Here is a 144,179-nt window from a genome sequence, read left to right on the forward strand (position 1 = left end):
CAGCTAATGGTATGCAAGAGGTTGATGTGAGTTCAGACTTTAAGTCTTTGACTTCTGTTCAGAGGATGAAGTACCCGCTTCCAGCTGGAATGTCCATGAAAGTCTTTGCCATGATCCTGGTCCAAGACTCTTTTTGTCACCAATGAACTCCATAAAAAGGCACCAAACCCCTCACAGAGTTTATGAGGTTGGATGAAACGAAAATTTGCAACTCCCATGCCCGCGGACATAAACCATATTCAAACAGCATGAGAGTGCTGCACCTATTAATTCATAAGCATTACTATACATGTAATAATTAAAAGCAAGGAATTCCACTGGAAACAGAACTGATGAATTTTTTTTTTTCCCCTACACGTCTGCCCCAAGGGTGAATTCTTACGTGCATTCTTGGTATCTAGCAAAGGCAGTCAAGCTGCAGTCTTTCCCTTACAAGGGGAAATCAGTAGGGTCTCTATCCTTCCTGGTTGCCTGTTGAAATTTGTAGGAGCTCTGTACCTTTGAGCCTCATTTGGCTCTGTCATATTTGATTGAAATTGGCCATTGGATTCAGAAGTCACTGAGGGAATGGACAGGGAGACAGATGTGTATGTTCACACAAACGTCCACACAAAGAAACGATCATGCATTTCCTTGCACTACTCATCTGAGAAAATCCTTCTCTGATGGACACTTTTCATTAGTGTCATCAAATTTCTGTCACCTTTCTCTGAGGATGGAAGAATTGCTAACTTGGGAGAGTAAAAAATGAGCCGCTTAAGTTACCTGGCATGGCGAACTGAGCACTCCAGCAGTTCATCATCTAAGTTGCCAAGTGCTCTTGTTGAAATACCTAGTAAAGGGAGTGACGTATTAAAATTTGCAGTCATTTTGAATAGATTTAGAGTAAATGTCTGCAGCTTGGCTAGACGTTTAAGTAACTGTACAGCTGTGCGGGAACAATTTTGTTCCAATTGTCAATCCCAAGCAGAAAATTCAGAAACAGATCTAATTACCATATAGTACAGCAAATGTTAAAGCTCTTTCAAACTGTGGACACAGAAATGAAAATGATCTGATGGATGTGACCAAAGAAGTCACCACGCAGCAGCTGAAGCCACCACCACCTCGGTGCGTGCTCTTAACCTGCCCCAACTGAGGAGGAACAACAGCAGGGAACACACTGGCACCTGGAGCCGGAGAAAACTCAGTTCAAACACGTAATGCTACGGTGCCTCAAGTCTTAAGCTGCTGCAGCTGAATCCTTCCTGTCCCGTGCTCATAACTCATGCTAACTCTGTGGAGTTTAGAGTACTTAGAAATGTCAGCTTTTGAGCGGAAAAATGTTTTCAATCTTTGTATCACAAGTGGCATTTAGTATTTTCTATGCTCAGGACAGTGTATCATTGATCAGGTGTATTATTGGTCATGACCCTATGCCTTGCATCACATATGTAAAAATTGCAGCTTTAGAACAGAAAAGGAAATTATAAACGTGTTCAAATATATTCTGGAGGCTACTGGTTTTGTAGCAGCTCTCCTGCCAAAAGCCTCATACAGGTTTCTGCCTCAGCACCAATAAGCACAGGCTCTGTCTTGATAGAACCACTCTTTTTCAGCTATTTTTGTTTCAGGGTATGTGTGTGTTGGCCATAGTGCGTGTAAGCGAAGTATTAATTCCTGGTATGTAGTAAGGGGTTATGTGACCAGGCAGCCTCTCCAGGCTCTAAGGCAGCACGGGGCCATTCAGAATGCAGTCCCCAGCGGGTTTGGCTCTGTAAGTTATCCAAAGGAGCGCGCTGTGACAGGGTTTAAGTCCTTCAGCGCAGCACGTCCCTGCCGGGAGGGCCGGGGCGGCGGGGAAGGCCCGGCCAGGCCAGGCCGGGCAGGGCGGCACCGTGCCCGGCAGCTGCTCTCCCGGCGGGGCGGCGGCGCAGGGCCCCGGGCGCGGCTCCCGGTCCCCGTGAGGCAGCGCCCCACCGCCCGTGCTCTCCCTCCGTCTCTCCCCCTCTCCGCCCGTCCCCGAGGCGGGCTGGGCCGTGCCCTGCCCGGCGCGGCGCGGTCCCGCCCCGGCGGCTGCTCCGCCTCCCGGGCCGCGGCGGCTGTCACGGGGCTCGGGGCCGCGCCGGGCTCCTGCGGGGCGGGGGCGGCGCTGCGCGGGGCCCCGCGGCTTCCCCTCGGCGTGGCCGCCACCGCGACCGCCCGGCGGCACCCGGGCCCCGCCACCATGTTCAGGCGGATCCTGCAGCGGGTAAGGCGCCCGGCGGGGAGAGGCGGGGAGAGGCTCGGCTCGGCTCGGCTCGGCTTCTGCGCTTCCTGCTGCCGGCCGGGCTCGGGGTGGGGGACACCGGCCCGGCCTGCTTGGCCGCCGCCGCTCCCTCTCCTGCCGGCCTGGCGGCGCCGCGGGGGCGGCCCCGTGCCGAGCCGTGCCGGGTCGGGGCCTGCCCGCCAGGCGGGGGCTGCGGGTTCCCCTCCCGGCCCTGGGCAGAGGCCGCGGCTCCGCCGGAGGCTCCCGAGCCGCCCGCGTCCATCTTGCAGCTGCCTGTCCGCCCTCCGCGATCCTCGGAGCCGGCTTCTCCCGGGGAGCCCGGCTGGCCGCACGGCGTGCCCCTGAGCCGAAAGGCTCCTCGGGCGTCTGCTGGGGAAGGCTGGCGTGCTTTCCTCGCCTGCTGCAAGGATGAGAGGGTGCTGCTTTGTTGCGGAGGGGAGGAAAGTGCATCGCTGCGCGCACCGCTGACTCCTGGCGTGAAGCACGTGTCCCAAGTTGTCTGCTCTGTTCTGCCTCAGTGGGTGAAGGTTGCCCTTGGTGTGTTGGGAGCGTAGCGTTTACAAGGAGGAACTTCTTGAAATCTGGTGGAAAGACGTACCAGCGAGCAGGGAAACCTCAGTATCAATCTAATTAAATACCGTTGGCGTTTAACCAGGTGTTTGTTGGTTCTGAGACATAACGGGCCTTTGAGGAAAGCTTATGTGATGTACAAGGGAAATTTGCCTCTAAGTGTAAGTTTAGCTAAAAACCTAAAGTCGGTATAAAAGTTTTCAGGTATTAGGAACAGCCGTTTTCACTGAAAATTTTAAACAAATAACCGTTCCCTAGTGGTTCCCAAAATTACAGGATTATAGTAGAGCCAATTGCTAATAAAGGTGAAACAAAGATGTCCCAAAATAAATAGGGAAATGGCAAAATTTGTAAAGGTGTTTTGATTGGTGCAAATAACTATGCTTTTAAAAAATCCCTCTTTCATAAAACGCCTAATACCCTTTCAGTAGAAGTAGTGATTGTACACATAACCTCATATGTACCTTTTTGACCCACAGTCTGCAGTTGGCAAAGTGGGAAAATAACTTCTAATGTGCTTTGGTGCTAAAAGTGAGCCTTTGGTTGCTGTCAAATTTGCGCACAGAGAAAATAAGTATTAAAATCTTTCCCATCTCAGAGGCAGTGATTTGAAAGCCAGAGGATCCTCCTCTTGGTCCTCACTTGTGTGTCATTAATGTAACTGGCTGAAAGAGAAAAAACAAATCCTTGAAAAACCAATCCTTGCAGTCACTGAAACATAGTTTCTTATATAAGTCTTTGGTTTATTATTTGCTTGTAGGCAACAGGTAAACTTCTCCCTTAAGTTTCTCTTTTTGTAGTTCAGAGATTGGCATCAAGCTGGAAAGGAGGAAGACAAAAACTAAAAAGATGCTGTTTGTAGTTTCAGTCACTTACTTGACATTCTGGTTCCTGATGTTTTGAAACGTCAGATACTTCTTTTTACACTCTTCCTGTTGCCTGATGACCTTTTTATTTCCTCCACAGTTGTAATTTTTGTTTTTAGAAGAATACCCTCAGTAACTTGGGCATATTTCTAAAACAGAAAGTATTACGTACTTGTTACTACTGAACATCACTCAGTTTCTTTTTGAAGTTAGTACCTCAGTGCTGTCTTGAACCAGGGCCTCCTTTTAGGTCCTTTCCCTGCAGGCTCTTCCTACATTTTATGCGTTTTCAATGTAATATCTCAAAGATCCATCTGTTCTGTGTGTTTGCACTGTAAAAAAAAGTCTAGGAAAAAGGTAGTCTTTCCTGAAAGAGATCTGTGTGGAATGACTGACAGACAACTTTCCTGTCCAGATATTTTGATTTTTATCAGACCTACTTACACGTATTCCGTGGAGAGCTGTCTGATTATGTTCAGCTCCAAAGGCCCTGCGTGGCCAGTGCTTCCCCTCCCAGTTGTTCATTTACTGGTGGAGCTGGTGACTGCTGCCTCTGGACTGCTGAAGCAGAGAGCAGAGCCCACTTCTTAAATTCACCAGATACCAAAACTTGGATGGGGGCGAGCATTTCTATAGGGAGGGTGCATTTATTTTCAGTTGGTGGAAAACTAATTACTTTGGCCTTCTTCTCAGCTGTCCTCCCAGCTCTCATTTTGTGGTGAAGTATGCCTCTGTTGGGCCAGCGTGACTACTGTTTATGTTAGTGTTTGCCTTAATTCTTTGTGTTTAGCAGGCTATCTGTACCTGTTAGCCACTGTGCTGTGTTTGGGTGGTAAGATGCTTTTGTTCTGTTTGTAACACCGCTTGGTACGCTTAGGTTCTAGGCGGGTTTTGCAGGCATTTCTGTATCTCAAGTAGCACGGTTGCCTTTTCTCTTGCTCCATCCTCGGGACTGGAGATACTGACGTGTCCGGGGTGCATTGAATCTCAAACAGTGCCTATAATTCTCTTTGTTACGTTTATAATTACAGGGCTGGCGTGTTTCCTTGGGTAGGCGCTGAGCCGTGGCTGTGCCGGTGCCCTCGCACAGGGTGGTGGGGAGGCCTGTGCCTCCCCTGGGCGTGAGGCCTGCTCCGTGGGACGGGTCAGGCGGCGTGGCGAGGGGAAGGCTTCGTGCCCCCCGAGCATGGGAGGCCTTGCCTTTAACGCAGCCGAAAAACAGCTGTCACGCTTCCGAAGAAGTAAACACTACTACTGTTCTGTACCACAGTGTACTCTGACTCTGGCATGCGTGCTAATTACTTTTAAGTGACGGTGTTATCAGGTGTGCTTAATTAGATTTACAGTGTTTCCAGAGCTGAAAATCTCCTAGGGAGGCCTTGAAAAGATGCTGACTGCAGAACATTATTTTGAAGTGTGAAGTAGAATCTATCCAAATAAAAAAAATCTTATTGGGAAGCTTCTGCAGAGAAAAAAATATTTTGAGTTTGTTTGGGCTATAATGTCTTTAAGGACAGACAAGAGCAAAACAGAGGGATGAAAAATGCACTGAAAGTTGTTTAATACCAAAGGCTTTGTCTGTCTTATCTTTTTGTTCTTGCATCTTGCTAGTTGCTTCAAGACCTTAATAAGTTTGGGCAGCAATACCCCTATGTAGTATTTAAACCTGTGTTGGAAAAACTGTATAAATCTATATTTGTTAAGGCATTCTTGAGGCTTAACGTATTTTTCAAAGGTTTAATTTATTCTGAATTTAAAACTGCTGAAAGAGCTTCACAAGTGAATGGAGCGTCGCTATAGACAGATAAATGACTGTGCAAAAATGAGATGGTAGAGATCCATATTTATACTCTGTCATTTTAATGTGTTAACTCAACTCATTCATTATATAATTTTCTATTCCTTTACAGAAAACAAGCTGCACTCGTCTTGCTTTCTGTTGTTAATGATGTTTCTTTATATTAGCTTGCAGTTTGGAGAAAACAGAGAACAACATTATGAAGTTTAGCATGTCATTTCCACAGCTATAGCGCTACCAGTAGAAATGCATGCTTCTCAGCAAAATAAACAAATAGAACTTGGACAACTAGGAAAGAAATGTGTTGGGTTAGAGACTAATTTTGCGTCAGTCTTTCAACTCCATGTGTGGCTTTAGGGATCAAATGTTAGTTATGTTAAAATACATATACAGAAGCCTGTGTAATTCATAACTCATTTTTCTGCTCCCCTATATAGCCCAGAGTTTTATTAAGTAAAGAATAAGAAAGGTAACTGAAAACAGAGAGCATCATCCTGGGTGTTTCCCTAGTTCACAAAGTCTGCGCCCCATTTGGTATGTTGTTCAATGTGTTATTTATTTTTTTAATGGAACGTGGTATGGCAGTGGTGTGGGAGCCAAGCTTAAACATGTTTCTGAACGTATTTAGTCATGGGGTGCTCAACAGAAGGAAGAACAGTCCCGATGTTTCAATCCTCCCATTCTTTATTTGTCTGTTGAAGGATGTTTAAATTATAGTACAGCTTTAAAGGATAAGTTAGTTGCATTTATGGTCTTGGTCTCCATAACATCCTTCCAAATTTGTATTAAATTTTTCTTGACAGTTTGTATTACTTATCAGATGGATGCTGTGGTGCCTTTCTCCTGATGTGGAAAGGTACTTAATGACCTTTTTCCTTCCCACCCTTCTTCCTTGTGCATGCCACTCAAGAGAAGTGTACTAACCTTTCTAAATCTGGCTTTGAATCATGCTTTCTGTTTTAAAATGAGCATGTTGTGTTTTTTTTAAAGCGTTAAAAGGATTTTACTAGGTACTGTTTAGTAATTTCTGTCTCTCATATTACATCTAATGAGACAAACCATGCAGCGCCTTTTAGTGTGATTATAGCATGTCTGAGGTGTTTCATAAAGCAAGTATTTTAATCAACCTTATAGTAATAATACTGTAATATAACATCTTTCATCCTGAAGGTTGTAATAATCTCCAATTTGTAGTGCTAAAACTAGCAGAACTTAATATGCAAATCTCATTGTGAAACGCAGTTCTGTCACGCGATAGCTGATGAACTATGTGCTATAGTGTTGTATAAGAAGTTACAATATAAAGTGAAGAAAATGTTCTTCTGTCTTAGTTGTCACAGAAGGTTCTTGGTTTTGGGAAGAAATGATTCATTCACTATACTGAAACCGTGCTGTCAGGTATTGCAAAAGCAGAGATATATTCTGTCTGCCTCAATAGACGGTCAGACCATCTGTTACTCTCATTGTCCAGGGAAACTTTTATTCAGTTTCCCTCTTCTGCTGTCCGAGGCTAGGTATGTAAAGGTATATTCTTCAGTTTTTGGAACTGAAGAGAGGAGCTAAAGGCTTCCATTTGTTGTAAAGGATTATTGCAGAAGTGCATAGCTGTTAATGCTGACGCGTTCTCATCCCATTTCTACGTGTGGATGTAGATATTGGGACAGATAGGGGTTCAATTTCTCAGCTTTCTGGGGGACAGAGGATCCTTTGTAGCTAATTGCCATACAAAATCCTTCTTATCATGCTCAGATTTTTAAAGCCTTTTGAAAAATTCTTATCAATAAGAAACTGCTTCTAAGGTCTTGAAATTTCAGCTCCTTTATGGGAGAAAGCTGTGGCACTTGACTTAGTCATGTTCCTTTATGTAGACGTGTATATACATCCTCTTTGGATTTGTTGTCCTCGCACAACATGGGTTCACAAATGCGGTCCAACCTTCTGCTGTGGGCAGGCTTGGCTGCGAGGTCAGAGCGGGCCGCTAAGGCCTGTCCTCTCTGTGAAGAAACTTTTTCTTATCTTGAGTGGGAACCTCCCATTTCAGTGATGACCCCAGGAAAGACCAGAATGAGGAGAGATGTTCTCATCATTACTGTCACTAGCTCCCGATAGCTTGCTTTTGTCACCCCTGCTCACTTCCCTTTAGTCAGTCTATGGAGCCGTTCTAAAATTTAACGGTATCTCACTGGGTATGAAGTCCTTAATCAGCAAACTTGACCTTTTTGTTATGTTTGTTTGATTACAAGGCTGTAGTCTTTATAAGAGTTGAAAAATAGAACCTTCTTTACAAAGCACAGCAGGAAAATGTATCTCAGTTTCCAAGTACAGAACAGCTTTCATGTTGTAGGTATGTCGTAAATCAGACTGATTTGTCTGAAAAGAAGGGATATATTCAAGAGAGAAAATCCTAAAACAAAATTTTGGAGACACCAAGATTTAGAAACTAAAACTATTTATCAAATTCTGTTCCTCTGTCTGTGGATTTCAATCTCAATATTTAAAATTCTATGTCTTTAATCCCCCTACATTAAATTAGAAGTTCCTTTATAACATTACATGTATTTCCAGATAGGCTGGAAATGCTGAAGTGGCATTACTTCATCCCATTTTCAGTTGTCATCATGGAATTAGATAATGAACTTTTGTTCTTTGTAGAAACTAGGATTGAGTATCAGTATTAAGATAATTTATTTACCAATGTTTGCTTTACGAATGCTAAATCTTCTGTCATTGGTCAAACGGTGGAGTTGTGGAGTTGAGTAAGAGAAGTTAAACTTAATTTAAAACAAAGTTAGATTTAAATAAGGTTTATAAGCAGTGATCCATCCATCCAATTTTTGAGTCAAGTAGTATTTCAAATTTATCTGGAATTTATTTTCTCTAAGTCTATGGTTTCAATCAGTAATGTTTTAATTTCCAGCATATTCACGGGAATTTATTTTTGTAGGTTGTCTTACTGATGACATGGTTTAACTTAACCATAAGCTTGACGCTTGATTTTTTTTTTTTTGCTTCAAATTACAGCACTAGTGTACCTTCATGTCTGCTTATCGTACCAGCAGGGTCCTTGCTCTTTAATTTTCTTTAATTTTTTGTCTTTGAGGTTGTAGATAAGTTGTCAAGAAGGCAGTATGGTGTTGCCGGTTCTGAAAATGTTTAGTTTGTAATTTCTGGTGTTCTGTTTGATAGAGAGACCTAATTCAACATCAGAATGAGTGATGTAAGGGCAGACTTTAGCTTAATTCTTTGTTTTGTGTTGAGCGTTCATAAGAGGAAGTGAGTTAAAATCCTGGCCTTTGCATTTGGTGTCTTCTTGTTGTATGATATATTGAGAGTCTTGGATAAAAGCTTTGTTGAAGTGTTGCACTGAAAATTAGCTAATTGGTTTGTCAGCTTGTTCATTTCATTACTTTTGTGGAGGGAAAATACTTCTCTGTTTTAGTAAATAGAAGAGAGGCTTTTCCACAAGTTGCATACCATGCTTTGTTAAATGCAGTCGGCAGACATTTATCTTCCCCTCCCCTTTCTCTTCCAGACTCCAGGCAGAGTTGGGTCTCAGAGCTCTGATTCTGATTCATCTGCCGCACCAGGAAATGCTGTGGATGTGAACAATGAAGGCTCCTCCGAGGTACTGTGCGCTGACGTGGAATTGGAGTTGTAAACCTTGTTTCTCGGGTCCACGAAGTTGCTGGGCATTCCTTTTGATGCCATACCTCATACATACGTACAGCTGTACGAAGTAAATACTAGCACGTGTCATTGCCTAAGAATAGGTCCTTATTTAAATAAAAAGTGCGGATAGATGACATAAATGTGTGACTTTTGATTAAATTTATCTAAATGGTCACAAGCAATCTTTCCTGTAATCATAGAGATGAATTATTAAAATTAAAAGCATGGAGACATCAGCTTAACACTCCTAATTTATAAATGTTTTATGAGCTTGGAAAAACAAGGCTCAACATTTTTACACACTTATAATTCCTTTTCACCTTGCTTGTGCTAGCTGTAATGTATATTGGAAATTTCCTTCTCCATGTGAAATATCAAATGTGTTGATTTTTGTCTGGTTTTCATTTCAAAAAGCTACCAGTTACAAGTCCAGTCTATTTTTTTAATGTGTTGTATGCCACGCTTAGCCAGCAGAATAACTTGTTATTCTTGCTTCAATCCAATATTACGATGTCTTTAGATTTACAGTGTTGTCAAATATTAACTTTTAAAAATGCAAGCTGACTTCACTGGCTGTTGAAGCTATTTTGTGCTAACACAGCTTGATTACCTGGCTTGCAAATGTGTATCAAGTTTGGCATACAAATGCAGTGCAAGGTTAATTACTCCTATTACAGCATTAAAGGGAGCAAAGTGCTCTTTCTTACACCGAATGAAGTGTGTGATGATTCAAATACTCCTATGTCTGTTACGATAAGTGATAAGAGAACTTTTCTCTGTACTGTTTAAAATCCTAATTGCCTTCCATCTGTGCATCTGCTTATTTCTTAGCTCTCAAAGCCATATTACAGTCAGTATAATCAGACGTTCATTAATTTCTTGCTGCATGTTATACATGTAATGCATTTGTGAGTTCAATTCTAGTTTGTATGCGTATTTACACTGTCCCTGAAGCAAGTAAATATTCTTAATTTACAGACTAAAATCTCATTACTTTCATAGTTAACTATGGCATAAAAATATGCAATGAGATGACTGTTTCTTTCCAAAGTTTGACTAAAATTGCACAGTTCTGTTAACATGAGTGTAATATCACTGGCTGTACAGCTGGTGGGTGTCACAAGGTACCTCAGTACTAATGTGGGGTTATCTTCTTGATGTAGGACGTGCTTTAAAAGTGTTGTTGTGCCTGCACTACTACACCATTAGTTTTTCGTGCTACTGAGTTGAAACTCAAGTCAGGCCAAAGGCTGCCGTGTCACTTTTGGTTGATACTACATAACATATTAAAAAGTATTTTTTAGTTGTCAATACTTCCACCATCTGCTGCATTAGTTACAAGTAGGGTGTTCTCTTTAGCACACAATTTCAAAATCTGTTTGAAACTGAATTCTGAAGCTGGTGATGGTTTCTTATTCTCCTGAGATTCATGCATTTTGGCATGCAACTTGAGCCTTTCTCTTGGCCTTCCTTTTCCTGTGCAGCTGGCCTAAGATGTTGTCTTTCAGAGAACTTTCTCTCCAAAAGCACCTTAGCCAGGCTTTGCAGAATGTTTTCTGTCCTTCATATAGTTACAATCCCACCTGGTTCTCCAGTATTGCATAAAACCAGAAATCTAGTTGACTTGTTTTCATTCCAATTTCTTAACTAGATTTTCCGATTTGTATTTCTGTAAGATTCAAAGGGAGAATAATTATTAAATCTGGGTAGATTCTCAGGCTTCCTATTCCCTTCAAACCTGGTTGAAATCAGTTCTGACTTTTGAGAGTTGTAGTACAAAACAAAAGGAATGAGGAAGGTTGGTTAAATTCAAACCGTTTATTGCTCAACAAGAGAGGAAAGCTCATTTTAGTCCCTTCTGGGGCTGTTATGTCACACCTGGACCTGTAATTAGCTCTGGATATGTATTTTATTCACTCTGCAGTCTAAGAAGGAAAAGTTAGAGCCTCTTCTTTCTTTGTACCTTAGGTCCCAGTGCAACTCCATCTGCAGTGAAGGGTTGCTAAATATTGCATGTTTGCAGTCCACCTGTGGTGTACGCTTATGTTAGTATATACCATGGCTGCATTGGTTAGACAGATCTGTCACAGACCTCCTTTGTGGACGTTCACCTCTGCAGGGGCCGTGTTCAGGCCATTCTGTCTGCCCCTGCAGTGGTCTGCCAAGGAGGTGCAGGCATCCTGCAGCCAGCAGCGTGGACAGAGACCCAGAGCACGTTATGCTACACCCAGCTTTTTCCAGGTGGTTAAGGATGTTTCTTGAGGATCTAAAGCTGCTGTTCTTCAGAATCTCATTTAACTTCTGGCTTTGGTGAATCCCTGGTTGAGTATGCTTAATCTCCACCCCCCTCCTTTTTTTTTTTTTTTTTTTAATTCTACCAAGAAAGAGGCTTCTTTTTCCCTAAGTGGGAATGCCAGTTGGGCACGCGGTTGCACTAGCACCTATGCCTCTCATTCTGCTGTAAATTTGCTTATTAATTTACAGAGATATTTCTGCAGTCTTGATGGACCATCCTGGTCTCTTTCTGTCACGCATCTGAAAATGCCTGTGGGAAACTGCATGATGGATCTGATCTGATGCCTTTAATGGTCCATTCATGATTTGTTACACTGCATGTTCCTCTGCCACATGAAGGGGGTCCCAAGGGTGTCTGGAAAACACTTAATAATATGCAGCATGGTACTAGCTTTTAAAGTCTGTTCTAGATTTATTTTCATGTTCTTAATAACTGCTCTTTCTTGTTTTTTTTTTCCATGGTATTGATATGCAGTTTGCAAAAATTAACCTTCCAACAGGAAGTAGCTGCAGACTTTGCTTTTAGTGATTGTAAGAACTTTCAGCATAAGAATTTGAACATTATTTGATTCCGATCTTTTTGTGTCTTTATTAGTTTCTTAAAGACCAATATACGTTTCACAGGGCTTCATCTGTCCACTCTGTATGAAAGTGTGTGTAACTCCTACTGATCTGTGTGAACATTACCAGAATGAACACACTGGGACAGAAGGAAGACAGGAGCTTCGTGACCTTCCAGCTGTTACTGTGGGTCTTGTTTATTTTGTTTCACTAGCTTTGGTAATGGACTGTTTTAAATGAACATACATCTTTTCTCATGGCTTGGATGTCAGCTTTTTTTTTAAGTGTGTTTCGTTTGATTCTTCACAGAAAAATAGTTGATCTCTTTGCAGGATTCAAAAGTATACATTCAGCAGAAGAATTCATTTATGTTTAGCTCTCTGGTTTACAGTTTTGTCTCACATGAAACATTTGCAGTATTGGGAGACTCACATTCACTAATGTGTTCCTTTCAAACAGCTTTTACTTGTCTTTCTTGTAAATAAGGCTTGCATTATTTGATATACTTCATTTGATATACTAGAGTCAGTTTCATGATAAATACAGTATTAGATCTTGTAAATCCTTTGTGAAAATACATGTTTAAAGCTTTTATTAGCTAACATTTTAAAGCAGATTTCTAGAGGGACACAGATACGTTGCATACAGGATGGAACTGAAGATAGGAATTTCAAAAATAGTTTAGAAGCTTCTCTTCTTGAACATTTTTAGATCCTTATAGGTACAACAACAACAACAAAACACCCACATCATACTGGAATTGTTTTATATCTCCAACAAAATGCAAAGGCTGTTTCTGTTAATAGACTGTAAGTAGTAGTGTGTTTCTAAATTCTTCTGGTTGTAGGTCGTAGAATGTAAAATAACAGCCTAAAGCCTTCAGCTATCTGATCTCCCCCCCTTGGGAACCTTCAGAGAGTAGATTTGACTTCTAAGGGCAGGCAACTTTCCATGCACCAAATGAGCCTGAAAGAACATAAAAATTGTTTTGCATTCCTTCTGATGATCTTACTTCTGAGTTTTGGAGTCAGTGTTTACTCTTAGTTGTATAAGCTAGGTGATTTTATTCTGTTTGTTGCTATATGCATATGCTAAGTAGTGCTTTTTTTGCCAACCTAGAACCTAATGCGTATTTCTGCTTTATTTTTAAAGGGAAGACTTAAAAGTGTGGGACTTTATTCCCAAAGATGCTGAACACCCTCATTACAGAGATTATCTCAAAGTCACCTGAGATCCCTTTTAAAGGACGAACTGACACCTGTTACAGTGAGCAAGAGCTGTGGTAAAACTGGCAGCTGCTGCTCTCCAGGTGCACAGAGGGACTTCCTCATAGCCAGTAGGACTGGGAACTGGCTTCTGATTAACTCATCACCGCCACCTGTTGAAGCAAAGACCCTCTGTAGTGCTGTGTTTGCGGTCACATTGCTTTTATTTTGTCAATTTTCTGGTCACTATGCTAGTGCCTTAGTTGATTAAGCTGTCACTTACAGTGGCAGACTGTGGCGTTCCTGATGCAATGGTATCGATAGATAATGGGATGTGAGCCATTAGAGATGTCTTGGTTACCTGAAGAAATCATTCTTTCATTTAATCTGGGCTGTGTTTAAGATAGTTTTGGGAGTTGACTGTGGGTTCTTGCCCAGTAAGAGTTTTTGTTTTGCCACCATCAGTTACTTGTCACAACTTTTTAACCTGATAACATTTGTGTGTTAAGTGTAGCATGCGAAAGGCAAATTCAGTTGTTGCTAACTTTTGCTGTTTGCTAAAGCTGTATTAGTTCAGTGATTTGATAAATATCTGGGAGAGGTGAGAAACAAAGAATGCTAATATATAGGGAGTTATTTATCAGTTTCACCTTTATTATATCAGTGTTCATAGAAACATTGAAAAATTGGGGCATTTGTTAATCATTATCAGTGCTAGAATGTAAAATTTTAAATACTTGACTACTGAGAAGCTGGTGGTTTGTCTTTGCTGATAGAAAATGATAGCTTGTATTTGCAACAAGCACATTCTGATCCCAAAACAGGAACACAACCAAGCTGTCACCCTTCATTGCATCTTTGCCATTCCTGAGGCAGCATTATAAGAAGAGTATAATCTGCTGTCAGAGTCATCTTTTGTATCAGACATATGAAACATTGCTGACTTTGGCATACTCAGACTGATGTATGGCTTTGTGTGGCTTGTTGATACTCCTATGAGAAGCTCAGGTACATTTTGCTGGAAACAGTGCTGAAGAAGCTCCTGATTTATTATTATTATTATTTATTATTATTTTTTTTGCCAGTGCATTGTCCTCGAATATGGAGACAGGAAGCATCAGAATGCCAGTGTTTAGTCTCACGTTGTGTGACCTGAAAAATGGCTAGTTGGTTGACAAAAGCATTAATTAGTACCTTACTTTTAAGTTTGCCTATTGCTTTCTTCGCTAACCTGTCTTCTGCTGATTCAGCGTCCCTGCTGATCAAAATTTTAGTAAGTCAGGCCGCTTGCCACTCTGTTCTCCTTGCCCTTCCCTCCCCTCCATCCTCCGTGGAAGGAGAGTTGGTGCCATTCTTCAGGCAGAGGTGTCCTCCCCTGGACCTTCTGAATGTGTCTGATGGCCTGCTGCAGGAAAGGATCCTCACTGCTCACCTGCAGCATGATTTATGGTCTTTCCCTTAAATAGCTCTCTGTGCAGCCTTCATTTTTCAAACTAGGGATTGCTCCATGTGATAACTGGTGAAAATAGCAGTGAAATACTTTTCCCCACTCCTCAAGCCCTGATGAAGCCTTACCCTAAAAGGTAAGGCCTACGCAGCTGCAGGAACAGGCACCATAACGTTGGCAAGTGTATTTGTCCATATATAGTCAGCTTGGCCAAACAAATTCCTTACGGAAGTGAAACACATCGCCACGTTCCCAAACAGGGACATTGTTCCCCAACTTTTATATATACACTGGAGCCACTAACAAAAGCCGTGTGGTTCGCTCTGTTTTGTTTTCTTTTTCCTAAAGGAATGATACATTTCTAAACTGTTTCCACCATTTCCTGACTGTCTATGTTGGATGTTCAAGATGTTTAAACAGTAAACCAGTGAAGCTTAATTTCAGACTTCCCGGTTTCTCCAGGGGCATCCAGAAAACCACTGTGTGGCACTTTTGCAGTGTTTAGGATATGCTGGCTGTTAATGTCTATTGTCTCAGCTACAATGCAGCTAAATCTAAGTCAGTTTTTAACTGATCTTGGGTTGTTTTCATGACTTTCCAGATGCTTAGTAAATAACGCATTTCTTGGCTAATACAAGCAAAATATGACGCTGTTTTCAGAAAAGGCTTTTTATAGCTCATTTGCCTAGAGTGTAAATTGGAAAACTGTGCAAGAATTATGTTTTCTGTCTTTGAAAATACCTCATTCTTCTTGGTGTTTTTTTCTGCTTGTCTCTTATCTCAGTTGATTACATATTCTTTTTTTATGGATGTCCTTGGAATGTTGCAGACTGCTTTTTTTTCCTTTTCCTTTTTTTTTTTTTTTTTTCCACAGAGCATTGTATCAGTGCTTTCATGCTGATGTTATATTTTATCCTCTTTGGCTGCTCTTTCAGCTGCTTCTCCAATTAGGTTGCAGTTTTCACCTTGTTGGTACTTGTCTGCTTCGCACAGGAACAAAAATAATTGGCTGAGCTGCGTTACTACATTAATTTGCTGCAACGTCTGAAGAATACTAAGAGAATGAAGAATCAGAGATACTGATTTGATTTGGCTTGGCCATTTCATATGACTTTATTTTAAGTAATAGATAATCCACTGAATTTGAATTTCTAATTTATGACAAAATTGTAGTTTTGTATGTTGTGACAGAACTGTAATCCTACTCATCAATAGTAATAAAAACAGAAGCGAACAGAACTAGAGATTGTTTCTTTTCATGTCAAGAAGAATACAGATTCTTTTCTGGAAAGACATTGAGTCTGCAGTATGTTATAAAATGAACTGTAGCAAGGCACCCTTTTTCGATCAGAAAGTTAGATACCTGCTTATAAAATTGAAATGGATGGATCTTAATTTTATGGAATGTGACCTTTTAACCCACTTTTCTAATGATTAGATGTCATCTCAGGAAGGTGCAGTCATCTTAGTGTGCATGTAAACACAGGGGAAAGAGCTTTTTTTGGTAGAAGACGGGGGGAAAAATCTGTCAATAGTATTCTCCTTTTAAGAATATATAAAATGAATGACCTGATTTATTTATTCTTTAACTTCAGATATCTTGTAATTTTATTTTTATTTTTTTGTCCGTATGTCAGACTTCTGAAATAAATTACAGGTGTGGTCTTGCCCTTACTCTCTAGGCAGGCAGTTTAAATTACCTCTGAGAACTTCCTGAGGATTCAGTTAATTGCTTCAATGTGTATTCAGGAAACAAAACCTAGAAACTACATGATACAGCTTTCAGCTCTGAAGCATTTTTGTCCTCTGGCCCTAAGCGTACACAGTTCCTAACCTTCTGTCCTGTAAAATGTTTCAGCCTTTAAATCACTGTGTAACTGGAGAATATCTGAATTTTAGTTGAGAGTTACGTGTTTTCACTTAGCATTTAAGTAGTATCAGGGAAGGTTGTGGAGGTTCAGCTTCAGTGGAAGAACATGAATAGTGAATTTGGAATCTTTCCAAATAATTGGCACACTTAAAACTAAAATCGCCTCCAGAAAGGTGTTTATGCCTCTGAGTACATGAACAGGTTCTTGAATGTGCTGAAAAAGTTTTTAAACCTGCATAACATTATTCACAGCATCAGCTTGTCATACCAATGCAGTTCTGAAGGTTTTTAATGTAAGTCTGAGTTCTGAGACATTGGCAAACATAGATCATGACTGGGAGGTATTACAACTTTGGACTTGAATCACAGCTATCACTTTTTGTTCATGTGGCTCACTGTAAATAGGCTGTAGGCTTGAGTGCTGGCCCAGTATTTCTGGAAGGTCAAAGATGAAGCCCAGAAAGCTCAAATTTATGTAAACCAGAACCTGGTCATGTAAACGCCAAACATGCTAAAATATGTACTGGACTGGACTGGACTGAGCTGTTCCATAGTGCGTATGTGGTGGACTATCCACTCACCTTTTCCAAATTGGTAAAAGTAGCAATTATACTGCAATTCTGTGGTGGTTTTTTTTTTTTGGTTGTTATTGCTTATTTTTTGTTCACCACAGTACTTAAATATTTTCCAAGAAGAGTGTTTATGGAACAAAATCAACTTCTCAGTGGAAAATAGCAAAGTTCCTTGGTTCTTTAAGCTTGACTCATGATGTAATTGCTGGGATAAAAATGCAAGATGTTGCAGAAGTTGTGTTTACATTAACAAATAGAGCTCCACATGCACAATTCCTGTTATATGTCTCTCTACCACAGACAGCTGTAGATCAGCAGTAATTACAGCAGCCATTTGTTTAGTTCTTTGCAGTATTAAAATGTGTTGGAGAACAGAAAGTTACCCCAATTTTAAGGAAAATGCTAAGGAAGCAGGGTAGCTATGTCTGTGACTTCCAAACTTACCTAGAGGGCCTTCTTTCTTGTACTCCAACTCTTTAAGCAAATCTGAATTCCATTCTGTAAAAGCTGTTTTTGCCCGTGGGACTGTCCATTAAGAAGAGGTGGCTTCTTTTTGCCAGATAGCTCCAATTTTAGTTTGTGAAAAAGGAGCCTAGAGTCAAGTTTGCTGTGTTTTCACTCATTAATTACAGATTTCATACTAGCTTTACACAGACTTCTTCAGTAAAACTCTGGGAGAAAAGAGCAGTTGGTAGAAATTTAGATTTAGATTTAAGGCATATATATGTAGTTGTTTCAAGCTCCAGTTATCAGTGAGGGAGCCTGGGGAGCTGTTATGCTGACCCTACTTACAATGTACGCATTTGTTAGGTCAGCTGATGAGTTTCTTGATCCATTAACTGTGTTGAATAGCTCTCTGTTGACGGTGATCGGAGAGTTGGACACCTCTGTGTAGATGTGTTGCTTTTTTTTTAAATTGCACGCTGAAACCTTCAGTTTGTTGAAAAATATTTTTGCATATCTTCAGTTTTCTTTCCTCCTGAGTAGGGAAAATATTGCTTATCTAAATGTGTTGTCACAGAACATAACTTCATGTTTAGATCAGGTTTGTGCAGAATGGTGAGGAAAAACATTTACAAGGTCATATTCTGAAAAGGTTGAAATTTTCAATTATATACTTTCACTTCCCTCTCTACTCAGTCCTACAGAGTGATACAAGAAGCCAGAGAAGCAGAATCCCGTCAGTCCTATGCATGCTGTTTTCTGTTATGTAAACTACTTCTGAATCAGTTCTAACAAGGCTGAGGGTTAGGACTCCATGGCTGTCTGGAGTCACTCTGGCCATGTTCAGTGTGCCTACGAGTCTGTGCCCCAGCTCTTGCAGGGGAGTGTTCCTGTGTGGGAGGCCAAAGTTCTTCGAACAGCTAATTGCCCTGTAAGTTATATTGGTACAATAAAAATAAATACAGTAGCTCTTGTTGCAAGAGTTCCCTTCTAGTGTCACTTTGAGCATTCTGGCTTAGTTCCCCAAAAGAGCTCTATTAATGATTTGTAAAAATATTAATGTTACCTGCAAGAAATTTTTTGCCTCGTATGTCTTCTAGGAGAGAGAAGCTTAACTTTATCAGGTCTGAAAGTAAATCTTAACTATTAGAAGATGTTTGTAGCTATTTTTCCCCTCTACAGGCTTGGCTATTAGTCTTTCTTGACAAAGGCAAATAAATGAGCATCTGGCACTTCCATGGATTTCAAGATCACTGGTGAAATTTGGCATTATAACCCAAGCTGAGACAAGACACCTTCCTATGCAATTTCTACGTTGCTATGCATTTCTACTGTTCCGCTCTGAATGAGCTTGTCTGTTTTGAAGTCCGCGCTAAGGAAGACCTGTCCTGCAGAGAACAGAGTGATGCTGTGGAGGTGCTTGGTGCTATGCATGGCTCAGAAGCATCTGCCTGGAAGAGAAGCTTTTCCCTCTGAATCAGAAAATTGGAATTTGAAATTCAGTGCCTGTCGCATTCTCATTGTAGTGCCTTGACCACTAGGTCAGACGCTACTTTGAGCTCTAAGTTGTGTGCTGATTCTTAGTGGGCTGTTCATGCATGTATACGGTGTTTTGGTTTGGACTTCTTCTCTTTTCAATATTCTTGCTCTATCTTGCTTCAGAAGGTCTGCGGTGATCCTGAGAACTCTGTCCTGATGAAAGCTTGTGAATGTGGTGGTTTTGGTTTTATTTTTTCTTCTTCCTTAACCGACAGGTATCTGCAAAACGTATTGGATTCAAAAAATTGTCATTTAGATTTATATTTTATCTATTTATAAAAACAAAAAGCAACTAATCATCCTTTAACTTCTTTCGGGCTCTTTTCTCCCTACATAAAGCAAAAGGTAAAGCCCAATTAGAAACATCAGTTAGGGATTTAAAACTTACGGTGCAGCACTGCAGGGGTTATAAGTGATATCTTTACTTTTACTAAATGAGGAATATTAAACTCCTTCCACTTCTCTGTGACTGTGCCTTATGCAAAGTAACTCGTAAATGCGTTTTTAAATGAAATCTACCAAATACCTGTTGGCAAATACAACCTTCTGAAAACTGTAATTGTGCATGTTATGTGTGGCAGCTATCTTCTTCAAACTGAAAAAGAGTGCTCTGGTACTTGCTCGTTCCGCAAAGGAGCCTGTTAGTTAAGGAAGCCAAGTGTAGACTTACTGAAATGGAGACCTCCCTGCCCTCCCCTCCCCAGCTGTGGTGACCAGGGTACACCTCATGGTTGTAACTGTGCAATCTGCTCTTTATCCAAGACAAGACCTCACAACTTGATATAAATCCCTGGAAACTAACAAAAATGCTTACAAGATTTAAGCATCTCAGACCATCAGTTTTTCTTCCCTTCCTCTTCCTTCTCACTCATTCATCTTTAATTTAGTGTAGCATACTTTTGCGCGTTTTCAAGATACATCTCAAGACAATGCTGAGAAAGAGCTTTTTTATGGTTGCACTGAAAAAAAAAGAAAAAGAGAGACCCACCACCCCAGACAAGATGCTCACCTGGGGCTAACGGTTGCAGGCCCAGGAAAGCTGTATGCTGCTGCCTGTTATTGGCGGGTGCCCAGGCAGGTCCTCATGATTCTGGCTTTCTTACTGTAAAGAGAGCTGAATTAACATTCAGATGTCAGCTCTGGCTTCAGCAGCAGTACCAGCCTGCAAGAAGCAATCCAGGCCCGAGTATGTAGGCGTAAGGCTTTTCTGTGGGAGCTGGGGCGCACGCAGCGGTAGGAGCTGGTGGTCTTTCCCACCCCAGCACTGGAAGCAGGGGGAAGGTTGATGTCTTCCATCCTTCCCCAAGGCTGCCCTTTTGCAGAAGGGTAACATCTTTCTCAGAGCTTGTGATTCACACCTTTAGGAAATGCTGTGTTCGCGTAAGGGCGTGTATGCGAGCCGTAGCCGGCGCCGACCCCAGCAGTGCCAGGCCCCTCAAAAGCGAGGCCAACCCCGGGTTTGGCAGTGCCGGTGGAGAGGCCGGGGCGGGTGGGTGACGCGCTCTGCCCATGGAAGGGGAAGGTGGCTCCTGGTATTAGAAGATTCTGTTATTATCTGGTGCCGGCAAGCCTGGCTCTACAGAGCAGGAGCTCCCGTCCACCCCGGGGGCTCTCACTCGCAGCCCGGTCCCTGGACAGCAGCAGCTTTCCTCTGCCTTTGGCCCCTCGGCCCTGCAGTGGCTGCAGTCACTTCTGCTTGCCTTTCTGGAAAATCTGGGGCTGGCTTTGCTTAATAACCAGACAAATGATCGATTGCTGTTCCCTTGGGCTAATTGCGAACATAACCTATTCTTTGCTCTTCTCCAGGGCCCCTCTTTCCACAGAATAAAACCCGACCACACACCAAAAAAAAACACCACACCATCCACCCCAAAGCCAAACAAAGAAATGAACTTTCTGTTTAAGTGGAAAGAAATAAAGGGCAAAATGAAGGAGAGGACAGAGCAGTTTTCTACTCTCGTTCTTTCCAGATGCTCTTAATTGTGCAACAAGGAGTCTGCTTTTCTCTGAGAACTGCAGGCATTCCTCTCACTGGGAGACTAAACTGAATGCTGAAAATCTCTCGGTAGCCTTTCATCCAGAAGGATTCTGTTGCAGTGTCGCTGTATGAGACTGTCTACTTTCACCTGCTAGTTAAAATACATTCCTTGCTCTTTTGGACCGCTCCTATGGTTCACTGCCACTGCTATTTGCTAGGAATTTCCTAGAATTTCCCTGTGGTACTTTCACTGCCATCAGATAAATGTTATTGGGAACTTAGTACTTTAACCATCTTTCTGTACCCGTGTTGGTATGTATGCCTATATGTAAGTTACTTGTTTTAATCCGGAGTGAAACAGTGTGGATCAGTTCTGGAAATAAGAAAATGTTTGTTCAAGGTAAATGCTTGTTGTCTGCTGATGGAGTATACTGTTCTCTTTAACAGAGTTGCGCTAAAATTAGTCTTTAAAATAATATGTGCTGGATTTGACAAGCAGCTATATTTAATTATTAATTTCTGAAGCAGTAAATAAATAATAGCAGTTGTGAAGTCCCTGCTCAATGCTCTGGAGCTTCAGCCACGTTTGAGTTCCTGAACTTGGCAGTTCTCTTGCAATAAATCCATGCCAATGTTTGGTTATTTAAGACTTAGCAACCAGGGGACCTTAGTTTCACTTGCATGAAGTTCTCTTTACACAGTTTGGAATCATAAGGAGCCTTTAACGGGAGATTAAATTATTTGCTTGCACTCTGAAATTTCTTTGTTTTGTCACCATGGTGTATATTGGCTATGGTATAAATGAGAATTAGTCTTGGAGTGGGCATGATAACCAAATGAGTGAAGAACCAAAACAAAATCCAGCCCTTAAAAGCAGGTGTAGGAGGTTGCTAGATAAAATGAGATGGATGAGACTTATGGTAAGTGTCAGTCTGGACACTCTACAAATATTTAGGGGTGCATAATAATAACTGTTTTCACTTGGCTGTCATTTAATGGGTGGAATGACGGTATTACTCTGATAAGTTTTTGCCTTGGTCAGCTTGTAGTAGGTATTTTGGAATGAAAGTGGATGACTTCAGCTTCTTTAGGCTGTTGAGGTGTGATTTCCTTGAGATAGTATTTTTCTGAATTGCACTTACTAATTAATTATATGTGATGTAAAAAGTGGTTCTTAATCTCCTGGTCTTTACTGAAATCAGTAGCCTAAATATGGTGGAAGTTGCAGTGCAGTCCTTCTAACTCCTTATTTTTCTAAATAAAGGCCTCATTACTAGTATGTAATGCTACTGGAAAAGAAAGCACTGAATAATGAAACATGAATTATTTAGGCATTTTCTAAATTTTTAATTGCCAAAGCTGCTATCAGAGCAGGAAAGAAATAGTATGAATCTTTTTAAAATAACAATTGTATCTGCTACCTTTTAGATGCATAAAAAGCACTTAAATTTGGGCAGGTGATGAAAAAAAATATTACTTCTCATCTCCTTTTTTTTCCTTTTCCCCCCTTTTTATAATAGGGCTTTATCTGTCCTCTCTGTATGAAGTCTCATGGATCAGCTGAGGAGCTGTTCAAGCACTATGAAGCGGTTCATAATTCTGGCATTGATTCAACTCATGGAGGAGAAGGTCATCTGTCACCGGAAAGGTGGAACACTACTCATTTGTGCATGTGCTTTTGTGTCAGTGTTGAGCCGCTTCTAATTACACTGAAGGCAGTATTAATTTGAACACTTAATTACGTACTGAAGTATTTAAATGTTCGTGTCCTATTTCCAGCTATAATTAAAAAGCAGCTTGAAACTTCCATTGGTTGATATTAATCTGACAATAAATGAAAACCAGTTGTTTAGGTTTAAATTGTTAATTCAGTCATCTGTTTTTCATGCATCTGAGAATGTAGTGTAACAAACTGGAATGATTTTTAGGAGTGTGGCAGAAAAATACTGGCTTATCCTTATTTGCATCATAGAGCTGAAATTTCGTCTTTTGAGCTTGGGGGGAGGACAACCCTGACTATACAGGAGAAACCTGATTTTGTCCCCTAGTGGTTAGAGTACTTACTGGGTAAAAATAACATCAGTTTTTGCCTGAATAGCTTCCCATATTACCTAGCTACCTGCAAATCTGAGAAGTCTCTGTGTCACTCAGTCCCCTTCCACGTTCCAGAAACTCCATCCTCATTTGCAGAAATTTTCTCTAATTTATTTTGTTTAACTCTTTGGTCAAAAGCAAGCTGTTGAATATATTCCTAGGAAAGATATCAGACTGTTTTATTTCTGAGACTAGCAGACACTGATGAGATGAAATTTACTCTTAGTAGAACAGGTGTTTGAGTAATCCCTCATGTTGGTATGGAGAACTTTTTCTTATGGGTAAAGTTTACACATGGTTCATTTTGCTTCCTGCTGGTTCTTTTTCTATTTGAGGTTTATCGTGGATGGTTGTAAATGACAGCCCACGTTGCTGTTTGGTCCCCCCTTCTCCCCTGGCCAAACTCTCTCTTTTGGTCTGTATGCAACAGTGTCACAGTGAGCAGCTGACTGGCCTCATTCAGCAAACCCGGGTACCCACTTTAAAACCCTGCAAGGTATCCCCTACTAATGGAGCTGGCTTCTGCTGCTGCTGGGAAGTAAACCGTTCAAGTGTTTGTGACTAGTAGAAACGTGACCCAAAATGATAAATGATCACACTGAAAAATACATGCATTTATGTAACTCGTGGAAGGTTGATACTTTGGTGAGAAAAGTGTGTGGAAGGCAATGTATTTCAGTTACTACCCAAGTGAAGATCCTTGCCTCCCCAGTGTTGTGCAGACCAAGCCAGCTAGACCCAATGCTATCAGAGAGGTCTTGTCTTCATGCACGGATGGGCCCTTCCTCACGAGCTCTTGTTTTTTTCCAGCTGCTGTAGGTTTCTGGCTGTACTCCCTGAAAAAGTAAATTGCTATGCTTTTTAAAGTGAGCATGCTGCAACCTAACTGTTCGAGGGGAGTAGAATTTTCTTATTTTTTTATTTTTTTGCAGTGGTGCTATTTTTATGATCGCTTTTATCCACTGTATTCTCCAAATGTATGAAAAGCCAACAAGAAGTTATAAGATGTGGAGGATAGTTTGAAATAAAAGGAATTGTATAGCTTGGGGAGAACAAAAGAAATCGAAATTCAGGCTTTATATATGAGGAAATGGTATGGTACTAGCAGAGCTATTTTGGGTTTCCTATGTGCACATTTACTCAAGAATGAGTATTTCTTCTTTGATTTAAATCTTTTCAAAGTGATATAACTTGGACCCAAAATAATACTTGTAGTAGAATAATAGCATTCACATGGGGGAATTATTGGTCATAACTATATTGTTTATATAGTTTATGAAAGATTTATTTTTATGCCTGCAAGTTTCCAATGTCAACCAGATGTTGGCTGGCGAAATACAATATTTTTTTTCTGACTCTTGACAGTTTAAGAACAAGTGGTTTTGTTTTCTCTCATGTAATTGAAAAAGTGGACAAGGTCAGGGAGCTTGGATGGAATGAAGGGAGTCTGAGAGCTGTTGTGTAACACGAGCTATTTCTTCCTGTTAGTGGCATTTTTTAATGTTTCTCAGTTGCATGCCTGCTTGAGAAAACTCTCATTCAACATAAACATGTTTTTTCAATACTCAGAATACTGCATTAAAAAAGTATTCCAACCTGCAGCAGGGGGCCACGCTGCTAGTGGTCTAGCAGCAAAGTCTGCACATGGTTCATAAGCTAAGTTTGGTCCATGAAGTTCCTTATTTAGTCAAGAGAGAGAGACAGGTATGATGAATTACACTGTGTCCTCCCGCCCCACCTTCAGTCAAGTACTGTAACTAGGGCCAAGAATAAATCATGTAACTCCCCAGAGCAGCTGAGCTAGGCCACTGGATGGAGGCACCAGCGTTGCCATTTGGGAACAGAACAGCATAAGGAAAAGGCAACAGGGGTTTGCTGGATGGTGAGGCACAGATGTGCTGAGAAGAAGACAGAACTAACAGCACTACTGGAAAGGGAGATTTGGTGAGGATTTGGATGGCAGTAAGAAAAACAAAGTTACAGTTCTAGAGTGATCCGTTACAATTTTCTTCTTCTTTCCTGTTCATTTTCTGCTGGGCAGTTAAACCAAATTTAGGTTTCGTCTTATAAATGTCAAGCAAGACAGCGTTGGTAATATTGAGGCAACTATGGTAGAAGGGTGTTTCCTGTTTTTCCCCTTTCCTCCCCTTCTTCTTCCCATATATTATAAGCTATTTTTTGTACAGTTCAAAACTTACAAAGAACAGAGCATATTAAATGGTTTAGTATTGCAGGTCTGGTATGTGTTCAGGCCAGGCTTTAACATAGTTAACTGTTTCACCTGCCTGAGATTTCATTTCTAATCTGCTGTGTGAATATTAACTGATTTACTTAATACTGGTGAGAAAGCTGCTCCTGCTTCTCCACCCCCAAGCAATGTATAGGTTTTGAGTTGCAGTTATACCTGTCTCATTAAAATTACATTTATGAACCTCCAATTTATGTTGTGCAGGCCAAATAATGTATAAATAGCAGAAAATCTTCTGAAAAAAAACAACCCTCCCAATATCACGTCTTCATTTCACCATTAAAATTGGTCATTCTTGAAGTTTCTTTTTTGTTCATTCAAGTGAACGTATTTTGCTTGCTTCTTGGTGACCCTGACCTGTTGCTAACGTGAACTGTAGGTTGAGTCTATTCCTTCACAGTTTAGCTAAGAAATAGCTTACTTTGTTTTGTTTTTCTCCAAAGTATGAGACAATTTAAAAGAATGCCTGTGGAGGAGGGGATAATGCAGCACATGAACAATAAAACTGTATAGTGTGAAACAGAATATGTTGGTATTGACACCCACACATACATATTCTGTGTGCCCCTCAGTGATGCCACTGCACAAGCAATAGGAAAGGATATGTTTGCATGATTTTAATGACCTGTATATCTACATTTGAAGTGGCTATATCTCAGTGATGCAACATTATTACTGTATGTGTAGCTATCTCCTTCTGTAAGGAGACCTGAGATTTATAAGGGTGCTGTCTAAGCTAATTAGTAACAATTTAGCCTTGCATCTTGTGTTCGTGCATGGCTGGAGGCTTGAACATTAAATTTGAGAATTTTAAATCCCATCGCTTTAGGCATTCAAACTATTAAGTGAGTGTATCTGAATTGTTGTGTGAATGAAAAATTATGTAACTACATATTTCAAAAGGAGTAAAATAGCATGCTGTCTCTTAGCATTGTTCCTTATGATATGGGAAGTGAAGGAGAATAGACCTGTCCTTTTCGCGACATGGCATGTAAAACAGTTAAACGTCCCAGTGCACAGCTTTGCAGTTCTGAACTCGTGGTCAACCTGATGCACTGAATTAGATTTGCGTTTTGTTTTTGTTTTCATGAGATTTTTTGCAAATCTATTCCTTTGCTTATCCAATGAATGTTTCAGCGTTTTTTGGGTGATGTGCAAAATGAACTAATAAGTATCTGTTATCCACTTTGTTCCAAATTTCAAAAAATATATTTATGTAAGTTATATTTATGTAGTGTATGTCTATAACTGTCTTGCAGTTATTTAATATACATTATAACCTGTACATAATTGACAAAAATATAATGGCTGCATATTAATTTTCTCCACTCCATGGATATATTTATTCAGAGATGAAGTATCACTGCTCCGACAAGAAGTACAAGACTTGCAAGCTTCACTGAAGGTTGGAAAGATATTTTACTTGCATGTGTTTCTCTGTTTCAAATTACAAATTAAGATGTTCCAGTATCTTAATTAACCAAATTTACAGTTCTCTTTCTCCCATCTCTTTTTTTTTTTTTTCTTTCTAGGAGGAGAGGTGGTATTCAGAAGAGTTGAAGAAAGAACTAGAAAAATTGCAGGGGCAGCGGCAGCAAGTAATTGCTTTAAAATACTTGAAGCAGGTTTATCATCAGCATTGACATTGAAGATTAATACCTTTTTTGTAAGGCACGTGGCCTGATTTAGTTAGTTCCATAACTTGAATATTGACATGTTCTTGGAAATAAAGCTAGTTATCTCTCCACAGTGTTAATTATATATAAATATGAAGAAAAAAGCTAAGAGTAGGTAATGATTCTTCCATACTGCTTCCAACAAGTTCAGTTCAGACTTTTCTTTCTGTTGGGCTTCTTCAGAACTCAGTTTATTAAAGACAATACATTGAATGTAGTGTTTCACCTGTAACGAGAAAAGTCAATGGGGTCTTTCTTGTAAAAACAAAAAACGTGGGGAAGAATAGTAGTGTGATTTCACAGAAGTCTGTATGAACTGAACAAACAATTGAAAAAAAATTTGTGTTGTGCCCTAAGGAAACTCACTTAGGTACTATAAGCTACTTAGATAACTATAAGCTACTTAGATAATGGATAGTTATAAACCTCAGAAATTATATTCTGACAGAATGCCGTCTCAGATGTATTTAATAGTGTCTGTAACCTGTGTTTTAGGTCAGATTTCAATATTAAGGAAAGGAAAGGGGGGGGGGGTTGTGAGTCTTGCAAGTCTGGAAGTTTGATAGCAATACAAGAAATAGAAGATCTTGTCCTTTTCCAGTCTTTCAGATATAAAAATACCTGATTTCAAACAATTATACTGCAGTATATGAGCATAGAAATCTTAATTTTTGTCTTTTCCAAAAGTGGGATGAACTTTTGAAGTAGTAGTTTTTATTCCTTCTGTCTAATGAAGCATTTATCCTTCTGTTTTCTTAAGGATTCTAAGTCTGATGGATTGACAACATCTACATCTACAGGTGGCTAACATTTTATTGTATTAATTTCTGAATTGTTTTGGGTTTTCTAAAGTTTTGTTCAGTGTAGCTTTTGGGTTGATGAAAAAGCAGTTTTGGTAAGCTAAAGACATAACATGATGAAATAGTTCAATTACTGAAAACAAGTAACAAACAAGTGCTTAAGACAGCTATAGAGTAGGGAAATGTTACAGAGGCTTCGGGTCTATGATTTGTAGAAGTGAGACAATTTTCCTAACTGTAAAAGCAGTTGTGTATTAATAGTTTTAAACTTATTTTAAATTGTTTCATGTATTCAAGCATTCAATTCAAGTCTTTTGCTGAGAAAAACCATGGCTGTATACATTTAAACTGTATCATTTGTCAGTGCTGGTTTATTCAGTGTTCTTCTGTACTCATTGCTAGGAAAGAGAACAGTGAATTTTGTTGTTTTAGTTGTTTTCCAGGCCAATAATTTTTGCACAATGTTTCTTTTCCTTGAGGTACTCATGGAATAAGGTTTTTCTAATGTACCCATGAGTATCCGATCATGATTAAAGAGCTTTTAATCACAGTTCAGGGCTCTGACTTCAGCACCATGTTACAGTGATCTGAAGGGCTATTTGTGACTGGTGAAAACCAATATGTACTTAATTTTGCATAGTACTCCACTAGTAACAGGTTCCACTGTCATGCTCATAGATATTTAACTTGAGTGAAGTCACTCACTTTATTAAGGTAATTGGATTAGCAAAGTGAACTTAGATTAATTTTTTATCTGCTGTGGTTTGATATTGATGTGAGTAACTGTATAACCTTGTCCTAGCAATTCTGGAAAGTAATACTGTTCTTTTTATGGAAATAGAATCATTAGAACGACAACTAGAAGAGATCCAAGTAGAAAATTTTAATATTAAGCAAATGAAAGACTTATTTGAGCAAAAAGCAGCACAACTGGCCACTGAAATTGTGGGTGAGTAATGAGGTCTGATTCTGTTCTCTTTTTATGTAGCTTGTGCAAGTGATCATTTATTCAACTTCCTTCTTAATTAGATCTTAAAGCAAAGTATGATGAAGAAATCAGCCTTCGGGAAGGTGCAGAACAGAAATTGACAAACCTAACACAAGAACTGCTGAAGGAGAGAAGTACAGTAGAAGACTTAAAGACAGAGCTGGTATTCATATCACACTATTAATGTTTTTATAACTTTCAAGTCAAGGGGGAATATACCTACCGTATAAAGACAGCTTTAAAGTAGACAAACTGTTGAAATTGCAGACATCTGATTGTGGGTTAAAAGGAAGTTCAGAACACCATTGTTTCTGCTTTTTTTCAGTGACTTAAATTTTCAACATTTTTCCGGTGTATATTAAAATTTACCATATGTTATGTTGTAGTCTGCTTGTGTGATGCTCCACATTTCAATAATTTTGCAGAGTATTACAGCTCTAGATATGTTACACAGCCCTGCACTTGGTGAATGCCATTGTTGACTTCAGGAGCTGTCTTTAGATCACACTTTTTCCATGAGGTGTTACGCTATGACTGTCGCTGGACAGCTGCATTCATAAGGAGTGTTCACAGACGTGCTCTGTGACATGGTGGCTAAAAGTCTGGCAGCTGTCATCTGTTAATGTTTTCCCTCTTGCTTTTGGCTGATGATACTGATATGCGTGTATTCCAAGATTTTGGCTCATGGTGACTTTTATAGATAGCCATGGCTTCTGGAAGTGATCTTCGTGACTCAGCAGCTGTGCTGCTTCCAAAGCAGTGGCTAAGGGACTTCATAACTTCTTGCTTGTCTTCCACTCAACCACTGCAAAGACTCTGGAGGACAGTAGGGTGGCGTTTATTACCCTTCTTCCCTGTAGTCAGCTGTCCTCAAGTGTCTACTGGTTCCTCTTGGCCATGACCAGCCACTGGACCTATCCATTCCTCTCTACCTGTTTAGTTTTATCTTCCTTTCTCCTTCTAAACTAAAAGAGGGTAAATTCAGGTCAGATATAAGGAAGAAATTCTTCACTCAGAGGGTGGTGAGGCACTGGCACAGGTTGCCCAGAGAAGCTGTGGATGCCCCATCCCTGGAGGTGTTCAAGGCCAGGCTGGATGGGGCTTTGGGCAGCCTGCTCTGGTGGCAGGTGTCCCTGCCCGTGGCAGGGGGTTGGAACTAGGGGATCCTTAAGGGTCCTTTCCAACCCAAACCATTCTATGATTGTACATTCCTACCCTTTTTCCTGTATCCATTCTTTATGAACTGCCAGCACTTTTCTCTTTCTTCAGTGCCCAGTATTGTCTTCCCTCTTCCTTCACTCCATCAGTCTTCTCTTGGAAGGACTTTATGGTGCTTTAGATGAAATTACCAGCAGATTTTACATATGGGTCTAGAGTGAAGTGTGTCTGATGGTGCCTTCAAACATCTCCTTCAGTTGCCTTTTTTTTTTGTCTGTTCTTGATGTTTTCTGAAATAGAAGTTCTTGAAGACAGAAACAATATCATTCTAGAAGTCTGGGTTGTAGTGGATTGTTATATGTCTCAGTCATGAGAGGGGCTTGTGTGTTTTACCGCAGTATAGCATATACAGTAATTTGTTCCATAGAGTAGTGGAATCAATATAACCTACTTCTCATGGAATTATGACTTCAGATAAATTTATTGCATGGATTGCTTGTCACTTCAGTGTTTTCTCCCAGTGAAGGTCTCCCTCCCGTACTTAGCCATTTACCTACTTGAAAATTATAGGAATTCAATCTTTGGGTCCTTATCCCTTTTTGTCAGATTTGGTTGATATCGGAAAACAAGTTCAAAATCTAGAAGGCAAGAACTGACAAGCAGCCATGAAATCCTGTTTCCTTTGGGAATGATACATACTTTCCTTTTTCTTTTTTAGTTCTAGCTGTAATACTGTGTATGTCACCTTGTCTATATCTTGGTTTGAAAGATTTTGAGAGATGAAATCTGATGCTGGAAGCATGTCTGCCAACATCATATTGCTCATTCCTACTTTTCTACTTTCCAGCTACAAAGGCCTGGCGTGGAAGATGTGGCTGTCCTGAAAAAGGAGCTGGTCCAAGTTCAGACGCTGATGGACAAAATGACTTTGGAGCGTGAGAGAGAATCTGAAAAGCTGAAAGATGAGTGCAAGCACTTACAGGCAGAGCAGGCGAACTCAGAGGTAATAGTCATACCAAAAGATGTGTGTGTTAACTTTGCTGTTATTTTTTCATATGAAAATGGGAAATAATTATAGTAATGAAAAATCTTCTTTCTTAATAGGATCTCTTCTAACTTATCTGAGAGACATGTTTATTCAATATTGACAGAATTATGGGATTTACTGTATTTACCCTCAAAACACCCCCATGCTTTTTGTTGCAAAACCTTTTATTGGCAGAAAAGTTATTACAAGAGCCTAATAGCAGAGCAAAAGACCTTCTGGTAGAGCTGTGTTCTTTCTACTTGGAGAGAGAAATAGAGCAGTACTTGTGTGATTCAGAGAAGTGTTTCTGATAGTGAGCTACACGTAGATAAAACAGTTACTGAAAATGATGGCTTTAGTTTAATATTAGAGTTGATGTGTTTGAAAATGGATGCTAGAGTGTTAAAATATATGAGAAGAATTATTAATACAAAGCAGATAATTTGAGGACATGTAATTATAGGACATGTAACTCTTAAGCTTACTGAAGGTTTTAAAAATCTCAATGGATATTATGTATATATATGATATATGGTTTTCATTTTTCTTTATCTACCTTTTACTATTGAATTTGGAAACCTTTCTACTGATAGTATTTATTGTAGATATATTTTGTGTGTAAGATACAAATCTCTTCCCCCTCCTTGCGAAAATCTACTACATAATAGCCTCCAAATGTTGCTTGTTAATCACTAGACGAGAAAGTGAGTGATTCCCAGGCCTAACCATGGCTTAAAGTCAAGATGGCAGTATGTCACTCATGGTCTGTTTCAGGCAACAGCACTGTAGTTTTCTTCCCTCTTTGCTGCAGTCTAAAGTAGAAAATACCTTGTTAGTTACTTTTAGTTAGTTACTTTTTTGTTAACATTTTTTTCTCCATAGTTCCTTGGGTTTAAAGCTTTTACATCCCATCTGTAAATCGGAACCTCACTGTTTATTTGAGTTGTGGAATATGCTGGTTTCTTCTCAGAATTACTTTCTGAAGGCTTGCTTCTGTTTTGGCTGAGTCAGTGGAAGAAGTCTTAAATTGCTGATGGGAGATTTGAAAGCATTTGTCCACTTCTGTTATTCATGTATATACAACTGATGAGAACTCTGTGTAGGATGCAAAACTACGTAGCTTTCCCATAGCAAATGTTTGTGTTTTTTTTTGTGTGTGTGTGTGTGTTTTTTGTTGTTGTTTGTATGCTTGTTTTTTCTTGGTTTTGGTTCCTCTGCTTTTCCAGTACTGAATGCTTCCATTTCCGTGCAGGCTAGAGTAAAAGCAATGCAAGAGCTCTGACTTGGATCTTTTAGGTGGAATCTTACTCCTCAAACTGTCCTGAGATAGAACCATCTCACATCTCTCCTAGCTAAGGCCTGCTTGATGTTGTTTACCATAAATAGTAAGGGAAATCTCTGATAGAGTTGTTGGCAAGAAATCCTGATAAAAATACACTGTCACCAAGAAGGCTTTGTCTAACATAATTTATTTATTCTGCAGAAGAATTCTCATGCTAGGTGTTGCATCTCACTAGTGGGTCGGTTGGTATAGCTTTACTAACTGTTGTTCCCCCACCACTGCAACAAGGCCAGCAAAACAATGCAGAATTATGGTCCCTGGTTAAATGGGTTCACTGCAGAATTCTGCAGCTTACATGAGGAAATGAGTAGAGTTGCTGTAGGACTTCTAGTATCCTCCATCCTGTTGAGACTTCTGAACATGAAGAATTCCTGACATCTTGTTATCCTGGGGTTTCACGTGTCCTAGATTTCAGAAATGCAATTTTGAATTTCTAGTTCTTAATTTTCACTGAAGAACTTCAGAAAAGCTCTGCCCTGTATTATTTTAAACTCCTTAGGGCTTTCCATCCTGCCTTCCGCTGAGCACTCCAACAGATATGCGGAGCTCCAGGAATTGTACAAGTGTACAGTATAGAACTAAATATGAATCTACCATTGTTTTCAAGTTAAAATTATGTGTGCCAAGAGCTTCATCATACATGAAAAAAGGAGTATCACAGTTGGAGTTATGAATATGATGTGGTTATGTGGCCTTGTAAGTTGCTGCATAATTGTAATTTGGTTTTAACTGTGAGATCCCACAACTATGCTGCAGAATTTAAATTTCTTTTCAAAATACAGTCTTTGTACTCTCTTGTGGTTTTGGATATTGTAGTTAGTTTTCATGTGAAGATAAAATGACATAGTGACATAGGCGTAATGAAAATCTATCATCTTGAAACACTCACAGCAACATGAATTGTTCCTGTTTCCTCAAATTAGGTATGTTTTTCTGACATAACTAGCCATTTTAAAATTTAGCTTTAACGTGCAGCTTTTAACGGGAAAAAAGACAAACGAAGAAGGCTTTTCAGTCCTGATGGGAGTAATGGCAAATGGAAGAGAAGGCTGCATGAGAACCGTGGCTGCTCCCAGAAGAACAGCCTAAGAAGTCTTAGATGTAATGGAAGGTTTATAAACTACAGTGCAGTAATTATAAATTGTGTACCTATGTAGTATCATCAGTATGAGTTGCTACATGAAAGAATATGGTATGCAGGGGCAGTCTGTTTCTTCTCAGAAAAGTTACTGTCTTCTCTGCTTAATTCAACATATGACAACAGTAGCCTAAGGCATAGGTAGCCAGACATATTCAAAATAAAAGCTTTTCTGTCAATGCAAAGTGTCAGTAGGTTACACTTTAAAAAAACAAAACCAAACTGAGGTCATAGTGGTGAAAACTTCTCTACTTTAAAACAAACAAACAAACAAACAAAAACACATCTTTGAAAAGTATTAGCCATAAGAAGACAAGAAGTGGAAATTCTTTGTTGGTCAGAATTAGTGCAGTTCTGTCCATAAAAGTTTGGCTGTGTTACACCTCAGCTTTGCTCTTTAAGTCAACTTCAAGGCTGAAAGAGTAAAATGGTTCTTGGGTCATCCTTGGCCATTTTGCTGGGATGACTGAGACAACGTATATTAATATTGGTTTCCAAAGTGACGCTTCTTTAAAATAAGATAGATTCATAGTCTGGGTGAAGAGAGTAACAGAGGTCTTCCTAACTCTATATTAGCATCATAAATGCTACAGGAAAGGGAGAACATGAAGAATAGCGTAGCTCTGCAGTTGTCACCTAGAAGTTTTCATTATTGTCCTTTCCTTTTGTTGGGTGTTACACCCTTATTTCAGAGTTGCACCTGAAACTCTGGTGTCTGATTATCTATCTCAGAAGAACATTCATTCTGAGGTATTCCTTCCATGTATAGATTCACTGTAGGGAATCCTGTATAATGAACACATTATGAAAACAACTGCACTGCTGTAGAGCTAAGCATTTTTATGAATCTCTGCAGATTGGGATTTGTTTCAGTATCTGATAAATGTTCCTACAGATTGTTATGTTGAATGTCTAGGTTATTAAACAGGATTAGTAGATTAAGTTATGGAAAAATTTGATAAAGCCAGGACTGTTTTTTTTTTTTTTCCTTCTTTCTTTCTTTTTTAAACTAAGCATGGGCATTAAACCCAGCAATATTTGACAACAAATTTGAGGAAGCTTATCTGCTAACAGCTTTTGTCACTGCTTATTTCCATCTTTCATCCATCCATTTTATTTTTTTTCTGCTTTCTAATGGAGACACTTAAATTTGAGGTAACTTTTTTTGAAAACTTCTTATTGTTACGTTAGTTTTCTGTCTTACCAAGATAATTTTAGGAGGTTGTTAAAGAGGTGAGTTCCTATTTGCTTATTGTTCTATTGCTTATTTGTTCATTAATCATATAGACACATCAACCAGACAGTATCTGGAATGAATACTCATCCATGATATATTCCCATTTTAAGAATGAAATATGGGACAGCTCTTTGATTTATACTTGAGAGAAATGTATCTTAATGCATATAAATTATGGTTCTAGTTTGAATGGTTGCAGTGGTAACCTTAGCAAGCTTCTGCATATTTTCTGCACCATCTTCTCTCAGTGGTGAAAACTGCTTTCTAAGAACATCCCGGAGTGTTTGTCTGCCTAAGATGTTTGTCTGAGATATTTGATATTTGAGATATATGTCTAAGATATTTGTCTGCCCAGGATACATTTTAACTAACAGCTGTTTAATGAAACAGCCTTGTAAAGCACAGGATTACAGAAACTCAGTATTAATAATGATAAGTAGCCACACAATAAATGTGTTCATATCTTCTCTTTGGTCTTCATTTTTATGTAGGAAGGTTGTGATATGTTTGTTGTCTACTACTTCTGATTTTCTACTTTAGTTCATTCTTGAATTCAGCATTTATACCTTTGTGCTTAATCTGTGGTTGTGAGAACAGTAGGAAAAAAAATGAAGGTCATTGAAATAACGTATTTAAAGTGAGTGGATTCATATAGAACATTTCATTTTCTGTATTACAAATATTCAAGGAAACTTCATTGGTGTGTTTGTCAAAAAGAAGCTGAGCGTTAACAGCAAGTACATGTCAACTGCTAGCTTCTGGTAGTGTGCTACAAATATGTTTTAATTAGGTAACTCAGTATTCATTAACCTTCTGTAAAAACAATTACCTATTCTGTCCAGCATAAGGATCAGATTTTACTTTTTAAAATTATATATGGAGAGATCCCACTTTTGAAAGAATCCTTTTTTTTTCTTTTTCTTTTACTATTTTTTACAAGTTCTCTGATATCTGCAGAAGGAATAGTCACAGGGTGACTGAAATACACGATATTATTTCCCATTAAATCGAGCACGACATGCTTTAGGGCAGCTTTTGTTACTTATCTAAAGTGCTTTTTTGTTTGTTTTCCTTACTGTATACAAATACTATGTGGTCATTGATATATTCTGTTTTGTACCAATCCTGTTTGATAGGGTAGTATTTGTTATCCCGATTATGCTGACCTGCAAGGTCGATGTATCCAAAAGTCATACACCAAGTTTGCATCAGATGCCAGACTTGAAGTTTCTAGTGCCTTTTCCAATGCTTTATCCTTATGAGGCAGACAAAGGTTTTGGTAGTATAACCCCAATGACTTGGGGGGGGGCTTCACCTCGAGCTAGAACTGTGATAATGATTAATGGATAATCTGTTGTGATTTTCAGTGCTTGTGGGCCCAACATGGTGTTTTCTATTGGGGCAAATTTTTGTCTTCTGAAATAGGATATGAATTAATCTTTACTGGGAAATTATGCTCATTGGTACTTCTGTAGCTGATGGTGCTCTGAGATGAGTTTGCAGGTGTTTTTCCCCCCCTTCCCTTTCCCTGTTTATGTGTATACAAAATGCTTTTTATTTTGCTACCAGACATATTGCTTCAGTTTGAGTTATGCACAACTTTGCTTTAAATGTGGATTTTCTATTTGTCTGTTCAGGCTACCATTAATCAGTTAAGAGCTGAACTTGCCAAAGGACCGCAGGAGGTAGCTGTGTATGTTCAGGAGCTGCAAAAACTTCAAAGTTCAGTCAAGGAGCTAGAACAGAAAAACCAGGTGAGAATACTGTTATTTCCTATGCTTGTCAGTTCACATTAAAATGGAAACATACTACACATTGCCTTGGGAAGTGTTGAAGACTGTAACAAAACACTTATTGGTGTTGCAGAAGTTGAGAATTCCTTTACCATTTTGCCTAACATATGAAGAATATTGTAATGTACAAGCAAACAATGTTTTTTTCATGATCACCAATACATTTCAACTTAGCTCCTCAGGGTTGTTGTGTTTGCAGGTTTCTAACTGCTGTAGTTTACGCAGCATTGCCATCTCACACATTAGAAGAATAAAGCTATACCCATCAAAATACTGCGATGTTTCCCTAAAAATCAAAAGTCAGAAGGCATTTTGGGATATCGTTGTTTGTCTTACACTTTCTTTGCTTTTATACCAGTGTTGTATTTTCTGACCTTTTGTTAGAGTCATGAATGGTGGAAAATTGAAATAAACTCCTGAAGCTTTTTAGCTGATAAGTACTTCTTGAGAGCTTTTATCAAAGCCCTGTGAGCTTGCTGCATTTTGTATTTGCATTAAGAAAGCATGTGTTGTTAGGTAATACATAGAGGTAAGGAAAGAAAGGAGACAAGGAGAAAGATGCATATTGGTTATTGGGTAATAAATAGAGGTAAGGAAAGAAAGGAGATGATGAGAAAGATGTATATTGGTTATTGTTGTGCGTGTATATATAACACTATATGTGTACTGTGAACGTTACATTTGTATTTAGCAGCAACATTGTCAATCTTGGGGAAAAAATGGAAAGGACAGGGACCAAGCAGTGTATACTTAAAGTAATTTAATATTTAAAAAGCATTTACAAAGATATAATAGGGTCCAATTTGGTAAATTAAACTTGCCTTTGGTAGTATGACTCTTGTTTTGGCTCATAAAATAAAGTGTAGAACTGAGATGGTGAGAATTATCATGCTGTTCTTTCCACAGACCAGCAACACTGAATAAAGCTTTTGGCAAAATTATTGCTATAAAGCACAGGGCACTTGCCTGAATGTATTGCTGTCGTATTTACAGCATGAAGTGAAACAGGTCGATGAATAAGATTACCATACTTTAAGAGAGTTTCCTCTGCCATGTCAGGTTAACTCCAAATACCACTTGAGGAACAGAAAGAGCAGAAGTGGCAGTGAGCTACTTTTCTTGTTTCAGTGACTTAAAGCAGTTTACAGCCACCTCTTTATGCAGCTTATGGTATGTTAACCAAGGAATCTTGGCCTTGGAGGAGTTGGACCTAGAGTTGGAAAAGGTAGGACTAGCTTCCCAAACAACAGAAATTGCTCCACCTTCAGTGTGTGCTCCTTGAAGAAGCTGTCAGAAAGGCAAGACATGCTATTAGTTGCATGCATACATGACATTTTGCTGTGTACATCCTGGTATAATTTCATTCTAGTGCAGGAAGATATTTCTGTGCATTGATGCAGAGTTTTCCAAGATCATGTACAACTCAAGTAAGCAAGCTGTTTCTTGTATTTCCGGGAGCTATACTGAGAAGAGCAGATGACAAGTACAGATCAGTTTTCTGAGACCAGTAGGAATTGACTTCCCTTCATTTATAAAACTCTGTAATTATGGGGCTTGGCCTGCTTTGCACTGCCAGGCAATGCTTTGGAGGCCAGTAATGGCCTGTAGCCCAGAGGAGACCTGATGTGAAAAAACAGCATCTCCCCTGAAGTATAAGACTGGCTATAATTTCCAACCCATTGCATGTGGGGTTTTTTTGTTTTCTTTCAGGAAATTTTTGATGCATTATCTACATGGAAAAATGCTTAGTTTCCAACCTTCTACTGACATAACTGTTCTGAAATTCAGCTGGTTACCACAGTGTTCATTCTTTAATGCCTAACCATTGTGACTACACAGTTTGTGTTACATTCTTTTTGCATGTTTCCATGGAGCAATATAAAAGAAGGGATCAGAGTTGTGTTTCAGCTTATATCTTGTGAGCTTCGAAGGCTCAGGGCTTTGTTGCAGGCTGGAACACACTGACAATCCCTTTTTCTTTTCTGTGGAAATGAAACCCAAGCCATGGGGAAGAGAATGTGATACATGCCTTTTTTAAAATCTGGGATGCAGCTGGGACATGCATCCAAGCAGGAAATGCTACTGAGTTCCCTGATAAAACCTGAATGATGATACATACATTGGCAGCTCTGTGGCCTCGAGTTTACTTGTGGGCTCCAGACACGAACAGAGGTAGAAGACTGTCAGACAAACACAGCTCTTCTCTTGAGAAAGCAGCAGTAACTGTTTGTGGCTTTGTCAGGCTATTTGTGACTGCAGAAGGTGTTCAGCTTTCAGGGGCAGAGGCTCTGAGTTGCAGCTTGTTGACTCAACCTTGCAGCTTTAAACATGAATATTCACTGTTGTGGTGCTCACCAGAGCAGGGAGAAGAGAAGCGCCAAATACAGGGCATCATCTTGAACCATGTGTAGCTGCTGCTCTTGGCTGTCCTTTGAATAACTTGTAATGAGGTGATGAAGAAGCTTTGCTTCTCTTTTGTTTTAAGTAAGGTCCATGAAAGCTTCCCAAAGTCTCATACTGCTTCAAGACAATGTTGGTTGTTCCTTTTTTTTTTTTTTATTTACCTCCCAACTTTACTTGAAAATTTGTGTGCTCTGCACTGACTCATGATGAAGTTGCTCACAGCAGTTCTACATTTGACATGTGGATCTAATTATGAAGTATTAGTAATACTAATATCTTTTTTCTAACTTGTCCAGTTCTGATGAAAAAGCTACTGTGGTGTGTTAGTATTTTGGGAACATGATTCAGCATAAACGTTAATGATCCTGGCTGGCCATTTCTTGTTAATGAAAAGGGAATTGCAACTTTATTTTAGATTCAGAGTGTGAAAGCAGTAGGAGCCTTGTCACTGACTTCAGGAGGGTAAAGGTGACAAATGACCTCATTATGTCCTTGAAGTTTTCTATTACTTCTTGTTTTATACATTTATATATGCCTGTACAAAAACTTCTACATACCTGTAACAGCAACAACTTGTTTTGTTTTTCAAGAAACACTTTACAATACACTACTTCAGGGATACAGCATAGTGGATAAACTTTAGTCTCAAGACAGAATTTTTGGATGAACCATATGCTTTAGAAAGTATATATTTTTAAATGGACACTTAAGGTATTAAATGTATTTATTCTCACATGGGTTGCTAGACTGCTAGAGTTGTCATTTTAAAGATTTATTGCTGTTTTCTAATGTTTCTTTTAAAAAAGATACTCCCTTTTATCACTAGTGTAAAATAAAAGTACTGATATGTGGTTTCTAATGGCTGATATAGCTGTCATTGGTTAAAATCTGTAAAGAACAGATTCAACTTATTTGGATAATGCCCTTTTTTTTTTTTGGCAAAACAGATTTCATCCCTGGATACTTTGTGGAAGTGTGCTTTTAAGATGTTCAGCATAGCCAGAATTACAGCTCTGTCTGTCTTCTCTTGGAACAGTGTTGCTCCAGAGTTGCAGAACTGTCTGAAGTTTTCATGCATAAGATTGACCTCAGTGTTGGCATTTTTTCAAGCTGACTTGTTAGAAATATTCTTTCTTTTTCTGTGCTTTAACTGAAAGGGTCACTAGAGAATGTAGTAGTCATTGAAACTGCAGGAAGAACACAAGCATTTGAAAGGTGTGCATAGTAATGCTCCTCTGAGATACTGCAGTATCTTACTAATATCTAAATGGAACTTGCTAACACATTTCAAGAAGACAGAATGAATTACCCAAGCTGGGTAGTGACCAGGGCCTCCTTGCAATTGCATTTCTGTGCTTCAGAAAATTCCAGTGGAAGATTGAAATGGTTCTCATGGCTTCTTTGTCATGCTTGGAGATCTCTGAAATTGAAGTTAATGCTTAACCTAAGCTTGGGAGAAAACATAAACTTTTTGAATTATATATTGTCCATTAAGATACTTAATTTCTATCTGAACATAGTTTTGATTAGGTCATGAAAAATTGGTTAAAAAAACAATGTAATAGCTGAAAGTTATCTATAAATATATATATATATATGTATATATATATATATTTGGCGTGTGTCAATGTGTGTTTTCTCCAAGCAAATACAGTTGTAATAGCCTGCAATTTGAATTTTCTGGGAAAGCAAATTATTTTTCAGGATACGTGAACAGAGCATGTATGGTGTTCTCAGTAAGAGGAGGTGGATTTATGTGAGAATTTGAAAACCAATACAATCAGGTGAAATTCTAGGCATTATGGGCTCCAGAATTAACTTCTGTAATATGAAATAGAGATCAGAATTTCCTTTAATGAGATTTTTGAGAGAGTTCTTTGCTGTTCTGCATCGGCACTTGAGAAGACATTTGTATAATGTATTGAACGGGTATAAGCAGAATTGCAATTGAACTGCTCTGTAACTTTGTTTGTAGAGCCTGAGCGAGAAGCTGCTGAAGAAAGAGCAGGAATACAGCCAGCTAGAAGAAAAACATGATGAGATATCTGTGAGTAAAAAGAATGTGCAGGCAAGCTTTCACCAGAAGGACCTGGACTGCCAACAGCTTCAGGCAAAGCTGTCTGCATCTGAAGCCTCGATACAGAGATTACAGACAGAGCTAGGTGAGAAGGGAGAGGCAAGCCAGAAGCTTAAAGAAGAATTGTCCGAAGTAGAGACAAAGTACCAGCATCTCAAGGCAGAATGCAAACAGCTCCAGCAGCAGAGGGAAGAAAAAGAACAGTATGGCCTGCAGCTCCAGAGCGAGCTCAGTCAGGTAAGGTCATTAAACCTCCCAGACCATCATCCTATTAGGACTGTTCCTTAAACCATACCATTGGGTTTTATTAGTTGTGCTTTTCCTTGTTGAAGGGGAGTGCACAAGTAGCTAACTGGTATTTCAATAAATCACTTCTTCTTAGAGAATTAAGTAGAAAACAGGCAAAAAGAAGAGTCTGTGATATGAGTGCTGAAAGCCTTTGCTGTTTGTATGTCATACGAATCCTTTTCATAGGCCCAAACGCTCATCAAGGGCAAATGAACACAGTTGTAGCCCCTGTGGCACAGTCAAACTCAATGAGATCTACAATTCCAACTGTGTTTCTACGTTTTTACTTCTGGGAATACTAATATAACATCTAGATATCTGTAGTATAATTCACCTTTTTCTGAAGGGGAAACTGGATTTCTGTTCTAGTTCTGTTCTAATTACCTGTCTTTACACAAATAGCTTTCAGTTTTGAAGATGTAGCTTATTTCTTGTGTTCTGAGAATTTACAAGACTCTCTTGAATATGAATAAATAAGATTTTATTTATTTAGTGAAACAGATTTCTTGTTCATTCTCCTTCTCTTATGGTGTTAAATGAACTCTTCCTTCATCCTCCATCTTTTTCCCTCTGCTTTTTTTTGTTGATGAAAAAGGCATAAAATTCCCTGAAATAAGGGGTGTATTGTCAAATGAGAATGCAGCCCAGAATATTGAGTTTCCATGGAAAATATGGTAATGGGCAACTCCTAAGAAGTCAGCAAGATTATTTATTTTGGTTCAGTAATATAGCTGAATCTCTAAGGAGTCGAGGCTATGAAAAAAAATCAGGTAGAGTATCAGAAGTAGTAAGATTACTACTTGAAGTCAAACTACTCCATAGGAAGTGTGAAAAAAGTGAAAGTCCTCTTTTTACATTAGAACTGAACAATTGCTTGATTTGTTTTAAAATTGAATAGTGAATGTAGTAGAGAATACTTAGTGTGAAGAGCAGGGATAATAAGGTCTTAATGTTGCTTCCCTTGCACCTATCCACCAACACATTCTCTTTATGTTGTCTGTGGCTATGAGAACGCCCAGAACAGTCATGCCTCCACTATCTGCATATTCTTCTGCTGTGTACGATGAGTTATGGAAGCAAGACTTTCATACAACATTGAGCATGCTGACTTTTGAGGCTGCCTTCACTCTGTTTTATCTAGTGTCTTGGGGAGTAGTACATTAGACTGAAGAAAATTTGCACATCAGGAGTCATGTTCAGTTCTAAGATAGAATTGTTTATTTTTATTTTTTTAGGATGAAGCACTTCATTTTAAACTTTTGCTATAACTTTGTTACTTTCAAGTGAGTGTTTCTTAGTTTTCAGTCGTTTGTCAAAGTTGCAAGCTCTGCATGTATAGTTTATTTTTCAAGAAAATAAACTATACAGAACTTCATTTATCTATTTATGACATCCCCAAAATGTCTTTCCTTCTCCCATCAGTCTTTTTTTGGTGGGAGAAGGGAGAGAGAGCTGTATTCTGCTTAGTCATCTGCTTAGGAATCTTCGTTGGTAAAACTGCCTCAGTCTGTCTAGGCAACACATATGCAAGCTTCAGAAGCAAATAAAAAAATTAGTGTTGAAATCTGGCTTCAGATTGTTAGGGCATTTGGAGAGGGATTTTTGAGGTGGGCAGATGAAGAAAGATTGTGAATGATGCATGGCTGAATGAATTCCTCTGAAAGGAAATGCAGGCCTCGCACGTTCTCTGGGGATACCACTGGGAAGGAAGTCAGTCTAAGAATGAAAACCCGAACAAGCTGCTGGATCTCAGGGTGTGATTTAGAACTGTGCTGTAAAAGAACAGTTGTGGAAAGAAGCCATTCACACATTCATTTTACATAGTGTAAAATCAGGATTGAAACCAAGCAAAATTTTTTTTCTCTGTCCCTCCAAACAAGTAACTACTATGATGGAGAAAATAAATTTTTCTTATTTGTTCACATATTACTTCAGTGGAATTACTTTTTACAGATGTAGTCTAATAGCTTATGTTGTCACAGTGAAATGCTTTTTATGAAGACAGAGGTATTTAGTCAAACCACGTTTTCAAAGAATCTGCTGTCTTCTCAAAAATCCATTAGATAGATGCAGGTCCTGGTACCGATGTACTTCTGCAAAGTGCTAACCTGCCTAACTGCTGTTCTAGCCAGCAGCTGGGATTCTCTAAATGTTACCAATTTTTATCCCACAGTTTTCATTGAGCAATTGTCATTGCTCACAGGCTTTCTGTCTTAAGTAATAGTAAGAAAGCTGATACATATTCAAGAAAAGCAGACTTGTATTTTGATTCTTTGAGTAACAGGAAGAGGTGAGATGCATTTTTTTTTTTGTTCTGAAGAGATGGAATAGTTTTTCAGTTTTATGTGCCCCTTTCTGAGTGCTGATTTTAGAATTTGGGTGACCTGATGGAAGTGATCTTCACAATGGAAGGAAGCTCTGATGATGGCGTTGGTTCCAGCACTGGGATGGGAAGAGGCTCGCACAGGCTTTTGCAAATTTATTTTTTTGTTAAACTAAACCAGAATATCACATAGCATAAGTATTTTGCGTAAGTGTTTCACAAAGGGGAAAAATGACAAGACTTTATGGGTTTCATAAATGACTTGCTAGACAAGTTATTAGTGGTTAATGGCTGTTATCTTTTTTTGAGGTCATAACTTGCATACATGGCCAGTAACAATTTAAAACACACAGTAGCATCTGTAACTTAACATTCATCTGTTAACTTATTGACTGATTGCAAGTTATTTCTTAGTGTACCTACAGTAAAAGTGACTTTTGTAGAATGTTGTTTGCTGATTTCCTCCTTTCCAAATATTTTCTCTCTCAGTATCAGCATAATCGTGAACTCTGTAGCCATCTCATTGCACATTTTCTTTGATAGATGTTTTTTCCTTTGCTCTTGTTCATATTTTTAGTGAGGAAGTATTGATAATTCAGCAATTCCTGCAGAAAAAGACAAATGTTCTTGATTACCGGTATGGTCTCTTTCCATGCCCTGTCCTCTCTCTTTTTCTGCCTCTCATAACTGTGCAGTCACAGTTGGGAATCAGCATCTCAGCCACATGCCAAACAGCTTTTCATTTGCAGTGTTGGTGGTTGTGGACGTATAAACAAATTTGTCTCTCTGTCTCCATCCCCTGTAACTTTTGCACTGTTTGATAACCTCAGCCAATTTTGACAGATGGTGCAAAGGTCTTCAGCATTAGGTTCTTCAGTGTTAAATCCTTGTGGAAACTAACAGCTGAGTGAAGGAGGGAGACTTATGTTCGTGTCTCACCCCCTCCATGCCTGGCGGGAGATTTAACGTTACCAAAAGCCCTGTTCCCTTTTTCTATCCCACCAGGCAGCCAGCTGGTGTGCATATACGGCCAGCCAGTCAACAAGTGGTAGCTTGCAGCGAGCAACAAGGTCGTGCTGCCTTTTGCCTAGGTATTAGTAAGAATTTGAGGTAGGCATGAAAAGGGCTTAGGAATATCAGAGGGAGGGCCTAGAGGTAAAAGGTGAATGGTACAAAGGTCTTGGACATAAATTAATAGGAAAACAAGCTTCATTAATCCTGACAGCTTGTAGAAACTTCTTGCTGTGCTGTAGGGTCTGATTCACTCCTTGTTTTTGCATTAAGTTGAAAGTTCATTTGTGTATCCATAAATTTGTTAATGTGGAAGTAGGTAGGAGATAACCCAAAGGGAGAAAAAATTGATTTTATGGAGCAAGCTTTTTATAACAGTAAATTGTATAAGGCCATTCTTGCACTTTAAAGATGGTGCAGTACTGCTTTTGGTGACCCCCAAAATTACAAGGGAGATTATTTTCAGCTGGAAGAGCACTTCCCCTTCTTACCCTCTGCTGCTAGGAAGTGCTGGAATATAAGCCACCCAAGTTACTGTGTAGCCTACAGTGAAGGTTCACGCATGTCTTCTCATCAGAGAATGAATGCCATCGATGTGCCTAACAACTCTTACTAGTCTAGCAATGCAGAACTGTGTGTTGTTGGAGCCAGTGCAGCAGGTAAAGACACAGCGTTTCTGCCACTGGATCTACATGGCTGAGATGTAAGATGAGATCGCTCTAAGCATTACTGTTTTCCTTGATAGTATTAGAAGGATTACCCTATTTGTTTTTCTGTTAAATCTCTGTAGCTCATATGGAAGGGCTTTTGTAGATAAATGAGGAATTTTCTGGGCCCCCCTTACCTACTGCTTTGAATATTTGTTTATGCTTGTGTAGTTGATGCTGTTCTATAATGTGACTTATGCTTCTGACGAATATGATATACATGCATGAATTCAGGAGTTCATGTAGTTATTTTAATCTGAGTAATGAAAATTTATTTCAAACATAGCCAACAGTCCTGTATTTTAGACTGACTTTGTGCCAAAGAATGACTGAAAAAATGGATTTTTTTTTTTGCAGTTGCACAGTAAACTTCTAGAAACTGAGCGCCAGCTAGGGGAGGCACATGGGCGGCTTAAGGAACAGAGGCAGCTCTCCAGTGAAAAGTTAATGGACAAAGAACAGCAGGTGGCTGATCTGCAATTAAAGCTTTCTCGTGCTGAAGAGCAGGTAGGACATTTTCTGCAGGCTCTGATTTATATACTGTTTCTGATAATAGCCTTTATATACTCATGTTATTTTGTTGCGGTTTATAAAATGTGTCCTTATGAGAATTTCATTCGACTAATATTGTTGAAATTTTACAGTGAAATTGTGAATATCTGCCTAAATATCGTTTGTATTACAGATTTTGTACGGCTAAATGCTCGTCTCATGCATGTATGTTCATGTTGCTTTAGAGGTGAATGAAAGGTTTTCCTTTTGCGTTTATGAGCTTTGTGTAAGGATTCTATGAAAGATGTAGGTGCACCTGAGCCCATATGAGTAATGTTTTCTGTATAGATGCTGTGGGATGAAACCCAAAACCAAATGATAACCATTGGTAGTTAATAAACTGTGTGGGGTGGATGGGTAGAACTTGCTTGTTTTATTAATTTTCATTTATTTTAACGAACGTCTTGTATATGTTGCTGATTTTCTGCTACCTCTATGGGGATTGGCCAAATATGTGAGTGGTATGTTGTCAAAGCTTTAAAGCTTTTCTGTAGCTAATTTGTAAAGCCTTGAACAGTATAAAAGTGGAAATGCTACTAAACTGAAGTTTCTACTAAAACTGCTAATAATAATAATAATGCTGTTTGTTTTATGGGTACCTATATTGTTAGTCATGTTATATCTTAACTGTTGGAAAAAAAAAAACATGCTAAATTCTCTATTTATCTTTTATATTTTTGAGAACTAAAATACATATATGTCTGATAGTGTCATAGTTCTTGCTTATGATATCGGATCTTACCTATTAATAATAAGGAATGCGTCAGTTAGGTTTTGATTCTATAACTTAGCATCACATAGTTCTGTTTTTATACCAGTTTTCAAATATTTATGTTTAGAGTAGACTCTTCTGACACCAGAGTAAACATTGAATGCTATGAAAATACTGAATGGTGCTTGATCATTCATTAGCCTCTTTTTTTCCCAGCTGAAGGAAAAAGCGGCAAATTCCACGGAATTGCAACATCAGTTAGATAAGGCAAAACAACAGCATCAGGAACACCAGACACTTCAACAAAACACAACATCAAAGCTACGAGAAGCCCAGGTAACATAGTTATATATCCTCATGTGAAAGTGTATTTCAGAATTTCATTATTTTCAATGCATTTTCTCTGTAAAAGTGGCTTGCATGACTTTATAGTAGTTTCAATAATTTAATATGTAAATTTTGAACAGAATATACAGAGGATGTTTAATAAATTTATGCAACATTTTATGCGTTTGGAATAACTTCTAAGGTTGCTATAATTAAGGAAACTACTATGTGATTTTCTAGAATGATTTGGAGCAAGTACTACGGCAAATTGGAGATAAGGACCAAAAAATTCAAAATCTTGAGGCCTTGCTTCAAAAGAGTAAGGAAAATATCTCTCTACTTGAAAAGGAAAGAGAGGACTTGTATGCAAAAATTCAGGCTGGTGAAGGAGAAACTGCAGTTCTTAACCAGCTACAAGAGAAAAATCATGCATTGCAGATACAGGTAAGAACTCAGAGACCTCTTTCTTTTTTTTCTCATTATTGCATCTTTTATTCTTTCTTTTTGTTTTCTTTTCTTTTCTTTCTGTTTCATTAAATATGGCATTGGTCTTTTCTATACATTGTTTGCTGTTTCTTTGATACTGTGAAGTTTTTACTGCTTAAATTTCATAGTATGTATGCTTTGGTGACCTCCTTGCTATCAGCAAAGAGGAAGGAATTCCTAGATGTTTCCTATGTAAACATGCTGGCAATATATGCTTAAAAAAAATGGATACATACATGTTTGTTTCTCTTATTTTAAAAATAGGTGTAATTCCTGCTTTCAACACCAAAATTCAGTCCGTTGTTTCTTCAGTGTGTTGTTTTTGTTACTGTATGGCCAAATTGACCAGTCACTTTGCTTCAGTTTTCAACTGGTACCCTATTCAAACTGATATTGCGTGCAGTATAGCTTCATTGTAATAGTTAAAGTTGGGACTTCAAAGCCATGATAAGATGCCCTAGAATTCAGCAGGTTTATGACTTTTTTGGTCATCCTGTTCCAGTCTTCCCTTCTATTTACCTCCTTTTTTCACTGCAGGTAACTCAGCTGACAGAGAAGCTGAAGAATCAATCAGAAAGTCATAAACAAGCCCAAGAAAATTTGCATGAGCAAGTGCAGGAGCAGAAAGCGCATCTAAGAGCTGCTCAAGACCGTGTGCTCTCCCTGGAAGCAAATATCACTGAGCTGAGCAGCCAGCTAAATGAAAGTAAAGAGAAAGTATCACAACTTGATGTACAGGTAATGGAACTCTGTTCTGCCTGGTGATGATAAATCCTGTCTGTGATTTCTGTATTCTCTCCAGAGAATGTACAAAGCAATTTGGGAAAAATTGCATGTTTCTACTAACAGACAAATGAAGTAGAATAAGGCAGATAAACTTGAGGATGTAAGTGGATTCAGAATAGGAATAGATGGCAAGGTTGGTGTGATTTTTTTTTTCCTTCTTTTTTGGGTGGGTGTTTTGTGGTGGTGATCGGAGGTGGTGGTCGGAGTTTATAATCAAGTTGTGCAAACTTGTCCTTGAGCATCTTTTTTGTATTCATAATTCATTTATGTATTCATATTTTTTCATAATATTCAAATATCCATAAAACTCCTTTTACCTGTTCTGGATTCTGTGCACCAGTCAGTCTAAGTCATTAAGATCTTGCTGTTGCCTAGAAATTTCCTATGCTGGTGGCTTTTATCAAAAACAAGCAAACAAAAAATTGCAGGCTGCCTTTTTGTCAATTTAATTGAACTAAACAAGGAAAATCCACAGTATAGACTCAAGGTGGACTCTCCTTCTAAGTGCTGCTTAAGCTAAAATCAGCTAATTATCAGTAACGTATCAGTACAGGCTGGGGGGCGACCTGCTGGAGAGGAGCTCTGAGGAGAAGAACCTGGGGGTCGTGGTAGACTGCAGGTTGGCCATGAGCCATCAGTGTGCCGTGGTGGCCAAGAGGGCCAATGGGATCCTGGCGTGCATTAAAAGGAGCGTGGCCAGCAGGTCAAAGGAGGTGATTCCCCCCCCACTCTACTCTGCCCTGGTCAGGCCTCACCTGGAGTACTGCGTCCAGTTCTGGGCTCCCCGGTACAAAAGACAGGGATCTCCTGGAAAGAGTCCAGCAGAGGGCCACAAAGATGATACGGGGCCTGGAGCATCTTCCCTATGGGGAAAGGCTGAGAGACCTGGGTCTGTTCAGCCTGGAGAAGAGAAGACTGAGAGGGGATCTTATCAATGTTTATAAATACCTGAGGTGTGGGAGACAGAGGGATATGGCCAACCTCTTTTCAGTGGTTTGTGGGGACAGGACAAGGGGCAATGGCCACAAGATAGAGCACAGGAAGTTCCGTGCCAACATGCGAAAGAACTTCTTCACAGTGAGGGTGACGAAGCACTGGAACAGGCTGCCCAGGGAGGTTGTGGAGTCTCCTCCTCTGGAGATATTCAAGGCCCATGTGGACGCCTACCTGGGCAGCCTGCTCTAGGGTAGCTGCTTTGGCAGGGGGGGTGGACCCGATGATCTCTCAAGGTCCCTTCCAACCCCTTCAATTCTGTGATTCTGTGAATTATGTTCAGATGTCATAAAGAATAAACAACACTTGTTCAGAAGTTTAGCAGTTATGTTCCTAGATAGATACACTTGGTGCACATAGTACTGCTGTTGTTGGATTAATACACTGGGATGTCTTTTTAATTAGTGTTACTCAGTACCTTCTTGTGATGTAGCTCTGATGTTTTTGCTGGGCTTTGCTATAATATCTGGGGTGTATATCTCAGGCTACACACCTGCCCTATAGATTTTTAGCTAGTTAGGTATTTTGGGAAGTGTAGGAAGTTGCTCCCTGACGTGCAGATAGGCACAGAGAAAAATATACGTGTGGAAGCATGTTTTACTAGTTTCTTTTTCTTTTAATGATTTTATGTGCATGTAGTGTGAGGTTACCAAAGTATGCATGAGTGTGAATGCAGTAACTCTCTCCCATTGTTCCGTGCTTGTGAATAAAAACACTTTCCTAAAGGAGAATGAGTGGGACTGTTTTGTTTTGTTTTTTTTTTTTTTAATTTGTGTTTTTATCTCAAAGAACAAACTGTGGCTTAACATCCTGATTATTTGCTAAAACTTGAAAACATTCTTTTTTAATTAGCACATGAAAAATGCTGAATTTACTAGTAAACTTAATTATGATATGAAAAAAATCAGCTACAGTAAAATAGATGTTTTAGTGAAGTATGACTTGTCTTTCAGGTAAAAGCAAAAACTGAATTGCTGCTTTCAGCAGAAGCATCAAAAGCTGCTCAAAGAGCTGACCTTCAGAATCATCTGGACACTGCCCAACATGCGTTGCAAGACAAACAACAGGTTAGGAGCAACATACAAACGTAAAGATTCTACCTTACCTAAAAATCTACTTACAAACCTAAGAATAATGTGTTTACAAACTAAACATGTGACTATGCATTTGAAAATAATCATGTAGGATATTTTAACCATGTGATAGGTATTCAGTTCTTTCTGCTGTAATCTGGACCGGATACATTTTATAGTGTAAAGAACTTAATTAAGAATCCAATCCTTGCTGTACTTTTGGCTATAGTTTGTGATCTAAATTTCCATATTGGAGTACAACTCAATTCTAATCCATATGTTATGAAAAAAAGAGTTTATAGAATGCAGTGGGTACAAGTGAAAACTCTTAACTTGTATTGCATATCCAGATAAATTCAAAATCAGATGTCTTTATTCAGAAATAATTATCTGCATGCCAACTGACACAAAAGCTAGAAGGTGCTTGTTAAAACTGCATGGTTTAGTTTACATTAATCCCAGTGAAGCATGCTACCAGGTACTGAATCAAATATTCGTATTGTTAGGATTAGTGCTGCTCCGATCTTAGTGGAAATGTCCAGCAATTCTGAAGAGCACTGGTTTTTAGGGTGGTAATTAATTTAGGTAATTAATTGCTATAAACAGAAGACCTCTTTTTGTAACTATTAATTAAATACATAATTACCTAATAATTAAACAAATCAACTTGCTTGGAGAGCAAGGAGGTTGGATGTAACTGTCATCTTAGCGGTTACTAAGTGAATGAGTTTGTTTCTGTTGCAGGAATTATGTTGTTATATGTTGAACAAAATGCTTTGTAATCATCTTTTGTATGTGAAGAGCATACTCTTCCCATGATACTGGCTTTCTTCTCCAGTGATTCCTTGATTTGAGGAAGACAGCAAAATTTTCTATAGTCTTGTAGTGTTACTTTCTAGTTATTGCTGTATTAACTTCAGGATCTTGAGCATTTATTGCATACAATTTCTCTTCTGTTTATAAGGAAAAACCACATTTCTTAAGATTTAGCTCACAGCCTATAGAGTTTGAGGGGGATATGTTTAACATAGAGAATTTGTTTCTGCTTTTCCCACTCAATTTCCTGCCTCTCAGAATAAAAAACATTATTTTCCTTTTTAATTTCAACACATTAGATCATTTAAAGCATTTATTCAGAGGACATCAGTCATTTTTGGAAGCTATTTAAAAGCTAACAAACCTCTTATTTTTATTTTACCCCAGGAGTTAAACAAGGTCAGCAGTCAGTTGGATCAAGTTACCGCTAAGCTGAATGATAAGCAGGAATACTGTGCTCAGCTGGAAGCCAATCTCAAAGAGTACAAAGAGCAATGTCTTTATTTAGAACAGAAAACCGAAGAGCTGGAGGGACAGCTTAAGGTTTGTATTGAGCACAGCGTATGAGCTTACTGCAACTGATGTTCTCCACTGCTTGGTAGTATTTCATAAAAGCTGTGCTCAAATTACAGTGAAAGGATTTTATCAATATGACTTCTGTAGGTTTTCTTTTTCACTGGTGTTTCCTGATCTGCCCTTTAATCCTATTCTCTTCTTCTGTGCTAGTATATCATACTAAGATTTAGGATGTTGCCCTTAAACTGTCACTTTCCACTATGTGTGCTTTTACCAACCTCTGTGCTACCTGGAAAGTGCTATGAGAAGGACCATGAATACTTCTTGAAATTAGAGTCTCCAAGTCTATACATTTTACAAGTGGTACCAGCAAATATGTGTTACATTGGTTAGCCCAAGTTAATACTACCTGTCTGTTTTGATTTAATTCTGAAGCCTTTCAGTAGGCCTTTCTGGGGGCTTTTTATCATGATTTTTATGTATGAGAAATATTTTTCCACAAATTTGATCATGAGTTCTGTATTCCATTTCTGGATTTGGATTTTCTCTTAAATTGCACATAATTCTGATGAGTTTGCAGAACCTTTTGTTATTTTGCTACACTAATGTTTTCCATAAAGGATGAATTACTTCATTGTTTTTAAATTTGGGCTTTACATTTTGTTCAATATTTGTTAAGCATTCTTAGTGGTCAAAATCACGGTATATAAAATCATGTAATATATAGGTCTTGGGAGCAATGCAGAATTAGTTTTGCAGTGTTGTGTATCTGTTTTGAAGGAGATCAGCCATCTAGAGTGAGTTGGGTGCTTTTTCTAGTTTATATGCTTTTCTGCCTGGTTTCATTTGTGCTTTTATTTTTCATTCTTTTACTAGTGTATCACAGGTAAGCAGTGTACTCAAATGCTTAAATGCTCAAATGCAGGAATACGCTGTTTGCTTCCACAAGATTTTATGAGGTCCGTATTAGATGAAGTGTGAAACTGAGCAGGGTTGTTGATGCTATCAACAGGAGTGCAATTCTGTGTAAAAGTCTTGGTGTCATCACCATTGTTTAGGATTATTCCAGTTGAATGCATGGTATTAAAAACGAGAGAGAGAGGAGGGGGTAAAAAAAAAAAGAAACCCTGAAACCCTCAGGAATGTTCTCTGAGAAACTTGACCATGGTGTTTTATGGCCACTGCGTGAAAGCAGAAGTGTCTATAAAACAGCCAGTGTGTTGAAGAGTCTAAGCAGTGCCCGGTTGCTGAGGACTCCTGTGTTCTTTATATTCCATGCAAATGAACAAGTATCTTCTATAAACAAAACAAAAGAAACCTTCTGCCAAACAAGCACAGGGTTTCTTTATGGCTATAGTTCATGTCTTTGTTGTTATAAAGAATGGCAGAGTTGGGGGATATGTAAATCACCAGTTATTTGAAACTGCTGAAACTACTTGTTGGTGGCTGAGAACAGGGCCCCAAAGCTGAACGCTGTGTATGTCCTTTTAAAGATTTCTGCATTTTATTTACTACTTCGCAGTAAAATGGCTGCTTGGCATTTAACTTAAAGGTGATTTCAGAATGTTTTACCAAAATGGATCACTTCTGGGGGAGCAAAAGAATTGCAGGAACTAAATAATGAAAGGCAAGTGGCCAGCTAATGAAATAGATAGTGTGTGAGAACTGTGACTGCTTTCTGCAGTAAACACTTTTTACACTAAATACTACTGGACCACTTCTGCTTTTTATTGTTTTGTTTTATTGTCTGTGTTCTGATGGCTCTAACTTTTTTGTTTTTCTGTCTCAGAAACTTGAAGCTGACATTCTTGATGCTAAAACAAGCAAAGAACAAGCTCTTCAGGAATTACAGCAGCAGCGACAGCAATCTACAGAATTAGACCTCCGAACAGCAGAACTGAGTAAACAACTTGAAGCGGAAAGAGAAGCGTATGCATACCCTGTGTTATAATACTTTTCAAAGTTAGATATAAAGCTAAATTAGAGTGGTTTGGACTACAGTTGAAATTTTGTTCTTCTCTCCTGTGATTTCTTAAAATCATAGATAAAAGTGATGTATTCCCTCTGCTATGAGAACTGAGTTATATCTCATCTATTTTCTTGCACTTTACCTGCTATGCAGTCTTCATCTGTGACATCATCTTCTGTGAATCACTGGCTGATGTGATTTAACACACTTTGGTTTATTCACTGTGCTTGTCAGCTAAATATTTAAGTAGGCTGACGCGCTAAGGTCTGTCTCTAACTATCCATAGCTCTGTAACTTTCAGAGATTAATTTGCAATTTATGCATAAGCAGCAAAGGGGTAGCTTCTGTTCACAATATTTGAGGAAGGAAAATCCATCTCAAAATAGCGTTTATAGTTGCTTATATGTCTTCACTGGAGAGACAAATGCCTGTATTCTGGAAGGAAAAGGTATTCTTTGAATTAATTCTACAGTTAATATCTTTAAGTAGAGATGTTTAATGATACAAAGAAAACTGTGAAGAAGAATTTAAAAAAAATGTTTTATTTTTCTTTATTTTGCTTTGTATTTGCAGCACGTCTAGTGCTAAATTGGATTTACAGAAGAAATCTGAGGCCCTTGAACAAGCAAAACAGCAAATTTCAAAGCAGGAAGAGGAAAATGCCAGCCTCAAACAAAACCTTGAGAAATCAAGTCAAGATACAAGTAAACAACTCAAGGAGTTAGACTGTAAAGTAAAAGTAGCAACATTGGAGTTGCAACAGGTGAAATTAGAGAAAGATGCTCTATTAAAGGACCTTACAGCTACCAAAGAGAAGCTCTCAAAAAGTTCTGAATCCTTCAAAAAAAAGAAGGAAGAATTAGAAAAAGAAATACAACAAGAAAAAGCAGCTGTAGCAGAAATGGTTAGTAGGCTTTTTTGATTAGACCTTAAGTTTGAGGTATTTACAATGTGATATTAAGATTTTATTTTTGTTCTGAAAACAGTGCACATATAAGTGTGTGAAAGTTAATTTCCTTAAGGAAAAACAAATTTTGATTTTAGCCGTTTATACATGTGTCCTAACTTGAATTTTTGTCTGGATGTTTACTGTGGTAAACATCTGTTCATATCACACAACAAGATCCAACTGGCTGTTATTTTGGGAGATGCCTAGCTTGAGGTTTTACAAGAGCACTAGAACTATTTGAGTTCTGGAGAGGTCTCTCACATGATGGTATAGTAACAAACACTTGACCAGAGCAACCTGTTATGGTAAGAAGAGTGTACTCCTGGTAGCCTTAGAATGCACCATTTTTTTCTTTCCCCTTTTGCTTTGTTGGTAACATGACTGACTACTATACGAGTATATATTTTATAAATTTTCTTATACAGGTTTACTGACAGCCTTACCCTCAGAACATGGTAGAGGTATCTTTCTCATTCCCTTCCCATCTTGCATGTCAGTATTTGAGTATTTCCCAGAACCCATGTGTAGCTGCTTTTATTCTACTCTTAAAACAAACAAAAACAACAACAAAACAATAACAACAAAAACAAAAAATCCCCTCATACTTAAAAATAACACTTTCCTACGTCACCTTCTTAAGATGAACCTTTCTGCTTGCTTTAGTTTAGTTTAGTTTTAAATATTTGTGTTTTTCCTAAAAGCTTGAAGGATTTTCTCCCCAATTTATACTCAAATATTATGTTTGCATATGAATCCTGCAAATCTATTTACTCATGAATTTTAGAACATCGAGAAATTTTGGATCCTGAGGAGAGCAATGAGCCTACTGCTTGCCATAAGAAGAGGGGCTGCCAACAGCAGCTTCAACCAAGGACACTATCCCTAATCAGAAAAACTTCTTGGCACATGGCTGCCTTGAAGTACAGGATATCAGCTGAGTTCAGCTTAGATTTATCACTGTTAACAGCTAGAGACGTTTTTAGCTGAAAATGTCTGCAACTGAGAAGAAAGGCATTTTCATTAGAAAGAAAAGCATTCTTTTTGAATGCTTTGTAGCTTCTGTGAAAATACATGTCACTTGGTCTTAGAAGCTCACAAAAATACTTGCTTGTCTTCTGTTTTTTTAGGAAAAATCTTACCAAGAAGTAAAACAACAGCTCCAAGTACAAACAGAGTCTGTAGCTAAAGAGAGGAATGAATTGAAAAACTCACTGGAAAAAAAGGAGGGGGTAAGCCATCCACATAGTTTCAAAAATCAAGAAAAGAATAATAACAAATGCTTAAAAAATTCATTTTCATTCTCATATGCTGGGATTAATGAGGGAAAAAAGAGGTTGCAGTTCTCAGACTGTAACCCATCTGGGACACTGAAATTAGGTGATACAAAATTGCCTGGTAAAAGGTAAATGCTGTATAAAATTATGGAGAAAATTATTCTGGGAGTTACTGAAAAACACCTCAAGGACAATGTGGTCGTTGGTCACAGCTAACATGGGTTCATGAGGGGAATGTCCTGCTTAACGAACTTAATTTCCACCCACCTAGTTTATGAAGGGAAGACAGTTGATGTAATCTTTTTGGATTTCAGTAAAGCTTTCAATACAGTTTCTCACAGTAACTTTCTGGACAAAATGTCCAGCATAGAGTTAGATAAATGCATAATACAATGGGTGAACAACTGGCTTGAGGGATCGGGTTCAAAGGGTTATAGCAAACAGGATTATATGAGGCTGGTGGCCAGTCACTAGTGGGGTATCCCAGGGCTCCATTTTAGGGCCAGTTCTCTTCAATATTTTCATAAATGACTTGGATGTGGGACTAGAAAATGTTTTGAGGAAATTTGCAGATGATACTAAATTGGGAGGAACAGTTGACCCTAGTAAGGGTAGAGAGGCCTTGCAGAGAGATCTTGGCAAATTAGAGAGCTGGGCAATGACCAGCTATATGAAGTTTAACAAGAGCAAGTGCTGGATTCTGCACCTGGGATAGGGCAACCCTGGCTATATGTACAGACTGAGGGATGAGAGGCTGGAGAGCAACCCCACAGAAAGGGGTCTGGGTGTTTTCTGCATAATTTTGCCAAGTTGAAAATGAGTCAACAATATGCCCTGGCAGCCAGGAGAGCCAACTGTACTCTGGGGTGCATCAAGCATAGCATTGCTAGCTTGGTCAAGGGAAGTGATCGTCCCACTCCGCTCCGCACTGCTGCGGCCTCACCTCGAGCACTGCGTGCAATTTTGGGCACCAAAGTATAAAAAAGGAAAAATCTATTAGAGAGTGTCAAAAGGAGGGCTACAAAGATGGTGCAGGGTCTAGAGGGGAAGACGTATGAGGAGCAGCTGAGGCCCCTTGGTTTGTTCAGCCCAGAGCAGAGCAGGCTGAGGGCAAGCCTTTCAGGTTACTGCAACCAGCAGACACTCCCCAACTTCTAGCAGTCCTTTGGGGGTTGGACCAGAGACCATATCTTCAGCTTTAACAGTTTTTTCGTTTGTGAACTTGTCTGTTTGCTCCTTGAGCTTTGCAATTTGTCATACACACGGTTTACATACTACAGCATGTACAAATAATGATTTAAATTAAAATTATATACAGTTATTTAATATGTTTGAATATAGATCTCTAAGCAGTTGTCGATAGAACTTGATTCAGCACGTGCACAAGTACTGGAAATTCAGGGTCTTCTGAAAGACAAAGAAAAAAGTGAGCAGCATCTTCAGGGAAAGCTGAGAGACCTAAAGGAATCTTTTGAGCAGAAGAAAAAACACAGTGAAACACTACAAGCTGAGTTAAAAACTGCCCTTTTAGAAAAGGTAAGGCTGGCCTCTCACTCCTGTAAGAAAATTAATATAAATTTCTTTGATATATGCTGTGGCTTTTATGCCTATGTTTTTGGAATAAACAGGTATTTACTGTGGTCTTGCTGGGAAGGGTAAGGTCAGGATGTGGAAACAGTCTTCAACAGGCAGTGCTGAAATATACAGATTCTCTAGGAGCTGAGTTTCAATAAAATGGTAAAAATGGCTAGATTGTATGTCTTTATTTTGACGCAGGAGTATACTGTGAAGTAAGAGCTGCTATTTTCTTGTAAAGCAGTAGACAGTTTTGTGAGAGCAGTTTAGACAATCTCTGCAGTGTTTTGGAATGTCCATGGCAGTTTTAAACTAACTCTTTTATTATAGCAAAAGAATTTATCTGAGTGACAGAATGAAACTAATAAACCATATTGGAAATAGTTCAAATGTCTTACATTCGCGAATGTTGTGTTGCTGTTAAATGTTGTACCAGCTTTGGCTGCCCTGTACAGTATGATCATACTTTTGCTTGAGCCAGTCTAGGGAAACTGTAAGTTTTTTTTTTTTTTAAAATATATATATATATAATTTAAATTTTAAATGTTTGGTCTCGCTGTGTTTAACTAAGTCTCATGATGTGAATTTAATTTTGTTGCTAAATTAGCTACAAAATATTGCTATAAAATCTGTATATGTTAGGTTACTGAATTGCTATTTCATAAGTGGAAACGAATCTAGTTTTGCAGTAAAAATATGATTTATTGAAATCATAAAGCATACTGTGTAACTTTAACTGACACTTCTTATGCCTATGTTTCAGGCAGAACTGGAGAATAAGCTGCAACAGCAGACAATTTTGTCAGCTCAGGAGCTTAAAACAGAGAAAGGAAAACTAGCAGACTTACAGAAGACCTATGAAAAATATAAGGAAAACATGGAAAAGCTGCAACTGGATCTTTACGGGAAAGAGTCTGAGCTGCTGGCGACCAGGCAAGACCTTAAGGTACTTACAGACGCTTTAATGTTATTTGTGACTTAATAGATCTGTCTGTATCCATTCTGAAGACACAGAAACAGTGCAAAAACTGTATGGGGAAAGAAAAAAAAAAAAAAGCTCTTTGCTATATATAGAATACAGTGCTGTTCAATCCCTTCCCCTGGGACAAAGGATATACTGACACTAATTGAAAGTCAAGTGTATTTGCCAGCTTACCTGAACTACCCTTCCATTTCCGCAATGGCAATCTGACCTATGGAAGCAAAGTGAAAGATGATTTATTTTCATATTCTTTTTAGAGTTATTTTTTTTTGGTGGTATATATTGTAGCTTTCAACTAATTTAAATAATGTAGCTAATTAGGGCAAAGTCACAGATGGCGTGCAAGTAACCACTGCTTTCTAGATTTAACTAGAACTGTAGTTGTCAGTCTGCTCCTATGCCCTAGCCCCTTCTGCTTCTTCCTGGCTCGTTACAGACTTTGAGAGATGTCATACTGATAGAAACAGTAGGTTTAGGGACCTGCCTGGAGTGCAGATGTCTGAATGTAATCCTCCAAGTTTTTGCTATTCCTAAGCAGAATGTACCTGATTTGGTATTCAGGTGTAATGCCTTCAGAAAGATGTTGCTGGGAATTGAGTCGATAAGAAAAGGTGTTTCTTTATCCTTTTTCCTTTTTACCCCCCTTCCCTCATGTCAGTGCTAAACAAATGCTCAAGTTTGTACCAGGACATACTGTGCTGCAGAGATGTGTGGCTTTGGCTCTTTTCACTTGCAAAGCTGGAGTGGGAGTCATCGTCTGTGTCTGACGCTGTTGTTTTAAGCTTTAGCTTTTCTGAAGTTCTTGGAGAGAAATAGGTGCTTCTGGAGAACTGGTCATCCAATCCATTTTAGCTGCTGGCTTCTGTTTGCTTCACTATATATAAAGGGAGCTTTTGGTGACTGCTTAGATTTAGTATGTCCCTTCCACTTCTCCCAGTGTAATCTTTTCAGTCCCATCCTTGAAATATTAAAGGTTTTGTGGCTATTTCAGATAGCTCCATGTGAGCTGTGGAGTCCTAGCCAAACTCAGTGTTTTGAGTTCCTTTAAGAAAAAGAAAAGTAGCTCCTTTATGTGTACATCATTGGATTCCTCTTAATCATACTCCTCCTCTGTGACATTAGATTACCTGCCACATTTTCCTGCAAGTCAGAGCAGCTTTATTTTTGGTGCTGCTTGATGGAATTGCTGTGCAAGGGTATAAAGAACTTTGGCCTGCTTAACAAGCAAAGGTGGTTTAAACATACAGTTAGTTACTATAGCTTGCTAACCTCCTTTCTGAGTTAATTTCCCAGAATGCGTTTAGATCAACACATTGGTAATTATGGTATAATTTAGATTGGTAATGCAGTGACCTGTAAAAGCATTGGATGTTCATTTAAATATTGCTTGTTGCAAAGATAGCTTTGAATAAGTATTATTAAACCAGCTTGATGACTTCTAGTTCTGACAAATATAAAATAGGACAGTAGGCTTCCCATGTGCTTTTAAACCTGAATTGGGACGGTAACAAGGGAGAGATGGAACATCAGTGCAAAAAGGTAAAATAAGGTGATAGGAACAGGTGACTAGCAACACCTGTAATATATAAATAAGGTGACTAGCAACAGGAGAATAAGATTGTTAATATGAACAGGTAACTGGATTTATTATGCAAATATCTGTGGAGCCTAGAGAACCTGTGAAAGATTGGTGTCCTCAGTACTGAGGTGATGTACCAGTTTGGAGGCTGTTTGCTTGGTTGTTTATTTATTCATAGTTATTTATGATAGTTAGGGATAGTGAGGTCTGCATGGCACCGCCTTGCTTTTTTGCTGTAAAATCCAGAGGAAAAAGGACAGGACCAATATATGTTTAATCACAAGCGTGCCGTCTCATTGCAATGTTAAACTAAAATAGTAATGATTTTCTTTGCTGCTTTCTCAGACTACTTACAAAAAGTGTCAAGGAAGACTAACGCTAGTTTGGAGAGCTGAACACAAAAGTACCACTCAAATCAGAAGAACTCTGTGGCAAAGTTTCGTAGTCAAGCAAGTTCTGTGCATTATGTTTGTCCTTAGGGGAGTTATTTAATTAAGGCAGATGATTTGAGCCAGAACTACAAATTTTGGATGGTTTGGAACCAAGGTTGGTAGGAGGGCTGGGGTCCAGAATGGTCTTGATATTATTGGTAGACAGTAGAAGTTTTTAGAACTTGTGTATAAGATAAGCTTAGGTGTCTTATTGCAGGATTTCTAGTGGAAGTTTGAAGTCCCTGCACAGCTGTGTTTAGTGAGCATAGTTTGAAGCCCAGTGAGCGGGGCTGTACGCCGAGCACCATCTGCTGGCTTCTGGCTGGAATATCACTGCCAGGCTGCCTGGCTGCTGGTCACCTCGGGCTGAGGGAACTGCGAGACTGGCGTGTGATAAAAAGTGAGTAATGCTTACATGAAGTTTTGCAGTTGGGGATGCAGCATTGCGTGAGAGCTAGCCATGCCTAGCTAGAGGCAGAGCAAGCGGGCAGCTGCCTGGCGCACCAGCAGCACAGGCTGAAAAATTGAACGCCCCCTTAACACTTCAGTTTCTGGTTCAATAACAGAAGGTCCAAGTTATGTAGTGTTAGCCAGATGCAAACTGTGAAGCTGTAAGTCTCCCAGAGCAAAAGTGAGAAGTGTTGTAGCAAATTTTAAAGTGAGAACATAGTATCCCTAAGATTCTAACTATATGCTGCACATTTAGTTTAACTTAAAAAACCTGCCTTCTGTAACAGTGAATAAACTCATGTTTTTGTCTCTGACAGAAAAAAAGAAATTGGGTAAGATTTGAGTGCTTGTAAAAGCTATATTTTTATATATATATATATATATATATATATATCATTTATATCTATAAATGGGATTCTTTTTTTTGGGGGGGAAAAGCCTATTTTTATTTACAAGACTTAATGAAAATGAAGAGCTGTTATTTCTGCCTTGATTTTGAGTTAGTGCAAACATACTTGTGCATCTTGCTCTTTTGAACTCTGCCAAATACTCTTCAGTCTTGGCATTTGTGCTTTTTGTAGTCAGTCCTGTTTTTTCCTGTGTTCTCAAAATAATGTTTCTTTGCCTCCGATATTGGCACCACTGTCTGTGCATCTTCAGTGGATGTTCTGGATGGTATTTGTGCTGCCAAACCTCAGGTCTCTAAGTTAGGAGCCTAAGTTGCCTACAGTCGGTCTAATCCTATTACTGAGGAAGTGAAGCGACATTAGGTTAGCATCTGTGAATAACTGCATGCCCCTTCTGTGAACTGGGTCGGGAGAGAGGGGCACACAGACTAACATGGCTCATTTGTGCACCTCACATAGATGGATTGAATCCAGGACCTAGCACCCGGCTAGTTCTGCTGATGGCTCCATGCGGCCTATTTGCAGTGCAACAACCCAATTGTACTGGACAGGGCTGAGATTTCCTTTTATTTGGCTAATTAGTTATGCCAGTCAACCTAACATCTGGTTTTATTTACAGTTAGTCCAGATTGACTTCTTTTGTTCTGTATGTTTTCCTTACATTTGGTTTTCTCTGTCATCCTAAAGAGTAATCTCATGACTGGGGTTATATTACCATTTTCGGAGAGTGATGTCAAAATTGAACAATAATTAAGGTGAATGGCATCAGATTTTGGAGAGATGATTTTATGTTAAAGATGTGAGCTCCTCAGGAGTCCAGAAGAATCTGTCTGAACTAGTCTTGTTGGAGACTGAGCCAGGAGCAAGGGCAATAACTGGAATGTTTTAGCCATGTGCCAGATTTCTGCTGATTTCCAAAGGGTGCTGTGAGGGACTTTTGAGGAAGGCAGAAAGAAAGGCATAGATAAATAGAAGGTGGATTTACTGCCAAAGTTATATTGAATGGTTTCCCAATTAAGGCCAGGAGCATTATTGTTAATCGCAACACAGTTAAGAGCCACTTGCTGTGCATTAGCTGTAGTAAGATAAATTGTGCTCAAAATTCAGAGTCCCTTATATTGCAAATACATTGCAGAGCAGGCTGAATACTGGCTCTTCTTTTAAGAACATCTTGCTTGTCTTAGTTTGGGCATAGGCACAATCAGATCACCTGTCCTGTATGGACATGTTGGGGGTGGTTGAGGGAAGAGTATCTGCTAGGTGAAGCTTTTTGTTGGGCTACCCACTTCATAGCCAAATTTTATCATCCTGTACTAGTAAATTGGCTACAATCATACTTCTGCAAGAAACAAATCTGAATAAAAGCCATGTCTTCAGTATGCCTCATTCTAAATTTGCAAAAACTATTGTGTTTTCCTGTGAAGGTGTTCTGTGATGATGCTACACTTCCCATCCTTTCTCAGCTGTAGGAAAATACTGTACTCCACCGCCCACGGTGAAATAGAGAGGGCTTATTTTCTTTTCTGAAGGACCCACTCTGCTACAAACTTGAAATTGCAAAAGCACCTCCTATTTTGCTTCAATTTTTTCTTGAGCTAACACCTTGTGAAGTTTTAAATAATAAACTGTTATAGATCAGATGTTTGGCCTGCAAATTAATTCGAAAAGGCAGTTTGAATTTTTTAAGAGACTGAAGCTGTAGAAAATGCTATTGAATCAGCAGTGTTCCATCAGTTGTACTTCAAACTAAATCTCATTCTACCGGTAAAACACGGTAGACTCTACAAGTAAGGGTTAGGAAACAGAAATCGGTTTGTTTTTAAATGAAGACAGGAGCGGCTTAAAACAGATGTATAATCAAGTGAAGTCAAGGTTGTTGAAGTTTAGTGATTTTTTTTTTTTTTTTTTAAGGAACAACAAGTACAAGAGGTTTAATTAGGGTTTAAGTAAGAGGAGTAACAGCTAAAAGAATGTAGTTTATTCTGAAAGAATTTAAATCCTTATTGGTGCCCTGAAGGTAATAAATTAATCGGTAATAATAAATCTCCTCACCTCACATTGTGTATCTTAGCATAAAATGTTTCCATCAAGTACCATGATTTTGGTGACTTAGAGGATGAGTTGTTTATTTTTTTTCTTTTTGGTTCTCTGTGAAATGACATGCTTCTAAATGTAGCTAGTCCATGGCTAAACCAAAGGCTTTAAAAAAATCAACACCCCGCCTTCCAGAATACTAAATTAAGAAGAGCCTCAAAGTTTGACTTTGCTGTGAGTAAATAGAATGAGTCTTGGGTGTGAGTTTGAGATTGTTACTTGGGTTTCTGTGACCTATTGTAGAGAGAGATATTTTTCTGTGGAACAAAATCATAGAAGAGCTTGTATTGGAAGGGACCTTAAAGATCACCTAGGTCCAACCCCCCTGCCATGGGCAGGGATGCCACCCACTAGATCAGGTGGGTGCCCCATCCAAGCTGGCCTTGAACACCTCCAGGGATGGGGCACAGCTTCTCTGGGCAACCTGTGCCAGTGCCTCTCCACCCTCAGAGTGAAGAATTTCTTCCTAATGTCTAATCTAAATCTATCCTCTTTTAATTTAAGACCATACCTCCTTTGTCCTATCACTATCTACCCAACTGAGTCCCTCTCCATCCTTTTTATAAGACTTCTTTAAGTATTGAAAAGCTGCAATGAGGTCACCCCAGAAATAAGTAGAGTTGGAGGCCAGTTAAATTGCAGTATGTAATAGACTTTGAATGGAAGTTTAAGATTTGATTGAAATGCTGATACACATGAGACTGTGAAACATTTTGTTCTGATTCTAGCATTTTTAGGTTGTACATTTCACTTCAGGATTTTCAAAAATTTCTTGACTGTGCTAGTGCTAGCTTCATTAAGTCATTGGAAAAAAAATAGTAATAACGAATCACTTCTGGAAACTTCACAGTGTAGCTTCACTGCTGCTTATATAACAGCTGTATAGAGTTATAAGGTAGTACATTTACCTTGAGAATAAAATCAGCTTGTGTAAGCAAATTCAAGTTAATTTTCTTTTTGTCAGACAATCACTTTTCCGTCTTTGCCCTCTGGATGTTTTCATGTTTTGTCTGTGGAAGGCTGTAGTAGGTACTGCTGCTGGAAATGTTTCTGGGGTACTTTGTTTTTGCTAGGCATAACCTCGAGACCCAGAAGTTCCTGTAATTATGCTTTGTCAACGTTTGAAGTAAAATGTTGCATGCTACGTGACAGTTTTTCTGTAGAAAATGACTAAATGATTGTCAAGTATCTGAAGCTCTTATACTGACAGATAATTTGCAGAGTTGTCTTTGTAATTAGTCCACAGAAGAAAAACTTGCTCTTGCTCAAGAAGAGGTAGTTTCCAGCAGAAATCGGATTGCTAATAATAATCAGCAGATCCAGGAACTGAAGAAAGCAAAGTCTGCGCTGGAACAGGATGCATCAAAGAAGGAGCAGCAGCTGGGTGAGAAGACCAAAATGCTACAGGATCTTCAGAATGATAGGGTAAATGTCTCTGTCTTTTGAAATCTTCCCACAGACCCACACAGCCCCTCTCACCCTCTCCCCGCCCCATTAATTCCTGGTAGATCTCTAAACAGGGGTCGTTATTGGGGCACAGCACTGTTGTAGAGCATAGCAACAGCAATTTTATTGAACCTCCTGCTCGAAGACTGTTAACAGACAGCTGAAGTGAATTTGCTTTAAAATAGACTGATAATTTGTACTAAGTGGTTAGACATGCAGGAAAACAGTATTAATTTTAAATATAAAACTGTAAACATGCTGCTAATTGTTTGCCATGCTAACTGTGGATAGAGATATAGATATATGGTGGTTGTTTTCCTACTTAGAGCTTTTGTAATTAAGGATTTGGGGTCCTAGATGTTTTTTTTGTTTTTTTTTTGTGAACTTGGAAGAAGTTACTTTTCTAGCACCTTTAAAAAAAATATATATATATATATTTCTCTTCAAGATTTTGAAAGAAAAAGACTTGGCTAATGAAAAATGTAAAACAACAGAGCTCCAGGAAATAAAGAGTAGACTTGAAAAAGAAAGTGCCAAGCTGGGTGAAGAGCTCAGAGTCTGCAAGCAAGAATATGAGAAGGTATAGTGAAACAAAGTGAATCTTCATGTGCTTGGTTATCTGATCAGAAATATGTGTTTATTCAGTAGACATTATCTGGAATGGCTTTGCAAAGGTGGTTGCTGTAAATATCAGTATTACAGATAGGGGAACCAAAGCACCGATTTCACTGAGGTTCCTGAGTAATGCTGACCTAATTAGTGATAGTCCTGGAGCTCCAGTTCCCAGTGTGCTTGGGCAGGTAGACCACATAACTTGTCTTAGTTTCAGGTTTTTTTTTCTGTTTTACTGTAGATTCACTGCATACCCTTGCTTGACAATTCTGAAGTGTAGAAAAGATGTCCCGAGGTGTCATGAATATGAAGTTTTCCAGATATTCTAGGAACATCTGGTACTTCTCAAATATGTGTCGTAGAGTTTGAAACTCCCTTGATGTGCTGTGGTTTTTAAAATGTCTTAGAAAGTCACTCTTGGGGTGGGGGGAGGGACACAACATCGGGAGCCTCATAAAAGACCGTTTTCCAAAATCATAACAATCAAATGAGATGTCTAGAGGGTAAAAATCTGTAGACTTCAATTAAATAGCTTTAAGTCTTCAGTAAAACAAGCAATTTCACACTATGAAATGTGTGCACACCAACGGTGGCTTAATATGTTCATCTTTTGATCTACATACAAGGAGTCAGACTAAAACAGAAATTGTCTCCTACAGGCCTACTCTAATTCCCATTTCCTGTCAGGAAGTGGATAGATACACTCTTATAGGACATCCCCTTGTCCTCAGGTTATATTCTCTCTCTATCTTTGGTTTAGTTTGTGTCGAAAACTTTGATTTCTGGAAAACTGGCAACCCCTGTTAGGCTGTTAGTCCCTGTATGTTTGGCTGTGTAATTTTAAGGAAAAGGATTCCTATAAATTTAACTGAGTATTCTACTTCAAGATTTTTTTCATTTTTTTATTACAGAAAAACAAACAAATGTTTAAAATCAAATGTATCATCCTGCTTGCTTAAAATTTAGTGTATATATTTATACCTCTAAGACTAAGAGAAGCCAGCTTTTTTCCATCAGTGTTTGTTTTTAACTTGGTCATTATTATGCTTTTAACCTGATTATTACAACTAAAGAACAAAGTGAAGTAAATTTTAGAACCAACTCTAGAAAATGACAATGGTCATTTATTTTCAAAGAACAGTAAAAAATAATCCAACACAGCTTCTGCTATTTTAGTAGAAAAATACAGTAAATTTAAGTTTATTTTTAAAATTGAGCATTGTTCATAAAAATTGTATAAGTTTAAAGTCTTTGATCATGAAAATCACTGATACTCTGTGCTGTAAAATCATCCTTTCTTCCAATGATAAAATGCAAAATTATTGCTGTGCTCTCCCTGGAAAGCAATTACATTAGTTTTGAATTTGTCAGCAAAACTTTCAATGTTGCCACTTTAACTTTGAGCTCTGTATCCTAACAGGAGGTAGCAAATCTCAAGGATGCAAAACAACTATTGATTCAACAGAAATTAGAGCTTCAGGGCAAAATAGATCATATGAATTCAGCTCTGGAACAGGAGAAAAAAAACCAACAAGCTGTCAAAGATCAGCTGAAAAAGAGAGAAGAAGAACTGAAGAAAGAATGTGTTGAAATTCAAGATAAACTGGTTAGTATGTTAGAGACTGTAAGACTGTTTTGTGAACGTGCCTTTGGATTCTTTCAGGAGCAGAGAGGAAGCATAGAGTTGTCTTGAGTTTTACATCATATTCATTTTTAAATGACAAGGTCGGAAATCTTTGAGACATTTAATAGCATAGGAAGTTTCAGTAGGATGACAGTCTTGTGTAGTAGGGTTCATTGGATAAAAGTAATGATTCTGGTATTGTAAAGATTCTTTGCCTCATTTAAATATACGGAATACAGAAAGAATACTTGGTTGTTTTTCACTATTTTGTGGTGTTCTTAGCACACTGAGGTAAAAGAGAAAGAAGAAGAAAACCGGAAACATGAGGAAAAGGAGGCCAAGCTCACCATGCAGGTCACAGCTCTGAATGAAAACCTGGCTACCATGAAGAAAGAGTGGCAAAGTAGTCAGAGGCGAGTGAGCGAGCTGGAGAAACAGACGGACGATTTACGTGGGGACATTGCTGTCTTGGAAGCGACAGTGCAGAATAATCAGGATGAGAGAAGAGCATTGCTGGAGAGGTAAGCAGTGGTCATGATGATGTGAAAGTGTAGTTTGGGAAATGGGTAGCCTTGCACTGAAAACCACTTCCAATTGACTCAGGATCTGCATTCATGCTGTCCTTAAATCCATGTTTGTCTGGGCTGTGGCTTCCAAACTGGAACCTTCTGTTGTCCCTGCCAAAGCACAGCGAGCGGTGTTGTGAACGAACTGTACTCTGTGGGCTTTGACAGGGTGACCATATAGTAGGAAATCAGGCAGGCTTATCAGAACCTTACTTTGTCACCAAAGCCACATATCTGTGCCTGTGCTTAAATTTATGTCCATCCCTAAGAGCCTTCTAAATCCATTGGGCGCCTCGGAATTTTAAGGTGTGTAGGTTGTGGCTTTTCATGTCATCTGTTGCGTGAACCATGCAAGGCCTGGCTCTGTTACTGAGTAAACTTATCTTCTCTGTCACTCTGACTCTCCTTGGAACTCGATTCATTTGAATGAATCAGAATAGATGCACTTGTCATCCAGAAACCTGGATCGGACTCCTTAGTGCCGCCAATAACACAGAATTTGCTTGTGGACTTCTAGGTGTGTCCACTGCTCATCGTTAGGGTATTGAACACGTAATTGGCTTAGACAGACTTTCTAAGGTTCACATGAGGCATTTTCTTCCTCCTAAAAACCTAGTATCTTCTTTTCTCCAGTTCTTTTGTTGTCTTTACAACATATTTATTAAGACTTAAGTAAGCAGAGCTGCTTTCCTTCAGGCAGCAAGAGGCACATGCAAGCCAGCAGGAGTTGCTTGAATGTAGAGATTATAAGGTTTACAACATCTGTGAGACTGGAAACTTCTTCCATCCTTATTTCCTGAGATGTTTGGTGAAGGCAGAATGGAAAACTTTATTCCATCCTGTCAAGCTTGCTGATTGGCTTTTAAGCAGTAAGCCTTGGGAAAGGATGGGATCAATTCAAATGAGATTCTTTCTCTTTGGCTATCCCTTGTCATACTATGCTGAACTCATCCAGTAACCCTTTTACAGCTTAGTAGAAAAACACCCTTCAAAATCTGTGTTTCAAGTTAACTGAATTTCAGCTGATGGGAGGTAGCCTTGCTAAAAGAAAAAGATTACTTTTCTGCTTTGTTGTTTGAAGTGATTTGCTGCAGATGCTTTGTGAGAGTGTTCTGTTGCACAGTGATGCTCATCAGGGCGTGCTGATTAATGGGCTGCATTCAGTACTGTCCCTGGTGTTGGGAGTAACTCCAGGTATTAAAAAGCCCCAGATATTTGGGAGCAATGCCAGATAATCTTAAATTGGTTGTGACAACAGAACATTTTTCCAGCCAAGACATCCAAGAACTTTTCACAGCAAGTGTATTTTCAGACGGATTTTATGAGGGTAACTCTTCTCAGTCATGACAACCTGCCCAAAGGAGGCAGAGTACATTGCCTTTGGATTGACTATTCACTATTTATCCTCAGGTGTATAAAAAGTGAGGGAGAAATTGAAAAGCTTCAAACCAAACTTGTAGAAATGAAGAAAAAGCTGGACAACACTACTGCTGCAATGCAGGAGCTAGGCCGAGAAAACCAGTCATTACAGGTATCATTTGATTTGAACCAAACCTGTTGATTCTCTCTGTGGGTCTTGTCAGAATTTCAAGTTTGCATCATATTTGTGGTGGGTTACCTTTCCACAGTGATTAAGATGTTCCTGTGGTGCACAAGGACCGTATTGCTGTCTGTAGGTTAACTCTGCTTTTAGGTTTCTCTCTGAATTATAAGCTCTCAGTATCATGGCAGAATTGGTGCTTCTATACAGCGTTGGGTAGTATATGCAATGTAATAGAGCAAATTAGTAAGAATTACATATGCTTTTTTTTTTTTTTTTTTAATTAAATAGATCAAACACACCCAAGCTCTCAACAGGAAATGGGCGGAAGACAATGAGGTACAGAATTGTATGGCCTGTGGAAAAGGCTTTTCAGTGACAGTGAGAAGGGTAGGTGTGTTTTACTGTATCTGTGGGAATTTTCTTTTTCCATTGTTTTCAAACTATTTTTCATGGGATTCAGACTTTAGAAAATGGCTTTAAAAGTGCTGTGATACTTGGGACATCTCAGAATACAAATACTGCTTACGGTGCCTTAAATACTAAAAATAAAGTCTGTGGGGCTTACTTTATTCATGCTGCTTTTGTCATTTTAATGATAGCATTTTATAAATGTTGTTAAATAGTTCAGTCCCTAAGCAAGCAAAATGGTACTGTTGTAAGGGTATTTACAGTAAACTTACTTAAAACCAGCCTGGACTGAATTTCAAAGAGAAAAAGGAAGGTAAATTTGTTGAAACCACATATATGTGAAAATATAAGACATCAACAAGATCTGGAGCTTTGTGATCGTAAATGCTAAGCAGACAAAGAACAGAAGAAACAACTGGGTATGTTTTAGGTCTGTAGTCAGACCTGCTTTGTAAAAACAGCTGTGGTCAGTTAAGATGTTAGCATCCCTTCATTGGCAGGGCCTGCCCTTCATCCAGAGATTATCCACCAAGTGACTTGGCAATGAAGTAGGTGAGGGATGTTGATGAGGTTCATTTTGCTTCCTGACTTGGTGTTAGGTGGCTCTCCCTGTCCTGCATTATTTGTTGTGATGTCCTTTGGGTAGTCTTTGAACGAAGGCTGCTGGATCTTCTGATTCAAGGGTGTACTTCCCAGTGTGAAAGCAGCTAGTTACCTATAGGAAGAACATGTTTTATGCAACCAAAATAAGTTCAAGAGGAAAAATTCAAAAGGAGAATGAATTTCAACCAGTTCAGATCTGAAACTGGTATGGTCTTCCTTCTCAGTGAAGCAGCACTTGTAAGTATTTTATTCCTATACCCTTTATAAAGGATGTACTCCTTTGCCCTTCAGTGTACATGTAAGGTGCTTTGTAACTGTTATTTTAAAAGTCTGAAACATGAGAGTGTTGACTTGACATGGTAATTATCTCCATTAGTAATCTATACCCATAAGCCTGTAATTGATGTTCACCATATATGTTTTTTTTTTTCTTTCACAGCATCACTGTAGACAGTGTGGAAATATCTTCTGTGCTGAGTGCTCAGCAAAGAATGCCTTAACTCCTTCCTCTAAGAAGCCTGTTCGGGTCTGTGATACTTGCTTTAATGACTTGCAAGGATAACTGGCTATTGTGGGAGACAAAGAAATGTTATGCTAAAATTTATAATTTCTGTTGATGCACTTCATTCTGCACTCAGACTACTATTCAGTTTGGACAATGATTGTAACACTTGGCAAAATTTAGTATATTTTAAAATGTTTATTGATACCAAGTAAAACTATTGTATTTTTTGTGAGATATGGGCTCAGATCACCCATAGCTTATTGCCATTTATCCTGAAAAGAGCTTCTATGTCTAGATTAGAAATACCCAGTTATTTGTAAATAAAGTTTAAACAGAGGAGTAACAATGTATTTTTTTATCTTTATTTTTTTTGTTCAAGAGAAAACGCGTTTATGTGATATTGCAGTGTATTCTTGTTTCCTTCAATGGAAAAGGAAGATGCAAAAATTTGTGAGGATTTTGTGTATCAAATGTTGCTGTAATAGCATAACTAATTGTTGCATTTGATTACGTATCTCATGTTCTTTATAACCCCTTTGTTTTGCTTTCTCTCTCTCTGGTTCTTGGACTTTTCTCTCTAAAATTCTAACTCCGCAGTGAGGGTAATTGGCTGGACTCAACTCTGTTTTATTTGCCCGCTTAGAACTTGTAGTATCAGCACCTGAGTTCTTTCCCAACTACCGCACTTGGATACTGGAATATCTTTACACATGCTGTATTGCATTGTGTGTGTGTGCGTGTGTCTGTGTGTCTGTACGTGTGAACTAATGATGTGACCAAGTTTAGTGGGCATTGTAGGAGTACTACACAAAGCTCTCCCATATTAATCGATTTCACTTTTACGTGTTTGATGAATGGATATTAATATTCCAGAAACCCTTTATATGCAGGTTTTAAACAGTAAACAAGGCAGATAGTAGCCTATAGCCCATCTGTCCCCCTGCCCATACTCTGGAAGCCCCAAGAAGTCCTTGTGGTTCTCAGGGATGTCCAGAAATTCCACACAAGGTATCCTACTAAGAAAAGCTCTTTTTTAGAGGGTGCAGTTTAGCTGACCTTTGCTCCTATCCCTTCCTTCAGTTTTTGGTGGAACAAGTTGAACTCCTGCTACCCCTAACAAACATCATTTTTCCATTGTTCCTTCTGTCCCCCATTGCTAGGGGTTCTTAGATGGTGTGTTAGTTCTATGATTTAGTTTGCTTAGGATGGTGATTTAACTCTCCTGGTGCTGGCTTAGTTATAAGCAAACAACTCTAAATAAACAGGCCAATATATATGATTCTAGAGCATAGAAGCACAGAATGGCTTGGGTTGAAAGGGACCTTTAAAGGTCATCCACTCCACCCCTCCTGCACAGGACCCTAGATCAGGTTGTTCAAAGTCCCATCCAGCCTAACTTTGAACACTTCAGTTGATGGGACAGCCACAACTTCTCTGGGGAACCTGCTCCAGTGTCTCATCACCTTGGATTTGTTCATATTTCCTTTTCTGTAATTGCAACAGAAGTTTCCTGCTGAGTTCGTATAGACTGCTCTTTTTGTTGTGCTTTTATTTACACCTGTTTTTTCTTGCCTGCCTGTGTCTAAATTTTCCTCCCTTTGAAAGGAGTATCTGGTATCTGGCCTCAAAACCATTAAGGTTATTTCTTCTGAGCTGGGTTTATGCCTTCCAATACTTAGGGACCCTTAGTCTTAATTATCCTAATAAATCCCCTAGAACCCAAGCCCTTTTCTGTCTTACAAAATTGTGCCAGCTGTTCAGAGAAAAGGACTATGTCGTCAATTCCTCTACTCCTTGCCTTCCAAGGTAAGGAAACAAATTCTGTTACAATGATAGATGCTTAGCCATCTTTAGGCAGGTTTATTTACTTTTATCTATTGACAGCTTTATATGTGAATGAAGAGGAGCCTCTTTTATGAAAAATGTCTAGTCCTGACTAACTCTCAAGTGAAAAGACTTTTTAATCCCTATTCCCCAGTAATGATCTATATCTTTCATATCCCATCTTAGCTTACCTGTCTAGTTCTAAATTTGCATCCTCAAGGATTCTTCCTCAAGAAGTCATCTTAAAATTTAATTCTTGTTATTCCTTATGCTTGAAATACATGCATTGTTATGTGCAACACTTACCAGTTTTTCTAGTTTGAACTTTTGAGGGTTGTTTGCTTGAAAGAAACAATTGCTGTAATGATTCCATGTGAATAGATCCTCTGGGCTTGCTGCTTGTCCTTGTCAGGGTAACTGCTTGGAATAAGAATTCTTTGAATGGAAAGTATGAACAGAATCTCTGCCTCTGGGGATTTTTTCTGTTCATTTATTTACTGAGGGAATCCAAAGAGTTTGCTTTCAAGCCTTTCTTTGTCTGATACATGGCTTCAGAAATCTGGCAAAGGTAAAGATGTCACAGTCTTGCTCCTGCCTAGGTACGCACCATCTGGTTGTGTAACACACAGAGTGTACTGCTTTCAGGTTGAAGGACAACCACGTGGAGCAGAAGGGATTTTAAGAGGGAAGAGAGAAACTTCCGACAACTTCATGAAGGACAGAACGTATGTGGTGAACGAAGATGGAAGTTTCTCAGGGGGAGCTAGGGAAATGGTTAAAAGACCCGCTTGTGTTCAGATGTTTTACTTTTGAACAGGAATGTCTGAAAGCTGAGGAGAGAGCTCTACAGCAAAGAGGAAATGGTAGAAGCTCTGCTATCGTTGTTCTTGATTTTGGGATGCTGTGCTGTAAAGACAAGCAGAGTCATCTCGCTCAGCTGGCTGCTGAAGCAGTGTGTTTGGTTGACCACCAGACAACTCAGGAGTTGGACTTGATGATCCTTATGGGTCCCTTCCAACTTGGGATATTCTATGATTCTAACTCAGAATGGAGCTCCCCAGCTTCAAGGTGAAACCGGCTCAATTTCTGAAGGCTTCTTTTTGCTGACTGATGCATGTGACTGACTTTTTGAGGGGACAGAAATGCTTTTCAAATACACATTTGAAGAAAGAGGGATTGTTAAAATCAGGAGGAGTGGTGCTGAGGTAGAAGCTTTGAGGTTTGAGTCCGAAGCAACGTTAGGAGTTCTACAGCTTTTCACTGGAATAAATTAGTGGCTTCATCGTTAAATCTTATGCTCCTACTCTTGTGTTTATGATTCCTAGTGCAGGTCTGTATTCATTGACAATTTGTTGGTATGATAGACCACATAATGCTTGCTGCCATGTTGGAAGTTGTGCTCAAGCTCAGTAAAACAACCTATGAGTATTACTATATATGTAAGGAAAACTGGAAGGTGAAAAGTGTTGTATTTATAAATGTGCTTGTAGATTCTGACTACTTTGAAGGGTATGTTGTCAGTAAGATGGTTTTTTTTTGTTGCAGTCCTTTAAAATATAAATAATAGGAAAAACCTAGTAAAAAGTCTGATAGGTTTTAGCATGCTGAGTTAAAGGACTCTGGACAAAGTAGTTAAATGCACTGATTTTTTTCAGGCTACAAACATAGAAACATAAAAAAAAAATGGCAGAAGAGACTAGAACATGGAAACAAGAAGGTGAAAATGTGTGGTGATGTGTTTTAGCACGCTTTAGCAAGAACCACATAGCTCTAATTCACTGAGGAGAGGCCATTGTAGAGTAAGATGTCAAGGGGAAGAATGGTGAAACCAATGCTTGAACCAGAAGGTATGTGGGATCCTCGAGCTGCCTTTGATTGCTAGCCGTTACTGTGGCATCAGAAATGAGACAGTGAAGTGTGGGACTCATTCCTGGAACTGTGGATAGAGCATCCTCAGAGGGACATTCAGCATCTCTGGTGAAGCAGAATCTGAAACACCAACTGCTGCGTGGGCTGAGACAATCTACCGAGTCATTTGAAGAAGCATAAAGGATGGTCTTGTTAAGGGTGGGGAGAGGTTCTTTTAACTTTTTGGAGACGCTGCATCTCTTCCCAGTCAAACAGTCACGATCCCTTGGGCTGTTGTCTCCAAAATGCTAAATCCCCACTGTTTTATTCTGGCCTCATGTCAACAATGCATACTTCATATTTTCATACTGCAGTCCCCGTGGGGGCAGAGAGCATTGCAGGGTTCAGTGGCAAGCTTTTGATCTTAGCTTGATATGCTTCACTGTTATTTCTTCTCCCCATGTATTCCTTCCCTCCAATAACCTTCCCCTTTCTGCAAAGGTTTAACAAAGATTATAAAATTGAGTCACAGTAGGAAAAATTGCTGTCTGCAGATGAAGAGGCAAAGGGAAGTTTCTGCTGCTGTTTCCAGCAGAGACAAGAGGTTTAGAGGGATCTCATTTTTCATCTGGCTTTGCTCTGGCGCAAGAGTTCAATGCTCTAGAATAGAGTGCAGTTTTTTTCCTCTGTTTTTGGAAGGTATTAAGTAACCAAGTTGTTGTGGAGTGTGGAGTGCTAGGCATGCAAGAGCAATGAATGTTTTTGTTGGTTTTGGGGCCATTAGGTTTATCTGTGAATCCTCACTAGAAAACCTTTCTTAGTGAAGCAAGAGGGTATTTGGGAGCGGAAGCATGAAGTAACCTTGCTGTTTGTATCACTTATTAGCAAGAATAATTGTTTCTAATATGCTAGATGTAAAAGAAGTGGCATTCCTAAAGAAGGGACTGGAAGAAAAAAGTATTTTTCTAGATTGTTCAATGTCAGTTAAATGGAAAGTTGCAACAAATGCTTTTTGCAAAACTTAAAAATTTATGACCAGTACTCAGTGGCAGACAGAACGCTGCTGAAGCTGAAGTTCAAACAGAGCATGAACTATGCCAGGAAGAATGATACTATGGTTTGAGTATGCTAAAACTGTTAAATCACTTCTCCAAGTACCACCCCTTCCACTCATATTCTTGTGGCACTAGGAAATAACACTGTCATTTGCACTATGCACTTTTTGCTGTCTAACTGAATATAATCTACAGGAAGCGGAATGGCACTGCTGGCATTGCGTGTGTTAGCTGTAACCAGTGGGCAGAAGGTTTATCTTCAGCTGGACTTTCACTGCATTACATTTGGCCCCTTGCTATGTAAGGAGAATTGCACTCATAATTACTTTGTACCAAAAATAAGGTCATCATCCGGGAGCACATGTAACAAGAAAATTCATGTAGTCACTCACATGTTGTCTTTGTAGAGCTTCATTTTAAGCTTATAGTGAGAATACATTAATTTTATGTATTTTCAAGGTTCTTGCCAGTTGTCTAGTCCTTCATTTTTGAAGTATTGACCTCACCATCCCTTCTAGGATAAGTTTAAAATTATTGTCCAACCACAGCCTCTCTTTGAAAACACTAAGTGGTCTACTTTTCAAAAACCAGCAATAATTGAATAGTAAAGTCCCTCCACAGAAACTCAGTTGTGTTTCTCTCTCTCTTTTTTTAAAGTGGCACTGAATAAAGAGCTTTGTATCTTTAGAGAGAACACGAGATGCCACTTAGAATCACAATAACAAAGAGAATAGGCACTGGTTAATGTAATAAACTCTGCCTTTTGTCTGCAGTGTGCCATATACTATGCACTTGCTGTGCAGCAGATACAGGAGTACCTGCTCATGTGGAGATTACTGAAGCCCTGCTAACCCCTTTAGATCAACGTTACTATGAAAGCAGAAGCCTGGTAGGCATGTTTTCCAACTCTGCCTCCCCCTGTGACCTAAACTGAAAAACAAATTCACCCCTGTTTCCTGCCTTTTTAGGGTAAAGAGGGCTGGGAACAGCGTTCGTTGTTAAATGTCGACAGGCCAGCACTGGCAGGTCCGGGCTCCTGCTGCTGGGTTTATGGCGAAGTGCTCTGCTGTATCACGCTAAGTCTTGATTCCTGGCACAGGAGGGATGTTTAGAAGAATGTCTCGCTGAGTTAGCAAACACCAGAACTTTTTATAGTAATGTGTCCAAAATGCTGCTTGTATAGGATTTGTCACTTTTGTAAGAAAAGGAAAAAAAAAATCAGAAAAAAAAAATCATGAAACCCCACCATTTGGTGCCGTTACATAAGATTTCATTTGAACTACCTCTCAGTGTGAAATTCAAACATTAGGTAAGTTTAATAGGGTTTGCTCACTGTCACGTTATGTAAAAGTTATAGTGAAAGCCAAAATTGCAAAAGTTTATCACCAAAAAAAAAAAAGTTCTTTTTTTTTTTTTTTTAATATGTTTGGAAGTATCCAGTAGTTTCAAGTTACTGTAAACTCTGTTGAATTCTTTTAACCTCTGTAGTTTCAATCTTGCAAACTCTAGCTGCTGGACAGGAAATAAATCATAACCACAACCTTTCATAATCATGGTCTGCTGGGTGAAAACAATTTTGTATACAGCTATGTCATTTGGCTATGGATAGCCTCATTCACCAAATGTACCATTAATTTAGCATTTTTTTCCTTCAATACGCAAGATGTGAGCTTGATGAATGGTTTCTGTAATGGATGTGTGCCACAAATAGCATTGTGCTGTTTGCCTCTTTTCAGCGTTTTAATGATCAGTTTATTATTGCAGATGTGAATATCACACATAGAACTTATTTTCTGTAGAATTGTATAAAATATAAATGGAAGAAGTTTTAAGTTCTTACCCAGTATTTAGAGGTAATGTATTATAATAGCCTTATGATGCAATTTTACCTACAGAGTACTGCACTTATTTTAAACTGGATCATACCATCTTGGTAGGTGTAGATAAATTTTGCATGAGTGTGTTTGGGTTTTGTTTCTTTTTCATTGGAGTTTGATTCTTAAATTCCATTTTCAGTGTTTGTGTTTACTACTTGTGATCATGTAGTTGTGCCTTACATTGTGAAAAAAATTTAGTCCAGCGTGCACTGTAATTCCTAAACTCTGCGATTTGGAAGGTGGCTGTGGATTTGGATGAGTAAATGACACCATGCATCAACCAGTTCTGTATAAACTATGATGAAATGTTATTGAAATGTAATTTTTGTTTTCTAACCTGTTACAGGAATGATGAATGACAATAAAAGAAAAAATTAGACCTTTCTAACAGATCTTTCTGTCATTCACTTCAGACAGTAAAGCTACTTTGAATTGGGGAATATATCATCGTATAAGTGAACTCTTGGGAAGTCACACATTTGGGAACAACTAAATGCTCCAGTTTCTTAGACTGGTGGGAAGCTGCAACAAAAGCTTTCACTTTCATGAGGAGGCAGTGCTAATGACTGGTTTTCACAAGTTAAATTCAGAGTGGTTTTTCCTTTCCTAATAACAGTGCAAGTCTGCTGGGTATACTGGGCTCAGTTATTCTTTCTGTCACTGACCACGTTCCTACATTGTGTTCAGTGCAGTCTAACAACTGGCATAACTGGAAGGCTCAAAATTCGTGCTTGTTTTAGTTCTTCAGATTATGGGAGGTTTCACGTATTGGATGAAAACCTCTGAAAGAGCTGAACTGCAGTGCAGAGAGAACCCAGGTGATCAATGTGTGCCCCACGATAAAGCCACTATTGAATTATGGGGGCATTTACAAAAAAAACTACATTGCAAAACCGAAGTAGATCTTCCTAGGGGCTTGGTGTAGACAGTAGAAAAGGTTTGAGAGAGGCTTTCTTTGAAAGGCGATTCAAGTTGAGAGGTTGATTTCTGCTTCGCTTGTTTTCTGGGGCATCTTCCTCTCCAGACCACAGAAGAGCCTGTTGAGTTTGTCTCCCTAAAGACAGCCTGTGTGTAAGTACTTCCTTCCCCTAGGGTGTCCCCCTTGGAAACACTGACCTCTGGGAATAATGACCTCTGGGAAATACTGAATCTCCAGGCAGGAGAGTTGCTTGGTAAACTGAGCAGACCTGTCTTAAAGGTCTTTCTGGCAAAAAAAAATATGCACAGGTGTAAAACACCCCCTTCCCCTCTGCCAGTGCACAAAGCTCAGGGCTTAATCTGACAGGTGTGACTTCTCTGGGCTTAAAAACCTTTCTTTGGTATCATCGCTGATTGCAAGATACTGTGAGATTCTGGAGAGGTGCTGGGGATGGATGGGTGCAACACAGCACACAGCTGAGCATGGCATCGGTGGAGATGGAGCACAGCTGTTGAAACCAGGCTGTGGCCAAGTGTTTGCAGATTGCGTGGCTTCTTGGAGCAGCTGTGCTGTGTCTGCTCTGTTCTGCTCTTCTGCCATACGCATTCACCCCTGGGCATGCAGCCTGGGTAGCTGTCCCTTTCTCACTAGGCTGTGACAGAAACTTGCCTATCGTGGGCATAAAAGGGAAGAGCAGAAGCATGTGCTGCAGTGGCTCTGGGAGGACGATGGACCAGGTAAGTACACACAGCCTCCAGACCAGAGTTTGTGTGTAGATGTGAACCACTCAAGTGGAGAAAACATACCATAACATCCTGATGGGTGGAGCTGGATTAGACATAACATCTGAACTCATGACTAATTTGATGCCAGAGCAGAGGCGAAAGATAGGGAAGTATGCTGACTTAACTGTGAGTAATGCAAACAACTGGAATGGCGCTCCTAAATTCTTCAGCGTAGTTTTGTCAGCATAGTCCGTGCGGTTTCTCTGTTCAGTTCACCCTGAAATCATTTCTTGTACTGAAGGAATATTCTAAAGGTTTACTTCCATGCTTAGGGAGAGACTGACTGGGCACAACAAGTGGGAGAAGTGGCAGGATCATTTAGAGTGGCTTTAGAGAAGTCTCTCTTCCTCTGGTGACTGTGCTAATCTCAGATTAGCCCAGGCTAATGAGGTGAGAGCACCTTCCCTCCTCAGGAGTAACCTGCACGAATGCTGTGTCAACCAGTTACAGACTGTTATGTGGGACTATACCAGCACCTCAAAAATAGTAATAATAACAAAAAAAATTAACAGGCACATACTTCTACTATATGGACCACAGATCTGGGATTGCAATGAAGTATTGAATGTTTTAATGTAAAAAGAAAGTTCAAGTTTCTGAAGAAAAGTTGAAAAGACAAGACATAGCAAAATTGAACTCTGAAGGCTGCACCAAGCATAAATAATGCATAATGACAGATCTGCTGATAAGAAAGCTGTGAAAGACTTTGGATAAAGAGTCCCCATTAAAAGGGGGACATGGTTGCACCTTTGTTCTTTGTTTTTATATATTCTGTAGCATCTATAATTTATCTGAATGTTAGATGTAAGGATGACCATTTTCAAATAAACAGGGCACTAAGCAACCTTTTCATTTTGAAAATTAATGGCTACTCAAAAAAATATGTTTTTACTGATCTGCCCCCACAAGCTGAGTGTGAGATGTTATAGTTCAGTAGGTAGGAAAGCAGTAAGTACAGGGAGCTATGGCTAGACAGTTCCCTACAATTTTAGTTTTTGTGAAATTTATTAATACAATTTGAATGAGCTCAGAAAAACCCCTCTAGACTTCTGGTGAATGATTTCTCCTCACCAACATAGGTGTTTTCCCTGTCCTGCTTTATAGGAAACAACAAGTTGTGTTAACGCTTCCCTGGATGGCAAGAGCCTTCCCCTAGCTGAAGCAAAGGAGCATCTAAGAATGATGGTTTGGTGCCTGGCTCGTTCTCCCCATTCTCCCCTTCCAATTTATTCCTACGTTCTGTGGTCAAAACTCATCGCTTCTGTCTAGTCAAGTCAAAAGTTTGCTAGTGTCAGAAAGTGAAGGCATGCTGAAAGAAATAACTATGTTATCACCACAATAGTCTTCCACTGGATCTGTCCATGCTGTGCTGGCATTATTAAATTTCAGAGGATTCAGCTGGGAAGCAGAAAAGAGTGCTTTTCTTGGTTTCATCTTGCTTAGTGTAATTGGAGATTGCCATTTCTATCTGTGACATCCATGTTTTCTGTAACAAGAAAAATAATCTGTAAATGCAGGCAATCTGAAAAGTTCTAGTAATTCAGACAGATGAACACCCATGAGCCTTCAGCTGTATTTGGTGTTTCTTCAGGCCCTTGCTCATAATTCCTGAAGCAAATGTGAGTTTTCCCTGAGCCTGAACACTCCCCATTGCTAAGGCCACAGCACATCACTAGAGTCTCTGTCTGGGGCCAGAGATTTCCAATGAAACTTTACTTTTTGATATGAAGATGGGACTTTAATGCTCTGTTTGCTTGAAATTTTGAAACTTGCTGCAGGCTATTTCACCCATTTTTGTGTAGCATTTATTAATTTAATGCTGTCCCTGCAGTTTTGGCTCCCTGCTACACTGATTAAGACAGCTCCAGTGCTATCAATATTGCAAGTTGTTGGCCCCTCTGAGGTCTGTCATGTGCTGCCACATGAATTTCAGTTTCCAGCACCATGCTGACAGCATTCATCTCTACATCCCCTGTCATCCAGGTACGAAGGCAGGGGGTAGTGGCTGGAGAGAGGGGTTTAAATACATAAATGTAACTTCCCTCTGTGCTAGTCCAGATGGTCTGGGTCACAGAAGCTGAGCTGTCTCTGAACTGCTGTGATGAGACATTGCAAATTGTTTGGCAGCAATACAAGCTGGAGGTCTAGCTGTGCTTCTGCCACCCCAGGGTTTTTGTTTTGCCTATTCAGTGGCTGCTCTCCCTGCTGTAAGGCACAAAGAGTCACTGGGCTTTGATGCAGGGAGTAGAAATGCATGAGAGGCAGCTCTACTTCATGCTACTTTAGGATTCATAAATTTTGTTATCGACCCATCTGATTGCTTCTTACGTGTGTTTAAACCCCAAACAAGACAAATGCATCACTTTGAAAAACAGAAAGCAGAGGAGAGAGATTGCATGCTGGCTTCAGTATGGGTGGTTCCTCCGGCCCCTCTGGAACTGCCAGCGGAGGAGGGGATGATGAGCGGTGCATGGGTAGTTGCACACGGTTGGCTGGGCAGGAATGGTCCCTTATGAGTCAGGATTTCAAATGTTTAGGTTTTTGTGGCTCAGAGAGGAGGACGGGGGACAGGGAAGAAGGGCAGGGCAGCTGCATGGATGGGCTAAGTAAGAGCAGCGTATTTCAGTTCTGTGTTTTCGTGTGTCTGAGAGGGAGGTGAGAGTGGGGACAGGTGTCCAATGCATCTCCATTATGTACATGGTGAAAACTCAGGCAGCAAAATCTGGAGCATGTGCTCCCTGTGCAGTCAATGCAGAGCTGTATTCTGGTGAGCCGGTGAACATGGGCCTTGCGAGGGAGCCCAGAGCCCAGGCAGGCCCCTCACAACACCGGGAAAACTTGGGGGTCGCCTGCAGCATAGCAGGCCTCTGCTTGGGAAGGCTCAATGGGAATATGGCACCTACGCCTTCATTCAGCTTACCATCTCCCTTGTGATTTGGCTTATCTGATTAGAGGATCTGATCAGAGCTGGCAACACTTGGATGTGCAGGGATGGGATCAGGAAAGCTAAGGCAATGACTGAACTAAACTTGGCGAGTGGTGCAAAGAATAACAAGAAGGGGTTCTACAGGTACGTTTACTCTGGTAGATAATGGTGGGACAAAGGGGGAATCGTCTTAAACTGAAAAAGGATAAATTTAGATTAGATGTTAGGAAGAAATTCTTCACTCTGAGGGTGGTGAGGCACTGGCACAGGCTGCCCAGAGAAGCTGTGGATGCCCCATCCCTGGAGGTGTTCAGGGCCAGGCTGGATGGAGCTTTGGGCAACCTGATCTGGTGAGAGGTGTCCCTGCCCATGTCAGGGGGTTGGAACTGGGTGGTCTTTAAGGTCCCTTCCAACCCAAGCCATTCTATAATTCTGTCTACCTCAAGGTCCTGGTCTGATGGTCCTCACAAATATCAGTCGTCTTAGGAAGATCATCGTCCTTTCTGTCTTGCAGATCATTATCAGCTAAAACTGTGGGACCATCTTGGCTAGCTAAGTTTGTTTTAAAAAACATGCTGACTGTGCTGGGATTGGGTTTAGGAGCTGAAATATAGTAGTTTATCCAAAACAGTGATGGATGGGGGGTCTACCTTTCCTAAGAATCAGGGAGACCTAAGTAAAAATGCTGTAATGTTACTGCATCCATGTGAAAAGAGCCTTTCAGTGCATTGATAAAATGAAGCTGGGAGACACTGAGAAGGTGATTGTGACCTGGCATGAAGACTTCAAAAGGGAATGTTAATATTTCAGTCACGGGAGATGGTAACTACTTCTTAAGTAGATACCTATTCCAAGTAGGAACCAGTGGCTTGGAAACGGAAAGAATTCACTCATTGTTTTTCCCTGAAAAAGTCTGTCTACTGTGATTTATTTTTAAGAATTAGTATTAGTGGTAGTCAGATTTTTGTGCGTTAGGTATTAGAGAATGAAATTCAACTTGCAGGAAAAAAAAATACCCAAGCTGTGAAGTGCCTAGCACACTTTCAGATGTTAAAAACAGCACTGCTGGTAGAAATGTGATATGGTGTGAAAGTGAGGGGTAAATTTATATAACAGTGGAATTAATCATACCATCTGTTCAATCTGAAACTGCAAGAGTGTGCTGCGCATAGATGAACACAATTTTCTGATCTGGATACTACAGATATGAATTGGGGGGACTGTTTTGTTTTTGACTTCTCTGGAGGGGCCGACTGTCTTCATTTCTGTTATGCAAGAAGTGTCTCTCTCTCTCTTTTTTTTTTTTTTTTTTAGCAAACAGAAATGATGTTGTTTTTCAAAAAGATATGACTTGCTATCAACCCTGATAGAAAGTTGGTACATGTTCAACAGCAAAAATTCTGTAGCAAATAAAATGTGTGAACCAGAACACTTTTTTTTTTTTTGGTATGTTTGTTTTGGTTTTGGTCAAATGTCACAACTTTAATAGATTCTTAGCACAGCATGGCCACTTTCAGGCTGAGATCCTCCTCTAGGGCAAGCGTAGCTGTGTAATTACAGAAGAAAAAAGATGTATTACTTACCTTGGCAGTGTCTGTTTGTGCTTGTAGCAAGAAGACTGCTATGCACTGCCGATACCTATTTTCATGCTGTATTAGGAAAGCATTTCTCAGGCTGAAGACTGGAAAAAATGTGAAGAAATGGTATAAATTTCCTCATGCAGCTGCCACTCCAATTTCATATCACAGTCTAGTAATGACCGAAGGCATGATATGTGTGGTCATCTTTCCTGATTCTTAATAGGGCAAGGCACCCTTTTGGGGTTAATTTTTTGTTATGTAGGAAGCTTTGTTATTTCAAAAAATTAATTCTGCTTGTACTTGTTTTATTTTTAATAGAATTTTTACTCAACCATTGTGTAGCTCAGCTGCTTTTGAGTCTTGCCGAGGATTGTTAAAAGAAGCTTCCATTCAGAGTGGACTAAAGCATAACTGAAGCTAGAGAACAGGTATCAACAACTTTTATCTGTTTTCAAACATGTCCATTTGAAGGCTTCTGTGTAGGGAAGTGGTTGTGCTCGCACTGGTGCTGGGCTTGGTCTCTCCCTGGAATGTGTGCAGGGTGTGGTTACCTGTTACAATGCAGCAGATTGATTTGGCATTGCCTTTTGTGGCCAGTATACACTGCTGTAAATGAAACAACAGTGAGCGAGGTGAGGGACTGCCCCCTTGCAAGTGGCGGCCCTGAACCCACACAGCCAGGAGACAGTGCAGATCTCAGACCTCAAAACATTTCTGGAGGATATAGTGTCCTCTAATCCTGGTATTATAGAAAAAGAAAGGTGGAACATAGACCATGTTTAACCATAGACTGCTTAAATTACTACGGCAAATCAGTTAGCAGCAGAAATTTGCCGCAGCAGAGGGGGTACGTTTCAGAACTCATGCCTTATGTCAGCCTGTGAACAGATGAAAATACATTTTGTTTAGGACAAGTCCTAAAAATGAATTTTCTGGGTAGTGCTCAGCATCAGACTCTCAGCAATATTTGTCAAAAGAGATTCTGCAGCTGTAATGATTACTGGTCTTATATACAGTGACAGACTGGTGGGTCTGGTGCCATCACACTTAACGTAAAGCATTCTTAGTGGAGCCATAATAATGAATTGCAAAGATTAAATCCAGACCAGAATGTCCGAATGAAAATAATTTCCAAGTCAGAAAGTATGTTTACTGCCTTCAGAGATGGATCCTTACTATTACATGTAAAGTTGCATCTCTGGTGCAAGGTCCTGCCATTCACAGATAGTAAGTAGGAGCACAGCTTTGTACCTCTTATCCCTTCACTGAAATGTGGAAGGCTTTGGGCTTGCAGTATTGCTTGTAGCTTTACAAAATATGGTGAAAATGTGAACTGCAGCCTCCCTGTAGTTATTTTTATCAATATTTTTACTATATTCCACTCCAACATGTGCTGTATTAGGATGGGGCTTCCAAGGTGTAACAACACTACAGGTAAATAATGGAGACTTCTGTGGCTACAGCCTGTAATAAAATTGGTAGGAACATATGGGGAAGAAAACCAGCAATGAGGTCCAGAGTACAGGGAAGGCCATAACCAGTGTTTAGAGCCTGGCTGGGATGCAGCAGGTGATTTTGTCTGTTCTGCTGGTTGTGGCTAGGTCACAGGGAACCTGTTTAGAAATCTCTGAGTATAGCAAATGGCGGCTAGGAAAAATTCCTCAGATTTTATTCTAATATCCAGTATGGCTTTTATGCCCAGTGTTGTACGTGCAAGCCAGAGGGCTGCTGCCCTGGCCCCCCAGCAACCAGAAGCTGCCGATCCTGCATTGGGCCTGGGCTTGGGCAGGGCTGTGGGGCTGCCGGGGTTGCCCTGGCTGCCACACTGCAGGTGAGGTGTGGCCACTGGATTCATGCTGAGTTGGCAAGGGGGCACCTCAAGCAGGCAGACAGCATCTGGAGGACATATAAACAAGGTTATTCTCCTCTGTGTTCATCCACTTCTCATCTTTCTTCAGTTTCCTTTTACCGCCTATCTTTATTTCCTGTCAGCATTGTTGCTGAATGCTAATTACCCTGAGTGAATATGTCTCAAGGTTATAAATTTTATGGGCTCTAGGTTTCTTTTCCACATCTATTGATTTCCTACAGAGTGCTCTAGCTTCTTGAGCTTTTCCTCCCTGTCCTTGGGGTTAGGATGGCTGGCAGGCCTTGGAGCCCAGAGTTTTATATTTCTGTTTCTCTCTGATAGAGGAGGCTCCTGGGGTCTTGGCAGTGTCAGGTCAGTGTCACTGAGGTGTGTGAGAGCTTGTCCCAGTGGATCAGACTTGGAGGCCTGACCCAACCTCTTATTTGGTGACAGCATGGATACTCCTTAGGCAGGGCAAAGCTGGACACTCTCTGTGGAGGCTGGTCCTCACTCCCACCTCACCCAAGGGCACACCAGATGTTACCGGAGGTGGTTTTCCGTCTCAACGTGTTTGGAAGTCTATGAGCAGGGAAGCGTTGACTTAGGGTGTGTGATTTCCATCCTCTCAAGGGCCAGCAGGGAGGTGAGTCAGTGCAGCAGCAGGAGGTAAATCATCTCTCCAGCCTCCTCACATTTTGCTGCTGCACACATAAGGACACCAAGGAGAGTTGTGCACTGTAGTGTTGGGAATTGGGATAACTGAAAAAATGTTTCATAACTACTTTGGGATTGACGGTGTCCTTTGGAAATAGCTCCTGGGATTGATATAGCATGTTAGGGTGGTTAGGGTAAGAAAATACTTGGCTCATGAGATAGAAGTCATTGGAGTCTTTATACCTTATACGTGGTGAATGTACATATCTGAAAATTGCCAGTATGCATGTGAAAGTCACTGTTACAGAAATTGCAGCACAATTCGATCTGTGAAGCCAACCAGTGCAGAGACATTGGCACTCCACGCTTCTGGGGGTGGTTTGTGGGCAAGCAGTGTCTAATCCTTTCACCACTACATACACAAATGTGTGAACATGGTATTTATGAAAACATTCAGATGTACCTAATCACATACCTGTTATGTGGATAGGGTCAGTGTTTTTCAATATCAGTCTGTCCAGTGGGATGGGCTGGTCAAGGACTGAGCAAAACCCACCTTCTCTTATGAGTGACTGCAGCTCGGGAGCGAGGGAAGGACAGACAGGGATTAAGCCTGTATCTGAGCCCCCGTATTTCTGGGAATAGAAAATGAACTTGATTAGCGGGTTGTCTGCCATCTGCTCATGAAGTATAGGCAATAAACAGCCCTAAATTATATGCTTTGTCTTATCAAAGGTGTACAGAGAGCTTATTTGCCTAAGCAACCCCAGAAATCTTTTCTCTGAAAAACTTATCAGTATCTGGAACTCTTTTGTCAAGGTCACGGCCTGTATTAAAACAACACAATAGAAACACAGTATAGGTACACAGGCAGGAAACAGTCAAAGGTGTTCAAAGGTCCCCCCAGCCCCATTCTTTCAATATCAGGAGGTCTTCTCCCTTTCTTGGAAGTTATTTTGCTATTAGCATAAGGAAATACCACCTGTCTTTCATGCCTATTAGTCATCTTGTATTTTTCTTGCTGAAGATCAGTCTTCCAAAGTACATTCAAAATATTTACCAAGCTGGAAAATACAATAACATCTGCAACCACATGCATCTCTATCCATCATTACCTTTTTGTTACGTTTAATTTTGGTAATTAATAGGAAATCATCAAATAGGAAGAGGTAGACATCAAGGAGTCTTGTGCTTTCTAAGGAGGAAAACAAAAAAGTCAGTTTGATGGCATGATTATTTTAAGGAATGCTAAGGAATTTCTAAATTGAGGCACATCTATGAATCATCTTACCATAGTCTTTTAAAAAAGAAGCATGACTTCCAGCGTAGTACACAACTACTCATCCCCTAGTCTGCACTCTCAAATACAATGCTTGAAAGTCATATATGCCTTTTGATGAATTTGGCTCTTAATATTTGTACTTTGTAGCAGCTACCACTTCATTATGCAAAAATAACTACTTGCCTGCCAGTAAAAGGGATCTGAATCATCTGCAGTACCTATGAATACAACAGCTGGCATGCTACAAATCAGCAAATCCTAACCAGTAAACAGTGAAACTTCTGAAAATGTCAGAGAGAGAAATAGTGAAGTACTGGTACCTACAGATATTTGTTTGCAGCCCTCTGCACAGACTTTCACATTGATGAAATGTTAACTGATGATATCACAAAGGCCTTTCAAAAACTATACAAAATAGAGTTGGCTTATCTTTTGTTCCTAGTCTGGAGGTCACGAGGATGCAAGGAATATAACAACAGATGTCTGTGAGAATGCTTCTAAGTCTTTAAGGTTGATCTCCATGCCTTGATGAAAATTCAGGTATTGTTATTGTATAAATAAGAGGGAATAATTTAACAGAAGCAAGAGTTATTTTTTAAAGCAACTTACTGCAGGGAATCTGGCTTTTAGGGTTACCAAGAAGTTCTCTCCTGAACTGGATTTGCAGAATTTGGTCCTTTGATCTCTTCCCTGTTTATAGTTCCTCCTTTCCATAAACCTATGTTTCATCTCCCTGTTTGGTCTCAACTTACTGCCCTATGTAACTTCCAGAATCACTTCCTCTCTCTGCTGCAGGCTTTATCCTTTGTAATATCTCCTCTGACTGCTCTGTACTGATAGAGCACATCTGGGCGTGAAAAGCCTAGCTACTGTTCACTGCAAATAGGGATGCTCAGAGCTATTGCTTCCAGATAATCTGCAGGATGATAAAATGTTTTCTTGCATGCTTGACTCTGAAAGGCTTTGGCTTGAAAACTCATCCCACTAAGGTTGTTTAAAACATTTTCTATGAAAAGGAACTACCTTGAAGTACTTATGTGCTAATTGAGATTCAGAAGACCAGTTATGTATTAGAAGTCTTTTGAAAAATACCCTTCTGTAAGTTTCTGTGAAGTCAAAAACTTGGTAGGGTGTTTTCCACAGCATCTCTTGTACAGCAGTAGGCTTTTGTGGGCATTACACATGAAAGAATTATTTGTTGCAAACTCTCTCTACTGCTGCAGACCAAATTTTCTGTTTCTTTGATCTGTGCTGTACTCAGAAAACCAATGGATGGCAGCAGTCAAAAGAGACTTCTGGAGGTCCCTGGTTGAACCCAGTGCTCCAAGAGCAGGTCGTTCAGTGTTTTATCCAGTCAAGTTCTGAATATGTTCAAGGATGGAGACTATGCAACCACTCTGGTCCCCTGCACCAATATTTGACCACCCTAATTTTAGTAAGGTTATCCAAATATCTAACATGAATACCCCATGCTGCAGCTTGTGTTGTTACTTCTCATCCTTTCACTGAGCAACTCTATAAACTTTCAAAAACTTTCCCTGTTTTTCACAGAGTGACATGACAGCTTGATCTGGTGGAATGCTGAGCTGGAGCTTTCTGATTGTCTTCTCTGACTCCCAGTACCACTAAACATCAATTTTTGATTGCACTATTTTTAAATAGAAGTTGACAGCAGAAACACTTGCTCCCTGAAAATTCTGACAACACACCCGTGTTTCTTCAAACAGAAGATTTCTAGCATTTCCTATATTATCTTCTTGATGCTAGGATTACCGAAAAACCATGCAATTGTGGTCTCAGTGATTGCAGTTTCATTTGAAGAAACATGGTTCACCTCAAAGACAAATTTGTCTGAATCAGTTCAGAGGTGTGACATTAGGACGCACTTCTTTTTGTTGCACAGCACTGTGTTTGAATCGTGATTTCATTTTTGTCTTGAAAGATATTTCATCTGGACAGGCGGCCAAATGTCAGGCACTTTTATATTGCAGATTGCAGGCACCTGGCTGTCTTGTTGGGTAAGATTTATGCTTATACCTTCTTCTCCATTTTCTAATTATGTACTGCAGGAAGAAATGTAGCCCCCTGAAGGCTACCCTTACCTTACTGCATCGTGTGCTGGTGTCTCATCAGAAGCGCAATGAGTGCAGAGGGGAACACTGGCAGAAGAGGACTCAGTGGCTTTCTTCCTCCTCTGCCCACCATCCCCCAAACATCACTAACAACCTTATCTTCTGCTTTCCATGTGCCTGATGTTGCATCTTCTCCTCTGCCACTATAATTCTCCTCACGTGGGAAGAAAACCAAACCCACTGATCCATGGGCTGTGCCCCTTGGCTGCTCCCTCTATGACAGTGACGGTGGGGGGCAGAAAATATCGGGTGCTCACTCCCTTCACCTCTGCTCCTGTCGAGGTAGTGAAGGAACTGTAAGGCAGCAGCTGGGCTCGTTTCTGCCAAGCCCCTGCTACAGCCCTGCTGCTTCCAGTGCCCTTTCAGACGCTGGTCTTCTCCAAGCAGGGAAAGCAATCAAACTGCCTGGGCTCTGCTTCCTGCTCAGGCAAGGAGGAAAGGCTCCTCTCTAGTGATTCTGCAGCAGCTCCCCAGTGAGCGGCCTGTGCCCTGCCACAAAATGGTGCCTGTGTGTCCAGAGATGTGAGCCCTGGCTCTGACAGGGTGACAGATAGCTGCAAGAACAGCTGTAGGAATCAACACCCTCAAGTGGGACTTCTGCGCTACACGTGGAGTTAGGGGCATGTCGTGGGAGCCTGCTGGTAATGAAAGGGAAGCTGCTCATCTTCTTTACACATTACCTTCTTGTTCCAAGCTGTCTGCCACAACAGCAGTCTGAGCAGAGATAAGTACAAAATAAAAAAAGGAAAACTGTCTGGACTTTCCAGTACTTTTAAATAAAATATGTAACAGATGAGGTGCCAGAGAGGTGGGGTTTGTTGACATCAGTCCCCGGTATGTGGGGCAGCTTGTATGGGACAGTCTAAACTTCCTGATGTCCTTTTCCCACATTCTTGAGCTTGAGAGTAAAACTCTCCCTCTGAGTGACAGAAGTAGGCAAGTCAGTCTGATTTCCTCTGCATCTGGCAGATAGAATATCCAGATGTGACAGGAAACAGTCATGCAAATTACTCATCCTTTTTGCAGTTTGGTTAATTCTTGGCCTCTCTCTGACAAGTTGTATGTTTCCTTTTTCTTCCCTGCACCTGCCCAAATACTATCATAGAGGTTCGTTCCGGCCCTGCCATAACAAAGCATAATTCTGTTAAGCCAGTGTCCACTACAGAGACATTTAGGGACATTACCTGCTAGTGTTAGCCTCCCTTCATGGAGGAGAAGTCTGCTCGCTGAAGACAAAATGTTTTCACTGCTGTTTTCTCTCAAGTTTTGTTTCAAGCACTTGACCACAAAAAGAGAAAGTGAGAGAGAGAAAATGAGGAATCTTGCATATCTGATTATGAACCGGGAGGCATCCAGCAGTTAAACAGAGACGACATGTACTGTTTGTCATATCAGACTAAATTCACCGCACAGCTAATAACTGATCGTGTTTCTTCAGCAGTGCTTCTCTTTAATTGTGTTTAAGGTTTTGAAATGTTAAGCTGGATTTTTCTTTTCTGGAGTGAGTTTAATGTGTTTTGCAGCTCTCCACATGAATAGACGTAATCCTTGAGGTGAGGCTCACTTGATGACGTTACTGTAATGCTGGTTAAAGTCTGTCTGTCTGTCTGGGTAAGGGAGCAACCACAGTGGAAAGGTGCATCTGTTCCCAGGGACACTGTAATTTTTTGTAATGGTATTCAAGTAGGAATTTCTTTAGGTCAGCTTGAGGAGTGGAAGAGGAAAATAATTTCTGTTTGCTGTGCTGCTTATAAAAATGTATTAATAGCTATATTTATCCTATTTCATTCTGCCCTCTAAAAGTAAACCCTGGCAAGTCCTCCTGGTCGTACTCTCTCTGATGCTAGCAGAGAGCAACCCATGCTGCCATCCAGGGGACTGTGTGCAGCCTGCACCTTCAGCTTCAGCATTTGCAGTGCTCAGGCTGCTCCTGCTAGAGCAGAGACACCCACAGCAGCTAGAGTATAGACAACCAGAAGTCTTTAGATAACACTGTAAAGATAGGAAGCTATGCCTTCCTTCCACAAGGAAAAATGCCCTTAAAGTGCTTACCTCTGGGACAAAGAATCTCTTGTCACGATCCCAGATTTGAGGCCAAATTATGACCTCATGCAGCTGCCGGAACTTCTGAAAGTTGTCCAGCCACTTGACTTTGCCTTCCAGATCCCCTGAAATATGTAAAGCATCAGTTACTGCCAGTACTGGCAAAAATAGGCCTGTTTCTAGAAGATGTTGAATACTGATTTTCTTCAGTGGAAGCCAAAGATCCTCATGTATGAAACCCTGGATGAAGTCCTTGCCTCACTGAAGACAATGACTAAACTCTTCATAGGTCAGCAGAGTTTCCCAGCAGAGCCACATCATATAGTGACAAAAAACACTTTATTTTTCTGAGACCTGTTCTGTGCTGGGTCTGTTTGTTGTGTGGCTGTAAGGCCAGGCTCCTCACAAAATCTGTCGATAAGAGAAAGGATTCAAGTCTCTCTTGTAGGTGGTAATTCTGTCATTGGAGTATTTATCCAGGAAGCAGGAGCCCTGTGTTTATCTACGTCTGGAAGACATGTGCTTTGTCTCATCTCCCGAAGAGATGTTTAAACCTTCAGCCTCCAGGATGGGGAGAAGAACAGCAGCATTCAGTCCTTCACAGGGTCACTGCTCCATGAGCTGTCGTTTTTTGGACTGGACCCTGATTTGCAAGGAGGACCAGAGCTTTAATCCTCGCTCCAATGTCACACTTAAATTTGGTGGGTACTGGGGAAACACCTGGAAAGAGCCCCTGCCCTTTTTCCTCCACAAAACTCAGCAAGAGCAGGAAAAAGAGTCCTTCTCTCGCCCAAAGCTCAGCACTTGGAGGTCATGCTGAGGAGCTGAGAGGTCCAGACTGGGCAGCAGTGGCCCCTTGCCATGCACCTCCCTGTCCCTCGGGGTGTGCAGCACCCTGCTCTGCAGGTGGGGATGCAGTGCTGCCAGGCGCCTCCTCCTGCCAAGATTGGCAGGATGGGCATTTTCCCAAATGCTTGTCTTGTCTTTGGTTTGCGTGGGCTGCGATATGACTTTAGAGAATAAACCTGTCTCCTGATAGGAGACCATAAGGCACTTACAGCTGTGTTTATGGCTTCCTGAACAAGACTGAATTAATAATTTAATTACTTAAAACAGAATCCAGGAAAGAAAAATCTGCCTGGACCAATCCTTCCTTTTCCTACAATAAGTAGGAAAAATCTGTACCTGCGATAGCTCTTCTGCTACTTTACGTGGTAGGACCCTGTCATTTAGCAAAAGGTCACTGGCATAATATCCCCCTTGTGAGTGGTATTTCATCCTATTAAGGGTTAGCCCCAGCAAATCCTCCCTAGACATAAATCCAAGTCAAAGACTTCTTTGTTTGAGATTTTTCTTTATTTGTTCCAATTTGTGATCTGCTTTTAATTGTTTCCATGTCACTGCAGATGATTCTGAGCACATACAAGTGACTCACTGATTTGGGAGTCCTGTGACCTTGCTCAGAGAGCACAGGGGCGGCACCAATCATTTCCTACAGAATGAGGAAGGACTCAGGATTGTAGAAAGGCATGCGTGTCCTCATTGCATCTCTGCAGGGAGACCGGACCCATTTACACTCAAAGCACATGCACAAAAACCACATAGCTTGCTAATTGTTAATTGCACACTTGAATTTTAACCTTAGCTACTTACGTATGGACTTTTCCACCTTCTCTTTAACTGACCAGATAGAGCCTTTCTCCATTTCATCAGTGCTCCTCTTCCAGATATTGTTTAGGAGGAGGGGATAGCGGGTCAGTCGATGCAAAGGAGCGACCAGCAGCTCCGGCAGGTGCAGTCTCTTGCACTGTTCGTTTTGTTCACACCACTGCCGAAGACAAAGAACACTGCTCTTAGGCCTCCTTTTGCTCTCTGGCAGGTAGGTAGCAAACAGCTTTATGTATCATCAGCTGTAATGAGACAAGGGCTAATTAAAGACCAACTTCTTACACAGTGAGAGCAAGGGCAGTGTAAAGGCTCCACCTCTTTACAGGGGGAAACACGCTGCACCTTCCCATTTCAGATGCTGTGGCCACGCTGGTGGATGAAGCTGTGTTCTTATTTGTTTGCCATTTTAATTTCATCAGGAAAACCTCAGTCTCATTTGAAGGCCAATTTTTATGTTCAACTGCTACTTTCCACTGGTGACCTTTCTCCTAGGCATGAGTGTCTGAAACCCTTGTCAGAGGGAGTGATGTCCCTGAAAGCTGCAGCGTTTGAGGCTTTTATGAAAAGAAAAGCCCTCTTCTTTAGGTTTCTCTTGCTAAGCTTGTAACGTTGAAGATCAGTCTTAAGCTTTTACACTGGTCTGCTTATGATAAGTCAGAAATAGCAGAGCCTCCTCCCCACGAGCCCTGCAGCTACCCTGGATGCAGTTAGTGCTTTCAGGCAGACACGGTGTCAGCAGAGACAGAGCCTGCGCTATTGTTTTAACTTTACAAAGACTTGCCTGATAGCTCTTTTCAGCCTTACATGAGGGACGTAAACATTCATCTACTGATAGTGGTTTGATACCAAGTTCTACATTTGTTTTATCTGTAGTCAAGCCAAACCATAGAGCTAAATCACTGCCATTGCAGAGTGGTTGCTTGCTGTGCTGTCCAGGATGCTGCTTCCTCTATGAGGGGATGTGGATTAGCGAATACCCTTGAGCCCGGTCATCTTCTAGAGCACGTAATACCCTATACACTGTGATCCCATTCAACATTTAAACCAAGCTGATACGCTGGACATGTATCAAAGGAAAATACATTAGAGCGGTTTTACAATGTGGCTTTTTTTTTTTTTATTTATTTTTCTTGTATCCATTTCACTTTGTTAAGGTGTAGGTCACTGTGTCAATGGATTATGTGCAAAACATCACATGCTCGATGCTGGCAGTATGTATTTTCTGCCTGCAGAAATGCAGCCAGATTTTCCCTTCTAGCTTTCCACTCTTGCCTGTTTTAAATTACAAATATGGACTTTCACATGCACAGGAGAACATACACTCTGAAGGACTTCATATGCATGATTATTCCCTGCAGTTTAATTATCTGTGTAAAATGCTACTTAAACAGTTTTGCTTCCAGTGAACTTTTCTAGCCTGCTGTTAAAATCCTTTCATAAGGCAGAAAGCCCAAAGACAACAACAACAACTAAAACAAAACCATCACTTTACTTTCAGGTAGATGCCAAAATCTTCTCTCTGTCTCAGGTTTTCCAAGTAGAAGACAGCGGATGTATAATTGAGGCAATAAATCTGGTGCGTCTGGCAGAGCTCACCCTGGAAGAACTGCAAAAGAGGCTTGGAATCTTGTCAAGAAAGAAAAATGTCATGACAAAGGCAGGAACAACCCTTTTGGTTTTGTAACGTGGTTTTACCTTAGATTTCCTTGTACCTAGGGAAAGGGTCTGTGCCCGCCTTTCACTTAGCAGACACAGGCCAAAATGCATATCCCATTGAGATCTTAATTAATCACTTAAATACATCTGTGGATCTGGTCCATGAAGTAAAGGAAGGATTCACACGATGATTGGAAGGAAGCAGGGTACATCTGGAGACAGGACCAGGGTCTGGTCTCAGGGAAACCTCTCCCACAGAGTGAGAAGCTTGGCTCTGTTGATGGCAATGTCTCCACAAGGTCTGGGCTGTGGTTCCCCAGGAAGGGAAAATCTTTCCATGCTCTGTTCCACATACAGGGCAGCTTTCCATGACCACCTCAGACATTTCAATGAATAAAAATAAAAATGTCCTACTGACAGGAGGTACTTGAGGCTAAGACCAAACTGCCTGTGACAGATGGCATGTCCTTGACTGACTTGACTGCTTTAAGGCAACCTACATGCTGTGACAAATGGTCCATTGCAAGGATCTGCTGAGATTAAACAAGAATGCTTCTGATTATGTTACCTTTCTGAGTATGGAGATGAAATCCGTAGGCGACCCTGACTCGCTGACATGTTCCTTCACAATTTCAAAAACACTTTCCACAAAACTGAGACTTATCTAAGCAATGGGGAAAAAAGAGAAATTAGTATGACTGATCTGCCTAAGTTTAAGACAACTTTATTTCTCATTCCTGGTCTCTTCAAAGGCTTCAGACCTCATGAGGCACCTATGCTTGTCTCCCTGATGTTGCCAGAATTAGCATCAGAATTACACCCAGAGCTTTTTAATCAGTCAGAAGATAAAGTAAATCTATACAAATACCCAGTTACATCATGATAATGCCATATGACAAAAGCTTTGAAACAGGATTGTGGTTATTTCATTTGAACTTATTTTACAGTAGTAGCTGTATTTGATAGGAGTCAACATTGTAAATTACAATGGATGAATGGTATCTACTGGAAAACATTGTGTGTGACAGAGCTGTGACAACTGAAGGAGACCACATTCTTTTGAAGAGGACGCCATCTTTCATACTTTGAATTTGTTTCATGCTCTGGGATGTGTGGGAAATTTCTATAAAATGATATAAAATGAAACCCCCATATTTCTTGTAAGTTAAATTAAAACGTTCTGTGTTCCCACACTGTCAGTCAGAAGTGGGTGAAAGCCTGCTCCTAAACCCCTGCTCACCTCCCAAACTGTTTGCACTCATGTTCATGACCAGACTGAGCTTTTGGCCAAAGTTTTGGTCAGTCTCAAAGACAGATCTGTATACGTTCAGCACATTGGCAGGAACCCAAACTCTACACTGCCCATGGTTAAAGCATACAGCAGCCTCGGATGTACAAGGGGCTTCAGAGGTGTTTGAAGGATTTCCCAGGTGTTTATCAACCTTGTCATCTTCTTCAGGCATAGTTCTCCTGAAAAATTTTCTTATGTTACATTGTTGCATTACCTGGTATTTCCCTGTGACCGGAAGGTAACATCACCCTTTGTGATACTGTTATGAGTTGTTGTTTTAGCTGTATTCATTGCTTTGTTTGGTGTACTTATGGGGGCAGGGTTGCTTATAGGACAAGGGTTCATTTTGCACCTTTTACAGCATGCATTTTTTTATGGATTCAGCCTGCTCTCAAGAAGAAATGCATACTGTAAAGTGCATGAAAAAGGCATAAAAGGCATTGAGAGAAGCTACTTTTTCCTACATTAGACCACTCTTTTATGTATAGCTATGCACAATAAATGATCCTTTCTCATCCTCATTAATATGGACAACAAAATGAAAAAACAAAACGGAAAATTTATTGAAGATAATTCTCCCAAGTCATTATCAAGCTCCAACCAAGCTCAAAGTATTTGTGTTCCCAGAATGGCACACCTTCTTTAAGTAACAATGAAACAGATCAGAAACTACACATCAGCTGAACTCTAATAGATGGCTGCTTGTATGATTTTTGTCCACGACAAGCACAAGGTGAAACACATCAGCTAAAACCTCCTTCATTCTACTTCTGAATATGTCCACCTGGTGAGTGGTCAGCTACTGAGCAAAGGTGACTTACTCATGTATTTGATCTCTAGTTAATTGTCCCTGCTCTGAAGAGCTTTCCTGCTCTTTTTGTTTTGCCTAAAAAGTGAGATGTTAGTGGTTAAGGCAAGGGTGTAACAGTAAGGGAAAGAACTTGAAATAGCCAATTTATTTAAGACATGATTATGAGCAGACATTAAACTTTTGCAGCTGAAGAGCCCCTTCCAAAAATCACTTTGCTGCTAAGGTTGAGGTGCTTGTTGGGTTTATATTTGTCCCATAAAAGTGCTCTAAAGACAAGAAAAACTTCCACATTGCTAATAAAGCTCTGTAAAAGCAATTCTGGACTTATCGGCTGCTTTAACTTTCAGGAGCTGAAAATGATCTCCAAGCATCTGGCCACAAGTGGCAAAGAGTGAGAGCACATCACAGCCAAGCCTCGTCTTCCCCTTCCTTCCTCCTGGAAGCTGGAGGGTGAGTAGTACATGGATGCAGAGCATCAGCTCGGTGTTGGGGATAGCCACGCCGGGGGAAACCCTGGCTGGAGAGGGATGGTCATCATTTTCTTTTTCCTTGCTCTACAAGAGTGGCTTAGTAGATAACAAGGTCTTTGTGCCCACGTTTGAGAAAGGAAACTTGTTATTGGAGTTATTTTATCATTCTTAGTTTTGCGGTAAGAACTGTGTAGTTGATGTTTACTTTCACAAATCCTTTTAAAAGGACTTTACTTTTGAGAACTTGTCTCAAACTCCTGTTTACTTCAGAAACAACTGTTGAATGAACTCTCCTCCATGCCTGTTTATCTTTTGCTGGAGGCACGTGGGAATTTGCACTAATGACCCCCATAGAAATACCAAGCAGAAATGATGGAAAGACTGATTATTTGAACTCATTTCCTATCACGGGCATTGAATCTGAATAAAGACCTTACTGATGGATCCTCATCTCCTTTTACTGGACTGATTGGTTTCTAATCTCAGTAAGATTCCCCACCCTTTTTTTTTTTTTTTTTTTTTTCCACTCACCTTGTTTAACTCCTCCAAGTTTGCAAAGAGTTTCCATATATCCACATCCAAGAGAAATTCTTTACTCTGGAGGTATTTTAGAGTGTTCATAAATATCTTTAAAAACAAAACAAATGCATGTTATTTAGCAGTTTTGCCCATTATATATATGTAATTTTATATATGAGTGTATATATATATAATTATTTTAATGAAAAGAACATGTAACTCTTTTGAAAAGATCTTTTGATTTTGGAGAGAGCAGAAGATGATGCTGTGAGAAAATTTTTCTGCCATGCCTGAAGGCTAAACAGGGCTTTGTGTAAGGAGCAGGGTACGAGTGTTGGCTCTGAGGTCTTCTGCAGCTACCACATAAGTAGCAACGTCCCTGCCATGTTCTCTGTCTGACATGGGCTGCTGATCTCCCTGCAGGTCTGTGTGAAGAAATTAATAGCATCAGAGTTCTAGTGTGTAGGAATTAATAGCATCAGAATTGTAGAATCACAGAGTTCTGTGACTTTTCTAAATGCTTTCCTTCTTAACCCATGCTACGCAAGTTGAAGTTACTATGGAAAAGAAAAAAAATGTTGGAATAGCATAAGCAAAGGACTTGTGAAGGCTTTCATCTCTTTGGACTGTTCTATTAATCTGTGTTGAGTGAAAACTGCATTTGTATTTATTGGCTGCTAAGATGCTATATTACCTAAGCTCTGACAGTGATCTTGGAGCTGTGCTGAATCTGGCCTGAAGCTGAAAAAGGCTTAAGAAATGTAGATTATTAAGTGGAATTTTTAGTATGTGTGTGAAAAGCATTAATGTAAGAAAACCCATCACCTATGTGCTAAGACTGAAGAACTAGCGAGAGTGTTTGCTTAGCCTTGCATAATTCTTTAGCTGCCACAAACGGTTGACCTGAGAACTTAAAGGGGACTTATGGCGATAAAGTTCCCTATGGGTACTCATTAAAATCAGTGAAATACTTGAATGCTGGGAAATACTTAGAATAGCAAGTATCTGTAAAACTGGACACCTAAATTCAGTGTATTTATTTGGCAGCAGAGTTTGGGAAGCTGGTGTGGACTGAACACAGGTCATGTGGGGCTGGCTAAGGTTTGTCTTTGAGGTGTTATGTAAGACTCAGAAAGGGGGCTGCATGTCTCCTGTTATTCTCATCCTTCCCAGGATTCACCTTTTTTACCTTCTCAGGTCGCTAACCAAAGAGTCTATAAGTAAGGACACTTCCATCCTACCTTGGACCTGTTGTTCCCTTTCCCGTCCCTTTCTGTGCTGCTCCACCAAGGAGGAATTCAACACACTCCCTATTTATCCCCTTTACTTTGTAGTACCTATTGTACTGTCTAGATTACTTACTCAGCAACAGATAAGATTAGTGAAACATTTTCTCTGTTTTTCCTTGAACTAATAATAAAACTGAGATTTTTTTTTTTTTTTTGGGGGGTGTGTGTGTGGAAAGTGAAGGAGGGTTTGGGAAGCAAGAGCCTATCATTCCCCTGTAGACGCCAAGTGAGAGGTTACAGATGGCTTTATGTCTGCTGTGCTGCAACAGGGCAAATAATGTTTCATCATTCTTGAGAAATGAAATCTTAAGTTACCATCTTGAGAACCAGCAAATGATCCAGAAAGTAAGTGCATTCACTTGTGAAAAGTTCCCACACCGCTTCTTCTTTTTTCACTTCCAACCGGCTGTTGACATCTTTCTGCTCAGTCTGTTGAGCCTTTATAAACTCATGCCAAGATTTACTCTATTGATTGAGGAAGAAGAAAAAATAATTGACTGTCACATCAACTCCTTCAGACTGTATGAAAAGAATCTATAATCTATTTACCCACGTACATAGTCTGGCTGACAGTATTAGCAATTCTTCTGCTGAAAGTTTGAAGTTTTCATTAAAAATATTAAAAAACCTGACATTTTCCTCCAAAATATTCATAACATAAACACAGCGAATTTGAAAGTAGCACAGAATGATAGCTTATGTTTGTAGGATGCTGTACCAAAAAATAGTGGGCAGCTTGCAAAGGCTAATGAATGTAATATGTTGTACTGGTGCTGCTGGAAAGCAGAGATGGAAGATAGCCTCCTGTTTTTCAGATAGTAAAATCAAGGTACCAAAGGACTTTCAAAATGCATTTCATATCCAGATTAACGTAATAAAATATGGTAACTTGAAAGTAAGACAAAAGTTTTATCTCCATCTTTTAGAGCTTAACAGATAGCTTTCATGGTACAGTATACTGAATATTTTGATACCTTGAAACAGCAGAAATCATATGTGCCGCAATCTATGATCTTAACAGTTGAAAGACAGTTTTCCAGATCTTGCTTGTGTTTGTCTTTACCCTGTTTAACAACAACAAAAAAACCACTCCTGATTCATACAGTGTTTTGAAGACCAATAAGGAGTTTACTCAGCTCAATAACCTTGCTTTGATCTGTAAGGAGCTTGCCCTTAACCACGTGATTTTCTTATATTTCCATGCTCTCCTACTCAGAGATGAGACAGCGATGGCAGGTTTATTTGTGCTTATGGGTGGTGTGTGTAGGTGGCTTTGAGGTGTGGGTGTGTAAGATCTTATTTATGTAACACAACGGTCTTTGGCAGGGCAGATCATTGGTATGGCAACAGACAATGGGCTACCACCACAATATGAAACAAATAAATATTTTGTTTCCTCCAGCACAGCCAGAATTATGGGACAGCAAACTCATATCTGAAATCTTCTTCCTGCCGTCTTAGGTATATAAATCTCGGGAGATTATTTTATTTATTTTAATTTGAGTTTTGCATTAAAAATAACTTCTTTGGTCAGCTGCATAGCAGTGTCTGTAAAATGAGATTTTAGAAAACTTAACCGGATTCTGTCCTTGTAAGGGATCATGAAAGAAAAACAACCACTTTTGGTTTGGCTTTATTTTTCAGGCTAGCAGTGCCATATAAAATGTTTAAGCAACGTTTAGGAACCCAAATTTAGTTCTGTGAACTTAGATTTATAAGGAGTATCGCTAAGTTTTATCTGCTCTCTGGAACTATGTATTCATACCTTATGGATTTCTATTGTCTGAATTTTAGGCACTGAGCTCAAACCAACTTTGAAATATGTATTTAACTATATAATATTTGAAATTCACAATTTAAGCTGAACTCTTAGTTCTGCAAGATATCTTGAAAAGCGATGCACCATGCTTAACCAACGCACTAAAAGTGCATTTATATATATTAAATTTTATGCCGTGTAATAATATCAGAAATCACTTGACTAAATATTAACTGTATTTTATTGCAAATTTCAAATATTTCAAAGTCTAAACTGTGGTTTAGGCTGTGCTCCTTGAAATTCTATATAAATGCTGTCAAATGAAGTGGGAACTCATATGTGCTAATCCAAGTATTTGGTTTACTTGCATAAACTTTTCTTTGACAGTAGAGATTTAGAAAATAAAATATTAAAAAAAATGGATAGGGAAGGTTCATGATTACATCTTCAGGGGTAGAAAGTTATCAAGACACTTGCGAATGATTTTGAAAAGAAATTTAGATACCATTGCAAGTGAAAATTTTCATAACAGAAGACAAGGGATAGTGTTAGAAAAGGAAATTAACTGAAGGGTGTTGGTGTGTGCTTTCATTGGAGAGCATCAGGGCACCCATGAGGACAGGAAAGGTGTAAGAATGCATCTAAAAAGCCAGCTGGAAAGGTGAAGCTTAAATACCTTCCATATCAGGCAAGTAAAGTTTGGGCTGGCATGCAGAAAATGCATAACACAATGAGTCTGAAACAAGAATGTGACTGAACTACCAAGGCTTTTGCCTGGAGCAGCCTCTCAGGGGTGCGGCTCGGGTGGATGAGATGCAGGACAAGATGCAGGACCATGACCCTAGTGACATTACCCATGGCAGAGCCTGCCACAGCCACCATGTGCTCCATCACCTTGGTGCGGTTGGGGGATGAGGGTGCTAGCTGTCTTCTCACACGTTATGTGCAGTGTCACTGGAGGCTGTGCTGGAGTCACCCTACCTTCATTGCAGACGAACGACCAAGCAGGTGCTCGGTCCCAGAGGTAGCTGAGAATTCCATGCTCAGCTCACCTGCTGGCTGCCTTTCTTCAAGGGAAGTACAGTGAAGAAACTCTTTTTACCCAGGTTTGGGTTAGTTGTGTGAGAAAGCAAGGTCAGTGCAAGGGAAAAACATGGTGAAATACTCACAACTCCTCTTTTGGCAAACGGCCACCTTGGCTTTTTGGACTCTAATGGGTAAAACAAATGTATTATCAGTAAAGAAACAAATAGCTAAAAATAAAACTGTTATTTATGCTTTTTCCCCTTAATGAAGACCGATATACCATACTTTACTTGGCTCAAATTTAGTACTTTTTTTTCGTCAGTTTGTGCACCAGACTTAAAAGCCATTAAGGTTGTTGGGATGATGTCTATCTTTGATGGGATCTTGGCTGATGCTGAACTTTCCTGCTTGCTGCAGATGATCAGTTTGTGACTGACAATTTTTAACATGGGGAAATGCATCGTACCTCAGGCCAATTCTTAAAGATATCCATTGTTTTGAAAGAAGAATTAGCCTACATCTTCTCATTAGTGGTGTCTTGGAATTATGCAGGTACTTATGGTACTTTGTACGAATCTTTTAAATGTGCTATACTGTAAAAGTATCATTGGCTGTACAGAGTACTCTCTACAACAGTAGGAATGAATATCTTTGTGGAAAGTAGTGTCCATGGGATCACAGCTGTAAAGCACCCATGTATAAGCAGTCCTAAAATCCCCAAGCCTCAGAGCTGTCATGGGGCTAGCACAGTGGTGCATGCTGTAACTCATGGTCCTCAGAGAGGCCCAGGGAAGGCTGGGAATCCAGATGTAGGAATGCACTGGTGGGAGGCTAGAGATGGCTATGGTTGTACAGCAAGAAATATGGAAGGATTTTCTAAATTTATGGTACCTACCTTCAGGCCTGTGTGTCACTGGGAATTGCAGTTGAAACCTTCTCCTTTTGAATTTTGAAGGCCTTGGCCATTGTTTCTGGGGATGGCTGTGTTATTTGCTTTTGTGAAACTGCTGGTTATTTATTTTTATAAATAAATATTTATATAAATAAATAAATATATTTATATTTATAACCCCCATTTATTTATTTTTGTGTGGAAAATTTTGATCTCTGGTCACCAGCATATTCTAGTCTTTGGCAATCACCTGTGCACTATACCGTATTCCACAAGAGAGATTTGTAGAAACTGCTCACAGGTCTACACTTCCATGTTGGAAGGTCTAATGAACAACATGTAGCAATGAGTTGGGTTTGCTGCCTTTGTGGTTAGAGCACTAATTGAAAGGGTAGCAAGGGGCTCTCTCTTTCCTCTGCTCAAACATCAAGGCCCTGGAATGTGTCCAGAGAAGGGCTACGAAGCTGGTGAAGGGCCTGGAACACAAGTCCTGTGAGAAGCAGCTGAGGGAACTGGGGTTGTTTAGTCTGGAGAAGAGGAGGCTCAGGGGAGACCTTACTGCTCTCTGCAACTACCTGAAAGGAAGGTGTGGGGAGCTGGGGATTGGCCTCTTCTCGTAGATAACTAGTGATAGGACTAGAGGGAATGGGCTCTAGTTGCACCAGGGGAGGTTTAGGTTGGAAACAGGAGATACTTCTTCTCAGAAAGAGCAGTCAGGCATTGGAACGGGTTGCCCAGGGAGGTGGTGGAGTCACCGTCCCTGGGGGTGTTGAAGGAAAGGATGGATGTGGTGCTTAGGGACATGGTTTAGTGGGTGACATTGGTGGTAGGGGGATGGTCTGACCAGATGATCTTGGAAGTCTTTTCCAACCTTAATGATTCTATGAGATAAGCATTTGTAACTCGACTGCTTGCAGATGGAAATCCTGACTTGGGCACCAGATTCTCCTGTGGAGGAGGGACATAATATGTCCCGCCTCCCTCAACTACCTCTTACATTTTGCATTCAACAATAAAATGCAGAAGAAAAATAAATCAAGAGAAAATTTTATGAGCACTGTAGGCGCTTTGGTTTTGCTTAACAGAATCCCCCATTTTGGCTCTGCTGTCTCGCGTGTCATCACTGCACCGAACCTCCCTCCCTTCCCAGCCTGCACGCATACACATGCCTGTCACAGCTTTTTCGGGGCTCAGACGAGCAAACCCCACCCTGTATCTGACCTGCATTTAGCAGCAGGGCTGCGTGGGGCAGGTAGTCCAAGGCACTGTCTGACACCAGGAGGTCTCCAGGGAACACCTCGAGTCCCGGCAGACTCACTACGACAGAGCTACGCCTGCGCTCGGCTGATCTGCAAGAGGCAACAACAACACGTGTCATCTCCCTCCTCTCATGGCTGCAGAGGAAATTCCTGAAGTGCTCCTTGCTGATGTGGGAGCAAATGAGCTAAAATCTAAATCACTGTGGCTATGACATAAGGTATTATAGGAAAAATGAGAAGAAAACTTCAGTGATCAACAGCAGATATCCCGTTATCTTTCCAAGTGCACAGTGCTGCTGAGATTGAGGTGTTTGTAGTCACGGCCTGCCTCAGAAGAGGGGTACTCAGAGAATTTAAATATGAGAAACTCCTGTGTTTTTCTAAGATTAAACAGAAAACAAGGTGAGATTTCAGGATATTTTTGGCACTGGAGTTCAAAGGAGTAGTTACATACTATGCTTCTAGTTGACATGTGCCAGTACTTTTGACCTTCGTATAACTCAGGAGATATCAGGAAAAGACAGTAGAGTCTTACAGTTCAGTGTTTGTTGTTGTTGTTTTATTATATTTAACCTTGTAGCTAGTTTGTGTCATTCTATTTCTAAATCTTTAAAGATTCTTTTTGCTAATTCAGATATGTTGTATTTTGAATATAACGTGAATCAGCAGCCCTGCTGATCTGAAACAAATAACTCTTTCCAACTATTGTTGTTATTAATGGAGGGCATTGTCAGTGGTGTAGATCCATCAAGTGAAATGACACAGGCATTTTGTATCCAACGGTGTGTTTGTGCCAGAGGCTGCTTGCATTCAAATACAGAAATTATTGGTGCATATTAAATACTTTCTCGAATTTTTCTAATAATTCACACCCATACCTAATTAATGGTGTTAGCATATGGTTGCAGAATGACTGGTGTCTGCAGCTGCTATTCCGCTGTCTACCATTGCCTGATGCAAGCAGACTGCATCTGATTTCAAAGGGTCGGTAATAAAGTAGCTGAGGAAGGAGATGTGAAGTGTGTGTGCACATAGAAAAATTATCTTTTTTTAGTCTCCATTTATTGTATGTAATAATTTTAGTTAGTTAAGTATCATTCTTTTATATTCTTTGCCTAGGCAGATACCTTACTGGGAATATTTAGCCCTTTTCCGACAGTTGATGTGAAACCTTGCATGCGTGTTATTTTTTTTTTTTTTCCTCCTCTCCCTTCCCTCTCCTTTCCTTCTCCTTTCTTTTTCCCCGCTTTTTTTCCCCTCTTCCCCTTAAGTGCACAAATAGCTACTTAACAATTTATCATCTGGCATGTGATTTCTGAGGTAGAGAACTGGTATTTTATTTGCATAGTAGGAAAGGGAGATTATGTTGATTATGTTTTTTGTTATCATTTGATGGTGACACTGCTTGCAATTGTTTTAGATAAACCAACTAAATTGTACATTGTAGAGGAAAGGTCTACTCCCAATAACTGACGGCTGCAGGCTGTCGGGAGGGCCAGGTCTGGGACTTTAGCACTTGAAACGAGTATATTAGGGCTTGAAAACTAAGAGTTGAGGAGTTTAGAATGTGCAGCGTATGACTTCTCTAAAAGCTTTTCGTTTTCTGATAGTCCTTCTGAATGGGGAACATAACATCTTTTTATTTATCTTGAGGGATTTGCAGTGAAACTCTGAGTTTCACCATGAAATTAAACATAGCCCATGGTTTGAGAGCTTTTATGGATAGGGTCTGTTTCTTGGTTGTCTGCAAGCCTGCAACAGTGCAATGGAGACTGCTTCCTGATGAGGTACTCTGAGTGCTACCCAGTGCAATTTTATGTTTTGGAAACAGTTGTATTAAGATACTTCTGAAACCACTTGTGATTCCACTATGTAATCTCTTGGTCAGCTGGATTATTATATAAACTGGATGCTGCAATATAATACAAGGATAATCCTAAAAGTTGTCACTCCTGTACTGGATAATTCAGGAGATTTATTTCAACTTGGCAAAATTTTATTGTGAATTCAATGTGTTACTGATCTTTAAAGTATCTTGCCTACTTCAATTTCATAATATATTTTGGAGGTTGACCACTTATGTAGGTGAATAATGGGAAGCACAGTTTCATTGTAACAGAGTTAAGTCTTGTTATTTCCCTAGATAAAAAAGGCCTTCAACTTCAGAGACACATACGTCTAAACAAGCTCTTAATGTAGGAATGCAAGCCTGTGATGTGTGGGAGCATGCTAAGGTCACTTGGATGTGTATCTACAATATACCCTTGCATTCTGACATGTCTGGTGTGATTAATGACTTACATGCCTAAATTATGTACTCATCCTTCAGGGATTAAGGTACAGATACAGGTATCTGTGATCATCTGGCCTGATGCCTGTAGATATATTAGGTATATTAAATGCTTTTGTTGATTTTTACCGGAGAAATGAAACTACTAAAGTGCTGTGTGATGCAATTTATCAGCGTTAGGGTCAGTATGCAGTGTTTTACCATCTTTTCTTGCCTGCTGACCCTGTAGCTTTGCCTTTTTTCATTAGCTTGGGTTTGATTTTCTTACTAAGGGCAGGGTGCTGAAGTGCTTGAGTGGAAGGAATGCTTGTACTTTAGGGATGAATTTGATCACAAGAGGAGATATCATCTGTGCAATAATTCCTCCTTTAAATCTACTTGTTTTATGAAACAAGATAATGTCATGGGTTCATGTTACAAAGACATGGAAAATTATTAAAGATGCTGAAGCAGCTCATGGTCTGGAAAAATAAACACCCTGGGTATAGTTGTTTCTAGGGCATGGAGAGTTTCAGAAGAGTGCTTTTTAGAGGTGTGTGTCCCGATATGTTCATAATCTTAGCCTAAAAAGACCTTTAAATGTCCCAGAGAACAGACATCTATATAAATGCCCATACTTAAATCACATGCCTGTGATTTAAATGAATACCACATAGAAGCATTTTAGGGTGGCCACGGTACTGAAGCAGTTGTCAGTTGATGACACTATTACCCAAATGGCTCAGGAGGGGTATTTGGACTCCCTGCTTTAAAGAGTTTGCAAGACACCTTATGGGTATATGAGACATTGAAAGAGGAAGAGGAGTACTTCAAGATGGCTGAGCCCAGTCGTCTCAGCTCACTGAAAATGAGCTGCCTTAGCAGGTACCGAGAAGACTCTTCTCTAGCAGTATGTCTGTAGGAAATCAATCCAGTTTTGCACCCAGTCCCTGATATACTGAACAGGGTAAAGAGAAAATGAGCTCAGAGTAAATTTAAGACTTTTTAAATCAACATTTCCTTCCACTGCAGTGTTGACTTTAGCTTCTCACCCTGTCTCCACCACATACACCTCTCTGTCTGCTGCACCTCTGATTCTTCGGTTTGTTTGTTTTGGCTGATTATTTTTAATCGGCATCAGTTCAGCATGTTGCCATGTTAACAGAAATGTACTGACATTACTGAGAGCTGTGTGAGGGAAGGCTGCTTAAAATGAGTGCTGCTGCTTAAAGAAAGATTTTTGAAAGTACAACCTGAGGGTGGGGAGATGTTCATTAAAACTGAGAGACAGCAGCACGTTTTCACCCTGGATGATATATGAGGCAGTGTTGGAGGAGGGTTGCCAGCTGTCCCAAAGTTCTTCTAGACAGAGGGAATAATCTGACACTTCAGCAGTTTTCTCTGGCTGTGATAATAAGGGATTAGCTGTTAAGAAGTTAGACTAATGGTTTGGGTAAGGGAGGAGCTGCATACAGTCCTTGCCCAGACCGCGGATCAAATTCAACTTGACAAAAAAGTGAAAAGCAGAAAATGGGGATTATTGTTTTACATTTCTGCACATTCAAACATTGGTCAAAACAAGAAATAGAAGTTGTAGTCCATCATCTAAACCTTTTTTTTTTTTTTTTTCTTTCTCTTTCTTTCCTACTGGTAGACAAGGAATAAAGCTTGCAATGTTCCCTGTGTGATTTCTTATTTTTTTCTTTGAATGTCTGGATGGAAGTCCGGAGGCAATATCCTAGCTGACATGCTGGTATACACTGGATTCCCTCTGAAGCTGCCAGGCAAATGGCACCAAGAGAAGGTGTGTGCACTAAATGTTTCATATTCTCCTGTTTTTAGCCATTTGAAAGTGGTATTCTTCAAATTTTCACCTGACTTGCTACTAATCACACAGATCTTCACCCTATCAGTGAGCCATGCTAATGCTTTATAATTCTGCATGGGATCAGAGCAGGCTGTTCCCATAATAGTCGCAGAAAAACTTTTTTTTAACAAGTAGACACAAAGATCTCTCACCCCTCCCTGCCACCCATCTCCTTCTCCCTTTTTCTACTGTAAATTCAAAAGGTTAACGAGTGGGTTGGAAATTGCAACAATCCAGAAAATCTAGGAAGCCTCTTCTACAGTGAACGTGTTATTTCAGGTGCATGCACGCATTTGTTAAGCTTTGTCTAGGGAACTGTGTTGCATGTTGATTCATGGACTGTTCCAGCCTTCTCCACCCCTCAGTCCCAAACATAAACATACTTGATACATAAACCTGTTGGCAAACTGCTAGTAATAAAAGAGCTCGTACCTCAAAAATGTGTAAATATGGGGAAGAAGAGGAGATACAGCTCAAATAATGATATATGCTGCCTTAAGAAGTGAAACACGTTACGGTAGAGTCACAAAACCAATGTACTGCTGTTTGTTGTGAGGCTCCTTCTGTCTTCTCCAAGCCTTGCTCATCAATGCTTTTAATGTACCTAACTCACCTGCATACCTCCCTGAAAATCTGCGAGGGAATCATGCAATAAAGTGAACACTGCACCATCAGTGGGAGAGGTATTTTGTAGGATTAATGATCAGCAGCAGTCCTAGATCTGCTTTGCTTACATCTGAGAACAATATTGAGCTATTGTGCTAGCTTCTTTGCTCCTTTTTCCCTCCCACAAAGTTTTGAAGAATGCCACTCAAGATTATGAGATGTTTCACATTCTTCAGGCTGAAATTTGACCCTACTAATCCAAACAGCCAGACCTTTTCGCAGTTAGTTCCTAGTGCAGAGCTCTCTGACAATCCAGCTGAAATATTGTGTGAAATATAGCTAAATATGTCAGGGAGAGGGCCACCTTCAAAAGAAAATCTCATTAAAAGTTTAGTATAACAAGCTGGTGACAGGCACATCACAAAGTAAATCTACAAATTAAAATAGAATTCCACATACATGCCTCATTGTTCAGATTGTCTTAGTGAAGTTGATTCATTAAAATATACAGAAGTGAAGCTTAGAATGAGGTAAAACAAATATATGCATACCTTTGTATAGGCAGTCCACTCTTCTGAAAAAAAAAAGTAAGATATCCTTGTTACTTGGTCAGAAAGCAAGCAAGTAATCTAATGTTGTGAAAAAAAAAGTACTGATTCATTAAGAAAAATATACTACATACACCTAGACACTGGCTAATTATTTCTATTATTTTGGAGAAAGGAGCAGAACTCATTTGATATCCAAAATGTTTTCAATATTTGATGAGGAGAAAGTACCTTTGGTTTGTGGAACAACACTGACCAGTTATAAAGAGACATGTAACTATTTGACACCATCCACGTTCAGTGAAACCTGTCGGTGCTTTGCATGAGAAAGGGGTCAAGCATGTGTCTCAATATAACTTGTGCAATTGTTGAAAGGTCTTTGACAGTGAATATGGCAGCAAAGCTGGCTTGTGTAGTGCCTCTTCTTTTCTCCTCAGGGTCTGTTATGTGGGAAAGCTGAACAGGAAAAGCTGACAAGGAAAGGAGGAGGGCTAGCTCCTCTTTTGCTTCTTTTTGTTTACTGACTCTGGTACTCACTACACCAGAGTTTCTTTTTTTCAGAAAAGATTGCACATTTGTCTGCATACAAATGGAGGGGGGCAATGAATGGCAGAACTAGGTAAGAGGATGCAAAGAAAGGGAATGGGACCTTTCTTAAACCTTAAGGTTTGCTTCAGTAGTAGAAAACCTCAAATTAGGCTCAACTGTATTGAGTGACTTAATTCTCGGTTGTGCTGGGATAAATAATGCTATTTAGTAAAACAGAATACAGAGTTGCCCGGGCTTATGGAGAACCCTGCTGAAGGACTCTGGAAAGAATATAACCTTCTGAAACTCAAGCCTGTCCTGGATAAGTTACTTAGTTTTGTTCTTTCCTAGCCCCACAAGCAGTTATACTGGCCCATCAGGGCGAATGGACAGGTGTAGGAAGGAGTGGCCATGCCACTAGCAGTAGACTAGGCCAGCGTGGTCACTAATGGCTGAAACTGTGCTCTCTTTTTGATTTGGAAAGAAAAATCTCCCTTACCGATGAGTGTAGAAGTTGGTCTGTTATAGTAATGGAATATGGGCTGGGTGGCAGTTCAGGTTAAGAATTAGGCCATAGTGGCTCAACACTGAATATGCAAGACTGCAAAGGAGGTCGCATCATCCCATTCCTCTTACCTGGATAGCCTCCTGTGGCATATGGCTGGGGCGGGGAAGTCTCCTAGGCAGCATAACAGAGTTGACTTGGCAAGAGTTTTGGAGCATCTCATTGGGACTGCCATCACTGAGAGGATCTTTTTGGATTGACAACTTTAATCTGGGGCTGGCAGACTCTGGATCTACTATGGTTGTTTCAGACTTTACTTTGGAAGACAATAATTTTGCATGGACACAAGAAGGCAAAGACAGTGAGGAAGATTTAATGCACCGGGGTGGACTTTTACAAATGTGGTGGAGAGAGCTGGTGTATTCCTTTTGATTCCCTAGCTGAGCTGTGTTAGAGGAGTCCTGAAATGTTGATGCTTGTGAGGCAGAGGCCATCCGTAGACGCCTTAAAGTTGGAGAAGTGGAAATTCTGGCCAGAGCATGCCGGTCAAAGTGGAAAGGTGTATGATGGCTCCCAGTGCACTCCTCCGTGGGAAGCTTCAGGAGAAGTGAAGACTCAGTATACCCACGTCTTCGAGTGTAGTCACCTGTAGGCATGGTGGTGTCCATACAAACTGATACTGGTTGTGTTTCACAGGGTCTGAAGACATCTTCTGGACTGCTGCTACACAAAACAGTATTTTCTTTATGAAGCTCATTTTCACTCTTTAGAAGTTCCATATTGATGCAGGTTCCTTTAACTAAGTCTGGAGAATAATCAGAACTTTGTTGTTGCATCTTTATTTGTAGCGTGAGGATTTATAGCTGTGTGCACCAAGGAAAAATGATCAGAAAAGGTTTTTAGAAACTTGCTGTATGTATTATTTTTTTTTAATGAGAGAATATATAAATTGAAAAAGTCTAAACAAAATAACATAGATATGTGGACAAGTACAGAAACTATTGCCTGCAATTCGAGTCCTGCTTAAATGCAGGTTTCAACAGCTCCAGGACTGTATTTCAGTGAACTGTGAGTGTGCAAGCAGTGTCAGCATCAGTCAGCAGAACTAATTAAATTGTAAAGACTAGCTGTGTATTTAGGAACTGTGCTCATCTGGTGCTGCAGCCACCTAATTTCCTGTTGCTACTCCCCCTAAATGAGGCTGTAATACTGCTGTACACGGGATAAAAATGAAGTCGCTAGCTCTCAGGACTCCTACTGGTTGCTAAACGGTTTACATACAAATACTAATTACTTGCTGAAAGATTAAGCAAATACAATTTATCATTTATGTAAGGTGAGTCCAATTATTCTTTTCTTTTCATCAGGAAAAGTATTTTGTAGTAAACATTATGTATATGTAATCAACTAATGAAGAAAACAATTTATCAAAGAAAATTATCTTTTGATTGAGGAGTAAATATATTCTATGACTCATGAAGCTATTTTAAGGTATTTTGATGACTAGTCTCTCTAAAACTGGACTGACATTTCAAATTATAACTGATGATTATTAAACCTCTTCAGCTTCTTTAATTCATCTGCTTCTTTTGCTAGGAGGAATCTTAAAGCTGTTCATGATTGCTGGCTTGGTTGGGCACTATTATTTATTAATTTATTAGAATGAGTTTATTCACACATACGTTGGCTTTTTCCTTGAGCTATTGAGTATCAAATGTTGAATATTAATTTTAAGTGACTTTGTAGTCCTCTAAGATTGATTTGTCAAATGATAAGAAAAAAATGCTTTCATCAAGTTTGCCAGTTCAAAATACTGCTATCTACAAATTCTTCAGCCAGTAGAAGACAATCATTCAAATGCTTACAGGAAGCAAAAGCATATATTTATGATGGAAATGGCTTCATTCACAAGTGTAGTGAATAGCCACAAATAGATTAGCATCTGCTCATTCTCCTTTAATAAACAGAGGTTAATTAATGCATATGCTCATTAAAATGGACATAAAATCACATTCAATATATATCATGAGTTACAATAATGAGTAATGATTACTATATTCCAATTTTTAGTAAAGATACAATCGCATACCATTGCTGTGAACACATTATTGCTATGTGATCTTTTAAGACTTCTTTTTTGTGAAGTGCAATTACATCTAGATATAATAAGGAAAGAAGATTGCACAATTTTATAGACAGATATGGAGTTTCCAGATATTTATGTAGAACTCTGTTGTAGAAATAGAAAAGATTAAAGACATATTTTCATGGAAGTTTCATATTAAACTTAACAAACAAACAAAAACAAAAAAAATCCCAAAGATAAAAAAAAAATAATTTTTAAAGTAGAAACTCAAGGAATTGTTCTTAAATGTCTCAGCAGCAAAATATTTGTAAAGAAAATACAGTGTAAAAAATGCAGAAATACCCCCCACACATGCAGAAAAATTAGTGTATATGATTAAACTTACCAAGCTAGCCAGGTGAAGATTTACCAGCTTCCAGAATGTCATGTCCTTTTCATGTGCAATTAAGTCAAATTTCCAACAAGTGCTTGATTAACTGCATATTAGGCTTAGGAGCAGAGACAGTGTTTTCTTTTTTAAAGCCTCCTTACTGAATGCAGTTATAGGGAACTAGTTTTTCTTCTTGTAGATTTGTTTCTAGGGGATTTGTTTATCAGGTCAGACGGAAGTGGCTTCAGGATCAATGCCCATTTACAAATGGTAACATGATCCATACATTTTATTAAACTTAATTCCCTATATAATTCTTATTTTACTTTTCATATTGATAAGTCTGGCAAGAGAGATGTCAGTCAAGTACATAATAAACAGAAAGGGCAGATGAAATGCTTCCACCCCTCCAATAACACATTTTTTGCTTGTCTTGATTCATTCAGCTGGATCTAACTATGCATTGTTCATCCTTCATGGAGGAATAGTGGTGATAAATCCCTTGGCTACATTATTTACAATCAGATTTTTATTTTAGCAAGTGTGCTGTCTGAGTAATTCTGAACACAGACACATTTTAGCATTGGAGTACTTAGGAACTCATCTTAACATCTATAATTCATATATCCCCTGTGCCTGGCACTCTTTACAGTTGTGTGTAGTGCATAAGCAGACTCATCCACTGCCTAACTGAAATCTTCAGAATGTACTTTAAAGCTGATACTATGATTTTACTTCCATGCATTCTTATGTGAAGGTATTTAGGTAGCCCTTTGCAAGCACCAGTCCCCAGATCAGTACAGGGTCTACCAGACCAGACCTTAGTCCTGCTCATGGAAACCTCTTCCTAAATCTGAATCTAGCCCCAGGTTCCAAATGCCTAAACATTCAAATATTACTTTTCTTTTTGCCTACATGCAATTCAGAGGATGACAGAAATGGTTAGGTGTGAAAGAAGGCTGTTGGTGGGACAGAGTAGTCAATTTGGTACCTAGGAAACTGTGCCTGTTTCAGGAAAATGACAAGCCTAAATTATGGACTGGTGCTGGAAAGGGATACAATGAAAAGTAAGTATTGCAAATGTTCCTTTTTCAACTTCATGTTTAGTTTTCTCACCTCTCAACATCTTCCTTGGTAGAAGAGGGTTAACCTCTTGCTTTCTAATAGTTCACAGAACATCAAAGAGTTTTTACAGATATATATATATATATATATGCATTTTGCTACTGTCAGAGACAGAATTAAGACAGAACTAAACGGAGGAGTATTCATTTGAATTGCTTAGGAAACACTGTGCTGGCTGATGGACTGCATAGTGAGAGGGCCAAAGCAGAGGCTAGAATTTGGGTTTGAGTTAGAGCTGGACTTTAGTCCACAGAAATGTATGAAATGTAGTATGGTGGCTTTGTCATAAGATCGCTATGGTAAAAAGGGCAGAACTTTTGGCCATTTGTCCTCAAAACCCTGCATCTTCTCTACATTGAGACAAAAAGCTTTCTGTGCCCCACTCTTCTTCCTATATTTTATTTCAAATGACTTCCAGAATTTGGTGTATGCTGGACATACTCACCTAGCCATTATACTCTCTGAGCACTGCTCCCAGCTTTGCTTTTAGTCCCTCGAATAGATGCATGTTTCTGAATTCATAAGACATGTTTATAGGTGCTTCAAAGCCCTTCCAAAGTGAGAGAAGCAAATGGCATGTTTTTGTGACTCTAGCAGTAGCCCTGTGGGCTGTGGCAGCTTTGCAGTAAGACCTGGTCTTAAAAATCAGGCTGTGTGTTCTCCGTGGTCTGTTGCACTCTTGAAGGAACAGACCAAGCGTGATAGATTACTAATTCAGTGAGAATTCAAGTCAGCACTGGGAGCTGTAGTGCAAGCCAAGTAGAGTTGGTCCTAAGGTCACATAGTCTTCGCTGTGTGTGTGGGCATCCTAATGAGGGGTTAAAACTTTAGAACACACTTGGAGTCTTATCCTCTGGTCTGTCAATGAGACTCTTCTGAGAATGTTTCTGTGAGGAGAAAGTCAGCAGTTGTGGTTTCAGCAGAAGGCAGTGTAGATGTAGTCGCGCTGACTGAAAGTCACTGGGAAAAAATAACTCATTCTTGCTGTCCAGCTCAAAACATCTGAGATCCGGCTTTCAATGTATTTAGTTCTGAATAACTCATAATAGGCTCAGAGCACGGATGCTATTGACATCAGCTGCAGCTGTAAGTACTCAGCTCCCTTGGGACTCCTTGAGACTTCAGGTCTGAAGTCAAGGACCCGGATAATAAGGAACCTGCATTTAGTGATCCCTTGTGAAAAGTTCAGTTTAGGCAGTACCACAAAGAAACCATGAAATAGATGGAAAGACAGAATTCACTTCTCTAGGTAAATGTTCACATGAGAACTCCCATTTCTCTCCCTATGAGCGCCAGCATCCATCACCTTCACTTCTCAGTTTTTGAACAAATAAAGAGCAGTGGTCCAAAGACAGCAGTCTCCTATGTGCCTTAGTGCTGATTCATTCCCTGAGCTAGGACATCCTGTACCCTGAAGAAGGGTCCCATCCAATGTACAGCATGTAGGTACTGTGCAGCTGGTGTAACCAACACTTTGTCATCTGAACTGGAACCCCCTCCCATTTCTTCCCCAAGGAGGCCTAAAAGGCTACTAAAGGGGATTTATGCTCTAGTACATTCTCATTTCTTGGCACTTAGCTTTGCAATAAAAATATTGGTCTTCTAAATTCCTACAGCGTTCTCCCATCTCTAATTAAAGAAAAAAGAAAAGAAACTTACTTTTCTCAGTTAGAGAGGAAAGTTGTGGCTTTTCTCTGAGCTGCAGGTACAGAACAAGAAAATTCAGATGAACATCTCCGTAAGTGTGGACAGAATCCTTTAGAAATTTAGCAAGAGATGCAGGGTTCACCATTTTTCCAAGGCTTTACCTTAGCCAGAATTTGACAGACTTTCATTGGACCAGTATGAAGTCCATAAAAACAAACAAACAAACAAACATAAGAAACCTGTTTTCCAGCAAAATTCCAAATGGCTAATCCAAAACCAAACTTATAAAAGAAGAAATTTCCACTTTGTTATAGTATAAACATTTTGTTTCTCTAGATTTTCTCTAAAAAAAATAAAAAGTATTTTGCCTGAGAAGTTTCAAAATCTTTAGTTAATGGCAAACACCCATTATATGAAATCTCTGCCAAACGGTTAAAATTTGACAGAGCAAATGGGAACTTAATCACGAAAGCAAGTACTGGACCAATTTAACATGCATTGCCAGTTCTGCCTTTATAATACAAGTACTAACAGTGGACAGTAATACTTCTAGAGAAGTTAACAAGAGAGGCAACACCTTCCTACTGATACACAATGATTTCTGTATAAAGCATTTATTATTTACCTTTCTTTGGAGTAAAAGAAAATATGATTCATATAAAAAAAATAAACAAAGCAAAAGATAAAAAACAGTATTCATAACAAAGCTCTCTAAAATACCATGAAAAGCAGAGGCCTTTTCTGTTCTTAGAATGAACCCGTATGGAACTTCAATGGTAATTTTTCTGCGTATCCAATAGCGAATGGAGAAAAGCTTCTTTGTCTTCTGAAATAGAAATTCAGAAATAAGTAACACCCACAATATAACTAATAGCCAAAAGGGATAAAAGTCAGAGGGAGGCACAGAATAGTTAATTTCTTAAACACTTTTCTGTAGGAAACATTTTATTTGATTTGAAATCATCTCTAGAAATTTGTATTAGGCTAATGATATGTAAACAAATAATGAAGGAGCAGCTTTGTTTTGGGCTGAAGTAAAACAGAAATGACTTGACTGTCTTAGCAAAATTTCACTCTACCTAATTTTGATCTGGACCTAGTGAAGCATTGTTTCAGATGGGTAATGCTTTTGACCTTAAAGACAGGTCACTTCAAGAGTCAAAAGAGTCTTTCCATTTGAAGAGTTTCTTCTTAAGAGTATATTTAGAAGAAAGCATTTATTGAATACAATTACACATAGTATGAGTTACTTTCAAACCATATAATTCAAGAAATCTACTGTTTTTAAGAAGTCTTTAGCCAGCTTTATTTATACTCCCTTTTATGTTTCCTTTTCTCTCCTGAGAGTTTCTTTATGAACGCCTTGGGCGTCAGCTTGAACTTTAGTTGTTCAATCACAGCATTAATAGCTCTTAGCAATCTAAGTAATTGCCTTTCCTGTCAGATACTGTGCCTGGTTTTCATCTCTCAGCACCTAATCTAAAAACTCATCATATCATGCAAATTAGAATACCGAAACAGAGGTAGAAGACAATGGCCAAAGGATCAGGTCTGAATCTCACCTGGCAGATCAGAGAGCTTTTGGCCTGCTTTCTTCAATTTCACATCAAGTTATTTGGAAGAGTAATTCATCTCATCTATGTTTAGACAGGCGTGCATCTAAAGCAGCCATTCTCATGGCAGTGGTAATGCCTATTATATACACAATGTGCTTCATCGGATAATTCATCTGACTTGTGTTAGGCATCTGTTCTAGGATCCCAATAAGATGATACTATTATTTTATTTTTTAAGTGGTTATTAGTTTTTAATATTATTGGTAGACCTTGGGCTGCCCAGTCCTCTGATTTGGTGGACCATGACTGGTGGAGCAGTGACTTTCCACTTGTGGCCACCGGAATTTTAAGGGGCCAGCTCTATCTGTTGAATGTTCATAAGTTATGAAATGTTATATTGCGAGAAGGAACATGGGGGAGTGGCTTACTCACCAGAGGGTCATGCAGCCATCCAGAGGGAACTTGAGAGGCTCGAGAAGTAGGCTGACAAGAAACTCATGAAGTTCAACAAGGAGAAGTGCAGCGTCCTGCCCCTGGGGAGGAATAATTCCAGGTACCAGTACATGCTGGGGTCACCCAGCTGGAAAGCAGGTCTGCAGAAAAGGACCTAGGAGTCCTGGTGGACACCAAATTGAACAGGAGTCAGCAATGTGCCTTTGCTGCTAAGAACGTCAATGGTATTCGTGGCTGCATTAGGCAAAGTATCACCAGCAGGTCAAGAGAGGTGATCCTTCCCCTCTACTCAGGTGAGGCTGCACCTGGAGTCTACTGTGTCCAGTTCTGCTCTCCCCACCGCCCCCCCACCCCCGTACATCAGGAAAAATTTATTGTGAGAGTGACAGAACGCTGGAACAGGCTGCCCAGAGAGGTTGTGGAGTCTTCTTCCTTGGAGATCTTCAAAAGCTGTCTGGACATGGTCCTGAACAACCTGCTCTAGGTGTCCCTTGGGGCTGGACCTGATGACCTCCAGAGGTCCCTACCAACCTTAACCATTGTGTGATTCTGTGAAGTGCACGGGGCCTGATGGGATTCGCCCCAGATTGCTGAAGGAGTTAGCAGATGTTATAGCTGGATAACACTCAACAATTTACCGAAGGTCTTGCGAGTCTGGGAAGGTCCCTGCTGACTGGAAGCTAGCCAGTGTTATACTGATCTAAAAGAAGGGCATGAAAGAAGATCCAGGAGACCACAGACTCGCTAGTCTAATCTCAGTATCAGGAAAAGTTATGTAAAAGATTATCCTGAGTGCTATTGAAAGGCATTTAAGGAACAAAGCTATTATCAGGCATAGTCAACATGGGTTCCTGTGAAAAGAAAGTCCTGTCTTAGTAATTTGATCTCTTTCTACAATAAGGTCACCCACCAAGTGGATGAAAAGAAGGCAGTGGTGAATGCAACCTTTCTGGATTTTTGTAAGGGCTTTGATACCATCCCTTGGAGTAAACTTCTGGACAAATTGGCCAGCTGTGAGTTGAACAGGTTCACGCTGTTGCAGGAATAGAGGTGGAATGAAGAGAGCTGTAGTTTTCTGGCTGAAGGCAAAGCAGTATCGAAACGGAGAAAGGAGTCGCTTGGCAAATCATCAGTCAGGAGTACAGAGCCGAAATCTATATGCTTGAGTGTTGATAAATGAGACTGATTCTTTTGCTTTAATGTGGTTCCCAGGACAGCTGTCATAAAATTGAAAGTTGCAGACATTTTCTCCCAGTGACTCTCATAGCTATCTTTTCGGCATCTTAATGTAAAAGCTATAGGCAGAAGAGTAACACTGAGTCAGAAGAACCCAGCACTCTTATCACCACAAGCACTATACAAGGCTCTTATTGTAACAGGTATTGATTGGCCAGCTATGGGATAAATCACAGGATAAATTTGTAGGTGAAAATCATAACTTTCCATTAACAATCCATTAACTGACTTTTATTCTAGCCTTATGGATTTTTATTTTTATTTTGCTGGGCAGCCCTCTTTGGCATACCACCAGGAAATGTAATACTGGAGAGAAAAGTTTTGAAACACCCCCCACCTCCAACCCACAGCACTGTTATACTTTGGCAATGGTTTATCCAGATAGCTGGCTTTACTGGATACAGTAGTCCTGCCAAGACAAGACATACTGTAAAGAGTGACATCTGTTTCTGTTCACTCATCAGTGGCTTCCCACATGATAATCATAGTAATGAAAATGAGAGGATTCCAATCAAATATCTACAGATATTTTCCCATTCTTTGTATGCTTTTTAGGACCTAATGTGCTGTGAGGGGAGATTACTGTAGAACAACAACAATAAAACAACACATTCTGTAAAGCTAAAAACTCGTATCTATTCTCATGAAGCTAATTCAAATTTATTATAGAAATTCAATATATACACCAATTTTCTGTCAGAAGAATGTACCAGCACAATCGAAGGGCAAGGTAAAGAGGACTTTGGCTGCACTTCCCTAGATGGTTGTCAGATGTTGCTCTGCTATTAGTTGGACACAATGTTAACTCATCCTCTTCACAACTTTTTGATTCTGTAGGACATATCAGTCTGCTGTTTGGATATACAGATGATGGATCATTCTTTTCTAATAGTGGCATTTGAAACATTAAAAGGTGATGTTCACATGTTATCAGAGAAATGAATGTGGAATGTGATTTTATGTTAGAAAGTATAAGGTACAAAACCAGCACCGAGCATTGAACACTTGTAAGTTTTTCAAGCGATGTAGTCAGTTTGGTTCAGCAAAATCACTGGGATTATCTTGTGCTATCCTGGCTGAGAATTTGTCGTGTTTATTTGTCTGACTCAACCATATGTGGTGTTATCTAAGTACAATTTTGGCTTACCATCCCCAAAACTGTGAACCACTGCTTTGAATTTTAAATGAATTTAATTTGTTATTGGCTTTTTTATTTTTATTTTTTTTTCAATGATGGAAGTGTAGATCACTGCTCCTGATGGATGTTCACGGAGATGAGAGAAAATTCATCTCCACTATAAACTCTTAAGATTCATAAGATATTTCACCTGTGAATTACCATGACTACATCCAGCCATATGGCCTATTTCTTTTAGGTTTAATTTAAGGAGACAAGATAATGGAATAGAATAGGGATGGTATTTGTTATAATGAAAACATAGGTAAATGTAGAATAGTTGTGATATTTTGTCTTTCTGCCACCTGGAAATTTTCTTACCATCCTCTTTAGCCACCTAAAAGCACCTTGGAATTTACTACGGTACAACCAACTTCAGAGTTATTTTGGAGTTGACAGTCAGTAGGCAGCTATTAGTTCTCCAGTGACTGCAAGATCAAAGACAGGCAAAAGAAGGCAGCTTTTTGTTACATTCATCCACAATGTAAAGCAAAACACCCTTTGACTAACCTATTAAAAGAGCCTTGTTCATATACAACATAAACGTATTATTGTGTGACCACCTCTAAAAATCTCTGATCTGCATCCACGTGTCCTCCAGAACAAATCCAGAGGTTCTACTGACCATCTGAGAGAATCAGAAAAACAGGCAACAATTTCCCTAGAGCTGGAAGTCTTTTCCTTGTTGCTGTGTTTTCGATATGTTAGAAACAGTTATTGATTTTCCACTATAATGGAAAAAGACACAGATTCATTGTTTCAATAGGATATTCATATGCATTTCTGTATTTTAGATTACTGATAACACACTATGGTAACATATAGGTACAGCTACAGACTACTATGAATAGCAATTTCCATGGACTTGATGTCAGCTATTTTGGTAATCAACACATTTAGGTGACTTATACATCCGTCTTAGGAATAAGATGTGAAATTTTAGCAATATTGCTTAGACCAGAATTGCACTCACCCCCTCACACACATGTTAATCTAACAGATGGATTAATATAGTCACAATGTAAAGATTAGTACAGTTGCAATTCTATTCTCTTCACTTGCAGAAAGAATGAAATATTTCAGAGTATAATTTCCTAAATGGGAAAAGAGCAGAGTAAGTGCATCAAGTGAGTTTACTTTTGCCCTGGATTTTCTTTTCTTCAAAAGCTGTGATGGTTACAAAATGTATTCCACAACCCTTTAGTGAAAGTCAGAGTTTGCCAGGTGGACTCAGGTTGAGAAAAAACTACTTGGTGAAAAAGTCCAAAGAGATTAGCAAAAAAACAATGCAGATACAGATGGGTATGTTCCCTGATGGTAGATATTGGGCAGTGCTGAAGACAAAATGTTTTATAAAAAATAATGAGTGCTGTCAATAAACAAGCTTACAATTAGTTATCAAAAAAGTACATGGAACTCAGTTGATAACCATACTTACAAAACATTTACCCTTAATATGTAAGTTACTATTTTTCAGAAGAATAATACCTCAAGCAGAAAACTGTAATACTAAGAAAGGTTATCTTTATTTTGAATTGGAGTTTTGTATATAAGTTCAAAACAGAGAAAAAGCAGAATTATTTATTGGTAAGTGTAAAGTGGCAAGCTTGCAGTATATAGATTTTTTATTGAAAAAAAAAGAATAAGATTTTTCAATTTGTTTGAAAATTTGAAACATTCAGATAAATTAATAGGGTGGTTACTGAGTTATTTCACTGGAATACTGTCAAGTCACCAGTGGTTTCATGGGCTAGTTTCACATCCCTTGCATAAAAAAGTGATTGCTTTCCACTATACGAAAGGGCTGTAATCCTTATTTCAGTGATGGTAGCAGTGGTGTCACCATTAAAATCAGTAAGCCCTGACATTTTTGGTTGAAAATAATGCCTAGAATAAAACTTTCCAGTGTAACATAACTTCTATATGTTCCAGTTGGTGTTCACTCCATCCATTTGCTAAATAAGACCTCCTGGGACCCCATCAGTCCTTGCCTCTGAAAGGCACCTTGCTTTGTGTCAGGGCTGGAAAACTGAATCTGGAGCTAATGGGAGATTATTTATGACTCATTTCTGGTATTGTCTGCTTTTCCTGAGATGCAGCACCACACATTGGTTGGATTTGTATGATCTGAAAGAGTATGGACCTTCTGCTCTGTTTCTGTGGGAGAATGATCCTGGGTCTGTGGAGCTGCCAGGCTGGAGGCTCCCTAGCCTGAATTACTGTGAACATATCAGTCACTAGAATTTCTGATGGCTGTGTCTTCAGATCACTGCGTCGTTTAGCTTTTGATTCTACCATATTTAGTTCATACGTGTTCTATATGGTTCTACCATATTTATTTCATACTTTGCTCTTTCATGTTAGCTTTTAACATATAAAGTGAGCTGATAAAAAATTCAGGTAAAAGATTTTTTTTTTTTTTTTTTTTTTTATGTTTAGGACTGAAATTTCAAATTCTGTGAAATATCTTTAAGTGCCTTAAGTTTTCAGAAACCAGAAGCAGTCACTAAAAAAACACGGGATACATGAGTATTATTTTCACAAAATATTTCTGCATTGCTAAACAATCTGTCTTGTTAAACAGTTCTTCCTATGTAACTCTTTATTTCTATGTTATGAGGAACACTTCAATATAGGAAACAGAAATATCTCATGAGTGTGTCATTTCTGAAGAAATCCCTGAAGAATTTTCTGAAGAAATCTGAAGAAATAATAGCTGAAAATGATTATTGTGAAATTTTCCTTCAATAGAAAACCTTTCTTCTGCAGAAACTAAGAAGTGTTTCAATTAAAAAAGGTGGCAAGTCTTTAGTAACTTAATCTATATTTTATTTACATTTTCTTAAATAGGATTTTTTTTTAAAGTAGCCCTTTAGCTTTCTTTAAATATTACCTAAGTAGCTCTCTCAAAATTATCTCCATAAAATAGACTCAATAATTATCTAATTGTATCTGAAAGCTGTTTGAAGCACGGTTCAGTTCTAGATCACCTCATGAATAAATTTTCCAGTCAGCAGATGATCTGCAGCATGCCAGCACCATGTTCATCTCTGTAAAAGAAAAAAACAAATCTATTTAAACTGCCAAAACAATCAGTTGTAGTAACAACTGATATGAACTGATATGAAATGATAATAAATAAAATGCCATATTATTAAAATGCCTACCTACTAGTCTAAGTACATTTTACATTAACTCGTTTAGATAGTCCACTGCATTAAAACCATTATATTTATTTAAAATTAGTGAAAAGATGTTATGCTTGAAAGCCAGGTGGAATTTTTGAAAGCCAATGAAATCAAAGAAAAACTGTTTTTAACCTAAAGAGGAGAATAATATTAAGTTCTGTTTATTTAGGATTAAAACCAGAGGAATACATCCAGCTTTATGAACCTTTACAGGTACAACAAGCCAGAAGACATGTATGCCAGAAAGAAAAAAGACATGATCATATATGGGAAAGATCATATATAGATCATATATATATCATATATAGATCATATATAGAAGTAGATCACAAATGGGAGAAAACATCACACTTCCAGAGATCCCACTGTTCCATAGTGGCACCTGAAGCACAGCCAGGTCTCAGGATGAGTAGTCCATAGCAGCCTCACACATTGTTACTGGTTTTCGTGCACTCATGTATTATTATTTAAGTTATGTTGATTGTGGGTCATAGCTTTGATGTGGACACAGTGTTGGAACATCTCACATGTCAGTCCTCTCTCCTGGTTTACAGCATTTCTCAGAGCAGTAGTAGAACTTCTAATACATGGTGTAGTCAGTAGTTTAGATTGGAATTTGCTTGGTCTGACTGCTTGAGTCTGCGCTGAGTCGTCTTCATAATCTGGATGAGCCTCATGACCTGTGCATCCCTGTAAAACAGACATCAGTCCTCCTCCACATACTATCCATCAACCTTTAAGGGGGCTGGAAGAAGTTATCACTAAGAGAGTAGCTTCTTTCGTAAACAAATGACTTTTCTTGTACCAAAACTATTACTCTGTTTGAGGAATGGTGGAACGTTGTAAACTTTTAGAGTCAAAGAATAATTTAAGTTAAATGAAACACTTGGAAGTCATCTGGTTCAAGCCCTCACTAAATATTGAAATAATTGACTTTGATCAAGGAATATTACATATTCCTCATTCCTCATATGCATATTACTCATTCTGCCTTGTGATATGGACAATTCAACTGTTCCCATGACACCCGGTAAATATCTTGACTCACTCAAAGAATCTGTGCAGAGACTATGCATGTGTTGGTGAATATAGGAAAAATATATATGTTAGTGAAAAAAAATAATGGAAAAGCTACTCAAGGGGAAAAAGCATGAGGTCCAAAATAAGAACAATTCTTTCTCTTCTCATGAAGAAAACAGAGGGAGACAACTCCTTGTGAGAAAGGAGTGGCTAAAGCACACAATCACAATAATTGCACTTTAGAATAAAATATATCATAGAGTAATAAGTAGATATGCTGTCTGAAACCTTCTTTTCAAAAAACTTACAGTGAAATTCAGTCTACTGAAAATGGTAACTTTGACTACAGTGGATGAAGATATTACCGTCCACTTAAAATCTTTTCTTTTTCTTTTCTTTTTTTTTTTTTTTTTCCTTCTTACCTGTATTTATTGGCTCTCAAGCCTTTTCTTCATTTCCCATAGCTTGACTATATAGGTAATTACAGCAGTGAGCTTATAAAACATGCAGGTGAATTAACATTGGAGCCAAATAATCACAAGAGGCACTAGTCTGCAGGATGTAACTCTTTCATATATGCATGACACTGAAGATTTGTCAGTGCTCTGGACATAAAACCCAACCTAGCAATACCCACGTACATGACTGTACAAGTTTTCTCTGTATGTACATTTTTGTGTGTCTATGGATACATACTGTGAAGACTTGGGAAATTTTCTGGCCAGAAATATGTTGTTAACATTGTAATATGTGTGTCACTTTCAGTAATCAAACTGTATTCACTGGTCCTAATTAGTTCTGTCACTGTATATACTTTTCAAGTTATGGGTCACTGTTTCCACTGACTTCATGTTTAAAATTTATCAGCAGTCATGTACCTCAAATCTGTACATCAAAACTGAATATTATGCAATATAAGTAATGAAGGAGCTAGCTATAGCTCCACAGTTAAAGAAGAGTTAAAATTTTTATTTTAATAAATTTATTTTTCCAAGTCTGTTGCATATACTACTTACATCATAGTGATGTGCCTTGGAGATGTCCCTCTCTCTCCATTGATTGCAGAAAGACTACAGTTTGTTTGGGGATTAATCCCTAAAAGTCTACCCTACAGCAGGAAAAAGTTTTCTGAGTCATGTAGCTGCTTGGTATGTAGACATTACTTTTATTTTGCTAACTTGGCTTTCATACAGAGTTTACAGTTTTACAATATCTTTTTTCTTTGATGCATTTATCCTAAACAAATAGGACTGTGCTTTGAGCTAACTTCTTGCTCACTCATTAACTCAGCTTGCATTGCCAGGAAACAGAAAGTTGTCATGCTTTGGCTTAAACTGAGGCTTTTTAGGATGATGACCATGAATTTTACAGACTTCATTCGTAGCCTGAATGGACAGTGGTATTCTTGCCCAAGCAAAACCAATGGCTAGAGATCATTGAATAGCCAGGAAGGGGTCCAAAGTGCATTTAGCTCCCCAAGCTATCATAATAATAAAAACATGAAAAAACCCTGCACCCAAACCCAAGTTCCATTATAGTAAACAGCCTAGTGGACGTATATATATATATACATATATATATATATATATACCATAGATAAATCACTGATGTTTTGGGGGTAATGAAATTCACAGTCCTTTTTCCCCATTCCCATGCATTTTCCAGGACTTCTGGAAATGTTCCCAAGTCCTGTGTATCTGTACTTGTTTTGTTCGTGTACAGTTTTTAGAGCAGGAAACCAACATATGGGAAAAAGAGGGCAATTTGCACCAGGACCCAAATTCTGAGATATTAGAAAGAAGCAATGTTCAGTATGTTATAAATCATCCATGTGTAAAGAAAGACAGTGTCTTATTTTTACCTTGGCTCATGGGTGTATTTATCCTTGAGGAATTTAGGTGTGTGCAAGAAAAAAGCCGGCATTATTCTGTCAGTCAGCAATATAAAAATGCAAACCAGCATGAGATTTATGCATTTATAAGTTTCTTTTTTTTTTTTTTTTTTTTTTTAAATCAATACCCTCTTACTCCTCACTTTTAGAGACCCGAGCACAGAGCAAAACTTTCTACCATCTAATACCCACTGGAGTTTTTTTTGTGAAAAGACAATTGCTTCTGAAAGGTTTAGAAATATTGCCTCAGCTAGTGATATTGGATGGAGTAAAAAAAACAACCAACCAACCAAAAAAAAACCCCAAACCAACCCACATATTTACAACTGAAAAGGTACATTATTTTTAAGCATAACAAAATCTAAAAATTTATATTGGAATTGGTATGGTAATTGTCCTCCTTGGACTGCAGGACATTATGATTTTGCAAAGAAAATCAGGTTTTAATTGACTAAAATATGAACATTTGGAAAGCATGCTACTAGAAAAAAATTAGTTGGTATTTTGAAAGAAGTACCGTGCACTTGCATAGTATAAACCAAACTCCCTGAACTCTAAAACAATTACAAACTAGATAGGACATAATTTAAAAAAAAAAAATATGGGAGTCCACAGTAATGAAAGATAGTATTCACAATTCAATTATATATTACTTTTAAGGCAGCTTGGTTCCATGAAGTGGAATAAAATGATAGGATTGGACTAGTGTCTAGTCAAACACCAATGACTTTTGCATGGTTGCTCTGTAATTATTGTCCAAATAGCATAGCTTCTAAGCAGTAGGGATTAGCCTTCTGAAATGTTATCCTCAAAGGAAAAGTACAAACAAACAACAAATCCAAGTGGAATCAAATACAAAAGTTGACATTAACTCAAGAGTACGTTTACAGAGTTAATCACTAAACGTCATGAAATGCCACAGTTTGGTCTGGCTGTGTAATTTGTGCTGCTACTGCTGCTTTCTGTGCATTATCTCACAGGCTGATCACATGGATATCTGAAGTCCCTCAGACAGATAGAATGGCCCCATACAGATACAAACCTATGCATATGTTCTGTGTTCATTATAAATTTGTCAGTAACCAGTGGCAAATTGGTGAATGTGGAATAAGAGGATAGGAAGGTATTCAAATGATGACTAAGAGTAATCAAAGTCCTATAAAATAAAAGTTAAAACTCTGTCACCTCAAGCTCCATGAAGGCCTCTCTGTAAGGGGATTTATAGGTGAAATCTGGGATATAATCTTAAAATTAACATGAAGGAGTATGAAAAGCTCTCTGCAGATTGCAAGTTAATGTGTTGCTTTTCCTAGAAAATCGAAGTCAGAAGTTAACATGACACACAACAATGAGATCTTGCCTCAGAGACCAGCAGCTGAGGCTTCGGAGGTGACCTCCAGCTGAGACCACACATGAGATTTCCACATGATGTTCACACTGGACACAGGTCTCTGTATCTGTTCTTGCATCAGTCAAAGCCACTTCCCTCTATGCCAGTTTGATTTTGGCAGGCTGCAGAAGGTTCGCTGAGCTGAATCTCTCACCTGTAACTTCCTGAAAATCCTTTCTACTTTCACCTGACCAGAATGAAAAGTTCTAGTTGTGAAATCTGGAACAGGGAAGGAGCTCCCCTAATGCATACTGGTGTAAGTCACAGTTTTCCTGTGAAAAGTCCCTACCAGGGACTGGTAGGAGCAGTATCTGTGGTCATCATCCATCCCCCGAAGCATGTGGATGCAGAAAAATCCACCCTTCAGCCTTGTAGTCATTCTCTCTTCTTTTCTGAATTTCCTTGTTTTCAGACTGTCTTTGATAGAGAGAATTCAATAGATAGAGTAGCAGTTTTACAGGGGTATGTAAAGAAAGGCTATCACCTTTCTCTTCCTCTGATGTGGTAGTTCTGTGCAAACAACAAAAAAATGCACAGCTTAATCCATTACCCTGTGACTTCTCACCAGACACTTTGTCAAACATAATATATCGTTTACCATCATTCCCTGCATATGGTACCACAGCCAGACCTTTCCTTCATCCAACTGATTTCAGTGTAAGCTAATGTGAATGAACAGCTGGGCAAGACTTCCCAGAGCAGTGTAGAAGTACCTTACTGAAATTTGGGTGGAAGCTTTCACTGGCACAATTTTTCCTGTCTTCCAGCTGCTGACAGTATAATATTACCAGTTTATACACAGTCTGCCTACCTGCGAGGTATTCTGGGTGCTTGGAATAAGAAGTTGGTTGAACAAAAGGACTGATGTATCATATGAAGGTGCACAGGTGTCTGGTTCAATTGGACACCTGTGAAGCCTGTTTGGAGTAATTTCAGGAATTACTGGAGAGGCAGGTCATTTTCATCCACTTTCCTTCCTTTCAACATTTAACATTGATGTTTTCCTAGAAGGTTGGTTCTGATAATAGTTACTTGGACTGTCAGCTGTATTTCCACCCTCCTTCTGTCAGACAGGCAGATTTTACATGAAATCCTCATCTCTTTGTTTTAGAGAAGGCAAGTCGTGTATTAAGACTCTTACTCAAAATAACAGTGGAGGTCTAGTTTATGCAAGCAATATAAAAATAGCTTCAAAGGCTGGAGGCATTCATAGACCAGCTTCTGCAAATGAGAGGTGTGCTCTGTTGTGTATGGAGGTAGAGAGCAGAAGTGTCAGAGCCAGGACATATGATCCTCCATTGCTCTAAAACATCACTACAGAGTTTGATAGTAAGAAGTACCATCTTCAGCAGATTCGTTCTTGCTTCTGGACAGACTGGGAGAATGGTCCATCCTCCTATTAACATTAGAAGATCTATTGATAGAGGAGCTATATGGCAATCTATCTATGTTCCCCCCTAGGCATAGGGCTGAGGATGAATGAACTTTTATGTCGTTCACCAGATGCTTTTACCAACAAGTCAGGAGCTATGCGATTGATGGGCAAATAGATTGCCTGGGAGGAAAGGGGAATAAGCCATTTCAGGAACACTACTGAGCAGAGGATGTGCTAGGCCCAAAGGGACTGTTTCTCTCTTGTTTTATCTCAGTAAGCCAGAGGGAAATGCTTATTCAAACATGTTAAAATTCATTAGATCTTGAGAGAGGAAAGCAAAGCCTGGGTAGCCAGATGTTTGGATGGGGCAATTGCTAATAAGCTATTATAGACGTTGGACAGGAAGTGGCAGTCTGGTCACAATAAAATAATAATATGCTGATCTTTTCTGTCTTTTTGTGTCCTACCCCCCTGCGGCTGACTGCTTGTTCCTTGGAGATATCAAACCCTTGGCCACAGCAGTTAGAAATGTGGTTTAATCAGCTGTCATTTTGCATCCTGCTGGCTGCTTGGCTCCCCTTTATCCTCTGTCCCAGATGGGGGGCTCTCCTTCCACTGATGATTTACTTTGCATTGTTCCTCTGCTTGAAGTACCGACTGTCCTTCCTGAACAAGTTCTTCCTTGGTGTTATATAAGGCAGAAAACAAACCAGCTCCCCCAACAGCAACTACATTTATTGTCAAAAAATCTCATTTGTTGATGTTTGTTTATTGTAAAATACTGGCAGCTGAGCAGCCATTGTCCAGGATAGTGTGGGTAAATCTACACAGCACAATGGACTGCTGTGTGAGCATACATTTTCTCTTGTGTTTTCTTTAGCATGGGCAATTAAAAGCAATATAGAGCCATTTCAGCCACAAACCCTGGGCAAGGAATTAAGATTTTAACAAAGAATTCCTTCAAACTCTTGTAAGAAAAAGCAGCTGAAACTCATTTTCATAATGAAATGAGTGACTTCTAACCTTTTGGTTGTGCAGACTGAACTGGGAGAAAATACTAGCCCGTTAAAAGTTACCAATGGCTACCATAAAACAAGGCTGACTTCCAAAAGCATAGTTCATGCGCTAGGGCTCACAGCCAGACTTTTCTGGGAGCAGCAGCAGGAGGAATTAACGGACCACTTTCAAGGCAGTCAAGTTTGCTGAGATCAGACACCAACAGTAAGATTTCCTGTGGATTTGTAATCCCAATACATACTACAGAACCTTGGTGTTGATGGACATTTAACCCCTGGCATGGATGACTTTTCTCCCTGTACTGTGGAAGGAAGGAACATTTTCAGGTTCAAGCCACCATTTTTTCACTAGGTTTTATTTATACCCACGTCTTACCAGAGGAAATCATGGCAGCTAGATGAGCACTGTTAACTTGACAATGCTGTGATAGAAGAGGCCGGTGCAATTACTTTTCTTTTGGTCTTAAAGAGATTTCAACACATGAACCTCCAATATTTTGCTGGTATTTGGCCTCACAGATATTTGTGTTTATAGGCTGGCACACTAACTAAAAATGTACTTTTTGCAGGATCTAGAATGAGACCATGAGACATTTCTGCCGATGTATACAGGGAATAAGGCACACTAACTGAGAGAGACTCATAGACATATGTAGCCATAGTACCTATTTAGGAGCCCAGCAAATGACTGAGACTTAAAGAATGACAGAATGGAAGTTGTCATGGACAACCAAGTCTGAGAAACTGGCCCATTACTACCCTCTTTATGGCCTGTGGCCAGGAGGGGTCTCTGATTTAACCTATCTTGAGCTCTTTTGGGCCTAAAAAAGGAGTGTGTCTTGCTTTTTCCTTTATATCAAAAACAGGAGGTAAAGTGCAGAGGATGAAGATGAGAAAAGGAAATGAAATGATGGCAAGGATAGTAACAAAGCACTGGTAATAGGAGCGCAACCTTCTAATGTCTCCTTGACTGACAGAAGTGAGACAAGAGGATGTGTCTCTGTCCCTAAATCTTGAAAGACTCCTGAGAAAACAGAGATGGCTAGGAAGAAAGGAGGGTTTGTGGCAGAGGAAGTGCTGTTGTGGAACTTAATGGAAACCCAGCATGGGTCCTGTAAGAAGTCACCCAAGACTATGAGTCTGATTTGAAAATTTCTCTCTTAGCATAGCTATTAGCAGGAAGGATGATCTGTGGCAAAAATAACATTTTTTTCCCCCTTTTTCTGATTCTCTTATCTGTATTCTTGTCTTTGGGCTATTTTTTTTTTCTATTTTTTTTTCAGTCTTTTCTGTTCAGCAATCGCAGGCAGTGTGACTTAGGTTGCTCACTTTGATATAAAGCAACCCCTTGATTTGGACCTCTGTAGCTGTGCCAGAATATTTTCTGTACTTCACTATACCTAGATCTTGCTAATATGTTCTCATGATTGCCTAAAGCACAGCTTTTGCTAGTAAGAAATAATAATTGCAAATAAAAATTTATTATTATGAGGAGTCAATATGAAAGTGAGGAGACACTCTAGTCACAGACATCAAAACATGAGTGGTAATTTATACTATACACACTTAATTTATTATAGTTCTATTTTATTTATTTATTTATTTTTTATTGCTGTACAAGCACTTTCATCAGCCCTTCAGATAATGACAGACACTGCAGTGACTGAAGTCAGTGAACCCTCAAGAGGCAACATTGTGCCTCAGTCAAGAACATTAAACAACCCTGTTTTTATGACTTGGGGTTAGCAATGGTCATAAATGTCTGAAAAGTTCTTTACCATCCACACAAAATTAAGTAACTAGTTCATTCACTTATCATACTACATGAAGGCACAGAATTTCTGTTCTTTTGTGCTGGGATTCATGGCATCAATAGCATTGCCTTTCTAGGAGGTGATACACATGTGAACTGTTTGATGATGATGGAAGTATTTGAACCACTTCTCGCTAAATAGTATTACCACCCCAAGATACTTTCTGATTTACTGGAGACATTTCTAATAACCATTATTCACTGTACTAATAAAGTCTATGGCCATGTTGGCATGGCCACCTTGAAAGGAATCAAGCAGTCTGTAGCTGGTGCCTGACGTGGTTCTAAACAGTAAAGCTGATATTGGATTTTTAGTGGTTTCAAAAATTTTGGAGATAAAAGTAGGTGGCATCCTAAAGCAAATGTGCTTTTGAGTGGACCCCAATGTTTTGAGGTCAAGTCAGGGTTTTAATACTGTGCTTTCCAACCCCTTCCAGTTTGTAGATCTTTGAATTTGTGGATAGTGAATGTAGATGTAGAAGTTTCTGAAAACTGTATATACATAGTTAATTATAAAAAATATATTAACATGCCTTTCATAAAATTCTTATTTTGTAGGCATCTTACAAATAGCCCACAGGACTTTGTGGATCTGTAAATGACAAGTTGCAAACAACTAATTTAAAGCATAAAGGAGAGTGTCCAGTGAGCCATCAGCAGGGACAGAAGTGTTTATTAATGATGGACAGAGAGCAGAACTGTAGTAATGCTAGCATCTTTAATACATATTTGATTAACTGTGTTCTTTGATCATAATTCTGCAAGGTAAAATGTTTGCTGCAGAAGAGCTTGCCATCTCTTGGCTTTATACATGTCTATGCGTGTGTGAGTATACATACATGTTGCTGTGTAGTGATTGCTTCACAATGAAAACTGATCTCTGTGGAGCTACCAGAAGAGAGGTTTTCTTTGAGTGATGATTTTGAAAGTTGTTAAAGTGCAAGGACCAATCCTGTCATTGTGTATGATTTATCTGGTGGGTGGGAAAGTTGTCTGCAGCCCAAGGATTTATTCCAAATTGTAAAAAGCTGCAGCACTGTAGGAATTTTTCATTACTTGGATGTACCGATGTGTGAAAACTTGTTTGCAATATTTGAAAAATAGCCTTAGAGTAGCATAAAATCTCTCTAGCTTGTAAGAAATCCCATTATTCATGATGTAACTGTAAAAAAAAAAAATCTGCACAGAGAACAAAATAATAAAAGACCAATAATTTTCCCAGGAAAAAATAATTGCCCTTTTTCAGCTTATAAGAGCCAAAAAGCTCTTTAGCAGTGGACATTCATTAGTGGACATCTGTCACATGTTTGTGAAGGCAAATTTGAAATGAAAATCAAGCATTTTCCTCTTTTTATGATCTCAAAACCAGTTTTACAATATTATATATGTATTCTTATAGACATGCATACCTTTCTGAAGGTTTTCCTTCATGCTTATTTTCTGAATATCTTTTCTGTTTTGTTTTGTTGAGAAGTCTATGAAATATGAGCTATTCATATTTTTGCTCAACACAAGGTGGCAGTAAGACATTGCCCAGTGACATACAATAGCTTGGGCTTCTTGATGTTTTCCCTCCTGTTTACTTAGCAGTCAGATAACAAAAGCTCTCCTGATGAATGAACTTTGAAAGCGAAAGAGTTTGTAATAAGACATTTTAAAAAGATGCATAGATGAAGGAAACATCCCAGTTAGCATCCAAAACAATTTATTACATTATAGCAAGCCACATTGTATAACATTGTGGACAGTATCACAAAATGCTGTATTTCTCTCTCTTTTTTCCTGTTATTGTTTCCTTTGTATTTGCATATCAAATAAAGGCTTCTCAGGGCAAAGGGGGAAATTTACCAGGTTTAAAGTTTTAATGTAGCAATATTCCTAATATTTGTTGAGATTATGCATTTTGAAAAGGAGAAAGCTTTCTACCTCAGTTCTTTGTTGTCTAGAAACCCCTCAGTGTCACTGCATTGAATAGTAACTACACTGATGAACTCCCTTTGAAAAGCAAGGGGAGGGAGGAATGAGGAGAGAAGTGCTATTAGGAGAGGGATCTTTCTTGTTCTGGGCAGATATAGATCATATGGTAACAATCTCAAGTGCACACCAGTGAGTTGCAAATGTAGCTGCTGTTGCTTTTATTTGTATTCATATTCATAATTCTGGCAAGCCCAAAGTAGATTCAAAGCATGGCTGAGTTACCAAACATGTTAATGTGATTAAAATTCATCCTTGTGGGATGGTTTATTGTGTTTTAGGTCCATCTCACTCCCAGCATAGAAGAATACCACAAAGCATTTATACGTCATGATTTTGGCTGACTGTTCACCTAAAATAGAGCTTCAGCAGGATGACCGTAACCTCCCAGTGGCCACTTGGTTTGTCTGTAGCCTCTCTATACGCTCACATACTTGTTGAGAGCCAAACAAAAATTATAGATGTTTCAGATGAGTTGATTTAATGGAAACTCTGCCTCCTTGTTTCACAAGTTGTACACATGTGGTTTGTTTTCCAAGAACTGGTTGGCAGAAATCTTATTATTTTGTTTTCCTTCAGAATGATTTACTTATAGCTTCTAAAATACATTGCCACTATTGACACCGTGAGCTCCTGTGCATATTAGTCATACACACAACTTAGAATGAGTATCCCTTAGAATCTTTCAAAGATATAGTAGTTTTCTGTTGTTAAAAGACTGCTAGATAACAATGTAGACCTACCTCTTCCTTTACTTACCTGTTATACTTCTCTCTGAATACTTGCCACTGTGAGATGAATTAACGGCTTTTGAAATAATAGTTTTCAGAAAGGAAATTCTCAACTATATGATCATGAATTTATATTAACATCCACCATAAATAATAGTCCTTGCAAAACACTTTTAAACTGGTATTCACATTGTTCTTAATGTGTAATTCATGTACGAGCATATGCTGTGAAGTAACAAAATGGCATACAGTAAAACTCATCAGCTCGATCAAATATGCATGCTTCCTTGAGATAATAATACAATTATGGGTCAGAAGGACTCTTCTGGAAATCTTCTTAGATTTTAGCTATTGTCCAAGAACAATGTTGTCCTAAATGTTTTGTGTCAGTTTCATGATTCTGAGTGCACCATAAAATCAGTTTCATGATTCTGAGTGCATCATAAAATCAGTAAAGTGTTAAGTATTGTTATTATTAGAACATGAGGTGCTGAACTAACAAGCTAGATGTCTTCTTTTTATAGCAATAAAGATGATAAATGCTACATTATTTTGCTACTATGTGATAATTATTCACAGAGAATCAGGGTTTCTGCTGTGATATATGTCTGCAGTTGTCTTGGATGGAACTCCAACAAATTTGAGACTGAAAAGTGATTAGTAGATTGAACTGTGAAATGTAAAATGTGAGCTCTTCTATAAAGGAACCTTCTCTGAAAATCTCCAGCAAATAGTGAAGTCTCCCATTCTAGCATCTGCTGACATTCCTTTGAAGTTTTTACTTTGTCTTTATTTTAATAGTGCCACTTAACAAGCCATTTGGTGAAGCTTGTAAACCTAAAATAACATTACATTTTTGTCACTCTTATTGTTGGAATGGCTGAAACACTAGTAAACAGTGCTATTCCACTGAATGCCCAAGGGAGAGACATGGAAAAAAAAAAAAACAACAAAAAACAAAACAAACAGCTGCGTGCTTCAAGAAAGAAATCGGAGGTCAAATGGTTTTCATGGGAGACAAACTACGTGGCTGGGACAATCGTGGCCAATTATGGGTTACAAAATCTCGCTTGAGGCTTTATCATGGCCAACTGCTGTATTGGCTTTCCACTTGTACATCTGTTCATGGGTGTGGATATCCATCAAAAGGGTTCTTTTTCTTGATTTTTTTTTTTTTTTTAGATAAGAAATCAAGGACAAGCTGTCAAGATAGGCTCTGTTGGAACAGATGTACCATGCCTCTTGCAGACTTGCTTGTGGTCTTCACATGAACAGCACACAGCTTCCTGTTCTTAAGCTTCTCCACAGTGAGCAATTTTCTAGAATAAGCCATGTTTTGTACACACATGATATACAGACAACGTGATTTCCACTGAGAAGCAGGATAACATGATGGTTAAAGACACTTTAAGGAATTTGAAAGCAAGATAACTTGTCTACATAAACAAGGCCAGTCTATTAGTTCTGAAGCATTTCTTGCTTTCTGCTTCTAATTCACTCAGTTGCTTCTATTTTCATGCAAACTCATTTCTAGCTCTTTTCCCACACTTATTAAAGCTGGTACTACAACCATTAGTTACAGCTGAGTTCAGATTTGAGCATGTTATTAAGAGTAGCTGTGCAGCTTAAGGCAAACCAGTCTGAAAAGATTTCTGGCTTAAACACTAGCAATTTCTGGAACCGAGTAACAATTATACCTCTTTCTTTTCTGAGTATCCAATTAAGTAACTAATTATAAGTCTGTATCTTGGTGTGCCATGAAGTATGGACTATCGTAACATGTTATGCTTATCATGGCATTCACCTCCTGCACAGAGGTGGGGCTTTTCTTTTGGAGGTCAGGGTTGTGGCCAACAAGCAGCTGAATAGTGGGAAGGCACTTCTTGCAAGCAGTCACTACTCTGTTTTATAAAGCTGGACTCATGAGTTACAGGTTCAAGTTTTACTTACAAGTTCTCCATGCCTTCATGCACAGAAAAACATTATAATTTTAAGTGTTTCTTAACTGAAAGCTGGAGGAGTTGTGATGAGTTTTTGTTCTTACAGTAGGTCATGAAGCCAAATAAACCTCAAACAAGTGGAGAAAGACATGGACTTTGTACCAATGAAGATCCTGGAGTTTGTTATCCCAGGATAACGAAAGGGACTTTGAAGTTGAATTGTAAAAATGTAGCATGCTATGAAATGCATGCTCCTCTTAAATGATAGGTTGCTCTGAAGCTCATTTCTCATCCTTGAGAGCTGGGCTCCTCATTTTCTATGCAGTGTTCATCCTCTGCAGTTTGAGAACAGACAAGACTAAGACATAGATTTCTTCTGATTTGACAGGAGAAAAATCTTAGACCCACACTGAGTGCCATTTCCATCTTGTCAGTGATATCTTGTCAGTGGCACTGGCTGAAAAGTAATAGAATTAGATTCCTGTTTCTTTGTTAGAGTAAACTATTTTAAGGAGACTTGTTGAGAAAGCATTTCAGATCCTGTATTTTACCCTATGAAATCTCTGTTTTTATTCTTAACTACATAAATATTCTTGTAGGAATATGTAGATAACACCACCTAGCAAATACCCATTTCAATCCACAAAACGGGTTTGCAAGATTCCTTGATGAGGCTTCTTTATGCAATGGTGTCATTTTCAGCATCTCTGTCCCTTGCTTGGTCCCTGGACTGGCAAGGACACCTCTAGATTAGAAACCTATAATTGCTATACATAAATAAATAAATAAATAAAATGTTTTAGGTATTTCCAAGTGGATTTAGAATGAGCATAGGAAGTGAAGGAGAGAAAAGGAAAATACTTGAAGTAACCATAGGAAATGTTGAAGTTAGAGATACTGGCATGCCTAGTCTTGCTAACAGATTTAGGTACCTACTTGCAAGCCCAGGCTGAATCTTCTGAGGGAAGGATCAGACTCCAAAACTGCTCCGGGGACATGGACTCCTATCCCTATCACTTCTGTGTTACTGAATTCCGAAGAGAGAGATCTCTGAGAGTGAGAAGCAAAGGAGAGAAAAGAGAATATGTGCATGACAAGACTAATGACTAGGGCATTTTCCTTCATGTCAAGGTAATTTCTTTTTTTTTGGTCTGGACCATAGGCATAGTTCTGCCTTCAGTATCTCTATTTTGAAAAACAGGAAAGCAAGAAAATGTTACTGAGCTCTGAGAAAAAAAAAAAAAAAAGTATGTTTGTTTGCCTGAGGCCAAGAAAATGAAACTTTGTATTTGATTTCACCTGCATTACTTGAAAGATCAAAAAGTTTGCTTGACATGGAGGGCAGAAGAAACTGGGGATTTGGTTTGAGACTCAAGGTAAAGAGATTATATTTTCTCAGCTTTTCCTGCCTTTTACTCTTTGGCAGAGAATCAGGTATACAAGAATAAAAGTTTATTTGTGGCAGGGGAGGAAAATTAATGCTAGATTTGACTGAGGTTGCCATTGATATTTTACATGGAGCTCTAATGAGATGCCCAAATCTAGGACTAAAATCCCTGTTCTCACAGAACAAATCAGCCTATGTTCTGGTTCATTAAGCAGCTCATTACATGTTCAGGTAAGCTTTTTCCACATTTGGCTGTTTCTCCAGGAATTAATGACTGTCATTAATTTGTTTTCTGTCCATGTATCATCTACTCCATTCAGTTTTTCTTCTATATTTTTCTAGTAGGAAGAGGTCACGAAGTTTGTTCTGTTGTATCACGCTATTGTTAAAGAGTTTTTATCGGCTTTACATGAAGACCATGCCCACAAGTTGAAAGTCTTGGCTTTAAATAAACCAAGAAAACAGGGAGAAAGAACTGAGGCCTCCTATAACAATCCACCCACTCAACCTGTTAAGTTTTCAAGAAACTCGTGGATGTTAGGTCCATGCTAGAGAACAGAGCAGTATGGATTTCTTGTCTCCCCTGGTAGCAATGCCCCAGAACTTTACCTTTAATTCTGGCTTGTTAATAGTGTTAAAAAAACATAAACAAAAAACATTAAAAAGCTGGCCAAAGCAGAATCTTTAAGCTTCAGAGATTTTTGATCTTATTAAAACTTCAGTAGTGGTAGAACACAGAATTTTGCAGTTATCATTGGCGCTAGAGAGACCACAGAAACTCCATGTGAGGCCTTGTGATTGCTCTAGATGGGTCACTGCAACAAAACTGGTCTGTAGTAGGCTTCATTGAGCTCTGTGAATGTGTCGTTTTGTTGTCAGTACTTTGAATAGTTTGAAGCCCTGGTTCAAAACTTCACTTTTTTCTTGGCTGGAAGTGATGTTAAAAGCCTTCCCTGGGGAAATCATACTGCTGGGCAATGAGTTAAAAATACTGATTTATCACATCTGATAGGTTAAAAACAAACAAAGAAAATGTATCTGTGCCAGTTTTAAAGTACAAGCTTCAAAATTATAAGGGGTGTGAGTTCAGAGGGACCCCAATACCTGCCATTCCCAGTTACCTACCTCTACATATTTCACTACACAGAAGGGGAGCTTCTGGGTCTGTGATCTCCAATGCTACCCCTATATTATAATGGGGACCTGAAGAATGAACTGTGGGTCCCAGATTTACCATGGAGACCCACTGTCTAAACATTAGCTGTTCTATTAACTAGCTTGTACATCTGAATTGACAGTATAGGCACAGGGGTTTTAGCTTGGCTTCCTGGGTGTCAGTCAACCCTGTCAGCCCTTCTGACCGTCCGGGTGCTGGTCAAGCTGAGCACTGGCTGTCTGCAGGTCCCAGGGTGATGGCCTAATGGTTGCTGTGTCTCCACAGCATTGAGCTGGTACCTGCCCTTAACCAAGGAAAGAAGAAAAAAACACATGCCTGCCTTAGCTGGAGTGTAACAGAGTTAGAGATATCTCCTGAATTAAGTTCTAGGTCAATAACAGAACTTGGAAGAAAATTGCATAGAATAGAATCATAGAACATCCCAAGTTGGAAGGGACCCATAAGGATCTTCGAGTCCAACTCATTATTTATTATTGCAGTCTAATACTTTATTATTACTTTATTATTTATTATTGCAGTCTAATATTTTGCATTAATGAGCTTAATTCTCTGAATCAGGCATCCATCCCTCATAGATGGATTTACAAAATGAAGGTAGGATCTACTGGTATATTGGTAGGATGCTTTTATTTATTTATTTATTTGTTTACTGATTGATTAATTATGTTGAGGAGAAAATAAAATGTGCTTTCAATCAACAGAAGCCCTTAGAGATCCAATTCTCTGTAGACTCACAGGGGGATGAACTAATGTAAATGACTGTTAACTTTGGCAGGCCTACTTCACACTCCAAAAAAATGATCATGTTGTATCACTGCTGAAGGTGTTTGTCTAAAAATGTCCTTCTGTTATGTTAGATGATGTATGAAGGTACCAGGAAAAGATGATCACATCTTCAGTGAGAACTTAAAGCCTCTGAAAGTGAGAACATCCTTTCCTTCCTGCAATAACAGTACAGAGGGTCAGCTTTTGCTCTTTGCATAAAAAGTACTGCAGAGAAGCACATGAAAGAAAGTGTTTTAAAAAATGCTCTGTTACATGAGGCACTTCATGCTATCAGCTCAAGTGCTTCTTGTTTTCTGATAAGACAAGTGAGCAATATGCAATACCGAAGAAACAGTGGAAGCAGTACAGTCCTTGAATCAGGCTTTCATGTTAAAATGTAAGTAAAATGCAAATGTCTATCTTGCTGCTGCATGCATTAAACCACAATGATAACACCGTTGAGCTGAGTAGGAAATCATTTTATGATGGATATTATTAACGGAATATGGTACAGGTAGATCAGCTAGATTGATGCATATTTTTATGAAAACTTGTCAAATTTCTTTTCTTCCTTGGGAAGTTGTGGGAGACTTTTAGCAGCATTTACCAAATATTTTCTGTAATAAGTTCATATTACAAATCGACAAGCTACAGTGAAGCTGTGTATTGTGGTGTATTTTAGTGAATTAGGATTCATGGCCCTGAATTAAAAAGTATCTTTTAAATGAAGAGATGATTGGACCCAGTATTGACCCCTAGGATATTCCAGCCTGTATTTATGTTTAGGATTGCCCTGACCCAGCTGCAGAGCCTTGGATTTGGCTTTGTTGAGCAGCATATTGTTCACACAGTCCCACCTCTCAAGGTCCCTTTGGATGACATCCCTTCCCGCCAGAGTGGCAACCACAATATGCAGTTTGGTGTCATCCACAGACTTGCTGAGGGTGGACTCCATCCCCCTGTCAGTGTCACCGACAAAGATGTTAAATAGTACCAGTCCCAATACTGACGCCTGAGGAATTGTCACCGGTCTCCACCTGGTTGACTGCAACTCTTTGAGTGCAACCATCCAGCCAATTCCTTATCCATCAAGTGGTCATGAAAGGTGAAAGGGAAGGTCCAGCAGGTGTTACTGCTTTTAGCAACAATGCCTCTGCTTCACCTTGAAATTCTTAGCTCCTGTCTCATCCCTCCCCTTTTTAGTTTCCCCACCTTTTAGATAACTTTCTTCTCTCCTCCTTAAACCCTCTTCCTCTTGTGAGACAGCCTCTTCCCTACTTTGCCATTACAGTCATTAGCAGATAGCCTATGACAGAGGGCCCTGACTTACCATGCTATAAAGAGCCCTTTACATGAAAACAAGCAAACAAGTTTTCCTGGTTTCCTGTCACCAGTGGAGGGAAAAATCATACTTTACCATTGCAATTCTTCTCCCTCCTCCTGTAAAATGCTACCAGCCTCATACACAGATGTGCACAGATGCCTCTCTCCCAGAGGTGTAAGTCAGAGGAAGGTAATACCAAAGGGCAGTGTATGAAAAGACAAGGGGTAAGGGGGAAGATGAGAGTTACAGAGCTATGAGACCAGAGAAGCAGGGTGACAGGTACAATAGCATATTGTGAGGTGTAAGAGCACATCATTTTTGTCAGGTATGACATGAAAATACATGAGAACATCCATGCCATGGTTTCCTGGAGATGTGGGGGCCCTCGAGTGCTCTAGAAGCAGTATCGCAAGGCTGGCAGCATCCAGGCTTTAGGGGCTGTTGGTAGCACTGCAGGAACCAGGAGTTCCTGACGTTTTCCTTCCCTGTCTGTAGCCACCCTTTGGTACTCTGGGTGTGGTACAGGGAGGATTATTGAAAATGTACCCCAAAAATTGATGCTTGTGGGAGTTGCTGGGAACATGTGGCAGAAGGAGGGAGTGATAGCCATTCTCTAGCTTTTGCTTACAGCCAGTGAATTGTGCACTGACATTGCAGGCATAAAGGACAGTCTGTCAGAAATCTCTTCCCCATACAGTTACTCACTTATCATGGCAAGACCCCCTCTGACCTTTTTCTTAGAGAGGTTCAATCCGTTTTGCTTACCAGCCTCTCTGTAAGAGATTTTTCTGGAGAAGCTGTTTTTGCAGCCCTCTTCTGAACTTAACATATTAACAGTATCTAAAGGATTGAGCAATTAAAGATATATTATTACTATTGCTATTACTGTTAGTACTACTATATTACTATTACTATTACTTTTACTATTACTATTATCATTATTATTATTTGTGTGTGTGATTTGGGTGTGTGAATCCTTGCAATGCTAGAAGTGGTTGTAACCTGATATCAGCCGGAACAGTTTGTAACATAATATCAGCTGGAACATGCCTGTGTATGTCACTCTGCCGTAATGACATTGCCCTATATTTACAAAAGCTGGTTAATGCTCAACGGATGAGATTAAGATAAATGTTTGTGGGGCAGAACCTGAGGAGAATCTTGTAACAGCAGCACATGAGGGATGTATTCACATATAATGTAGCAATAGCACTTTTTACTAAACAGCTTTCTTTTGTTAAATAACTTTGTGCTCAAGCATGATCTGATTGAACGGATTAAATAAATTTTCAGAACCTGTAATTGCATTTTCTTTAGGCACGGTAAGTCACAGCAATGGCAGCATCAAACAAATAGAATGATTCAGACCCTCTGAATCATGAGATTTAATAAAGAATGATCCATTAAATGCAATATTGCCTCCCTAAGAGCTTCTCTTACACTTCAGGCCAGCAAGCACCTATCCTTCCTCCCTCAGCTTGGACGGGAATTCATTACAGATCCAATGTGCCATCACAGCAGACGTGCCTGCTTCTGTCTGAGGATGTCCCTGCACAGAGTGAAGCTTCAGGAGGGGACTAAGTCAATCTGAATGCTCAAGAAAATGTCAGTACTGCCTCAGCCCTGACTCCCAGCTCTCATAAAGTCATCTTGCCCCGTCTGAGCCTGGTGGTCCAGCAAAAACAGACTTAGCTGGGGCTTTTATGAGCTAAACTGCCTTCTAGTGTTTAGTGAGCTGAACTGCCTCACTGAGACAGTGCCAAGTGCCAGAGCAGGTAGAAGGGGGGAAAAAGAAGAAACACTACCAGGAGATGAGGTCTGGGAAGAGGAACCACTCCGTTGGCAGCAGCAGGCTGTTAGACCATTGTATTTTTTCTTCCATTTTTCACTTTCTACTTCATCGCCTACCAGGGCACTCCCTTCCTCATTGTACCAGATTCTCCAACATCTCAATTTGCCTTTTACCCTCTATCCTGTCTCTGGTCACATTTTCTGGCCTTCTCCTCCTCTCTGCCGGTTCCTGTGGCCAACCCAGAAACCTATTACCTTCTGCTGAGGTCAGTCAGGCTTCAGCCTCAGAGGAAAGTATGGAAAATGGCAGGTCCTTTTGGCAGGTACCTTATTCTTCCAATGACTCAGAGATGTTTCCCTGTCCAGTAGCCCACTGCTGCCTGAATAATCTCTTCTTGCCTTAGCTGTGCCATGCCACTGTAGACCTTAGCTGCTAAAGACCTCTTGCTCCTAATGGATGTGGGTTCCAGTATTCGTGGTCGTGAGAATCCCAGCAACCGGACTCCTAGTGCTTGTGCAGAGCCCTTTGTCATGGCCACGGAATAGTTACAGGTGTGTCCCGCCTCCTCCCTAGAGGAACCCTATCCCACAAAATGTGTCACCACTTTGACCTCTGCTGGCAAGCTGCCGGCTTGGCTGTTTTGACACGTAGGTTGCAATGATCTGGCAACCAACTTACAGTGGCTCTAGGTTCAAGGCTGAAAGTCCCTATTCTAGGCCACTGGTGAGAGTTCAAAATAAATAAGAAGAAAAAAGTGACTTCAGCTGTGGTACTCTGCATTAATCTCACAAAAGAGGGTCAGAAAATGCTTCAGCAAGCAAATAAATTTGCAACGACACTATTCATTTAAATTTACGTATTTATGTATCTCTACTTGTCCATCTCTTGTACACACATGCATTTTTACTCAGCATACGCAGAAAAGTGAGCAGTAGTTCATGATGCCAAACCTTTTTCTTTGCAGAATGTCTCCTGAAACACAGTGGTCTCTGGGCAAGAGCAAGAGCTGGTCAGTGGCAATGCGCATGCACTGCAGGAAACATAGCCTAAATATCCACTTGCCAGCAGTCCTAACTTCATCAGTGGCTGCTCTGTGCCCTTCAGTAAGGCAACCTAACCTCTCTTCATCACAGTCCTTCACACAATACCTGGAGATAATAACCCTTAGACCCAGTGTAAATAGGTTGATGATTTAAAGATGAAAAATTTATAAAATGACACTGTATTGCTTTACTTGCAAAAATTACAAAGCATTCTGCACAGTACACTGCAGCCAGCTCTAAAAGCTTCAAATTTCTAATGGCGCCTTTTAAAAGCTTAAAGTACAATACTTGTATAACGCATGACCTATTACTGCAG

The 144,179-nt window shown here is 39.4% G+C and overlaps 2 protein-coding genes across 4 annotated transcripts; one reads left to right on the top strand and one right to left on the bottom strand.

Moving 5' to 3' along the window:
- The first annotated feature begins 2,080 nt into the window (after positions 1-2,080).
- Positions 2,081-75,272, top strand: EEA1 (early endosome antigen 1). 3 transcript variants are annotated; one of them, XM_040557582.1, is made up of 30 exons: positions 2,081-2,230; positions 9,015-9,107; positions 12,071-12,193; positions 22,583-22,710; positions 26,755-26,809; positions 26,937-27,002; positions 27,841-27,880; positions 28,722-28,829; positions 28,910-29,031; positions 30,874-31,029; positions 36,408-36,524; positions 40,942-41,280; positions 45,730-45,879; positions 46,853-46,972; positions 47,204-47,407; positions 47,987-48,187; positions 50,182-50,295; positions 51,505-51,660; positions 53,423-53,562; positions 54,176-54,506; positions 55,679-55,780; positions 57,167-57,361; positions 58,164-58,346; positions 64,583-64,768; positions 65,238-65,369; positions 66,822-67,007; positions 67,308-67,546; positions 69,002-69,122; positions 69,423-69,521; positions 70,585-75,272. In XM_040557582.1, the coding sequence occupies exons 1-30, from the start codon at positions 2,207-2,209 to the stop codon at positions 70,705-70,707; spliced, it is 4,353 nt and encodes a 1,450-aa protein (XP_040413516.1). In that variant the 5' UTR covers positions 2,081-2,206; the 3' UTR covers positions 70,708-75,272. The 3 variants fall into 3 exon arrangements, with proteins under 3 accessions (XP_040413516.1, XP_040413527.1, XP_040413534.1); XM_040557593.1 differs by lacking the exon at positions 12,071-12,193; XM_040557600.1 differs by lacking the exons at positions 2,081-2,230; positions 9,015-9,107; positions 12,071-12,193; positions 22,583-22,710; positions 26,755-26,809 and having other exon boundaries at positions 26,974-27,075.
- Positions 75,273-79,552: 4,280 nt separating this feature from the next.
- Positions 79,553-111,223, bottom strand: PLEKHG7 (pleckstrin homology and RhoGEF domain containing G7). The gene is made up of 16 exons (XM_040544778.1): positions 110,519-111,223; positions 107,587-107,738; positions 104,027-104,154; positions 102,057-102,097; positions 100,103-100,192; positions 99,444-99,593; positions 97,852-97,947; positions 95,317-95,412; positions 94,585-94,698; positions 93,078-93,252; positions 91,434-91,549; positions 90,566-90,659; positions 87,083-87,162; positions 86,443-86,602; positions 83,468-83,565; positions 79,553-80,444 (listed from the first exon to the last, which is right to left on the bottom strand). The coding sequence occupies exons 1-16, from the start codon at positions 111,221-111,223 to the stop codon at positions 80,337-80,339; spliced, it is 2,403 nt and encodes an 800-aa protein (XP_040400712.1). The 3' UTR covers positions 79,553-80,336.
- Between the last annotated feature and the right edge of the window lie 32,956 nt (positions 111,224-144,179).

Source organism: Cygnus olor, chromosome 1, assembly GCF_009769625.2.
Source record: "Cygnus olor isolate bCygOlo1 chromosome 1, bCygOlo1.pri.v2, whole genome shotgun sequence".
NCBI lineage: Eukaryota > Metazoa > Chordata > Aves > Anseriformes > Anatidae > Cygnus > Cygnus olor.

Bases quoted from the DNA above. Each gene is read 5' to 3' on its own strand.
- EEA1 (XM_040557582.1), top strand. From the start codon at position 2,207: ATGTTCAGGCGGATCCTGCAGCGG. The intron at 27,003-27,840 runs GTAATTGCTTTA...TGTTTTCTTAAG, and splicing joins TGCAGGGGCAGCGGCAGCAA to GATTCTAAGTCTGATGGATT. The intron at 28,830-28,909 runs GTGAGTAATGAG...CTTCTTAATTAG, and splicing joins ACTGGCCACTGAAATTGTGG to ATCTTAAAGCAAAGTATGAT.
- PLEKHG7 (XM_040544778.1), bottom strand. From the start codon at position 111,223: ATGCAACAACAAAGTTCTGATTATTCTCCAGACTTAGTTAAAGGAACC. The intron at 99,594-100,102 runs GTATCAAAATAT...CTCAATCAATAG, and splicing joins ATGATTTCTGCTGTTTCAAG to AGTAAATCTTGGCATGAGTT. The intron at 91,550-93,077 runs GTAAGTAGCTAA...TACATATTTCAG, and splicing joins GAAGGTGGAAAAGTCCATAC to GGGATCTGGAAGGCAAAGTC.